The sequence below is a fragment of the Dicentrarchus labrax genome, unplaced genomic scaffold (genome assembly GCF_905237075.1).
Source record: "Dicentrarchus labrax unplaced genomic scaffold, dlabrax2021, whole genome shotgun sequence".
Lineage (NCBI taxonomy): Eukaryota > Metazoa > Chordata > Actinopteri > Moronidae > Dicentrarchus > Dicentrarchus labrax.
This window is the reverse complement of record NW_026136710.1, coordinates 7,780,521-7,896,109: the sequence shown is the minus strand read 5'-3', so window position 1 is coordinate 7,896,109 and position 115,589 is coordinate 7,780,521. Positions and strand designations below refer to the sequence as shown.

General features: G+C 39.1%; 4 protein-coding genes and 2 long non-coding RNA genes across 9 annotated transcripts; 3 read left to right on the top strand and 3 right to left on the bottom strand.

The window, feature by feature from the left end:
• Positions 1-4,099: 4,099 nt before the first annotated feature.
• Positions 4,100-5,038, top strand: LOC127370435 (uncharacterized). Its single transcript, XR_007886235.1, has 2 exons — positions 4,100-4,278; positions 4,406-5,038. It is a non-coding gene; the product is annotated as an uncharacterized LOC127370435 (long non-coding RNA).
• Positions 5,039-5,822: 784 nt separating this feature from the next.
• LOC127370434 (Golgi phosphoprotein 3) lies at positions 5,823-12,375 on the bottom strand. Its single transcript, XM_051412474.1, has 5 exons — positions 11,949-12,375; positions 11,258-11,389; positions 10,694-10,808; positions 10,210-10,370; positions 5,823-8,352 (listed from the first exon to the last, which is right to left on the bottom strand). Exons 1-5 carry the CDS (start codon positions 12,156-12,158, stop codon positions 8,089-8,091), a joined length of 882 nt encoding a protein of 293 aa, XP_051268434.1. The 5' UTR covers positions 12,159-12,375; the 3' UTR covers positions 5,823-8,088.
• An 18,645-nt stretch (positions 12,376-31,020) lies between these two features.
• Positions 31,021-80,086, top strand: itga1 (integrin, alpha 1). The gene is made up of 30 exons (XM_051412514.1): positions 31,021-31,305; positions 49,667-49,787; positions 53,433-53,542; positions 56,128-56,216; positions 57,366-57,480; positions 58,741-58,868; positions 59,576-59,724; positions 61,039-61,189; positions 61,431-61,605; positions 62,401-62,474; positions 63,959-64,106; positions 65,727-65,872; positions 66,527-66,670; positions 66,837-67,088; positions 68,023-68,153; positions 68,740-68,915; positions 69,031-69,182; positions 71,301-71,411; positions 72,844-72,920; positions 73,594-73,720; positions 73,804-73,881; positions 73,990-74,066; positions 74,200-74,289; positions 75,346-75,448; positions 75,586-75,702; positions 75,854-75,952; positions 76,348-76,452; positions 76,608-76,703; positions 76,800-76,913; positions 77,809-80,086. The coding sequence occupies exons 1-30, from the start codon at positions 31,257-31,259 to the stop codon at positions 77,863-77,865; spliced, it is 3,561 nt and encodes a 1,186-aa protein (XP_051268474.1). The 5' UTR covers positions 31,021-31,256; the 3' UTR covers positions 77,866-80,086.
• On the bottom strand, positions 72,723-81,398 carry LOC127370451 (uncharacterized). Of its 2 annotated transcripts, XR_007886237.1 has the most exons (4): positions 81,327-81,398; positions 75,825-75,981; positions 73,477-73,597; positions 72,723-72,907 (listed from the first exon to the last, which is right to left on the bottom strand). It is a non-coding gene; the product is annotated as an uncharacterized LOC127370451 (long non-coding RNA). The 2 variants fall into 2 exon arrangements; XR_007886236.1 differs by lacking the exon at positions 75,825-75,981 and having other exon boundaries at positions 81,327-81,397.
• kcmf1 (potassium channel modulatory factor 1) lies at positions 81,386-90,944 on the top strand. 3 transcript variants are annotated; one of them, XM_051412517.1, is made up of 7 exons: positions 81,386-81,604; positions 83,515-83,682; positions 83,943-84,082; positions 86,461-86,562; positions 86,691-86,874; positions 87,925-88,219; positions 89,227-90,944. In XM_051412517.1, exons 1-7 carry the CDS (start codon positions 81,589-81,591, stop codon positions 89,489-89,491), a joined length of 1,170 nt encoding a protein of 389 aa, XP_051268477.1. In that variant the 5' UTR covers positions 81,386-81,588; the 3' UTR covers positions 89,492-90,944. The 3 variants fall into 3 exon arrangements, with proteins under 3 accessions (XP_051268477.1, XP_051268478.1, XP_051268475.1); XM_051412518.1 differs by lacking the exon at positions 81,386-81,604 and adding an exon at positions 81,784-81,854; XM_051412515.1 differs by lacking the exon at positions 81,386-81,604 and adding an exon at positions 82,810-83,381.
• A 2,487-nt stretch (positions 90,945-93,431) lies between these two features.
• On the bottom strand, positions 93,432-114,471 carry ntrk2b (neurotrophic tyrosine kinase, receptor, type 2b). The gene is made up of 18 exons (XM_051412965.1): positions 113,668-114,471; positions 111,626-111,700; positions 111,463-111,534; positions 111,305-111,373; positions 111,068-111,219; positions 110,762-110,898; positions 108,222-108,354; positions 107,480-107,791; positions 107,366-107,383; positions 106,117-106,125; positions 105,959-105,993; positions 105,188-105,287; positions 104,335-104,523; positions 103,552-103,682; positions 103,247-103,419; positions 101,558-101,798; positions 98,313-98,471; positions 93,432-97,130 (listed from the first exon to the last, which is right to left on the bottom strand). Exons 1-18 carry the CDS (start codon positions 113,862-113,864, stop codon positions 96,945-96,947), a joined length of 2,388 nt encoding a protein of 795 aa, XP_051268925.1. The 5' UTR covers positions 113,865-114,471; the 3' UTR covers positions 93,432-96,944.
• Between the last annotated feature and the right edge of the window lie 1,118 nt (positions 114,472-115,589).

Sequence of the window (115,589 nt, the reverse complement as noted above, 5' to 3'; positions counted from 1 at the left end):
TTATTATCTTATGTACTTAAGATAAGCCTTTATTGATTGTTGCACATGCACAATGACAGACATAAGTAGGCATATGAACAGAGAAAAGTAAAAAGTAACAATTAAAAAAAAAATCACAAGAGGTAGGCTATATAAAATCTAAATGAGAATAGAAGTAAAATGTTTTATACACACTTTACAAGAGCAGTTAAAGACACGGTTACAAGGCAAAAGTTAAAATATCAAAAGTAAAAGTAGTTCTACAGAAAAATGGCCCCTGCAATATTCATGTGTTTTACAATATTAGATTAGTGATGCATATTTGGTTGTTGCATTGTTTTATATTTTATCTAGAAAGACATGGGTGGTCAAGCTGTATGGAAGTGATATTTGAATTTAGTTTGGAAACATTTTAATTGACAAGAATGCATTTTTCATTCAACCATTTATAATTTTCAGCAAAACCCATACACATATATAAAATGCAACACACTAATAGAAAAGTCATCTTTACTCTCAGAATGTGTTTCAGTACGTCCATTTTGTAATTTTCCCCTCCTATGTACTAATTTATTTTTATTGTGTAATGCTTCCTGCATAATACGGAAGCGTGTTGCATTCACTTGAAAATGTATTTTTTGATTTGTTTTTCGAGTAATTTTTTTTTCTGTTTTTCGGAGTAATTTCTTTTCTCAGTTTAAGAGCATTTTAAACAATAGACGCATTAATTCCTTTATTGAGAGCTCGATACAACGGAAGCAAACATGACCGGCTTGTTTAGTTAAATTAAAAAAAAATTACTCCGAAAAACAGAAAAAAATATAAAAAAAAACAAACCAAAAAATAAATTACTCAGAAAACCTCCTTTTTTTTTTTTAAGTGAATGCAATATGCGTCCATAGCATTATCCTTTTTACCAATAGATAGAGAGATGTAGTTCTCACGTTGAGTTTGGATGTGCTGCCATCTAGTGATTGATGGAGGTATATACAGGGTTAACAGGTCGCCCGTCAGAGATAAGTGATAAGTGAAGTTAAATATAAAAATAGAATAAGAATAATAAGATCATTCACTGAACTAAAAATAGCAATATCACACTATGCAAATACTAGTGGATACATGAAGGGGAGGAAGGAAGTCACAGGGCTCATAAAATCCTCTTCAGTACAAAACCAGCCAATATAATATTATCAGACAAGATTAAGCAAACAAAAATGAGGAACAGATAATATAAAAAAGAGAAACGAAAACAAAAGTACTCCTTATGCAGAATTACCCTTCAGTCAGTGTTCTTGGAATATTATTGCTGATGCATTAATGTGTAAGAAGTATTTATATATACTGTCTGGTAGTTTGATCTATAACAATGCCTTATAGTGTAGCTATAATCTGACATATGAAATCTTAATCTAAAAGGTAACGAGCTCCATACAAAAAGTACAGTACTTAAGTTAATACTTACTGTACTGCTGAATATATATATAATATATATGTTTTTTTAATTTGATCCTGAAAGTAGAAACTTGAGTGTGGCTTTATTTATCTTCTCAGCTCAGTATACCAGACCTACATTACAATATTACAATACAAATTAATCACTAAAAACAAACGCAAACATACATTCACAAACTTTATGAATGAACCATACTGTTATTTATGAATGTGTAAATTTAAAAAAAAATACTTTAATGGATGATTTTCATTCCCAATTTAAAATTTTCATGATTATTTTATGACATATATTATATTTATGCTTCTGATCTTTCAGTCAACAGCTTCATTGAAAACTTTAGTTGTACACATCCTTTTCTTCAGAATTGGCCCACAAATACGTCAACAATTACATAGTAAGAATGCCTCTTGGCTGACTATCTGCTCACATCAGGAGTGTGGCAGTGTGAGACAAACAGGTTAACCAAACCTGCCAAACCTGATTTGTTTTTCTATAATTTGTTGGTCTATTCTCCCAAAGTCGCAGACACACACGCACACACACACACACACACACACACACACACACACACACACACACACCTTTCTGTTGCCTGCCCCACTTCCAGACACAAGGTCATTAATTTCCTGAGAAATCTTGTGCAAAATATTGTCACAAAACCAACAGGTTTGTTGACACACATCAGATCACATGAACATTGTATTGTGTAGGTACAGTAACTGATAAGCATGTTCATAGTACATGTACATTACATTGAAAACACCCTCTCGCTCCCTCTCTCTCTCTTTGTACTACTGTTAGGATGTAGCAATAAAAGACAAAGCAGGAGTTTAACAACACTGTTATCAGCAGAGATCATATGACCATTCTGTGCTGATGAACTAGATTCTGTTCTGACATTAGTAGTGCTGGAAAGTGCTGTGTTGAAGTACAAGTCTGTGTGACTTGAGTATTGAGTCCATATAATGCAACTTTATACTTCTACTTCACTTTATTATTGCGTTGGACATATTGCACTTTTTACTCCACTACATTTATCTGACAGCTAATAGTTATTAGATATATTTTACAAAAAAAACCCCATATTATAAGCTTGTTAAACACATGCACTGCTAAATATTAAACCAGTGGTTCCCACATTGTCTTCTTTCAGATGTCTGTGAGTTGTTAACAGTTCCAACAATGAGACATTTCTGTTCTAAACTTCTCAGTAAAATTTGAGAAAAGTCTCAAAAAATGACCACAAATATGTGTAGCAATGCTTTCCTTCCTCATTATTCATAACACAGCTCTTCAGACTTTTATTGTGACCCTCAGGTAGACTCTGGACCCTATAGGTTGCTAAAAGCAGTTCACAGGTAAAATGGTGATTAAGTATATCATATTGTAATACATAGTACAGTAGAAGAGTTCCTGCATGTACTTTAATAAGAACTTTCGATACTCTAAATAGATTTTGCTGATTATATTTCTGTACTTTCATTCATAAATGAGCATTTTTAAATGAATTAATTGCTACCTTTACTTACAGTAAAGAATCTGAATTCTTTTAACTATTGCGTAAGTACTTGTCTGTACATCACAAAGTTCACATCACAACTTTACGTAATCCTCCGGGTCTTTCTGTAGACTATTCCGGCACACAACAAATCATCATACCTTATATAGAATAAACATAAATTATTGTCATAGCGCACTGATCGGCACAGATCGCCTGACTGCGGCTGGCTGTAGTTTCCCAGGTACTTCCCCGTTCCTGCAAGAAGGAAGAAAGCTACAGGCAGGTCTCAACATGTCCATGACAACTATGCTGAGCAGAGCAGTGAGATCTTTGAATAAAATACACAGAATATATATCTTTGAGTTCTGCATTATAAACCTTTCAGGCAGTTGTGGTGTGTATGTGTGTGGTGTACACTGCTGTGTGTAATTTATTTACAGGTTGAACGAAACACTCTGTGAACACTGATGTTGTTCTTTAACTGTCAGTAAACACTTATATTGATCACATGACATTTTGAATATTCAGTGTTTTCTGTTTATATAATGACACATGTGTTATGACTTTGCTCTATATTCTGAAAAACACTTAGTCTATATATCTTATCACTATCAGCCCACCAGGGCACAACATCACCCACCTCCTGTGAACTGTTGTTGTGCATTCAAACCTTGAAAAAAGCAATAAATCTTTATGGTGGGATTATATAAGTGTGAGTTCTTAAAATTCTGCCTCTATCTATTGAACATCGTGGTCCGCCATGGGGAAATCTTGCTTCATGTTTTTACTTCCTATACAAAGCTACTTGTGACGTCTTTCAATACGTCCTTAGTTTTTTAAAATATATTTATTCATTTAATTAATCTTCAAATATTGTCAAATCATGAATTATTATTATAAATATCTTTTTATGTGAATGAAGTTCCTTTATGATCACTCAATTTGACTGCAGCAGCATGTTTATGTTTCTTAAAGCTAAAACTACAAACACAAACAATCTGGCACAAACAATACAGACATGTGTTGTTATGTTCTACAAACTCTAAAGTAGGTACGTTTTATATAATATTACTGATTAAGGAGGCCACAACAATATTGTGAACACTTTGGTCTACGTCACGTGGGAGGGACTTGGCTTCGGCAGAAGGGGATTCCTCTGCCATAAAGTTACGTCAAGCTGCAGTACTTAAACTCATACTGCTATCAATAGGTCAAACCTGTTCCTTCTTGTCAAGCGACAACTACAGAGCTTTATAAGCACCGAGGAAGAAGAAAAACTGAACCTTTAAAACTCTCTTCTCTTTTTACGGAGCATTACCTACCACTATGGAAATGGGTAGCCACGGTGAGTATCTTAAAAGATTTGATTGAACTTGTTTTTTGTTAAGGTTTATCAGTTTAAAGGTGTATTACATGGTGGATACTCCTCTGAACCTAACTAACTCCTCTGAACTGTGTCCTTTTTCCCTCAGATCTTGCTTTCGATCACTGCGCGTATGAGTTGCGTCAACTTGGTGATGGACTCTACTGGAAATACAAACTGCTGGAAATACTGATCAAGAACTACAAGACTGTCACTAAAATCAAGTGAGACATGACGTCAAAGCACAAAAAGAGGAATTGGATTTTTGCTAAACTGGAAGGCAATCAAAGCCAAAGCAGAAGAGTCCTGGACACAGACTCGTCACAGCAAAATGGTGGCTCTCAAGTGAGATTTAAGCTTATGGAAACACCCTGATGGAGATATTCGATGTGAACTGTCAGTGGACTGCTGCCATATTCAAGACTGGAGCTCTGCAGAGAAAGCCAATGAGTGGGATGCTATTGATCCACCGATTCGGACCCATGGATGACTGGAACCAAAGGGGAACATCTGAATGGACGTTATCTGCTGAAAGATGCTGATTGTCACATGTATTATGTACATACTACTGTATATGTGGACATTTATGCATATTATGCTCTATAAACCTGTCTCATTTACATCAATGGAGATTTGTAGACTTGGAAGAATTGTGATTAAGTGTATTAACTTTTCAAAAATGTCTTTCTACGGGGAAGTGTTTCAAGAATTGCTAATTAAAGATATATATATATTCAATAAATCTAGTATCTGGTCATTTGTAATATAGCGGTTGTGAAAGTAAACAGTTGAATGAATGTAAGGCTTCAACTCACAATGAGTTTCATGTCAGTTAAAGGAATAGTTTGACATTTTCAGATATACTTATTAATTTTCTTGCTGAGAGTTCAATGAGAATATTGATACCACTCTTTTGGCGTTACGTTAAATATACCTGGAGTCAGCAGCTGATAAGCTTACCTTAGCTTAGCTTAGCATAAGGAAAGAGTGGGAAACAGCTAGTCGATTTTACACTTAACACGTTATAACATGTCCATTAGTGAGCTGGTAGGCAGATTTTCTTTTCTTTTGGACAGAAACAGGTTAGCTGTCTCTCTATTTCCAGATTTTGTTTTTTGTGTGAAGCTAAGCTAACCAGCTTCTGGATGTAGCTTCATATATAGCATACAGACAAGTGTGGTATCAATCTTCTCCTCTGACTCTCGGTAAGAAAGAAAACAAGGGTATTTCCCAAAATATCAAACTGTTTCTTTAATCTGTTATTTATCCAATCAATTGATATAAAATGACAAACAGCCATCCCAATTTCACAGAGCCCAAAGCAATGTCCAAGAAAAGAAACAGAAAGTTTGGCTTATTTTCTCAAAAAATTACACAAAAATAAAGAAAACATCAGATGAAGCACCTCTTATTTGCATGATAGATTGATGGGACTACTAGTTGAATAGGAGAAAACAAAATCAAACAGATGAAATAAAACCAAAATTGTAAATGGAAAAAAAAAACCGACAACAGCAAAACAGTGCTAAATTCAGGCACTTAAAGGATCCTTACTTTATTTTGTGTGGTAATACAAAAGCATACAGAATTATACAGGATAGCAGAGAAGATCCCTTTCATTGAATTCCATTAGATCGTACACATAAAATGACTAATAATTACATACAAGCCTTTTCTCTGTAGCTACATCAACAAGTACCCCGGCCCTCCACCAATAGCATGCATGGTCTCTTTGCTGTAAACGGATCTCAACTCTTCTTCATACCTATTTGTATTTTGTAGGTAGAAAAAAAAAGAAAAAAAGACAGAACTAAAAGTATGTCATGAAACAATAAGGGATAGTCATACACAGATCATACTCATCAGACCAGACTCATGGTTTTATACTTTCACAGAAGTTTTCTCAGACCTGCAGTAAAGCATGTTTGGAGATGTTTTTGTTCCAATGGACTGCATGTTGTTGAACACTGATTTAACTGGGGCCCAAGTAACTCTCCCATCATCTGTGTGTATGAAACAATACCTGCCCGCACTATCATATAGAAATAACATCTAATTATGACATGACATATAGACTGAAAGATACATCATATTGCAATAGGGAAACTTAAAGGGTCGGTTCACCCAAATGACAAAATACTAACTTACCTCTGTTGGTTTACAGTGAAACTAGTAAATAGTTTTCAAATGCGATCTCTTCTGTGCAAAGTATTTCCAATGGAAAAAGTTTAGTTAGGTTTCTGGGTTTGTCACTGGAAACTCCACAAAGACATTTTTATTTTGGGTTTTGTTTTACCGCTGACAAGCATCTTCTTGGGAAACTCAATTTACCCTCACTGTATGAGGATAGAGGCAGATATCTCAGACATATTTCATAAAGTTAAATAAAACCAAACTACCTGAATGGCTGGATACCACTAGTGTTATGTGAGAAATTTATTTTTTGATTTGGGCAAATCGACCCTCTAATGCTCTCTGAACTAAAACTAGCCCGTTTGGCTAACATTTCCCAGCCTGTTCATATAAGCTCTGATGACCACATTGTAAATCTTGTGTAGGCTGTTCACAGCGATCCAAATCAGAGAGGACTTGTTCGCTTTTCCTGCATCTTTACATCTCAACTCACAATTAAAAATATGAGCAGAAGCTTCTTTTTATATGTCCAGAGGAATGCTTTTAAAGTATTCATAAAGATCAATAACTGTAGACAAAATAAGTGAGATCTTTTTTGTTTTAAACCATTGTTACTAAGGTTCATAATTTTCAGTCTCATCTTCAAGTGTGTTACTCAACTTAAGAAAAATCTCTATAAATACGATCCTACCTACAGGGCTACTGACTGTGCAAAATAGTTGATAAATGGCAGGCTACTTCAAGCATCGATTAGCAACATAAATAGAAATGGAAGACTAGTCTCATTCTATAAAACACAGAATGGACCCATTGCAAAAACAGCAAACTAATAAAATAAAGAGTTTTGCTAGACTCAAGGTTTAATTCTTCATTTATGACAGAGACTATACGGGCCACGTTAACCCTGCTCGCTCTTAATGATGCAGCGACTGAACTCAAGCGATTTTTATTTGTGTTCTCGCTTTCTTCCTCAAAATGCAATGAGGAAGAAAGGAGAAGAGAGAATTTAATGAGAAGACAGAGAGTGAATCGGCAAAACATTCAGGTAGTCTATTCTAACAGTAACCCTAAGCATGGACTCCCAACACAGACCTGTGTGAGTGCAAAGAGCATAGACAGCAGTGTGATTTGCTATCCTTTATCCTTGCATGGGGGAAGAGTATGGAGACGAGACCAGGAAATGATTCTGGTGAGATCTTGTAGTAATGGAGAGATGTTTTTTTTTTCCTTAGTGTAGAAGGGAAACTTGGCCCCAGTCAAAATCTTCATATTCACCACGACTACTGCTGCCACCTGCCTTGTTCTTTGATGTCATCTAACATTAACAGAAGCCCATCTGTTCGTAGTGTCGATGTTTACAAGTATATCCAGCCTAGCAGTTGCAGATAATTTACCTCCCTGTGTGAAAGAAGTCATTTTTCTTTTAGAGACCGTTCCGACAAACCAAATGTTTCTTGGTGAAGCCCACCACCAATCAGATTGCACTGGGTTAATATGGTATACCACCAAAATGTCATCCGGAATAGATGTACAAACAGGCTCCCCAACCAAAATAGATTGTCTCATTAAAGTGAAGTCCGTCTCATTAAGTGAAGTCCTTCAACCAATTAAATAACGCAGACCATAGCCAGATCTTCCAGTCCAACCGATCAGGTGTTTTCATTTAGTAAATGCGGCCACCACAGCCCACATGAGTTCATTGGCGTTGGGCTTTGTGCTCTCTTTCTCCGGCTCCAGCTCTAGCAGAGTGTGGACTCTTTTCATGCCCAGGTCGTACTGGTCGTCTTGGAGTGGGGCGAAGGCATTCTCAAGAACGTCAGATGAGTGGGCCAGAAGGATCAGGGCCAGAACTCGCTTGTCCATGCGGTGGGGATCGTTGACCCACTTCTCCAAAACGGACTCCTGGACCTTCTTGACGAGGCGCTGTAGGCAAAAACATTGACATAATGTGTTTTATAGCTATTACACGCATCAGAACTAGACTAAAAACAACATTTAAAAAAAGTCAATCAATCTGTTAAATTTGATGCTACAGCCAGCAGATGATTAGCTTAGCATAGCATAAAGACAATGTCCGACGGTAAAAATCTGCCAACCAGCAGCTGTGTAGTTCATTTTTATACTTCCGTTTTTGAACAAATGTGAAATAAAACATTGATTAATGGTACCCATCTTTATGCTAACAGTACATAATACAAAAGTTTATTTGCCGCAATGTTGAACTATTTTTGGTAAAACTGGCAAAACAGCAAGATAAAATTACATGATTGTAAATAAATACATGACAAAATGACAACACTATCTTCTAAATGAGACTAAATCTATAAATAATCACGAGTAATTACTAGTTTGCATTATTATTATGCTTGTGATAATTCTACACCAAAAGCAGGAAAGGTTCAATTTGAGCAATGAGCCAAACACAAAGCACATACTTCAATACTGTACTGTCTATGAGAATGCCTTTTTATAACCAGGTTACATTAAAAAATGTAAAATTCAAAGCTATAGTCAAACAAAAACGTCTGTTTTGGGATCCGCTGAGCACAGACAACTGCTCAGTATAGAGTACCACCAACTGAAATCACATTTAGTCCTCCAGTATAGCAGTTAAAAATGTCAGTCATTTCTAATTGGCAATAGTTTATTAATAAAAAAGAATTAAAAAAAAGTATTTTGGTAAATTTCTGAATATTTCCTTTCTGAAGGGACATTTGAGCCTTTGGTTGGTGTCTATGTTTGATTGACAGAAGCTGGCAGAACGAAACACAATGTAAACAAACCTGTGCTGTGGCTTAAAGGCCATGAGCAGACAGTGTAAAGACCACACCGGCCTATAAACAGACCAAAGTGGTATTTGCAGGTACATTTATACACTACTTTAATATGCTGCAGCTAACTAGCTAGCTATCTGGCCTGCAAACTGATGATAGCAGCGCACTTTTCTCCAGTGATTGTCTGGTTGGTGGCTCACTGCAGGACGTGTGTTTGTATCCTAAACCTAAAAGAAAAAAAAACACATGAGCAGAAAAAGCTAATATGGGCTGATGTTTGTGTGGCTCTCGTGTGTCAGGCTGGTGTCTGGCCATAAACTTCTCACTTTTGGGGATCGGATTTTTTCTCAAAAGAGAGCATAGATGGGATTTACAGAGCTGTTATATATGTTGTAAAACCTGCACTATAAATGTATAATATGTACAATTTCTGAATTAAAAACACTGGACTTATGTTATATATTTGTTAGAGTTGTGTACTTAAATTATCCCAAATGTTTCCAACAATATAAAACTAAAGGTTTTATATTGTAAAGGTGTGTTTCTTACTTGCATCTAGTTGCTTTAACTTCAAGGAAACACGAGATACATAAAGATATGTCTGAGAGTGAGGAAGGAAGTTGGTGAACACAACTAAACGAAACTTAACTTTGAATGTCTGCCTGAGTCATGTCAAACAAGACTTCCATCAGCAAGGGAACAATGACGACAACAATTCACATGATCACCAAGCTACCAACGACATCAAACCATGATAAGAGAGACCCCTAGGGGCAGAAATTACACACTGTGCATTTAAATTCAGTAGCTTTTTAACAGGATCCAATGCAGGTGTTATTGTGCAATTACTACTGGAAAACCCCAGTGCCAATGTTTAAAGATTGAGCACAAAAATATGGCTTTTACTTGTATCCAACAACACTAATTTAAGCCATTTTAATACCTGTGAAACTTAAATCAACTTACTTAAACAACAAAGAGTCCCTGAACATCCCCCGAATCTTACCTGTTTGATGGTACTGTTGGTGAGTGGATGTGTGGTCATGTCAAAAAGCAGGAAGTTCTGTTTCTCCGTGGTGAGGACACCTTTCTCGACCAGGTTTTTTGCCAGACGTTCTCTGACATTTCTCAGCTGGTAGTGCAGCTTCAGGGGATTCCAGGTCTCTCCTGTAGGACAACATAAAATCCCTTTTAGGACACTAAATAAATGTTTAAGCACTTTTAACACTGCTGCTTTCACCTTATTATTACATTTGTTCTAAGGTTGCTAAAGACAACACCTTTAAAATATATTATTAATGAATGTTTATTTACCAATTAGTGTCAAATGATGCAACATAAGTTCCTCACAACCTCCCTGACAACCTCAGACATTACAGAGCAGAGAGGCACAAGCTATATAAAATATATCATCAGGATGTCCAACAGGTGGAACAAGGAGTAGATTAGCACAAGGTTTGGTTGGCAAACTCTGACGGGGCTTATCTCACCACTGAGCAGCTCTATCCAGCTCTGGACAGTCTCTGGCGGTTGGGTTTCTTTTATGTGCTTCAGTGCCTCATCCAGTAGCACATCCCCCGTCGGGGCATCTGACTTGCAGATCACCTTGGCAAACAAAAAGGGACACGTATTTGAACTACCTCTTAAACACACACACCCTCGGCGAACCGGAAACAACTCCCGGGGCGTCCTGGTAGCTCACCTGGTGAGTCTTTGCTGCAGCAGCCATGGGTTAGACTCTGACCTGTGGCAGTTTGCTGTGTGTCACCCCCTTCCCGCCCCTTTAGCTGTCACTATCAGCCGCACGAAATATATTTAAAAAAAACTCCCAACACTCCTAATTCCTACATAAGAACAAACAAATATCCTGCACCGCTCTTCATGGATGTATTTTTTTTATTTTGAATGCACCAACACATCAATGCATGTGAAAAACCTACTTGACAATACACCTGATTCTGGAGAAATGCATCCTCCTGGGAGTTTGTTTGTTACATAAAAAAATAAATAAAAAATAGGGCACACCTGACCACATCAGCACACTTTCTCCTCACCTTCCTTGAGAGCAGACTTTTCCTCCTCACGCCGCACACCTCCAGCTGTAGCCTCCCTCTGAGGGCCAGCTCCACCAGCATACATCCGCGGAGACCGGAAGAAATACAGTCGTTCCAGAAGGACGTGTAACCCTGGAGGAGGAGGAGGAGGAGGAGGAGGAAGAGGAGGAGAAAATCAGCCAGGGTGCAGCGCTTGTTAAGTTAGCTGACGTGTTGGTAGGAATAATAAATGTTATGTGAGTTGCGGCACTTCCAGGTTTTTTTAAAAGAAAAAAAAAAAAAAAAAAAAAAAAAGGTGTCACGTCGCTGTTGGCAGGTTGTCAAGAAAACTACCAAGGTAACGCTAAGCTAACGTAGGAAGGGGTTAATTAACTTAACGTCGGATAACTGCGTTCACTCACAACAAGCTGCAGCTATAAAAGGAGAAAATAACCATCAGATAGAAACTGTGAATGGCGTCAACTGCATACATACATCTTCTGACCAAGTTAACAGGTTTGAAATGCTGCAAACATTAATGTCTGCGGGAATACACGACGCTAACCCTGTTGTTGACGTTGCGGTGACGCAATGTAAACATAATGTTGTGTAAAGCAGCGAATTAAAAAAAATAAAAATAATTTTAAAAAAAAAAGCTCCCCCCCACCAACCACCTCGGTTGAGGGATTAAAAAACAAACACAAGCCCACACCTCTCGATCCTTGAGGCCCAAGAGCAACACTTCCTCCATCAGCGTGAGTCTGGTTTCCTTCGAGTCCCCCTTGTCGTCGTCTTCCTCCTCACCGCGGCGCGCCTCGTCCTCCTCCCCGCCGGACTCCCTCTCCTTGTCGGCGGCGGCGCTGCGAATGGCCTCGGTCCTCCGCTGGACGAGGCCCGAGGTTCTCTGCGTGAGGGAGGCCATAGCTGGTGCTGCAAAACGATCAAATCCGAAGAAAAGCGTCTACCTCGACCAGCAAGAAAGCCACGCAGCATGTAACCTGGATGTTAAAAGGATGAGAGCGGTGAAAACGGTTGACCGATCCAATAAAGACGGCCGTTTAGTCGTTAAGCTCGGATCGGGATTCCTGCTTCGACTCTGCCCACTTCCTGATCCAACATGGTGGCAGTGGCAGTGACGTCGAATGTGAACTGAGCCGCGAACGCATCTCGCCTGTTGCCTTCACGTGTCATCGGAAATGTTATAACCGCTGTTTAGCTACATGAATGGACTGAAATAAAATGTCTGGTAGCTGTTGGAATCATTTGCCCTTTTTGAAAGGTTATAAAATGGTATTAATACTTATTTTATTTGCTGTTATGTTGCAAAAAAATGGGAGAAATTGTTGTTTGCAAAGACGTTAAAGATCCCCTGCAGACATGAATTAAGACTTCTATACAAATTTAGAATCAGAAACAGAAATACTTTATTGATCCCTGGGGGGGAATTTGTTCACTACAGTTGCTCCACTCACACTGTTAAAGAATAGTACTTATATACAATCTCTATCTAATACAATATACAGAATAGAAACAAATATATAAGTAGTAAATAAATAGTCGGCAATTAAAATAAAATTTTACGGAAGCCGAGAACGGCCATGGATTTTTCTTTTTTTTATGCACTGTTATCTCGTGATAACAAAGATTGTTTTCTCGTTATAACAAATTCATTTATTTCATTATCTCGATATAACATAGATTGTTTTCTACGGAAGCCCTAAAGGACCATGCATTCATACATTTTATTTCCGTTTTCCCGTGATAACAAGTTAATTTTCTCGAGATCTCGAGATAACGAAACTTTGTCTTCCCGAGATAACGACATAATTAATTCCAGATCTCGAGATAAGTAAGTAGTAGCCGGAGTAACGGCTGGCTTGACCACAGGTATCATAACACAGTCATTATCTCGAGATCTCGAATTAATTATATCGTTATCTCGGGAAAACGGAGGAAATAAAATGTATGAATGCATGGCCCTTTAGGGCTTCCGTAGTTTTCTCGTGATAACCAATTAATTGATAATGTGTTCGTCTTGATTTCAACCAACAAGAGCTGCCACGAACGGCTTCCATAGCCTCTGACTGTAGCTGTAGCCTACCGGTAAGTTACACTTTACGTTAGTTTGTTTACTTGACTGGAAACCGTTCGTGGCAGCTCTTGTAGGTTGCATAAAAGAAAAAAATCCATGGCCGTTCTCCGCTTCCGTACAATTTCCAAATTACAATCCTTAAACAGGAACCTTCTACCTCAAATAAAAATGTATGAATCTATAAATATGCAAATGTTTTTATTTCTAAAGTTTTCCTGCTGGACTCAAGATGTCTCCTGCTTCAATCCAATCTCAGTGTTAATGCACTGGTGGCTTCAAGTTTCTACATCACACTTGTATAAGTTGCATACTGGACCAGGATGGCTTGCAGGCCCCACCTCTAAAAATTAGATTTTCAGTAAGCACAGAGAAACTTTTCACTATCTTAATGCACTCCCGTATTCTGTACAGTTTTCTATCTTTCTTGGCTTATTTATTTATATTTTAAAAGTTTATTTTTAAACTTTATTTTTCTGATTTGTATATTTGTATATTTTAAGCACCAACGCACCAAATCAGATTCCTCGAAGGTGTAAAAACCTACTTGGCAATAAACAATTCTGATTCTGATTCTGATCTGCAGATGAATGTGAAAACATCCTTCTAGTGTCAAACTCTGCTTCATTCTGCACAGTGAAGCTCAAACATCAAACTGTAGGAACAAGAAGAACAAAACAGATTTTTGAGTGAAGGGGTACTTTAAAAAAAATAAATTTTTATATTTTATAGTTAATTATTGAGTTTCAGAATGTAATCTGTGAGCTGAAAACACTGACATAAATATAATAAAGTAGCCTGAAATTTTGGGTGTAGGACTTTTATTCTAATCTACAATGTTACTGAAAGGCTACAGTGAATCTGTGCAACTGTGTGCCCCAATAACCTCTAATTTGTAATTAAGCTGATAAAACAATGCTGATATGGTATTGTAAACAAACCAATGTTTATAATGTATAAAATATATAACATAATATATATTATATTCACAATAATATACAATAAACAGCATGAACAGCCACTAATTACATAATGCAATATAAACTATCAGCACAAGGGGGCAGGCTGCGTGTGGGAATGACTTGTCTGCTGCTCCTCTTCCCCTCCTTTCTTAACTCATCTGTGCCTGAAAATTGGTGCTGCTGAATGCTCTTTTAACAAGGATGTGCAGAAACATCCTCTCCATCTTCATTTTTGTTGTTGTGATGGGATTACTGAGAATGCGTTTGGATCCTCATTATCATTTTCTGAAGACAGACTTTAAATAAACTCAACAGAGGGGAAATACCAGCTCCTTTATGTTCATATATCCCTTTACTTCACATTGGTGTTATTCCCTAACTTGTAATGTTAGTTCATTTTACACTCTCTAGCTGTAAGGCTGCATAGGCTACTGTTGGCTTGAGCTGCTGAATGTCAGTTATTATAGGACCACTTTGTCATTGGCAGAGCTCCATTGATTGATGGTGACATAGAAAATAAACTCCCAGATGTCCTCCGCTTGACCTCACTACCCTTCCATTTCCTCCTCTCCAGTCCTCTTAAGTCCGAGTTACATTGTGGTACTGGCCGGGCAGGACTGGTCATGAAGGAAGGGGAGGAAAGGAGGAGTGGCACGATTGTGGGGAGAAACCTGAACCAGCAAGGCTGGAAAAGCACAGGTGCAACTTAATATTCATAATGAGCCAGCATGCACAACACCTGCATGGGCCCTGGAAATGGAACAACTAAATGGAGAGCCATTAATTATTTTATTAGTCACACCTGTGCCTTTTCTGCTATGACATCAAAATGTCTGGAAGGAAGAAACACATGTTATTAGAAAGCTTTTCTGTATTGCTCCAGAAACCAACAGTTACTGAGTCATTGGTCTTTTTTATTTGGTCATAAGTCTTTTTTTGGGCTTTTATTGCCTTTATGATAGTGACAGCTGAAGACAGTCATTTTCTTAATACAATGCCTAGCACAGTGACCATGCAGAACATATCTGGAAGAACAACAATGACAGATGTGAAAGGAGAGGAAAACTTCCAATAACTTCTAGTGGAAGTGAACGGCCCTGTTAACTGATTGTGTGGATAGTATAATGTAGTTTTCATGCTTGGAGTGCCAGAGTTTAAAACAGTATTGTGTCTTTCCTAGCCTTAAATGTTATATTGCAGGTGTTTCATTCCTGCAGAAGCCTCATAATCCTGAGAAATGTACACAAATTAGCAGCAACACCTTCACCAGGCAGAGGAGTGTGTTCAGTGGTAGACTGCTGTCCCAATCCAGCTCCACCAACAGACTTAAAAACTCTTGTCCCCCTGGCCATCAGACTGTACAACAGCTCTCAGTCAAGGCAGGGAGGACAATAGACAATGGACAGTTTCCTCCTCCATTTGCACTGTTTTAACTTGAATGTTAATTTTAATTTTAATGTATGTTTAATGTATGTCTATTGTATGTTTGTATGCTGCTACTGGATGCTTGAATTTCCCTCGGGACAAATAAAGTATCTATCTATCTATCTATCTATCTATCTATCTATCTATCTATCTATCTATCTATCTATCTATCTATCTATCTATCTATCTATCTATCTATCTAGCAACATATTGTATGTAGCCTACCCCAATAGTCTAAATGGAATATATATTTTATTAACTGAAAATCTAATTAAGTGTTTGATCAATTCATCCTGTGCTTCCATCTTAAGATTGATCTACTTCCTCCCATTGAAGGACACAAATCTAGAGCTGTTTTCCTTTAAATACAGACAAATATGTCCTTTCAATCTGCACAAAATGGCTCTATAATCAAATAGGGCCGACATAACAAAGTGCAGAGATATTTGTGTGTCACAACGTGTCTAAGTACTGCATATGATTCTGCTTTTGAAGAAGTTTTTGAGTGTTGCTGCTGTAAGTGTTAAGCCTGCATTGACCTGTCAGTGAGGAGGAGTCCCACACTTTTCCTGGAAGACGTAGAAGTCCTTGTACGGTCAGTTGTGTCAGGTACCAGGCGCTTGATCCCCACCAGCTGTGAAACATTACAGACAAAGACAAGAAGAGTGTGCACTGGGGAATTGTGACTACGCCATTTATTGGTATGATTTTCCTCTCCCCAAAGGTCAATGCAAAATAAATACATTTCTACTCGTGGAACCGGTTCTGGGTGATTTTTACCTCCACCTGTGAGAATTTAAAGAATTAAACAAAGATGACTGAACTATATTCAAGTTCTCCCAACGCTGCTTTTAGAGGGTCACTGTGTAAAGTTTGTTTTCATTTGTCTGATCATGATCATTGTCAGACTTCCTGAACAGTAATCTGTAAAGCAAACAGTCTGTGACGCAACTCCGCTCTGATGCACTGCATGTCTCATTGAGTTCAGTTAGTCAGGCTGTTTTTGATTAAATTCTGGATTAAAGCTTACTCAGCTAGTCAGCTATGATAAGTCAAGGTGTGACTCAGTTAAAGAAGAAGTGATAGCTGACAGCACAAGCACCAACCAACAACAGATCAAGAACAAGATTAGCTTAAAGAGAAATGTGATGAAACTGGCATAACATTAGCGTTACACACTACATATCAATCATAAAATCTCAGCCTTTGTGTATGGTCCATCTCCTGGTTTAGCAGTAGCGATGATAGCAGAAACGTTTTTATTTTTGTTTTAAACAAATGTAGATTGGAGGGTATGTATACTGAATTTAAAAGAGCTAATGACCCTTAAACATACATACACAAAAATCAATATAGGTAGCAGTTTACTGTTGTTAGTCAAAGCTAATTTAAGTTGATTTATATGCTCTTGGGTTTTAAATGTCAAATCTTTATTTGTAAAGTAACTAATTGCTTTAAAATAAATGTATTGGAGTGAAAACTACAAATATTCCCTTTGAATTGTATTGGGGTAGAAGTATAGCCTATAGAAATAATATAAGTGCCTCAATTTCATTCTTAAGGTCAGGGCTTAAGTAAATTTACTTAGTTATCAGTTCAGTTCAGATCTTTATTGTTCCTTGAGGGGAAATCTGATTTACAGTAGAGGGCAAAAACAGTTACAGCAAACAGCAGCTGCTTATTAAAAGTACTCAAGCCATGTTATGTTAGACCACTGGTGAGTAAAGACATTAACATCTCCCTGAATGTGGTACATTATGAATATGGTTAAATAATCTCTGCTTTGTTCATCCTTAATAAACTCATAACAGTCATAACACATCACAAACAGACTGCAAGGAACAAACACTGTCTTCTCGTCTGGCATTAAAGAGTGTGGCCCTAAAAAAATCCTTGGAGAGATTATTCCCCAGACAGCTGGAAATATGCTGAGTGTAAACAACCATCTCTACTACTATCACAGCCAAGACAATGTCGCCCGACACTCTGACCATCTAGGTAGCATATTTGCACACGGTCCAAGATGACAAGATGCAAAAGCATGAGAGCATAAGGCCTGGAAAAAGTCTAATAAATCAATCAATATACAAAGTGCTAAAGTCTTTGAAGATTGATTTCGATAACCACTGTTCTTTTTATTATATTTTCCCTTCTTTTATATATATAACTCCCCCATTTAAGTCATATTAATGCTTAAAGTTATGCATAATTAAGGGTATGGCTGCTTTGAGGGACAGGTGTGTCACAGAGACCACGTTCACTACGTCTATGCTATGCACTAAACATAAATATACTTATAAATATTATATTCCATTTATACGGAAGCGTATTGCATTCACTTGAAATTTTTTTCTGTTTTTCTGACTATTTTTTCCCCCCTGTTTTTCAGAGTAATTCTTTTCCTGTTTAAACGGAGTCATTTTTTTCTGTTCTTAGGAGTCATTTTTTTTCTGAATTATCGAGATACTTCCAACTCCCGCGAGAAGCATCTAGCAGATCTGAAGGCTCTTTCCTTCTGAACAACCGCAAAGTCCTCAGGTGCCTGCGTAGAGTCGACAAACTAATGATAATACCATCTATATGACTTAAAGACAGGACTATCTCCCAGTGTCTGAAACCCAGATCAAAGTAAAACTTGATTGAACTAAACAAGCCGGTCATGTTTGTTTCCGTTGTATCGAGCTCTCAATAAAGGAATGAATGCGTCTATAGTTCCAAATGCTCTCTAAACTCAGAAAAAAAATACTCAGAAAAACAAACCAAAAAATAAACGTTCAAGTGAATACAATACGCTTCCATACATTTCTTCCAATATATCTTCCTAAATGTTACACACTGGCCCTCTGAATGTTTATAATAAAGTTATCCATCTATCTATAGAAAAACCACCATCTTTTTAAAATGTAAACATTAAACTGGACATTAATCTTTCTTGACATCTCAGCTCATCATCAGCTGCCCCACTGACATTATTAATAAACCTTTGTGTCCCTGTGAAGCCTACCAGAGATCTATGGTTTCGAATGGTCCGCACAAAACATCTGTATTTTTCAGTTAATACATTTTTCTCACTGATCCTGCAGCTCTGGTCCTGACAAGAAGTCGAAATCACTCCCCAGAGCTTTAAAGGGAGGCCACACTCACAGGCCCATATTGGAGCCATTTCCTGTCTCTGGAGTGGGCAAAGGGTTGACCCTTAGTGCCCCCTCTATATAAATGCTGAAGAACACACACACATGCACACACTCTTTTAAGACAACACCCCCGCAGAGAGAACTTGGGGAGTCACTTACCATTGCAGTGCAGTAAGTGAATTACAGAATCTCTCAATTGGCCGCTACACTACATCTCACTGGAGAATAATGACTGAGAAAATATAATTATATTTAATAGCTTGTGATATTCAAAAGCCCCAGTGAACACTAGAAGGCTGAGAAAAAGCAGAATCACAATTTTGTGATCAAATGTTGAGGGCTCGAAAAATAAGATCCTATCAGTTTTCTCGCAGCTTGTTACAATAACATGGAACAAGATAGGAAAATAGGCCGAACTGTATGGGAATAATTGGGGAATAAGAGGTCACATCTGCAAATTTCTCCACGGCTGATACTGTTTCCCTGTTTTGTCCTGGTGTGAAACAGAAGCTTGGTGCGATTATGATAGCGGCACATCCAAGGACATGCAGGCTTAGAGGCCAAGTAGGCCGAACAAGGCTGTATGCCTCACGCACAGCCAGTAGTAAGAATACAAAACAAGACAGGGAGTGAAAGAAGGAGAATAATGAGGTGAAAGAAAGAAAGCAGCAAAATAATGTCTGTTTCAACATCTGCTCCAACTCGGCACAATTATGGGAAGTGCTTCGCCATCGCCCCATTCGCAGTGACATGAATAATAAACATTATGTGGCGATACAGCTACAGTATATAATGCAATTGACCAAAGAGTCATTTTACTAGCAGAGGCTTGAATACATGTATTGAAAGCGTTGTATCTAGAACACAGATCAGTCAATGAACCAAGGAAGTCTTTTATCACGTGAATATGGCTGAATGAAGTCGTTGTCTCACGATCAGCCAGATACAGAAAACATGAAGAACTGTTGGACTAACCTCCTGTGACATTTAGTTTTACAATTAAAGCTAAATCTAAAGATAGTTATCTCGATTAAAATTGCAGTTTAATTAGCTACAGTTAGTTTAAAGCTGCTATGACTGATGTTTTTAAATACCAATGTATGAAATGACAGCGTGAAAACAATGTGAAAGGGCTCACTCGTAATGTTTGATCACCTGAATCTGCAGCTTCCCTTTACTTTGTGGAGTTTTAAAGTGACCTTGAGCTCATTATTTAGCTGCCCGACCCACAACTTTATTGTTTTGGTTCACTTTCACCGCATTGTTTTTGGCTGCATGTTTTTTTTTGTTTTCGGTGAAAAAAACCACATTGTACACTGCCTGTTCGGCAACAAACAACAGACAAACACAGACAAAGAGTCAGATATTTCCCTCTGGAGTTGGTAGAGACCAAAAACAGAGCTAAAGGAGAGAGAATATTGGACTTAATATAAGATCATGTTGCTCCATAACATCTGGATGTGTAAAAAAGACAGTTTTCCATTTCATCTTAAAAGGTGATAATATGTCAATGTTGTGTTTACATAAAAAAATCAGTTATTGCAGGTTTAAGTTTATTTGTCAAAGCCAGAATATGTCAGTTTTGCTTCCAAGTGACATTAATGCTAAATGCTAAATTGCTGTTTAATTTAATCCTAAAATGTTAAAGTAATGTAACAGAAGCACAAGTGGGGAAGAGTCTTAAGGTCAGTCTTTCAGTAAGGTGCGTTACACAGCAATATTTACCTAAATTAGCTTAACATTTGCCGAGTGTTTCATTGCTTATGAATTCAAGAAAGAGTTTCTTGTGTGTGTGTGTGTGTGTGTGTGTGTGTGTGTGTGTGTGTGTGTGTGTGTGTGTGTGTGTGTGTGTGTGTGTATGTTTGTGTGTGTTTGTGTTTGTGGGGTCAGATCAGTGTGCAGGATCTCTTGTTTTGTGTTGCACAAAATAATAGTCATCATTATTTCTACAAACCAAAAATGAAAATGTTCTTTTTTCTATTAAGCTTCCAGATTTGTGTGATCCTCCCTTTCCTCTGTTCTCCCTGGTACATTTCTGCAGGAAGCCTTTAACAATGGGACCTCTCCCGAGGTTCTGAAATCCAGCTGTAAGAAACTCTCTCTACACACACACACACACACACACACGCGTGCGAGTGACCACGTTTACATTTGCACGTACACACACATCTACAGTATGCACAGAGAATGTCATCATGCAGTCATCCATTGACTTGAACATTAAATAGAACCTTCCATTGTTAGTACTATGATAAAATCACTGGCTTGAGAGTAGACCAACACTGTTCAGTCAGGAGACTTGTGATTAGCGTGTAGAGACCGGGAACAGCTGATGAACCAGCAACACAGCTGACCTCATTGTGAAAATCTCGTTTATTTGCTCAGCAGACGTGATGGAGTGTCAAGACACCCCAGCTAAGGACAAAAACAGAGGTGGAAAATTTAAAAAAATCCATTTACTCAACTCAATTCACTTTTGTAGTGATTACATTTTTGCTATTTTCTACTCCACTAGACTTATACCTTACACTCCACTGCACTTATTTGACAGCTATTTTATATTATAAATGATGACACACTTTATTTATTTAGTTATTATAGCTTTGTATTTTAATTCTATTTCGTATTTATTAATTTATTTCAAATACGTTTAGTTTTATTGGGTATTAGTATTGTTTTTTTTTTTCCATTATAATATGGGGGTATTTGCCAAAATACTCACTAACATGTACACATACCAGTCTCAATATGCACCAATGTCTTTGACCAAATTCACTAAAAAGACTAAAACTAAAGACATTTAATGTTCCTGTTTGTATTTCCATTTAATTTTAGTTTGTTTTGTAAGTTGTTTCACTTACTTAAGTCTAACATTTATTTTATTTTGGTTAACTAAAATTATTTTTCAAACCTAGTTTTATCTTAGTTCTAGTTAACTATAATAACCTCGGGACAATTACAACAATACATTCAATACTATTACATATAACAACATAGAAATTAATGGACCTATTAGTGCATAAAATGAAATGTTCTGTTTCCTGATACCTCTGTCCTTCTGTCCTTGAATGCAGAACAGCTGAAAACATTGTAAAAGTGCCTGAAGTGTTGTAAATACCCTGGTTCACTGCAGATTTAGCCAGTGCGAGCTAATAATCCTGACCAGATGACTTCTTGTGCCGTTTGCTAGTTGTGGTCAGAGGCCAACCGATGTTCACCCCAAAACACAGGATTTGTGGTTGAGAAAGTCGAGTCAAAGTGAACATGATGAGGAGGCATGGAGACCTTCTGATCTTAATCATCATCTGGTTACTCAAGGGGAGCTAGAGTACAGAACGGTTAAAACACACATGAGCAGACACAACACACACACACACACACACACACACACACACACGATACTCCCATTGAGTACCACAGTATATACCTGAGGAGAGTCAACCCCCTGAGGGCCTGAACTGGAGCCCTGGTGCCCTTCTCAGACCCTGAATTCATACTCACCACAGGAGACCTGTCAAAGTCACCAAAACTAAATCTGTAAAAACTTAACTTTCTCACAGATATGACACAGGAATTCATAAACAAAACAAAGTGAAAGAACCTTGGCCTCTAGTATGACCACTGTAAACTGTCACTTTTCGTCGATGCTCTGCACGATGTTTTACTCAGACAGTAACAGAATCTCCTGTTCTCTGTACTGTACTGCTGCATATGGTGTAGTGTTCCCAACATGGGTCGCTTACAGAGTTCATTTTTACCACCTGGGGAACGAGTCTCTTCCTTGTTATTGGAGAGTCACTGAATCAGATGGTCAGACCAAGTTGGCAAGCAAAATTGTAATAACAGTCAGAAGTATATCTTATACAATTCGCTATTACACTGAAACCATATGGGGGAGAATACCATAAACATACTGTTTAGTAGCTACAGTGGAAAGTACTGCATGTTAGAATATGATATTGTGAGTAAAAGTGCATTTTTCTTTGTCTTACTGTATAATTCTGCTACTGCTACTACTATTGCTAATTAATTTCACACTTAATTATTAGGAAATGGAATTGGTTCAGCCCAATTCAAAGTAGTAAATTCCCTTATTTTTCAGATGATATTGGAGCCAATGTCCATTTGAGCTAAGTGATCTGGTTAATACTTGTTTGGTCTGAAAGATGCTAAAGTTGATACTAAAATGTTAAAAGATGGATTAACATTTTTCAAGTCTGTTTCAAACAATACCTACATGCCCATATGTACATTTCAAGAATTATTGTTCGTCCGTCCTTCCTCCTGTTCATACTGTCTGTGAAGACATCCCTTGAAATCCACAGTCATCGTTCTGTGTGTTCAGCTAAAGCTAATATAGGTTAGTCAAATGAAGAGGGTCTCTTCCACAGTTATGTTTTTTTAGTGTGAAATTCCCTCTTTGTGTTACTATCCCCCCACCGCAGGTCAGGATTCCCTGTTCCACTATTTCAAAGTAAATATAGGCTTAACTATTGCTTTAAGACAGACTTGAAAAAAGCTTAACCTATCCTTTAAACTCTGGTGAAGGCTTGTAATATCATAGGTTTATATGGTTGGTGTTACACAGATCATTTACACAACTCAACCGATAACGCCATTTGTGCTGCATAAAATTCAACAAACTCTGTCACACTATAAGCTTGTAAGCCGTGCTGCCGATTGCATAAGGTAACAACTGAACTGTTCCTACATTTTGAGTATAATTTAGTAAATGTACATGGTGCTTATGTTCAGTGTTCTATCTAGTTATACTCAGTGCTTGATAATTAAATGCATTCTTGAATTTCAACCAACTCTTGAAGTCGGTAGAAAGTCATTTAATAGGCATGAAGTAGGAAAAGCACAGGTGGTACTAATAACATTAACCATGGCTGTGTTCTACTCAAGTGACAGTGAGCCAGCATGAACAATGCCAGAAACTGAAGCAGCTAAATGGAATTCAGCCATCAAGGTCATCAAGGTCAATAACTGGCGGGTTCAAAGGTTACTTTATTTAAAATTTAAAAAGCTGGACCATGCAGAACCCTTTCTTGTGCTAAACTGTGAACATAACTTCAGGAATTAATCATGGCAGTGCCCAGCGCCACCCCCAACCCCTCCCCATGTCTCCTCCCATTTTCCACCATGCTGTCATGTCAGATGTCACGGCAAGAAATAACTGCACTCTGAGCAGAATATGATATCCTCCAATCACAATGGCTGTGTGACATGCCAAGAATGCGATGTCACATGCTCGAAACAACTGTGCATGTCTTTGCACATGTGTACATGCCTATTGATATATGCGCAAGCATGTCTGTTCGCTGGGACAAAAAGGAAAAATCATTACAGCAGTCCATTCCTCAATAATTGATTCTCAAAGTCTTTTGAGAATTTGTGTGAAACTTCCTGCAGGGAGTGACTTCAGTCCAGTTTTGGCTCTCATCATTCTGTAAACAATTCATTCAGAGCGAAGCCCCACCAAACTTCCTGTATACTGACACCAGGATCTGGGGACAGCCTTTGACAGAAATCACATTCCTGTTATTGTTAGTCAGTCATAGTCATATATGGCAAAACCCAGAAACATAATGGCTTCCAACTTTTGACTCAACTTCCAAAACAATGCTGCTTAGTCTCGCTGCTAGAGTGGCTCTTAAGTCCTCTGCTTGAGTACATTTTTGTGGCTGATTAATTGCATATCAATTATATATGTGTGTAGGATTGAGTGGCATCTAATGGTGAAGTTGCAGATTGCAGCTAACTGAACACCACTCACGTCTGTATTTGACAACCTGGGAATGAAAACGGGCTGTGAAGTCTGTAGGAGAAACTAAGGTAGCTGTTAAACTCACGAAAAACATTAAAGGCCCTATCGACAGCCAATGTTTGGATTGTCTGCTTCAACATGACAGACTCTACTGAACGTACAATCTGTAGATATAAAGGCTCATTCTAAGGTAATGGAAACACAACAATTCCTATATTCAGGTGATTATACACTAATGAAAACATACCCATGAATATTATATTCCATTTCTGCCAATAGATCCTGCATGCAAAAAATAATAAATTTGTTATTGCATTACGTGAGATAAGGGCTCAAATATGCAAACACATGTTAGGGAATTTCAGTGTTATGCATGACTTTACGAAGCACAGAAGAAGGATTCGCCACTGTTGTAATAGAGGGCAGAGGTGCCCAGTGTGTCTGTGGGAGACTGAGCTAGTGGCCCGGCTGTAATCGACACTCTGACTCAGTGTTGACAGAGTCAAAGGGTCGAGACCCTGTTCTAGCCCTCTTTAGGGTGAAATGAAGCTCCAGGTCCTGTCAGCAACACAGAGAGGGGTGATAGGCCCCAGAGAGGAGGAGACGGATGAGCCCTCTAATTGCTGTCCACATGTGTCAGATTGTTGTTTTCGCCTGCCCAGGGGGGACTGGAGGGCGACTTTGAAGATAGTGCGCTAATTTCTACTCACAGGCTCTCATGCAGGCATCAGAGTCTGAATTGGTGATTAAGAAGAAAGCTTTGGCTTGATTTTGGAGCATTTGCTAGACATGCCTCCCTTTAACTTCCTTGACTTTACACTTCATGAAGGATCTAAATGACTTTGCAGTTTTAGATGTGGGTAAATAATGGGTACAAAAAGTCCAAAACATTGTGGCCCTTCAGTGGAAAGTCTGTTTTTCAACTAATGAAGAGTTTAAGGATAGTGTCCCATGCCATAATGGTTAGGGTTAGGGTTAGGGTTAGACAAGGCTACATCTAATACGAAATAAAGCACAGAATATCTTATCACATTGGTTTCCATCTGCTTTTTATTATGAGAAATTTTCTGTTTGTCAATGACCAAACATTTGTTATAGTCACAGCATTAGTATTGAAGAATAAATAAAAGAAAGGATAGTGAACACAGAGTGTGTGGACCAACTAAACTCGAGATATTTCCATTTGCTCTCCTTGCTCTGGTTAATGTTAGAGTCAAAACATAGTCAAAAGCTGTTCTCATCAAAGAGGAATCAGCGAGGATGGATCTGCTTTGTTTCACACTGATCTGGCAGAGGACCTTTCCCCTCCCCGGTGATATTTCTAAGTGACGCTTGCAAGCAACCACCCGTGCTGCTAACACCAGCCGGACTCCGCAGTCATGCAGCATAACCATGATAAACTAGTCTTATCTTACACATTCATTGCCTACACTGTTATTTGGAGATTAAAAAAACAGAAGCAAAGTCAGAATAAGTCATACTCGACAGCAATATACAGCCACTATGTCCTTATATGGCAACAGTTGCTGCCAACTGCAGAGACAAACTTAGAAAGCAGAATTGGCTGCTGTACTGATGAGAAATAAATGACTATTTTATGACTACTGATTATAAACTGTCACCAAACAACACTCTTGAAGGTGTGGGAAGGTTCTTTAATTGGGCACATATTTCACTCACTTAATTTAGTTTACTTGTTACAGGAAAACTTTTAAAACAGTTGGAGCTGTCAAGTCCGAGAAAATAACTCCTGAGCTTGTTATCAATGTTATTTCAGCTCGAAAATTTATAACAGAAAACCTATGTGACAAGCAGGCCTTCTGGAGAGTTAAAGACATGAATGTTTACCAGGCAGGAAGGATCTAACGACTTGATATTGATCAAATTATGTACTGCAAGTCAAGATATCTTACTGTGTGGTGCTTTCACTCGTAGGCAGCAGAACAAGCTGTAAATGCAGCATAAAAATCCCTTTTTGCAGTTGTTTGTACAAACGTTAGTAACAGCTGCCTTTTTACACCTCCAGCAGACATAAAGCATCATTAACATTCATTTCAACTCGTGTTTCTGTCCACCTCACAAATACAAGTCCAGTGTTCACTCTCTTTTTTTTGCAAAAAACAAACACAAAACAATTACCTAAAATAGGCTAAATCCTTTGTAGAGTTGAAGGGAATCTGCAGAGTTGGGGGATAAATCTATGTAGGTTTATCACTACTACTCATTAGATTTATTGTGAATATAATAATTTTGATAAGTGCAGCTTTTATCTGTTTCTCTATGAGTCCAACGACTAAATGGAAGAAAATTGCCAAAGTGACCACTAAAATGTCAGTCCCTCCATGATTTTCTGGGCTTTTTTAGGGATTGTTGGGGCCTAAAATGCCTGATTTCATGGCAGCTTTTCAGAAAAATTGCTATGCATGTTACGATGTTTTTAGGCATTTCGTTGTAATGTAATTGCAGGAGAAAGTGAAGTTTTATGTATAGTTTTTTTTTTGTATAGCCTAATTTGTTAAAAATCAAAGGCAGTGAAAATATAATGGTGATTTTGGTGATGAACGTTTTGCACGAGGGACTGTTATGTTATGTCATATATGTGGAAAAGTTGCTGTGATTGGACAAAATTGCAAGATCGCGCAGAATTCAGAGAGATTGGTTGAATTTGCCGTAATTGTTGCGACTGCAACATCGCAGCTTCGTGGAGGGGCTGATTGGTTAAATATAGTCTCAAATTTCCAGGTATCAATTGAGAATTCGACGCAATAACAGAGAATACCATACATAGCATGTGTTTACTGTGAGCTGTCATCTACCTTTACACACGTACTCTATTGTATACATTACAAATTCCTTAGATGCTCACTGTAAATAGCTTTCACTGGAGGGGGAAGGTTGTTATTGGGCAAAGAGGGTCTACCACTTGGCTTTAACATGACCTAATGATTGACTCGGTCTGCAAATAAATATTGTCTGTCAGACTGTATGAACCAAGATAATTTCCTTCACTTAAAGGGATTCACTGGGCCTGGGATACACAGTTTGTCTTCATTACCTCTGTGCCAATAAAGCAGCTCAGAAAAGCTACAATGATTGGAGAATATAAATGTTTTTAAGTATTGTGTTCAGAGAAAGTATTCGTGAAATTGACTTAAGATGCCTTTTATTCATTAGGGACCCTGAGAGCCTTGTATCTTGTACGCTCCTAATGCTCTCTTCCTGTCTGCTTGTATACAGACATTTAAAGGAGGGGGGACAGAAGAAAAACACATTAGAATAGACTTGCATGGTTAATAGAGGAATATAGTATGTCAGGATGAAAGACAGGGAGGGCGAAGGAAGGGGAGGAAACAGTATAGAGGTCAAAAATGAAAACATGGAGTGCCATTTTTACACTCTCTATGCATTGTTACCATGGGGAAAGATCACATGAGTGGGCTGAGGTGTGTAAGAGGATGAGGAAAGGGGGAGATGGGCGGGGATGGGTATGTTGTATAGTGAGGAAATACATGGAAACTAATCAGAGTCTTCCTGAGTCTCAGTCAGATATCTGCAGGGCTGAAGACAGGAAAGACTCCGGTAAACGGTCTCATTCTGTGGGAGTTCCTGAGATCCTGTCTGATACAGATGTGACTTTTTGTGTACATTCAAAGTGTGCATGTGTTGTTGTTGGCATACGTGTAACCTCACATTTTTCTTAGGCTACATAACGTGTGCCTGTGAGTTCATAATGGGGAAGGCTACAACAGGATATACTGTATGTATAGTAAATAACTCATTCTACATCTTCATGTTTGTAGTTCTTTGTATAAAGACATCCATAATATTTACACACAGATATGGAGAAGGATAACTGTGCTTCTCCTGCTCAGTGATTGAGGAAATGGATACATGCATGCAGGTGTGGATGTGACAAAGACACGTTGTCTTGTGGGTTGGATAGTCTGACTTTGCACAGAACCATAATGACAGAAAATTGCAAAGTAAAGGCCCAAGATACATAAAATCAGGCTGAAAAGTAAATTAAAAGAAAGAAAAAGTGATTGCTATGGTGTTAGAGCAGATGTTTACACCAGTGGGTTTCTAGATGATTAACTGTGGCTGAAAGGGAGTCTCGTGGCAAGAAAAAAAGTCAGCATACTGTTCTTTTTTATTCATGTTTTATGAGACTGTCCTCCCAAGAAGAATGACAGAAAGAGCAGATTCAGCAAGTTCCCCAAAACAACATACGCTTACGTTGGAGTGACAAAGCCCTCTAGTGGATTAAATAAGGTTTCATTGTTATAGAGCAACAATGGGACGATGGGTAAGTCAACAAAACATCAAACTTTAACACAGGAGACTGCTTTCTGTTTATTGTTGGAATTTTTTTAAAGCGTGACCACGATTGTTACATAACCGTAACCACGCGTTTATTAACCGTGAGGCAAAAGTCCCCGAAACAAAATAGTAACTTTATCGCAAAGCACCATCTTTCCCTAAACGTAACCAAGTTGTTTCTGCCTAAACCTAACCAAACCTTCACCATAAAAATGTCACATCATAAATTGATTTTATTTTTTTCAGTATTTTTAAAAGAGTTAAGAGTTAAGTTCTTTTGAAATGGTCAAATATTGATTGGTTGTTAGGTTGTCAGTATGTGCGAGGTAAATACTGGTGGATGCTAGGTGGTTACGATGTGGTTTCTTAGTTTCCTAGCTGTGTTTCCTTCAGGCAGCTTTGATCTGCCATAAACCTTCCATAAGAGGTTTTGCTCTACTTCTTAGACCAAACTAGTGCAAAATTGCTAAACAACAGATAATTTTATAGATCTATTACAGGATGAGGAAAATACTGTCTAGGGAATCATTTTGAGTGAACCTACTTTCTCTGAATAGGTGAGGCACTGTTTCGTGTATTATAGTGTAACGTTGCACTGGTTGGTTGTAATAAAGGAGCTCCCCCACCCTTCCTCTAATAATCCTCTGATAATCTTACTGGGATTTTTGTGAGTCCTCTCCAGCTGTGGGTCCCTGTAATTGGCTCCACTTTTCAGACTATTTGTAACCCTGCACTTTTTTTTATTAGAATATAAGTCACCAGGGGTCTGAATAGTTTGTACATTCCAGTACAGGAACTGAGCTACTGGCCAAAGACTAGCAGCTGAACAAATGCATCACTCGCATTTCTTTAATCCTAAAAATCTGATTTTGATATTTGTTTTGGTGTCAGGTAAAAAAGCCAGTGATTGAATTAACAACAGCATTTTAGAAGTTATGGGTTGGTTGCAACTGTTGTAAACTGTGAGCCAAACACCACTGAAATCTGCTTTTTATTGTTCTGACATCCTACAACAGCTGCAAGATGCTTGAACAATCATGAGAAAAAGCCAGATCAGATAATGCTATTATATGCTGTATTTGGTTAAAACATGAAATAGAAATAGAAATTAAAAATGAAACATTTACTCTTTATTGTAAAAAGTCTTAGTTTGGCTTATTGATGACTTCTTGAATAAGCTCAAAAAACATTATAAGGTGAATATAACACATTGTAATATATATCTTCATGTATATCAACATTATAAAAGAGTTGTGAATGACATACTGTGCAATAAACTATTTTGATTAGGTTATTTAACTGATGTGTTTCAGGTGCTACTAACACAGATGTAAACATTCAAACTTCTTTTTAATACAGTACAGGGGCCCCAACTTTCAACACAAAACCACAGCTGGTAAATGAGTGTGGGGCCCTGGGAAATTACTTACTTACAAGGGGAAAGTTGAGTGCCAAAGAGGCATGACAGCAATTTTACTAAATCTTATCAAAGAGCAAAACCAACAATGCTTAAATTTACCCTGAAAATCTGCTTCGTTTCATCCCCCCCAGTTTGTTCACACCCTCTCGCACTCTCCTCGAGTTTGAATTGTATTCAATTTAAATAGTTAGGATTACAAACGAGTGTTTATTATTGTAGGAAAACTTTTTTTATTCCACATAACAAATGCCAAAATATCAGTTTCACACACTGAATCCCTCATAACTTGGCAGGATGTGATGCACTTTTACCCAATAACATTATCTGACACAGTTATGATGCCATTATAATGCGCCTTTAATGCTATTACAATATAGTTTACACTGGGTTATTAAGAACAATTGAAGCGAGGGATCAGCTTTCACAGACTGAATCCTTTATGTTAAAATTAGACTATTCTGGTCTAATTGTTTAATGTCTGACAGTTGTGTTCCCGTCTCCAGACACCACTGCTGTTATTTGACTGCTAAGATTTTCCCATGGCAGACCAAGCCCCCGCAGACGTAATATGTGTGTCTGCATGACTCCTTACAATGATTACGCCTTCCTCCTCTACATTCTCCTCCTCCTCCTCCTCCTCCTCCTCCTCACTGTTTCTGTATGTCCCAGAGCCGACACGCAATGGAACAGAGCTCATCCCGAGTGGTGGAGTTGGTTTGAAGCTTGACCTTTCAGACAGTTAAACTCTGGATGCTGCAGCACAGGAAATGCCTTGTGGGCTCTTGTTAGACATTTAGCGATTTGACTTCTCTGGGGGGAATCTCTGTTTATCTCAACACCGAGCGCGAAAGGGGGAAAAAGGTCCGTGGAATAAAGCTCAAGCCAAACAACATCTACAGGATGCTCGGGATCACTCAGCATTTAACTTTCACAGCAGTGGCGGTTGCTGGTGAGTAACAACTTGTAAGAAATTATGCATTTTGTGCTGATTATCAGCTGAGATAATGAGCGCCTTTTCTGACGCGTCAAGCTCTCCAGCGCATCTTTTTGCGCACACGCTGACTGGACAGCAGCTTAGATCATCGCAGTCTGCATAATTGACGACTGAGCGACTAAAAGCATCCATTAAGTGTGTCACTCACGTTGCCTGCACACCCATTAAAAGGTGGTGGCACCACAGTGTCCTCGTAAACTGCCCCTAAATACTTTCCGTCCGTATTGCCCAGATGTTATTTATTCTGACTGAGGGAAACCGCCGAGCACTTAATTGTTTCTACGTGCACAGCTTGGTCTTAGAAGCATGGGATTGCCTCTTGTAATAGAAACATTACAGTCAGTCAAATTACTGTATGCTGCTCTAATTGAACGTTGCGCATGACAGTGTTTAAACGCGCCAGCGTCAAAACGCCCTGGAAATGTAGGTTGTGTTGCTTCTGAGCAAACATTTCTGCAGTGTCATGCAATCTATTTATGTTTTTTGCTGAATCTGATGTGTGATATTTTGCAAAGCATGCATCAGTGTGAAATTATGTCATCTTATATGACAAAACAAAACCCCTGAATGAAACTTTGGATGAATAAGGAGTGGGGGATTTTAATTAGATTTTAATTTCTAGAAGGTAAAAAAGTGAAATGAATATTGTATTTACTCCAGCCTTAAGAGCCAGTGAGGGCGATGTATTTGTAATGGATATCAGTGTTGGTATTGTGGAGTCCCATTGGTGAAGCTGTGCTCTCAGGTTCAGCTCCAGAGCACCAGAAGTGAATTAACTTCTAGGTCATGTCCAAGTGGTTCAAACATGATGGAAAGTACCAGCAAAGTTGAGTGAACCGCCCCTCTAAGTTTGGAGGAGAGAAAAAAAGAAGAAGAAGAAGAAGAAGAAGGAGAAGAAATAGAGCAAAGGAAACAGTGAAAGTCTCTCTTTAATTCTTACATGTGATACTGGCTTGTGATGGTCATTAGAGAATTGAGTTAGACATGGAGATAAATGTGTGTGTGTGTGTGTGTGTGTGTGTGTGTGTGTGTGTGTGTGTGTGTGTGTGTGTGTGTGTGTGTGTGTGTGTGTGTGTGTGTGTGGGTGGGTGTGGGAAGGGATCCGCAGAGGCTCACAAAGCAAATCATCAAGAAGTCAGGTTTACTTACTTGATCCACACATCCCCCCCCCACACACACACACTTACCACCTCCAATTGGATTACTGCAGGTCATGCAACAATGACTTTGGCTTTGCCTGTGCAAGCTGTTTGTTTGTGAACCAGCCTGGAATCACAACTAGTTAGTGTTCTGTTGTTGTCTCATGTCCCATCCTGAACACTACTGGTGCTGCTGGAGTATGACCTCAACTGGGTTACACAGGGGGAGTAGCTCTCTGGTTTTAGACCATACTGGGAGATCCCGTGTTGTGCTATGGGAGCTGCCTCTGCCTGCCTCAGAGGCCCACATGTGGTTATTGTAGTGGCAGCATTTAATCTCTGTAAATTCCTAACGGAGATGGGGCTACAGGTGGTTTGAGTTTGGTCCTGCAACGGAGAGGGGCATCTGGCTTCAATCAGTATGTGTCAGACCGGAGTGACCAAGCCTACTAAGGACGTGAACAGCATGAACAACTATACTTTAAACTGGGGCTGCAACTTATGATTGTTATTTTCATTATCAATGAATCTGTTTTTATTATTATGTTTTTAATTAATTGATTAATTAGTCTATAACATTTCAAGAAAAGAATGTAGAAGAATGCCCATCACAGCTCCCAACGGACCAAGGTGCAGCGCTGTAGAACTCGAGTCTGCTATCTTTCTATCGTCTTGGACTTGCTGGTATTTGCACTGTGACTTGTCTTGGACTTGGCCATTGTCCTCGCCAAATATTCTAGTTGGTCCAAACCAGCATGTGTGTTTTGTTTTTTTCTGAAGTAACTGCTTCATCAATGGTTTTAACATTAGTTAGAAACCATTGATGGAATATGTTTGTTTGGAAAATGGGTATTGGTTTAATTCACAATCCATCTGAACAGGCATTGACATCGGTTACTAATCAATGTCATTTGCAATTGTACACCTGGCTGCCAAAACTCATCTAATTGGCAATGGCAAAAGCTTTTCTTTTTTGTCTTAGTCTTGACTCTGTCTCTCTCATTTGGACTCAAACTTTGACTTGGACTCGAACCTCTTTGGTCTCGGTCTTGACTCATCCCGTCTGGTCCTAGACTTGGATTCTCTTGGACTATACGAAAGCAGTCTTGACTACAGCACTGCCAAGATATCTTCAAATTGCTCATTTTATCAGACAAATAGTCCAAAACCCCCCCAAATATTTAACGATATAAAACAGGAAAAAGGCAGCAAATCCTCATATTTGATAAGCAGGAGCCAGCAAATTGTTTTGTTTTGCTCGATAAACGACTTAATTAATGGATTATTGTACATTGATGTGATGTTCTTGGCTGATCCATTGCTAATTTGGTCTATGAAATATAGTAATATATTCAAAATACAGTTCCTATAGCCCACAAAGATGTTATTAAGTTGCTTTTGTATCCAAGTTACAGCACAGAATTCATAGATACTAAGTTTACTGACATAAGACCAAAAAAGGTAACAACTTCTCACAATTTAGAAACTGGAACTCGATCATGTTTGTTATTTCTGCTTGAAAGATGACTTTAACGGGTTTTGCCTTATTAGTCAACTAATCATTTCCACCCTGCTTGAGACTTCTGTGCCTCTCCTCTCCCCTCCTCTTTGTTGTTCTTGTGAGTGATACATGCCAAAGCTGTTTATGTCCTGAATGCAGCACATCACAGAGACCACACACGCATGACGTGTTTGTTTGTCAGATGTGAGAAACCGCTATAGGACGTTTTGGAGTTCATATGGTTCTTTGACATTAGAAGTTGCCTGTTCAGCTGGCTTGTCACACAGCCAGAATATAATCTTAATGTTCCTCTTACTTGGGAATGTATTTAACGTCTGTGCGCTGCAAAGATGGAGAGAAGGGGTGAAAGGTTAATCGAACACAAACTGATTTAGATTCTTCCACATTCCTTCTGTGGCTTTTTCCCCCTGAAGTTTCTCACATCTCAGATTTGGAAATGTGTCTTTTTTCTCTACATTTTAAAAAGCTGCAGTAGACGACCAAAGTGGATGGTTAATTCACTGAAAGCTGTAAGGTCAGGGGATATAAGTCTTCAGACATTACAGCTCCGAATTGAATTTATGAGCCTGAGTAGTGAACCCAGCCATCTCCATCTTCAGCAATATGTCGCCTCCTCCGCCTCCTCCTGCTCCTCCTCCTCCTCCTCTACTATCTCTACTATCTCTCATTTGAATCAGCTCACTCCCTGGGTTGCAGCAATCAGCACTAATTTGACATAAACTGTCTGCTGGCAGAGGCAGACAAATTCCCTGGAATGTTAAATAATTAAGATCTGATTATGTTAGTTTACTCAGCATCTTTGATGGGTTCACTTTTGGTATCCTTTAGTTTAATCAGTTAAGTGTAACTATTGTCTGAAGTTATGCTATTGCCACTAAACACTTTGAAGGTGTCAAGGCGTATGTTGGCTGCATTATGAAACCAGTCCAGAAACCATGTCAGTGAGAAGACTGACAGAGACTGACAGACTGCAATCACATGAATTTGGACTGAAATATCTCAACATCTACTGGGTGAATTGCCATTAAATGTTGTACAGACATTCGTGATCCACAGAGGATACTGACATTGGCGAGCATGTCAGCATGCCGTGCCTCATTACAGCTTTATAGAGCAGCTAGCATGGTTGTAGACTTAGAGTGGGGATTCAGACCGAAATAAGTTCTGTGTTAAAGCAGTGCAGGAAGCTGCGTTGGTCAGGGTGTGTTGTTTAAGGTACTGGTGAGACATGAAATATGATCCAGGAAGTTCAGTTTGAGGAGCATATTAATTTATTGCTTATTTATTTTTGCCGATTATGTCAGAGAAGAAGGATCACCTTGCATGTCTCAGTTCCAAATTATAAGTCTCACTTTATAGATGTCATAATGAACCTGGAGAATTGTTTTTCACCACCTGTGTTCAGCTTTTGGCATTTATGGAGATTTCTCTCTTTTTTTAAAACAGAGAGTGCCTTTACATTAGTGGAAGTTTCTGTTTGAGCATTTGTGCACACGGAGATAGCACAGAAAAAGAAAACACAGCAATTATTTAAAGAGAGCAACATCAGTCACCACAAAATTTGAAATCTTCAGACGCTTGGAGATGAACAAGTCCAGTGCATCTTGTTGTGTGTGGGCTCTGTCACATGCTGACTTTCAGTTAGTCCACAGGAAACTATGGAATATGGCGTTAATGTTACAAAGTAATCCACCAGGAACATTCACTTTCATGTGACGGCCAACGCAGTGCCTTGCTGGATGTGCTGTAGTAAAAATTTAGTCAATGGACAGCTGGACAACCCTGCATTGTTTGCTGGACCACCACCCTGCGTTGGCACTCCCATTGTACTGCCATTTTTGTCTTGTTGATCCCAGTATCGACTTCTCTCCTTATTGTTTTTATGTATGCAGGCTTGTAACAGCATTTGAACTGATAACTGAAGCAAGACATGTGTCATACCCATCCAAGTCGCTTCACATTTGATGTACAGAAAATGAACAAGACTTTGACGCCCAGAATCCATTTATTACATTCAGTAAATAAGGTGGTAGATAGAGTATTTTCAAAAAATAAAGTTGCAAAGTCAAGTCTCACTTGCAGGACAGCAGCACCCTGCCCAGTTAAAGAAATCCTTTTAGAGGTTAACAAATGTGTCTGTCAAGTGGATCATTCACTGATGATGCAGATAGCATGTCATGGACGTTTTTGCCGTTCTGGTTAGTGCTATATCTGATGTGGTAGAGGTGCCATTTTTCACACTTCCTACAAAAAATATCTCTACCAACTAACACTTACGTGATGGTTTACTGTGTGTCAATCCATGACCGTGACCTCTGAGCACTTTGATCTCACCTTGTTTACTTGTGAGATATATCAGATAAAGATAAAAGTATTAATACAGATATTAATACATTGTCCTTCTGAAAAAATTACCTGAAAATGTGTAATTATACTTGAAAAGCCACTTTAGTTAGTTGTGACGGATGCTGTGTACATTTGGTGTTACAAGTTACGAGTAGGTTGAATGACTGAATTTCTCCTTAGAGCTGCAGTGTGTATCATTCTCTGCATTCAACTGAAGTTTTGTGCAGCTCATACTGAAACTACCGTTCTATGAAGATGCAGTTAAACATCCCTGTGGGTTTTTGCAGTATAGGGTGTTATGGCCAACCATGCTCCAGACTATAAATAACTCAGCTTGCCCTTGTTCCAACTTCTCAATTGTGAGGATTTGTAGTTTTTCTTTATGTTATGTAATGTTATGTATGATAGTAAACTGATCTTTGGGTTGACTGCTGTACAAAACAAGTAATCAGAAAGTGTCTCTGTGGGGTTTTAGCAAATTGTAATGGGTCTTTTCCATAATTGATGAATATAGAACAAACAAAAATTAATTATTATTTGCAGCAAGTACCTGGTTGTGTGTCAGTATGTCCAGATATTTCAGCTTCCATTCAAAGTCTCTCTTAGCTAAGCTTATTTATAGTGATTTGTACATGATTGACACAGAATTTGTGTTTTTTGTTTAATGGAAGGTCAACATTTAATTTCCAATACTTAACTTTACCTGGCATTACTTTCCAATAGTACTGTAACTATCAGGGCAGTATCATGTGAAAAGTAATGGACCGATCAGATGGAGACAAGCTCTTGCATCTATACATGTATAGAAGTCACAGTTACAAAATATAATATATACCTCATCAAGCAGGAAGTTGCACTTTAACACACAAAAAAAGAAGAACTTCCTTTAAGAAGACTGTCAAAAGAAGGCTCAAAGATTTAGCCCCAAGCCTATGAAACCACAAAGGCCACCCACATGACTTGGTTTCATACTCTGCCTCAACCCACTACAGATGTGTAACTGGTTCTGCTGTCTCTGCAGCATGTGGCAACCATGAAAACTATCACTTGCAACATGAAAAATGTTCAAGGGCAGGTAAAGTAGTGTATTTTTATCAACATTGGCATTCCAGGCATCAGTCAAAGCTGATCACAACTGTGTCGATTAGCACCATGAGCAACAGTCTGAGAGAAAACACCTAATGAGAAAGAGTTTTACAGATTCCTTTTTGGCATTCTGTGCCTTTAGAATATGGTATAGATATGAACAGGAAATATGGTATGACATAAAACAAAGAGCCCCAGATGGAATCCAACCAGGGGGGCATTGGGGTTATTTGCTATGCATCTTAACCACAAGGCCACCGAATGCCCCCATTTTTAAAGGTCAAGTTCATTTCTATTTGCTGATGTGTGACATTAAACATGAAAAGGAAAAATTAATAAAGGAAAAATAAACCTTTTCTCCACTTTCTGCTTAAAAGCAAACCAGAAGCAAGGCATTATCCAAAGCTGACACTATCTAGCCATCATGCAGTCACTTTCTATCTCACATTAAAAAAGTGCTGACAGACAGCACCTTTTTAATGTTAGCCAGGTCTTACTTGAAGCTTTGCTTTGCTGGTTTACATAATTCTAGCTCACAAAAACAGTTAAAGCTGGGATGACTAAACAAAATAAAGGGTAATATTTCCTCCATTGATACAGTATCAGTCTTGAAACATAAATTTGCATTCAATAAGCTAACTGTTTAATGCAACTACCTTTTTAGCCATGTGGCAAGGCTCTAGGGATAACAAAATGTCTCAACAGCAATTGGATGGATTGGAATTAAATTTGGTACATTCATGTTTATTTTGCCAATACTTTGGTTTATATACCTGCAAAACCATTGATGGCTGCACTTAGCATTCTAATATGCTAAGTTAGCATGCTAATATTCTAAACCAAGATGGGATATCTGGTAAACATTATACCTGCTAAACATCAACATCATTGTGATCATGTTAGCAGGCTGACGTTAGCTCAAAGCTCCACTGTGTCAAAGCATGGGTGTGCTTCAGGGTGGAAATGTTGGTCCATCAGCCGGTTGATCAATTGGTCAGTGCACCACTTTGGAAAAAAAAACAAACAGTTTCGTGCAGACATTTAAGGTCTTTATGAACTTCAGTGATCGCCTGACTTTTTGTCTAATGGTTTCTATCAGCTGGGTTTTCTTTACATTGACGTTACAGCTTCACAGAAAAGATCTGTAGAGTCTCTTTTCCGTATAAATGACGAATAAATAACAGTGATTAATGTCTCTTGCATATACATATGTGGATTATTATTATGACTGTCAGCAACACACACCCGGTCTGGGCTCTGCCACAGCGCTGAATCATCCTTTAATCATTATGTTTCTGTCTCTGACATCGCTGCAGATGGGGAAGTGGAAGAGAACTAAAGAGGAAACGTTGCCATGGCGATGCTTGTGTAAAACTTGTTATGACTGCGAATGTGAAGTCATCTCCAGGAGTCTTATGGTTTTAGCAGCAAGATTCCCCCCTCTCATTCATGTAAACTGGATAAATACAGTAGATGTATTGAACATGTTTCTCTTTTTTGGTTGTGAATGTATATAATTAACATGTTCTGTGAGATGTTAACTCTGCCCCTTGACTTATTATTGCTAATAATTACAATAATAATAGCACAGTATATTTATATAGGACTATATATGAGATAAAACCAGCTTTACTAAGTAACTGTTGACTGAAATACTATCTCCAAGAAGTGTTTGAAAACCTAATCCTCCTATAAGTGGCCTCTAAGCTCTAGAATAAACCCAGACTCACATGATAGTGAGATAAGTGCAGAATAATCTCCAAACTTCTCCCAACAACATACACAGACTTTATAAAGAAACTGACATCTGCCATAAAAGAGCTTCAAATAAACAAGACACCCGTGAAGGTGCGACATCGCATGTCGTGTCAGCTTACGCAGGTCTTAACCTCCAGGGAAGGTCAAGCCACACACAGACACACATTGAACGCATAAAAGCATGTGTTTTCACGCGTGTTACAATTTTAGTATTTTCAGTAGCATCCTCTTAACCCCATTGAGCCCTGGTATAATTGTTTCCATATACTGAAGAAATATTGAAGATTCGTTGGAAATATTTTAAGAAAGATAAGATGGATAAAATGGAATGCATTTATCAGTCAGCATTTGCCATGTCCACAGATAGTTTGAGTGTGTTGAGGTATTTTTCGGTCATGTGACCTCTGGCATTGCACAGTTGTTGTGAGGCATCAGGGGCAAAGAGGAGGAGGAGGAGGAGGAGGAGGAGGCAGCCGCAGAGCAGACAGGGAGGCAAAGGGGAAAGTGTTTAGGAGATTATCAGGCAGTTGGAGGGAGGTCGATTTCAGGGAATTTGTGGTAGGAGGAGATTGCATTATTTCCAGTCGGCAAAAACAAAAGCCAAAAGAGCAGAGGTCAAAGAGAGAACAGACAACTACTGGTTCTGTTTTTCAAACAGAGAAGATGGTTAGTCATCCTCTGCAGCTTCTTTGTTTTTAATAGCGCAATGGTCAATAAGCCTGCATGCCCAAACAGATAGTTTTCATTTCCCCCCCAAAACGTTCCATGACTGCTCTGACTCATATGAGCATTTCCTTTATGGTTAAGTGGTCGTGTGGATGCGGGTAGAGAAATTAGGTTACCTGTTTGGTGAGGTTAAACAAACTCTGACCTGTGTGACTGCTTCATTTGGATTGTTGTAACTTATCCAAATTTATATTACTAATAAAATATATATTACATTGCACAGTTGGGTGAAAAGATGTGTTTTAACTCATTGATAAATCAGATTCCAGACCAACAACACATTTAATTAATAGTCATACTAATAAGTTTGCATCAAGAGCCTATAATAAAGTAAATCTTCTCCTTATATTTGTGCAAGAATCGATAACAGCATGTGTGCAGGGATCTTGATATATCATAAATAACAACTGACAAATGAATTAAATGTATTAAACCACAGATGTGTTGTCTCATGACCTTTGTTTTAGCAGTTCCCCAATAAGACGTGAATGAATCAACTGCTCAGTAACTATCTCTCTGTTGTATTATGAGTTAATGCCTCTTTTTTATTGCAAGTCTAACTCTTCGTCGCCGTGAGGTCCACTTGTATTTTTGACCTCCTCCATAAGCCTTTTTGTGCAACAGTATAAAGCAGGCATACTACTTCCTCATCTGATACTGAGAGAGGAAAGTCATAGTCAAAGTTGATTGCTGGAACTTGTCTGAAGAACTTCTGATGTGGACTGTAGTTGTAGTACAGCCAGAGTTAAATGTTTCTCTTTTCCCAGTGTTGATATTAGCCCTATTGTTTTGGGTATAGTTTGTGATAAGTGAAGTGATTTTTGTGTAAGACAGGATTTAGGCCTGTCTAAAGTCATTTCCTTGTTGTGTGCCATTCAAAACCTCATAATATCTAGCCAGGAAAAACACATAAGTACACGTACTCCTCTGGGTCTCTCACTACCTGCTAAGTGCTGATAGCCTCAGATCCTGGATATATGTGTTTTCTGTGTTTGCAACCAGAGCAATGCTGCATCTGTGCACCAGGCCTGTTCCGCCCTCCTCCCCCCTGCCTCTCTCCCAGGCCAGCGTCGGGCCAGGGCTATCCATCAAACTGGCATCATACAGGGAGCAGTGGAGCTGTGGCGTCTGCCTGGGGCAACATGTTCACATTAACCTCTCCGCCAAGAGGCCAACATGAACGGCCATGCTAGACATGATGCTCGTCTCCCAGACGAGTTTCCTGGGAAAAAAACTGTTACAGTCAGCTGTAGGTCAGAACAAGCCGAAAATGTTTTGTCGTCGATAAACGGCCAATCATTCTTCTACCACTCTGATTCATATAAAGGTATCTGGCAGTAATATTTGGGTTCAGCTTTGGACTTCAGTGTTCTCACAAAGCGAATAAGAAGAAAATAAGCACAACAAAGTATATTTTTACTATAAATATAAGAAAATTATGATATTGATTGGGAGTCTGTGTCATCAGATAATCAATAATAGATGACTCATATCCTACTCAATAACCTCCTCCTTATTGCATTGTCCCCCCCAATGTTATCTAGCACTCAATAAACACAGTAACACAAACAATTATTTCATAGTAATCATTTCATTCAACAGAAAAGCACAATTAATTATTTAAGATACAAGGAGTACAAAACAAATATCTTCTATCTATGGAGATTAATATATAATTTCACCGTGTCTTGCAGAAAAATACTATATCTGTCTTCCTCTTGAGAACTCGACTGGAGCTGTTTGTTGACAGCATCAAAGAGCCAAGTACCATACCTGACATTTACTGTTGATGTTTAAGACTACTGAATTCTTTTTTCCGTTCTGGCCGTTGGCTGAAAGTATTTTGATGTGGCATAATACCATCTATTTTTGGGGAGTTTCTTTTATAAGGAGTACAGTCTCTAGACATATGAAAGTGTCCTGAAATAACGTCTGTTATTTTGAATTGAAATTGAAATTGAAACTTACCTGCAAGAAAAGGAAAAGCACTTTGTACATTTCTCACGCAACAGCAGGAAATGGGACTTTTTCTCTGGATTATTTATATCATGTTTGGTTGCGAATATGTGGGATTATTTTAGATATGTGGTTTTATTGTGTCACAAAGTCATTTATTATTTCCAACCCAAAGAGGATAAAAAGCTGCCTCAATGTTAGAAAATACTGTATCTTCTAGCTCAGTACTGTGCATGTGAATAGATTAAAGTTAGCAGCAGAGGAGAGGAAATGCATTTGGTAGTGAGTGTGAGCTACTTCATGTGACAGATTCCTAATGGCCTCAGGTGATTTATGGATTTTTTGTGAGAAAAATGGTGTAGACCTTAATGGTTGAGGAAGGAACTGAAGGAGTTTACTTCTGTCACCACATCATTAAAGTCTCTTATGTACATTAGTTATTTACTCGTTTAGAGCATTAACAGTGAGTGTGTTTGTCCTGTGTGAAGTTTTTCTTTACTGTTCTAGAGTAGCTTTGAAATAACAGTGATGAAACGAAACATCAAGGGGAGTAGTGAACCTCCTTGAACACATCTGTGTGTTTGACAGAGAGAGAGAGAGGGAGTGTGTTGATGAGGGTGGGATTCACCCCCCGCTGAGGCCATGTCCACACTAATGTGGATACGTTTAAAAAAGTCTCTCCTTTTTCTCTTCTTTGAGCTTCAATCCAAAGTTTTCACATCTAAAAAATTAATTTTCATCAAAAAACAAAGTATTTCAAAAACTATGAAAAAACAAATTCACATGATTTCAATATATAAAAATAAACACACACCTGTTAATTCTTAAATGTTTAAAAATGTCTAAAAAGAGCTGACGCAGCTGGTTAGCTTATGAAGAAGGGATAAGGGGTTTCAAAATAAATATAAATAAAAATACAAGAAATATTCATACTATGTTGCTCACACCTTCTCACTGGAGTAACAGCTCTCTTGTTTGACGTGTATATGGCCTAACATTAAATTGATGACAGTATTACACGAGTGTTAGCATGTTACAGTAGGGTGTAGCACTGTGCTGGCTCTTTAAATAACAGTCTGTGTTCTAAGCATATCATTGTTTCAGTTGTATGATTTTCCTTTTCAATCTTTGTTTAGTGAGTGCTGTATTTACAAAACATCCCACAACCAACAATTAGATTAATCTGATGTTATGATCCACACTAAACAACCATTTCAGCGTCTTTTTAAAAGGGCGTATGAAAGACGGGCCTGTTCACAGTGCTGCTTTAAGAAACAAACAGTGAACTTGAAACTACAATTAAGCTAATTCTCTCTTGTTTTCCCTATAAATTAATTCCATCGATCCACCTACACAAAAGGCAGTGAGCCAGAAGCGCTCTACTACGTATTCTTCTAATCAAAATCTTTGCAATATAAGTGGATAGAGGAGATCGATGTGTGTTGGTCTGTTAAGTGGGAATCTGGCTAAGAGTGTAAGTATCACTTGAATATTAAAAACAGATTACAGTTGCAGCATATGTTGTTTATTATACATAGCATGTTATTTAAAATGAGACGTACAGTTGTTAGAGAGCTTTACAGGAAATTGTTCTCTGCACAGGATAAGTGATCACAATCTACACTCCTTTTTTCCCTGTTCATTGGATGCTCATTTGTTTCTCTGTTTTCTTTCAAGGTTTCTCTTTGCTTTCACTGGCTTTGCAAAATAAACCTGCTGTGATGTTTTAAGACTTGTTGATTAGCAGAAAAATGGAGTTTACCCATAAGCTCATGGTTATATTTTCTCTCGTTTGCCTCATTGCAGGAGGTAAAACATGATTATTTTTGCATGTTGCTTGTTGAATCTGGAGGAAGGTCACTCTTTGACCCCTGGGTGTGTGTATTTTTAGTTCCCCCAGAGGTGTTTGATCTATCCCAGAAGCCCCCTCATCCCAGCTGCTCCCTGTATGTTAAAACTGTTGTGATCAGCAGACGTAGTATGTGTTCGTGTCTGCTAGACGGTTATGGTTAGGAGAGTGTCAACCACCCCTGCAGCATACAGAGAGAATTTGGGGGGATGAAAGCTTTGACAGTCGTCGGGGGGGATGATGTCATTCGTGGGTCTCAGCTTATAGGCCTGCATGTTTTCTGCACCAGTGAAAAAAGCCAAGCTCCTGAGAATACATCTGGAAGTTTCAGAGAGTGGAATATGACACCGTCGAGTCGATGTGTGCAGTCAATGAATGAAAGGATGCATGAGGAGAGGTGCAGAGAGATGCTGGGATGGGGGGTGGGTTGGAGGAAAGAAGACACGAAGATGAATGGAAGGCAGATGATGATGTTCCAGAGGGAAGGAGGGATGGGAGAATGAGTTGATGAATGGGAGGAGGAGAGGAAGCAGATTGAGCAGCGAACAGGGTTGAAGCTGTGCTAACGGTGTGGCTTTAGGGATGGCAATGTGGGTTGGTCCACCACTTTGGTCCAGACTTAAATATCACAGCAAACATACGATTGTAGATTGCCATGCAACTTTTAACACATATGCTTCCCCGGATGAAACCTATTGACTTTGCTGATACCTTCACTTTTTGGTCATTCTCTTAATTTGTGGTTTGTGGAATGAAACAGCTCAACAACTGTTGCCTGGATTGCCAGGAAATTTGGTTAACTTAATAACCCTTACTTTAACTTTTGCAGCAGGTTTTTGTTTTCCAGTAAAATCTCGTTTCCATGGAAGTGCAATGCCCATATCATATCATATCAAAAGGATAAATCCTAGTGACTGGAGATGCTCCAACTTAATTTCTTCTTGCTATAATTCAGACACATTACCTAATCAAAACACACACTATATTTGCCTTTATTGCCTTTAAATTTATCTGCAACAGGATTCTGGCACCATTTGCCATCTGTGTGTTCATTTTGAGCATGTTAGCATACTTAGTTAGCTTTTAGGTCAAAACCCCACTGTATCTACAGTAAGTACAGCCTTACAAAGCCTCTTTGTAGACCCATAGTCTTGCAGCTTGTCTTATTTATCTATAGGCTCCTCTGCCTATAGACATTAACACTACTCAACGGAATTTGAACTCTTGTGTTCCCCTTTCCATATAAAGACACAAATACGCCTACATTCATAACCTCTAGTGACCACCTCACACCCACATACTGCACATTTACAGAGAAAAAAAGCAGTGAGTGAGCAGACAGCCAAATGAGAAAATTAAGTGAAAGTCAGTGGAGCTAAAACCTGTCAGAAGTTCAGCTCGTGATAACCATTCCTAGAGTGATTAGAGAGGGAAGAGGCTGGAAAATAGACAGAGGGGGATTATGGCAAAGTAAGAAGAGAAAGCTGGGAGTAGATGGTGGAGAAGAAAAACTGATAAAGATAAAAGAACAAAGGAGGATATCTGGAAATATTTCAGTTTCATAACTTTTTCATGGCTCTTGGCTGCCTGCGGCTAAGCCAAAATATGAAGCTTCTCTTATTTGCCAGTCGAGTGTCTTGTTAAACACCAGCATATGGTGCATGAAGGTCCAGGTCCCACCCAAATCCCCTTTTAGTTTTATTCCTTCAAAGGGTCAGACACCAGTCCATCATAAAAACATTACTTCTTAGATATTTTCTGGTGTATCTTAACATTATCCAATTCCTGAGCTGCTCCAGATGTTTGCTTACTTTAATTTTAGAGGATTTGTTTTAACTGTCTGTCTTGGATGAGCTTTACAACTGACACGTGTTTCTTACTGCCACTAATTATGGTTAGGTTTCAGGGTTACCTAATGACTTTGTTGCCCACAGGTGTTGATTTGCTTTAAGCTTTAAAGCTGATTATAGTTGGTTGGATATGTTACAGATGAGCAGGTGCCAGTCGGGTGTGTGTTTTTACTGTGGCTGAAGGGGGCTTTGAAGCCTACAGGTGCTGACTTGGGGTCATTTTTATAGCTGGTTTGATGTCTCACAGGCCAACAGGTGCTGAAGTGTGCAGCTTTTTTCCCTGGTTGTATCAGACAGTTCAGGGATTGATGTCTTACAGAATTGTTAAATGCTGAAATTTAGTTGTTTTGGGTTTGATTACTGTATCCATGTAGGGAAGCAGGGAAGGGTTTTATTGTTGGTTAGTGTGGCTGACAAACTGCCAGAATCACTCAGGACCAAATGGAGCTTGACCAAAAACAGACTTGTTGGTTTCTGGTGAGCAAAAAGATTTTTCTTCTGATAAATAATGACCTACATGGACTGTGTCTGCCAGTCCCCCATTTCTGTTTAAACAAAAGTCTGTGAGGCTTTACTAAGGCACAGTGGTGCTATCATCTGCATGTAAATGCGAGTGACAATGTTAAGATGCTGATGGTTATTGTTCAAAGATGATGAAAAATAATAACCTGACTGCGGCAGAGGGTTTGTTACACAGAACCGTATGGAAAGTCTTGTTGGAAACTGTTTGTAAAAGGGCAGGCAAATACTTGGCAGGTGATTGGATAAACCATCTGTCTATCACGGGCGAACTTCAACCAGTCAGATCAACAAACCATATAACGTAGTCAAACTCTTACTGAAGCTAATGGGGATAGCATTGCGAAAAGCTTCAGTGCCGTTCTTTGTTCCTCTTTCAATGGAGGAAGTAGTTCCTCGAAGGATGCTGATTGGTCTAAACCACGCTGGTTAGGATACGCGTATAACTTGAAGATTGGCGAGATGGATTCTCGCGTGATCTCAAGTTTAGAAACGTCTGGCGATCAACATAGTTACACAATTATACCCGAAATGGATGAACATGAATGTACCAAATGTGATGCCAATCCATCCAGTTGTTGTTGAGACACTGTCAACCTGATAGTGGTGTTAGAGAAACAATCAGGGGATCAATAACGTCTTAAAGTTGCTTTCTCTGGGGACCATGAAAAAACACCTCCTCCCTCCTGCTCACCATGTGTAATAGAGCACAATAAGAACCCTGCAGACAGTGATGGACAGATTTATATGCCAATACCTCAGAGGTTCATGAGGCCATTTCCATCCACAAAGGGAGAAGTCCTCTTATTGGTTTTCCAGTGCAGATGTTAGCCAAGCTCACGAAAATAGCCAGTTACATAACTCACTGGTTTTGATTTGAGCAGAGCAGAACCAGGAGACACCAAATACTGCAAAATGAGATTGGTATACACAAAAGACTTGTCTGCCAAAAGACAGAGGACGTTCTCTTGTAATTTACAGCTCAGTCCAGCGTGACTCTGAAGTGTACTTGAGCTTCGTCTGTGATAAATTGAAAAGGCCTGGTTGGCGCGAAGCCATCTTAAATCAGCTAAATTAGCTGTGTGTGTGTGTGTGTGTGTGTGTGTGTGTACCTATGGGTTTGAGGGGATGTCTATAATCAGGTTAATAGGAACAGGAAATGGAGCTTCTCTGAGAGATGGAGAGGGGTAACAGAGGAAGTACAGAAAGGGGCGAGGGAGAAACAGGGGGGGATAATATTTCTTGGCTTGGATTCCAGTATATGACTCCGCAGGTCTGGTTCTCCCACTCCCAATGTCTCTGTCTATCTCTCTTTACCAGAGGGGGATGTGAAAAGTGTAAACTTACATGAAGTCTTTGTGATCATCATCTAAACATGACTGGCAGCAGTATGTTTTTATAAGTCCTCTGTTTATAAGAAAGCAGTGAAAGGGGGCTATTAACATACCTTATTACATGTAATCCATGCATCTAAGCCTCATGAGTTATGGTCTACATACATGCACTGATCCCAGTTTCTATTACTCTCGCTGTCTTCTTCTATGAAGCATATCCTGTCAACATGCACAAGAGACCACATATTCAGCAGTTCGTGATTTTGTCTCTTGTCCGATGGAGTCTGCAAGGTGCCCCCAGAATAATTACAGACTGTATAGTGTTCAATTATCAAACAAGTTGATACATTAGTAGAAAACATTTATATAATGATTAATAAAATAAAAATGTTATTGCAAAATACATTTTTAAGAAGGCTTATACCTTTTTCTTTCCTCAGTATTTTCTTACTTTTTTCTATATAAATGTAATAAATTCAATAGTGTGTCTGCCTATCTCTTACAATTCACTTTCCTGCTTTAACAGTTTGTTGCTTTGTAGCAAAATCTTCATGTTGTGAGCAGCTGAACAAACCGTAAACACAACACTGACATATTATCACCTTATAAAGTTGCTATGACAAACAAAATTGCTCATTTACACATCCAACAGACACACGTTGACATTAGCATTCATTAGGAGTTCTGGCGCAATATTCACTCTCCTTTTAGCTCTGTTTTTGGTCTCCACCATCTCCTGAGGGAAATATCTGGCTGCAAATGACTAACTTTGTCTTTATCTGGTTGACGTTTGGTGCTGGTAGCGTACAGTGAGTTACTCTATTGCAGAAAACTGCTGCTTGTTGCAGCTAAAAACAAGATTCATGAGAACAGTTAGTGAATTAAAATAGTAAAGCTGCGGGCTGCAAAAACCCCAAAAATAAACTGAAGATACTGAATCACTTTGTAAGAACCAAGAGTCATATGATAATTCTCTGTGGGTCCGTCATTACGAGTAGGCCCTTTCATATTACGCATATTCTACCCATTGATAATAAAGTCTACAGCCAAGATTTTCAAACTAGCACTTAACACAAAGTATAGCTGAGGCCGATAGGAATGTCATTAGTTTAGCAGGTATTTGGTCATAGATGAAAAGTCAGTAGATCAGCAAAGTTATTACGGTTCATCCTAAAGGGGAAATATATGTATCCAATTTCATAGCAGTCCAACCAATATTGGTGGTGTTAGAGGATACCGAAGTCATTAGGACTGAGCCTCTGGGGAACACGAATGTCTGCACAAAATTCCATAGCAATACGTCGAATATGTGTTGACACATTTCCAAATGGACCAAAGTGGTGCACCGATTGACTGAACCGCCATCCCATGGGCCCTTCCACTAGCTTGGCTAAAAAGTCTATAGCTACTTTGGGAGCACAGTCCAGACTCCATATGGTAGTTCTCTATTTTGTTTTGGCCAGACACATTTGCTACAAAAGCATCATTATGAAAGAACAAATAGCAGCTTTTTATTTGTGTCTCCATGTATGTGGTCTCTGTCTGCACGTTCTTTTTTAATCCCACTGTTCTTCTCCTCCTCTGTACTCCCTCACAAGTCCGAGAATTGAATAAATTATACTCAAGGAATTCTTTGGCTCAGTAGATATAAAGAGTGTCATTGTAGTGCCGGCACAATGAGACACGGACGGATTTATATGGAGCCTCTGTGATATATACGCAGCTCAGTGACAGACGGATGCAGACTGTGCAGAGTGCAGAGAAGAAGCCATTGTCCTGCAGGTCAAACTGGACTCCGAGCAAAGTGCTTCACATTGATGTTTGAAATTCCTCCAGTGTGCTCCAAAATGACTGTATGTGTGTGTGATACGGTTCTCACAGTTCATCCCACATCTCGGAACACCATCTATATACATATATACAGTATATTACTAAATTATTTTTTTTTTGTTGTAAATATTGAGGTTAAATTACCAGAATTTCTAGTATTTATTAAGTTAATCTATTATTAGATCTGCTTATTTTTCTTTTGTAGGTTGCAGCTAAATGTTTTATAAATATTCATTAAGAATGTTTGTTAGTGCTGAACTTCTCCTTATTGACATGGCGTTCTTATATGAGAAAATGAATACGCACGTCTCTTATTTCAGGATTAGATTATTTATGAATCAGTTAGTAAGCAACAGTCTCTGGCATCCTGTGTAATTGCTTCTTTTGCTTCATCCTTGCAGTGCTGCTGGCGTGTGTGTTGTCCTTCAACGTGGACCAGAAAAATGGTTTGTCGTTCAGCGGGCCACTGGAGGATATGTTCGGCTACACTGTCCAGCAGTTTGAGAACAGCGAGGGGAAATGGTGAGCGTCATCGACTGTACTTTTTAAAGAAGTGCAGTTGTCTTAACATTCATCATCTTTCACCACTACGCAATTTCCTCCTCGTCTCACAGATGCTGATTGAAGCGCAAGCCCATTTCAGAAATGCACCATGTGTTGGCAGTTTAACACGATGTTAGGCTGGAGCTCGTAACATTTCCATAAAACTTCCAACATGGCACAACTCTGAACTGAATGTGGTCGGATTAACGTGAAGGCAGCAGCAGCAGCGCAGAGTGAAATTTTACCTCATTAGGGCCACTGTAATAACTTCAGGTATCATCTCTTCTGCACAAAGAAAAAAAAAAAGAGTTTGATAAACCGCAAACACTGTGACTGAGCCAGTTTCTTGAGCCGATAATTCTCCTGAGAAAATGATTTGACATTAAACAACCAAATTAAATTAATAAGACCAGCATTTCCTCTTTGTATCTTCAGTTCTCATTCATGACAGCTGCATGGATGAAATCATGCACTTCCCATCTTAACTTGCTATCATTCTACGCACTGTCGGACATCAGAACTTAACATCTACTGTAAAAATGTTAAATGATGATATTAATGAGAAGCTGGGGGGTGGGCAAAGATTCATGATGGTCAATCTTTAACGTCAAAATAAAGTTTAGAAGAACCCTGAAGCTGATTTTGTGGATGACATCTGTAGTACCATTAAAACAGTCTGTTATCCTTGTTGTATAGGGTTCAAAATGTAAAAAAAATCCAATCCATTCAGTTTGGATGGAAACCAGTGTGCAGATTAAGTTGTCTTAACAAGTAGTATCTTTTGTGTTTACAAAACTGGTATCTCTTCTCTTGTAGTCCTCATAATTCTTAATTTTCTTTATCAGACAAATGTGTTGTGTAAGAGAGGCCCGGCCAAAAATGTCCCCGCTTAAGAACATTTTATTATACCAAGAGCAGTACTCAGTTCAGTTTAATTCAAATCCACAACATTAACAAAAGCAAAAAACCCAAATTCACCTGTAAAACTAAGTGAAGGTGAACAGACCAGCTGCTGCTGTAACGGGGATCTTTGCCTTTACTACTCTAGCTGTTAACCTTAAACTGCCCACCAGAGTATCCACATACTGAGCGTGTAAATACACTGAAACCAAGCGTCTGTGGCTCCTTGCTAAAACTGTCTGGGAGCACACTTTTTAAAACCTTGTAAAATGCTATTAGAGTGTGGTTAATGGCTCTGTGTCTCTCACTCTTTTCCTGACATCTCCCCTCCAGTTACTCTTTATTTGCCAGTCTCTCCAACGTGTTGCAACCCTACAGCTGATTGTTTCCCACGTATCTGTACCTGCTGCTGCTCTGCACTGCACTGATGATCTTATCAAGTTCATATGAGCTCAGTTACAGTAATTCACTCACCGCTAATCAGTGGAGCCAGCTGTGGCCGGACCTCCACACTGTTCTCTGAAAAACACATCAGCTCTGTTGCGTATCCAGATAGCGCTATTTTGTTCCAGTTCAGAGAAAGGTATTACCCAAACAGGTCTGAGTGATAAAGGCCTGATTGAAGAACTTGAACTTGAGAGGCAGCATAGGACATTAGATATCTGAGGAGTGAACGGGAATGGATGAAAGGAAGGAAATATAGAGCTAAAACAGAATGATGGAGAAGGTTTCAAGGAAATGAGGAGTGAGGGGGCAATAAAATTAGAGATGATATGTAGCCCTCAGTGGGTTCATGTGGGAGAATATTATAGTGGGAAAAGATGGCGATGGTGAGGTGATGTAACACGCAGGTTGCCACAAATGGGAGGTGACTGATTAGACACAGATGTCTCCTCCAGACCTCCACCCTATAGCTCCTCAGTGCATCTCAGCAGTGTTGAAAGGTGGACCAACTGCACAGAGAAAACGTGTTACATGTGACTTTTGTCTCTTCTCACAAGATGCTGACATTAGATATCTGAATAAATTGCCAGGTTGCTGTCCACCAAGAGTCCACCAAGTACACTCTTTCGGCAATCAAACAAATTATGGGTTCTTTATTTACAGAAATTATGAGAAATTTAGAAAAACTTTATGACCGTAAAGAAATCATTAAGGAAATATGCTCATTCACTTTCTTGCAGAGAGTTAGATGAGAAGATCTCCACTTATAATCTGTCCGTTAAGCATGAAGATACAGCAGGTTGACATTGCCTTCTTATTTAACAGACATATATATGAGCATGGTATCGATCTTCTAACTCAGCAAATGCATAAATTATTAGTTATAAACTTTAATAAAAATACAGTCCTTCAAAGTTCAAACATGGGTGTGATTCTTCAAATAAGCAAATCATTTAGTTTTCTTTTTATAGATGTTTGGGACAATGAAGCAATCCACTGTTTAGACTGAAGAATACAATGAGATTTAATATATAATAGACTAAAAGTTTATAAACAGAGGATATGATTAGTTAATGATAAGCTGTGGCTGATAGGAATGTTTTATTATTTTATTATTAGTGTTGGAGCTATTTGATCATAAAACATAAAGTATTGGACAAATTAGATCTTGACCTGATGGTGCCGCTAGATTAAAAAGTCACCATAGGTCATTAGGGGTTAATCACCCGGGAACTGTGAATGTGTGCATCTAATTTCATGGCAATCCATCAAATAGTTGTTGAGATGTGTCATTCTGGACCGAAGTGGTGGACCAACCTGAAATTACCACCTCTAAAGCCATGTTACTAGCATGGCTACAAATCAAGACCATTTACCTTGAAAGAAGTTTAATAATCTGAAGAAAATGGTGCCTGATAAGGTTATTTAGCTTGGATAAGACAAATAGATTTAAATGATATATTTTGACTTTCTTGCAGTGATGTAAGCAGGAAAGTGAAAAGTGAAATATATATCAGTCTTTAACAATCTGTAGTAATTCTTTTAATCATCATTTCCAAATGAATTGAAAGAATAAGCATCTATGTTTGTCATAAATAAATCAGTGATATTGCTGTGTGTTCCTCAGAGGCAGCTGAGAGTGTGTTGTTGTTCCACTCTGTGTCTCTCTTCAGATGACCAGGGCCCATTAGAGTTCAGGAATGTTAATAAGCCCGAGCGTTTGGAGGGAGGCAGATGACCGACTTTTTTTTAGCATCAGTTTACTGACGGAGTTACACGATGTTATGAAACTCAGCCCACACATGGACGTGGATGTGTAACGCAGGCGGGCACGCAGTTGTGCATGCTGAGCATTCTTGTCCAGTACACACCCGATACGCACACACACTGTACAATGTAAAATAATACGACCGATCTGCAAACATCTGCAACATATCATGCATTAGTATGTAATGAGGTGAAAATTAAGTGATAATTAAGTGTTTATATATATATATATATATATATATATATATATATATATAAAATGATATGACAGCCACATATTCATAAGCCAGTCATAATAAACTATTACAGCTCAATAAGCCAATTTAAACCTGCTGTTTATGTTAAATTTAACTATGAAAGTATAATTGAGGCAAATCTAGATTGCTGTGAATTCACCACTTCCAGTCTGCTAGTGTTCAATTTCTGCAATAACATTTTTAAAACTGTTATGCTGCTGTGTGGTTGTTGGCAGGATTTCTAACCAACCAATCACAACTGTATTTATTGATTCAGGGTTCTGATTGGATCGCCGCTGTCGGGCCAGCCAGCTAAACGGACAGGAGACGTCTACAAGTGTCCTGTGGGGAAGGGGGACAACACGTGTGTCAAACTGGAGCTGCCTAGTAAGAATACTTATTACGTACATTTTGTATCTGTTTGAATACTTATTAACTGCTTTTTGTGCATGCATGGTTGATGAAATATATGCATCACTGTCTTCAGCAAATGTGCATTGAAGTCTGTGTATATAGAGAGCTGAAATGATTAGTCAATCAGTTAACTGATGAACAGGAACTGAATCTCTTTCGTCATGTTCTTAAGCCAAAATGTCAAATGTTTTCTGGTTTCAGTGTCTCATATGTGAGGATTTACTTCTTTTCTCAGTTAGATCTAATTGTAAATTGAATATATTTCGGTTTTAGACTTTGGACAGACAAAACAAGACGTATCAGGATGTCACCTTGGGCAATTTTTTGGCATTTTAAAGACAAATCAATCAGTCAGTCCTAATATGAACTGTATTGTGTGTGGAGGTTTTTATGCAATTGTAAATCTACTGTACATCTGACTGGATCCAGTGGGGAGGAAGTGAGGTCCATCAGAACAGGAAGACAGTAAATAAACAAAGTTTAATGTTTCATCTTTCCAATTATATCTTAATTAAACAGATAAACACAACTTTGCTCCCGGTCAGCAGTCTGCAAAGCCTCTATTAGTGTCTGCCTGTGTGTCGACCCAGGAGGACTGAGTGCGTACATTAGATCTGCATACCAACTCTCTGCTCAGGGATTAAGACTTTTCAACACAGCCGTTCGCACCTCAGAATTATCAAGTAACAGGAGTTACAGTTCTCTTGCTGTGGGTAAATTATTGGCTTTAAGTGTTGTTGCAACCAGGGCTGGAAATGATAGTCCATCACTCTCCAGTGGAAAGTGCTTTATTTGTTTTGTCTTGGATGGGATAGACAGAAAATCTCCCAAACTCAAGTTTAGTCTGGAAAACATCCACTGGAAATTGATTGAGCCTGGCAGCCGGAGTCAGACCACTCAGCAAACAACAGGGAGTGGTTTACATGATGACAACAACAACAGTGCTGCAGCAGCAACTGCACAACTTACCAGATTTATTCAAAAAACAATTTTGTCGACATGTTGATGTTTCATTGAGGGAAAGGGCTTGTCAGTCACACATAAGTCTGATCCCTGCAGAGTCATTAAGGTCTTTGCTCACTGACGCCGCCCTAGTCTCACATTGACATACTAGGTATAGACAAGGAGCGAAATATGCCAAACCATAATTTGTGTGGTTATGTTGTAATTTTTAATCACGTTTCCATCCGACCAATAAAATTGAAAGGTGGTTATGCCAGGGCTATTGTGTGTGATGAAATACTGCCAAGAAAGTCCCAATATCCATGGTTTGTTTGCTAAATAGCACTGCAATATAGTTACATTCAGTAAATGACAAACAATGAACAGCACAATTTCAAATTCAGGCTGCAGTCTTAGAAGTAGAATCTAGTTTGCAAATGGTATTCGACCTGTATCTTTCTTTGATTTTCAAGAGGTCATTCCAGACCAAGAGGGACTGTGTGATAAGTCTGATTTGTTCTGATAGTTATCTGGAGTTCACAGTTCACTGAAGACAAAGCGTTTATTCTCCTCTGCAGAGCCACAAACTTGCTTTTGGCCCCACGTGGACGTATCATGAGGTGCAGGAGCTTGGTCCATGTCACTCATTTTATCAGATAGTAAAGAAATAAGGAAAGGTTAATAAAAAGATCTTGTACTTCTGTGTTCTCTTCTTCAGTATTTTCTAGTTATCATGAAGACAGGAAACAACACATAATGAGAAAGCTTGCTAATTAACAAATGTTAACATAATTTGGCTAATTAGCAATAATAAGATGGTGAGGTAAATATTATGCTAAACAGTGTTCAGCAGGTATACTGGTAGATGTTTCAGATACAGGTTCCAGTTTTTGTTGGTCATTTTAAAGCCTGACTTCATTGCAGGCTGAATTTGTCTGTTTCCCTCTTCTGTTTTTTCTCTCTTGGAGAAGTAGGATGTAATACGAAAGCAGCCATCTGTACTCACAGAGATGAAGAATAGGGCTAAACTGAAGTCAGTAAAGGTCATCACGTGACGCCACTAACTACTAACAGTTCTGTCGAGTGGCTCTTTGAGGGAGAACATATGCCAAAGTCATAACTGCTAATGAGAATCAGAAATGGTTAAATATCAAAATCTCCCCATGGGGATCGGAGAAGAGCCGGGTTCAAAATTGAAATGGCATGTGAATTGGGTTTGTGAAAATATGTGGATCCCTCAGAAAGAAAAGTAAGGCAGATCCAAAGCATTCCCAAGTTGGAGCAATAGTTTGTTCTAATTTTAGCCACATGTTGTGATTGCTTAATGATTCAAATCCTCTGTTTCTTCCTCACTGCAACTGGGATGTTCACCAACAAAACATTTTGTTTTGAGCTCAGTATCCTTTATTAATTGCCATAAGCTATACGCGGAGGGACAGTACAGTAAAGTAATGAAACATCCTATATTTAAGCACGTATTACATCCTGGGGTGGATGGGAGTGAGGAGCTCTCTTCCTATGGGAAAATACAGAAGAGGAATTTGTCCAGCTGTTCTTCCTCTCTGTTCTTGCTCTGTGTTTGTCTCACACTGTTTATTCATCCATATTTTTCTTAGAAAACACAACAATCCCCAAACTACATGAAGTCAAGGAGAACATGACCATGGGAAGCACACTGGTGACCAATCCCAACGGAGGGTTTCTGGTAAGGGGGAAGCTGTTCTTTGCAATATATGAAAGCGCTCTATAGTAAATTCTCCGTTCCAAACCCAAAAGGAGGACTGAACTTTGCATATTTCCTGCAAAAAAACTGGGCATCAAGTATATGTTCACTAGACCTTTGCACTCAGTGGAAACAGTGGGCTTGGCCCTCCATGTTTCCCAGTTCGGCTTCATGTCCTGGGAATGTAACAGGATACTGTGAATCAACTAATGCAGAAATGTATGAGTATGTAGGAGGTGGTGACACCCATTCAGTTTTATGATTATGAACTCCAGTCATATTTTTAAAAAATGACAGAAATACTGGACTAGTGGTCATTAAATGTATATTCATGCAACTTCTAAACTGGTCCAAGAACATATAGCATTGGATCTTGAGAGCAAATCTTATACAGCTGCAAGTGTAACTGAAGCTCTACACACTTAATGTGGATAACATGAATGTTAACTTAACCCTTCAACACTATGCCTCTGTTTATACGCTGTAATTCAACACCCATCAGAGTCAATATGAAACATTTGACAAACAGGGAACAGGAAAGGGGCTGGAAGCGTTACATCATCTAATTTCTTTTTAATGACCCAATTCCCATCAGCCTCAGTGGTAATTTGTGTTTAATTACTAATTAGCTTATGGTAGCATGGTTTTGCTAATTAGATGGTTAAAATGGTAAATATACCTGCTAATTATCAGCATGTTAGCATGCAAGCGTTAGCATTTAGGCATGGAGAGAAATTAAGAAGTGCCTAATTTAGGAGGAAAGCACTGAGGTTGTGGAGCATGCTGGGAAAATCTAAGGAAGTGAGGCTGAAAGATTAAAAGATGTTATTCAATTTTCCACTTATTGTTGGTCATTTTAAAGCCGTACTTCTTTGTAGGCTCAATTTCTCCGTTTACCTCTTCTCTCTTTTCTGTCTTGGAGAAGCGTAGTCTGAAGGGATCTATGGTGGTTTTTATTAGTCTCTGTGTAATCCTCAGTTTGAGTAGTTCTTTCCTCTTGGTTTCTGTCTTCAGTAGCCCTGAACCTCCTCTCACCCATGACCTCATGCTGGTGGAAAGCTTACCAGTTTTACTCTCTCAAGCAGCTAGAGTCTGACTTTGTTTGTATGTGTGTGTTTCCTGTCTCCACAGGCCTGTGGTCCTCAGTATGGCTACATGTGCGGGCAGCAGCAGTACATCTCAGGAGTTTGTGCGAATGTCAGCTCTTCCTTCCAGATCCTCAACTCTGTGGCACCGGCCGTGCAAGGTATGCGGCCTGACAAAATAAGACACAGCAGATCCACACAGGAAGTGACGGCATCTGCACAAATTGCCTGTCAGGGATAAGAGATTATAATCTACTCTTCACAGTAGTACCACCCAAGATCCTGAAATCAAACTCCCCCTCCCTGAGTGAAGGAGGGAGATTAGAGCATTCTTCTTAATGTAAACTTGTCTGCGACCCCCATCCCTCTCCGGCCCGGCCCATCCCATCCCAGCCCTTCTGCTGTGTTGTATGCCCAAGTTAGGAGACAGTTTACTGGGCCTGCACTCTGTTTCCCAGGAAGGAAAGGGACTAGAAAGAACTGGAGTAAACAGTCTACAGTTATTTTCTCTTCATCTGGTTCTTTTAGTATCACTTTTGCTGCCATTTCACAAAAACAAATACACAGGCAGAGTTGCTGCAAAAACCCATAAATTGAGTTAGAGTATTAACATGTCCCAGGTTTTAAACTGAAGTAAAAGTAAGAACTGACAGATTATTAAGAGATTGTGCAGCCTTTAGGGACTTTTTTGCTTTCTTGACTCACAAACTAATTTAATTTTTTAGGTCTCTGCCTGGTGTTTGAAAAGCAGGCGGAATGATGAAATTAGCCTATTTTAGGCCGATTACTGTCTATGCGACCAGTAGTAAGGAAATATAATAACTTCTGCAATGTAAAAGATATGACACCTTGTACTTCTTTATTAACCTAATAAAGTTAATTTATTAACCTAATTAACGAGCCTGAGAGGTGCTTTTGGTGCTAAGCTAAGCTCACCGGCAGCTGGCTGTTGTTTCATATTTGTATAATGTTTTCAAGATTTTTTTACATTCTAACTAATTATTGTGTTATTTTATGCAATTTGCTTTTCAGTGTTGAACGTGTGTGTGCACTCTGTTACATATACTAGGGATAAATAAAGTTCTTTCAATTGAATTTTATAATTTTGTGTTACAGAAATATGTCGCTGCTTTCCTTTTCTGTTAATAATCTTTCGACCCTCAGATTTAACTTGCGACCCCTTGTAGGGGTCCCGATCCCTAGGTTGAGAACCCACTGCTCTACATTATTACAGTGTGATTAGGAGCTACTGTAGTGTGTCTGTGGTGGGCACAAAGAGAACTGGATGTGTTACATAATCCAGTTTCTTTTTTTGGAGTGAAATCAACTATTTTAGTGAGACCAGCTGCCCATCTTTTAAAAGTTTAAGGGTGTGTAAAACTAAAACCATACTTATTTACTAATTCCTGGCTTTGTTACAGAGTGTGCAAAGGAGCTGGACATTGTAATAGTTCTGGATGGATCTAACAGTATCTACCCCTGGTCGAGCATCATTGAATTTCTGCAACGTTTCATCACGAACATTGAGATCGGACCTAAACTCTCACAGGTCAGTAACATGAATTAAAAAAAGGATTCTAATGTTAATTTGGGTTGGAAATTACTATTTTTATCTCAAACATATGGGTTAAATGCATGGACAAATGGATGGGTTATATAAGATTAGACTGATGTAGAAAAAGGATGAATGAAGGAATATTTTTGCCTGCCAACTCAATTTTTCGCATTATATTATATTTAATGACTTAACTGCCCTTCATGGAATTGTCTTATGTCTGCCAACACTAAGAATAACTGTAAGATGTCCTTCATAAAGCAGACTTTATGAACTGAAGGCTTTTTAGTCTTTAAAGTAATTTTAGCTTTTGCCTTAGTAAGTTATACCTTGAGTGTATTTCTGTCCTCTTGTCTTGGATCGCTCTTCGAATGGGTGGTTAGTTTTTATTATGGTTACATTGATCTGGCCTGGAGCTTTGTGGAGTTTTCCAGAGGGAAACACTGGAAAGTCTTCTCACTGTGGAGCCTAGTGGTTGTAAGTCACATCTTCCATGGCTGCTGAAGTCCTCTGCCTTCTGTATAAAGAACATTGTGTCATATCAACCCCACCAGACCCAACCACATCCTCAGCAGACTGTCTGCGAGGGGAAGCAGACAAGGGAAGAACATGGAAGGAGAGAAAAGTAAAAAAAACCTTTAATGTTTATAAGAAAAACGTTTGTGTGTGTGTGTGTGTGTGTGTGTGTGTGTGTTTTCCAGGTGGGAATAGTGTCCTATGGTGAGACTGTGACTCACCGTGTAAACCTGAGCCAGTTTGACAACACTCCTGCTCTGCTGAAATTCGTTAATGGCCTTCCTCAGCAGACTGGCTTCAAGACCATGACTTTCCTGGGCATTGATACTGCCAGGTACTCAACATTAATCCTTTACCCTCATTTGGGTGTGCTTTCTTATTTGTCAAACACACCGCTCACAGGGCTGTCATTGGTCAAATTTCTCCTAAACTATCCAGCAGAAACTCCCAGATTGGTCCACCACATATCTGGTCAGACATGGTGGATGTTTTCCAAAAATACATTTTGTTGCCAAAGTTGAGCTTAAAGGGAGCTCCATCAATTTTGCTCATTAAAGTCTGTTTACAGGCGTTGGAGAGTACAAATGCTGGGAAAAATGTTACCCCAACTTATGCTTGAGTCCGCGTCAGTTAGGGCTGAAGACTACGGGTTTGAAAATAAGAATCTGGGGGTGTACAGTCAGAAAGAAGTGAGTTTACCAGACCTGTGTAGACTGCTCCTCATCTCTGCTTGAGGCTGCAATAGCTGCTACTGGCATAACACACCCAAATCTTGATATCTCTGTCTGATAATGTTGTAGAAGTACAATATTAAATCAGTGGAGGAATCTTTTAAAGGTCCAGTGTGTAATATTTAGGAGGACTAATAGGCAGAAATTTAATATTCATAGTTTTGTTTTTATTAGTGTATAATCACCTGAAAATAAAAATCGTTGTGTTTTCATTACCTTAGAATGAGCTGTTTTTATCTAACGATAAGGTTCCCTTCCGTGGTGGCTATGTTTCTACAAAAGCCCAGAACGGAAAAACCAAACACAAAACAAGATTGGGCTGTTCCCGTTTTTCATGGCATAACTACACCGCTAGATTCCACTAAATCTTAACACACTGGACCTTTGAGAGTAGTAGACTGGTATAATTACACAACAGGGTCCGAACACCGTGACACAATTTGGACTTGGCGATCAGGCTCAGACACATTCAGACCTGTTTATCCAGCTTACCTTGTTGTTTATTGGGAATCTACTTATAATCAACATAATGTTACGACTCAGTGGTACATGCTATCACTATGTTATCACTATGTTATTATTGCTTTAGCCTTTGACCTGGAATCATAAAGTAGCTGAGATTGTGATGTTGATGTACTGTAGTAATCGGCCACACAGTTAACCTAAAGCAATTTTAGAATACAGAGAGTCTTAAGAGCCTTTATTTTTATAGTACGGCTTTATTAGAGCAAAGTGGTCAGAAACACAGGGACTTTGGGGGAAAAGCAGCATGACTTTAGATTGATCATAGAAACCAAACTCCTGCCAATCTTATGAGAGTGAAATAACCAACAAAAGCTATAGTTAAGGCCTATTTTCAGCAGGTGCTCCAGAGGTTTTGTTCTTTTAACTGAGTTTGTAAAATTTCTACCAATCAGGAAGGAGGCCTTCATGCCGGAGCGTGGCGCACGACCTGGAGTGAAGAAAGTCATGGTGATTGTGACTGATGGAGAGTCACATGACTTCCATAACCTAGACAAAGTCATGAAAGACTGTGACGATGATGACATCGAGAGGTTTGGCATTGCTGTGGGTACAATCTACCTTTGTGTTGTTTTCATTATGTTAACATGTGTGTACTGTGTTTCATGATCTTAGGAGGAAGTTAAAGTTTGAATTGGATCATTTACTCAAATAGAAATACAATTAAAATGAAATCAAGGGAATGTGTACTGAACTGAATTGTTTAAGCATCATCAGAATTAATCATTTAGTAACTCATATTTTTTTTAGCTCTGATTTTGTTAAGATTATTTATTCTTGTTTCCAGGTTTTGGGAGACTACAATCGTCAGAACAAAACTTCGGAAGAAGTGCAGAAGTTTATCAAGGAGATTGCATCCATCTCCAGTCAACCGTTACAAGACCACTTCTTCAACGTGTCAGATGAGGTTGCGTTGTTGACCATTGTGGACGCTTTGGGAAGCAGGATCTTTGCTTTGGAAGGTATCCGACACACATAAACACATATATGCATGCTCGCAGTATTCTACATGTTGACAAACCTTAGTCCTCATTAACCCAACTACTTTAAAGAAAGAGGTTTGGGAAATACTCTTATTAGCTTTCTTGCAGAAAGTTAGATGAGAAGATTGGTTCAGAAGCTAGTTTAGCACACAGAGTGCTTTGTTCTGTAGTGGATGTATTTAAAAAAACATCCCTTAACTAACAGTGGAATTAATCTGATATTATGAATCACTCTAAAAACATTTCAGCGACCTTTTTCCTGTCAAGGTCCGCCAAATTGGCACACATCAGGGTATTTATTAAGGCATAGTCTCAGGGATCCTCATCTCATCAGATTTAGTTATTCCATAACTGTCTAAAGTGCAGATTGGCAGATTAACATGGACAAAGTGAAACCGATGAACAAAATAGCTGTTATACAGTATGTTCTCTCAATTTAAATTAAAATATTCCTTATTTTTACGGGGACCACCTGGAACCCCCTCAAGGACCCCTGGAGGTCACTGGACTTCTGGTTGAGAACCGCTGTTTTAAAGGGCTTAAGTAACTGGAGTGTTTCTATTCAGAGCGCTTTTAAACAAACCCTCTTCAGATCACACTTAAAATCATTCTTCACTTTTAAAGAAATACAGTTATACTGTCCCACTTTCCTATCTATCTTGGGCTGTCCTGTCAGAAAAAATTGTAAAAAAAAAAGATATTAACAACTTTTCATTGTGTACTTTTTGTTTTATTTATATGAAAAATGGTTAAAATGAACTTTTCCTTCCTCAGCTACAACTGGAAATTTCACCACCTCCTTCGGAATGGAGATGTCCCAGGCTGGATTTAGTGCACATACTTCTAAAGTAAGTCTAAATCAAATTATTTATCTCAGAGGAATACACAAATACCATATTTGTAATGGAAACATCCGTTACTAGATGTAAAATCACTGAACCAGGCCGAATGATGAAATGAGTGTATCATATCTTTAGATCACAGCGTTTACATGTCCGACGGCGTTTATTTTATGTGCTTGCGTGCAAGTATGTGTGGGCATGGTTGTGTTCTCAACTAATGAACACGTCCGGACACAATGCCACAGTGTTATCTCTGGTGCATCTTCAACCCTTTGGTGATTCACCTCGGTCAGTAGAAGTTTCCAGACACAGACGCTCTTTGTCTTCTTTACTCGCACTGCTGCAGACTTCAGACTGACCGTGTTTGGTCTGATTGCACGAGAGTGTGCGAGAGACAGACAGAAAGTAAGAGATGGAAAAAGCAAACACGAGGCTCGTACAGCACGAGAGACAATGAGGGAGGTTGAATCACTACGTTTGCTCACTACGGTAAAAACAACATGCTTATTTTTGCCTCTTCACACGCCTCTTGAATTCATTCATTAGGTATTCCCTATGTCTATTTAAAAACACAACAGGCTCCCCTCTTACGCTCTCTCTTCCTGCCTCACGTTTATCACCTCCTCGATCACCGTGCGCACCGTCTCTGTGGATGTAGTGGCTCATTCAACTTAACAAAACCAGTCACAACCACACTGAGTTGTTCCACTGTGTGCTAAACACGTGAGGCCTCGCTTAATGGTCAGCAGAGGGAAAGAGCCTCTTGACGCAGTTCATTGTGAGTGTGGTAGAATTTCTCCTACATGAGTAATGATACATGTTATGTCCTGTGTGACCCCTCCCCTTCCTATTAGATAACTCTGTTTCCTGCAGACAAATAAAGATTTATTGACCCGTGTCTATATATTTTATGGGTCTACACAGCTGCAGTGAAATATTATGTTACATTTTTAATTAATCTGTTGATTTTTTTTCTTCAATTTTGAAATAATTTGTCATTTTTGCTTATTTTTTTCCAAAACCTAAAGTTATTTAATTTACCAAGATATGAAAACAAAGAAACATACAAAATGTTTGTCATTTTTACGTAAGATTAATTGATTATTAAAATTGCGAAAGTTTCTGTCAAGTGATTCAATTATTCAGCACTATTTACACTATTGGGTTATTTAGATTTAAGATAGGACATTTACTCAAGTACAATTTTCAGAAATTTTCCATTTAATGCAACTTTATACCTCAACTCCACTACATTTATTTGACATAGATTTGACAAACAAATCTTTGTTTAACAAAAAAAATGAATTTTTATAGATCCTATTTTTCTATTTTTTTAGTCTCTTTGCCTCCACATATAGAATCTATAGCTTCACCATTCTCACTCCCAGATATCTGATCTAATCATGTTATTTGAATCTGTATTGGCAGTGTATTAGTGTGAATGTATATTTTATATATGTTCCTGATATGAGCTCTGTTGTCTCCCGTAGGAAGGCGTGTTACTGGGAGCAGTGGGAGCATATGACTGGAACGGGACAGTGGTAATGCATACGGCTGGAGAAACAATCGTTCCAGGGAACACCCAGTTCTTCGACCCAAAGACCGAGGCTGGATATGAAGGACTTGCTGGGTACCTTGGTGAGTTGACTCGTAATGTCTTAAAGGCCCTGAAAATAAATTTTAGGGTATTTTTTTCTAGCTTCCAGCTTCCACATTGTGCGGCTCCCTGCACATGTGCATTAGTGTTTCCTCTGTTTACCCCCGAGCGTGAGTTCCCACTACGCCCATTGACATAAAGGCGTATTCACAAATATTAAACCTTCATGGACTAAATATTCATAATCGAAAGAGTTTAAACTTTAAACAACAGTCAGTATATTTACACTATCCATTGATCCAGGTCCCCTTCTTTAGTGTTACTTGCGACACTGGTTACTTTTCTTTTTCAACAGAAAATCCTTTCGATTTGTATTCACTGCAGTACCGTGAAGGGCCACTGGAACAAACCAGCAGTGAGGCAGAGTGTCTGCGAATGATAATAATTTGTCTGTACTGTTTCCTCTGTCCTGCCTCTGCCAGCTCCTGGCTAATCCAAAAAATGGGCAAAGATGTGCAGCGTGGGTGAGCTGAACAGCTGAATTAAGCCTGATTGCTAAAACCAGCCACTGGCGACGGCACCCACCTGTCACTCAAAGCAGCCACTTCCTGAATTATGCGTAACTTTAAGCCTTGATATAATATAAAAAAAATGAGTTATATAAAAATTCCAGTACAGTCATGAACTGGGACTGGTTTTTCTTAACCAGGCTGTAAACGTATATTTCCGCTGTGAATTTAACATGGAGCCCGAATGGAGACCGACTCACTTTTGGTGCCAGCCTCAAGTGGCCATGAAGCAGATTAGTCAGGCTTTGAGTGTTAATTACCTCTTAATTAACTGATAATGCCTTAAATAAATACCTTAAGATTTTTTTTTTTTTAACTTTGATGGTTGCTTATTTAGTTAATAACAGTTTATGTTGTAGGGAAACACAAACAGGGCCCAGAAACATACACCTGCTAGTAGTAGTGAAGCAGTTTTTACACTTGCATGAACAACTCTGTCTGAGCTAAGTGCTTTTGTGTTAAACACACAGAGAGAGATGAAGTAGATCGTAGATCGAAAGATTAAGTGAAATTTTACAGCTGCAGAATAAATATAGAGTTTCTGTTGGAGAGAGGAGCGAGATATATGATTTGTCTAACTTTGACAGCAGATGCCTCTCTCTCTCTCTCTGTCACATAAATAATACACACAGTCTCTTCTCCCATCCCGCTGCCTTTTATGGCTCGTAGAGCAACCACAGCATCTTCATATCGAGTTATTTAATCAACATGTCATTAGAAGGAGCACTGGTGGGTCCAGGCTTATGAACTGTAAACTCAGCTGTTGGCACATTCTCATACCTAAAGGTCTGACGGCATACCCTTTGTGTGTGTGTGTGTGTGTGAGTGTGTGTGTGTGTGTGTGTGTGTGTGTGTGTGTGTGTGTGTGTGTGTGTGTCCCTGCCAGTTTCCAGCAGTGTTTTATAGTTTCCTCCACACAGTGAGATGTAAACAGCTGTCTGAAGAAGCGTTTAAAAATATCCCACAAAGAAAGCCATAGAGTTTTTGTCATGACGTTGTGAAGTGCTCACATTGCATGACACTCCCCTGATGATGCCTGCTTATGTATGCTTTGGATTTAATACAGTATTGTGTGTGCTGATGTCTCTTCAGGCTATGATGTCCAGTCAGCATCCACCCCAGATGGAGAGCTGTACATCACAGGTGCACCGCGGTACAACCACACAGGCCGGGTTGTTATCTATCGTCTGAATGAAGTGAACAAAATCGTCATCTCACAGATACTGAAAGGAGAACAGGTGAGTTCCTCAGAGTGTTTTCTCAGTGTATTTTTATAGAGAAAGGTGTTAATTGGTCTGAAAAGCTGAAAGAAGATACTTTAGGATTCTGTTCATATTCTAAGATAACTCTGTCTGATATTGCACTTGTTGATAGACTTCAAGCAAAGACTATTGATCCTCACCAGAAAATTCACATTACAGCAGCACAGAGAAGAGAACATTTGCGGCCCTGAGGTGAAAAATGTTCTGTTGTTGTGTTTTCTCATCACCAAAGCATTGATCACAGAGCCCGACAAACTTTCACGCAATTCATTAAACAGCCAGCCAAACACTAACATTTCTTTCTCACCAGGTTCTGTGTAAAACTTCCACTAAATCTACCACTTCCTATTATTTTCTACCATATTAAATCCAGGGCTCTGACCAGATGGCTGGAGCTCATAGCTAATTCTGCTCTCTGAGCCAACAGAGATGTATCCCCCTTGAGATAATTTTCCGCCCATTTACTTTTTTTTGATTTATGCATTTTAAGACACTAAAAGGACTTTTAATGTTGATCTACACATAAGCTCTCAAAAGCTGGTTTGTTTTTTACCCCATCTGCATCTAATGCTTCAGCGAGTTCAGCGATTAAAGAGTCAACACTGACAGATTTCTGACTCCTCTCTGCAGATTGGTTCCTACTTTGGCAGTGTCCTGCAGACTGTTGATGTGGACGGGGATTCCTACACGGATCTCCTCTTGGTCGGAGCTCCGATGTACATGGGGACAGAGAGAGACGAGCAGGGACAAGTCTACGTCTACAAACTCAACCAGGTACAGAGGATTGAAAATTAGCTATTTGGTGTGTTTGTGTGCATCTTTTATTGATAGAGCTTGCGTGAGATTCTGCAGAAATTCACACTGAGAAGATTGTGATGGTGCACCCAGTGATTTTCTTGTCTCCTCGTGTCCTTGTTTTTTCTCTCTGCTCCATGACCAGGATGGCCGGTTTGACCACGAGTTTACTTTAAAGCCTGTCAATCAGTCCTGTTGTACTGCCCACTCAGCCAGCTGCACTAACAAAAATGAACCCTGTGGTGCCCGGTTTGGTACAGCCATTGCAGCTGTATTAGATCTCAACCTTGACGGGTTTAACGATGTGGCGATCGGTGCACCTTTTGAGAACGACCACAGAGGGGCCGTCTACATCTATCATGGAGATAAGACAACACTGAAAGAGAAATACGTACAGGTGAGTTCCAGTGTCACCCACTGAACCGTTAGTAAGAAAACATGTTTGTTTGGATTCAATTTAAAATTCTGGTATAGTTCAACCCAGTGTATTTCCAATAAATGTGGACGTTGTGGCTCTATGGGTTGGGTTAACTTTGCATTCGCCATAAAAAGGACTTTTACATAAATCATGCCAGAGTCTGACCAATAGTAAACACAGAAAATAGCCATCTGGATCTACATCCGGGTAACTTTGCTGCTCTCTCTCTCTCTGCTAACTTAAAGGAAAATGTGTAACCAGTTGCTAACAACTTTTTCTTACGGTATTGAGAGCTGACGGTTTAGTCTAGCTGGCCTTGGTCTTTTCTTGGGGAAGAGGTGTTTGGGGGAGGTGAAACACACGCTCCAGAATTACAATGTTAATTTGTTGTGACAACTAGGAGACTCTCACCCATGGACACATGTAGCTTTTCCAAGTCTGACATCATCAGGTCACACTCTTGGTAGCAAGTTTTCCTCCTGAGTCTACTGTGGAGAGCAGTGAGTGCAGTCTGTGAACTTGGTCAGCCTTCAAAGTGAAATGACTTGTGATCATCTTCTTAATAATAAACGGAATAACTGCAGTGAAAGTCAATAAAGGGTATCCGGGTGATTAGGTCAACTGACAAGTTGGCCCCAGTGTAGATCCCTATGGAGGTAGCCCTAATGGCTATTACAGGTGGCTACTTTCTGTGTCTTGGTCAGATGTCAGTGAGACAAGCATCCATGTAAAGATCATGTTTATTTGGAAAGCTGTATAGGTCCTACAGTAGATTTGACAAGTGCAAAGTTAGCATGACCCAAGGAGCCACAGTAGCCACATTTATGGAAAATATGTCATGTTGAAATAAACTAGAATTTTCCTTTAATGCAGGAAATCCTTTAATAGTCTAATTGGTTCTGTGTCTCTTTAGCGTATCCCTGCAGGTGGGGACGGTGAAAAGGTGAAATTCTTTGGTCAGTCCATACATGGAGTCATGGATCTAAATGGAGATGGAATCACTGATGTTACCATAGGAGGTCTGGGAGGGGCTTCCCTATTCTGGTGAGACATGGCCCATCCTCACATATAAACATTCACTCCTAAAACTACACATTCCACTTGAATTATTACCAGCAGCAGTGCCTGCATCCTGGAGACATATTCCTTCATGTCCGTTTGGCATTGTCTCACTCAAGTTTAGACAGCTGTGCATGTCCCACTGGGCTTGTAGGCTAGAGACCAACAACATCCTAATGATCTCTCTGTTAAAACTGGCAACATAATTCGCTGTTGGACACTAGCCTACAGACTTCAACCCGCAAACATCAGCCCACACCATGATTTAACTTCCCAGGCAGACCTTCTCCCACAGTTTCTGCTGGCAGAGGCTCAGCTAAGCTGTGTGAAAACTCCATCTCCCAAGTGGCTTTGAGTTTAAATAGGATTTGGCAACAGGCGGCTGCTCTTCCTGGACTGTTTGCTGTGTTTTAGAAAGCTCAACTGTTGGATAGTGAGTGTTGAGGCCAAGTTTTAAGCTCAAGATGCATCCGTTTCTTGTTCCTTCCTTTGAGATAATAGATGCATGCGCACAGATCAACACACATAAACAGTTTTTCAAGAAGCTGGAATGTTTGTTCCATTTCACCAGGTCCAGAGACGTTGCAGAGCTCCGTGCCAACATGACTTTTGACCCTGTTAAAATCAACCTGCAGCAGACTCAGTATCAGTGTGAACATGGTGGACCCAAATCTGTGTGCGTGACAACGGAGGTGTGTTTCAGCTACGTTATCAAATCTGACCAGCCGGACTCAAAGTCTGATGCAGGTGAGCCATTCAGTATCCCGTGTTGATTCATTCATTCAATCCTCTGCATCCTCACTGTCAAATTTGTTGTCTTTTATTGCTCCATGTTTTCTTTCTCACATATTGTGCCCCATAGTGATCCGCTATGATCTCACTCTGGATGCTCTGCGTGCAAAAGCCAGGGCTTCATTTATTGACTTGGACGATAAAAGTGATCGTGGGATTACCAGGAACTTGACCATCAAAGACAGAGAGAGAAAATGTGTGCAAGAGAAATTCATGATGTCGGCAAGTACTCTGATCTTTATGATGTACACATGGGGTTATTTATGGTCTCTTACCTGTGAAGAAATCTACCCCAAAACTATATGTTTAGCCTTGTGTCCACATGACATTCAGATAAACTGGATTCCTTCAATTTCTGTGACATTCATTCATGAAAGTTATATTCTAGGCTTGTTGGAACATGTAAATGGTGTTTGGTGCCAGAAAGAAGACAGGACAAAGCTGTGAGAAGTCTTATGCAGAGCAGGAAGACCTTGGTTTTAACATGAAACAGACCCGTCCTGATCAAAGCATGCCGAGTACAGCCCTGTGCTGCTCTGAGTGATAAATTATCTGCAGGCACTCGGAGAGTTGGAGGGAGAGTAAGAGAGAATGAGAGTGAATTAGGTGTTTTGAGAATGTGACAAAGTGACATTCTAGGTCAAGTAAGATTTCAACAAGTGGCCCAACAAGCACACGGCAGACTGTTCATCACTGTTCAGCCTTTGTACGTTACAACTTCCTACTGTAAACCAAAGCGGTCTCCAGCAATGTGACATTTAAAGCCATGTGTATGAAGTTTCTCATTCCAGCCATTCACTGCAGCAATGGATTTTTCTGATTAGCTGCCCCTAGGCGAGAGACAGAGGAACTAATCAGTGAAAACAGCTGTTGTTGCTGTGTGTGCCGAGAATGAATACCTGCTCTGTTCTAGTGTGCCAGTTTAGCAGAAACATCCTACACAGTCCAGGGCAGAGGTCTACAAGGGTCAGAGAGTTTGTACCAGACACACATCAATTTTACCTGGGTTAAAAAATGGACCGGACCTAAATCTGAACAGATCTGAACAACAACTCTACGAACCAAAAGTGTTCAATACTCAGTGTGTGCTGAAGTAATGCCTCCAGTTTGTTTTAAGTCACACAGCATCAGGCTCCAAACCAGCATGGAAAAACCACAGATTAAAAATAAATTAGTTCCTAACTGCTACATTTAAAACTTCCATTGCCTGGTTCACTTCAGATTCTGTCTTGGAACAATAGCATTGGTTTAGTGTATTCACTGCAGAGTACAAACATGTGTAAGGAGAAAAAGTAACCGGGGCTGGCTAAATGGAGGAAAAAGATCAATAGGCAACATAGCTGCCTGCTGACCACAATGCACTTCCCTTTAAGTGGTAGACATTATGTACGGTATGATCATTCTTTAACATGCTTTAAGCAACAGACACAATCTTTACTGACTCCAGTCAGTGATGTGCCCGACTAAAGATGCAGCGATGATGACGTGTTCCTCAAATTACACTCTTTCTCTGTTTTAATCAACATTTGGCACAAGTTCAAGAAATACCTATATTTATGACTTACCATGAATACAATACATGCCATACCACAATGTGAAGCAGCTCTTTCAAATGGTTTCTCCATGTTTCAATAATGTAAAGGCTGTGCACGCCCATGCAGACTCTCCTAGTTAATGTGGTTGATTAAACCTTTGGATGGATGGATTTCAGCCATGCTGTCAAACAACACAGTAATACAAACACTTTTTTATAGTGCTAGAGGCCATGCTCATTTTCAGGTTCATACTCCATACTTATTTGGGGTTCGTTTCTGTGATTAAAGTTCAAAAAACATATCATTTTTGTCAGTGGAGCAGTGTGTTTTCTGTGGGACACAGTAACTCCCTTTGGCATGGACTTTGTTACTTTACAGACCTTTTACATGCATAGAAAATCAATATAACACACTGAAGCACAGAGAAAACCCCAAAAAGCAAACCAATGAGAGATGTCATCACAGCCTGAAATTCCCAATATCTAATTACAGCTGAAAAGGCTGATGTGAACATTTGTTTTTACTTTGTTGCTCTTGCTCGTAATTACAAATCTGAACAATATGACCTGAAAAAAATAAGGCAATCAAGCATGGCCTGTACACACCCACATGGCCTCTAGAAGAGGTCTAATCAACCAAATAAGTGTAACACGTCTGTGTGGGTGGATCATGGGTGTGTAGGATCATTATATCAGTCTTGCATTTTCTCACCCTCTTCAACCTTCTCCAACTTTTATTCCCCTCCCTCCTCCTCCCCCACCTCCTCCTCACCCGCCTCTATCGTGCTCCACTTTTTCCTCAACAGACCCAGTTGGACTTCCGAGACCCTCTCATGGTGTCTTTGGAGTTTCGAAAAGCTGATGAGGACCAAGGCCCCGTCCTGGATGAAAGCCTTCCCAGATCCATCAATAAGACAGTAAGGTTATTTTATATCAATAGTCTTTGTCAGTATTAACTGCCAAATAACAGTGAGCAGGAGTTTCAGCAGACAGGAAGGATTTGAACCTCGTCTTAAACATCCTCCATCTGTCTGTCTTTATAATCCAAGAGTAAGAAGTGGGTTGTTGTTATCTGGCTCCAAACGTGCTGCTGTTACAGTAAATTAGCTTCTGCAACAGCTGACTGCCATCCTTCAGTGTTTCATCATGACTGCATTAGTATTTCAACACCAACAGTCAGGACAGTCTTCCCACACTCCCACATGCATAGTTGTTCTAACAAGAGGGTTCCCAGATTATTGTTGCAATGAGTGATGTGTCCAGATAAAGAGGGGGAATATTACATTCAGCTTCAACATGTGACAAGAATGCAATTAAAGCCTGTGTGAAATACACAGTTGTAATCCTCCCTCATAATGTCATAGCAGCAATGCATGCTTCACTAACACACCGAAGCAAGGAAGGGCTGTTAGGAACTCTCCTGTTATTGTTATTGAAAGGAAGACAAGGGACACACACACAGGGTAAGGAGGAAGTCATCAAACGGAAGCTGCAGTGTTTCTTTTGACATTGTGCTGCATATGATATTCGAGTCTCTTGTCCTTTCTTGGGAGAACAGACAATGTTGATCTTAATAGTCCGGTGGGAGAGCACTGAGAATGGGAACTCGTGACCCAAAAACACTCTGGGGGGAAAGGCAAAAGGAAATTAAGGTCATCCAAATGCACCCTCGTAGTCAGTGGTACAAACAAATGCACACCAACAGTTGAATGTTTTTACTCTCATTTATCTGCTCCTTTCTGTTGAGGGGCTTCTGAAGATCTTATTGTTGCTCAAGGATTTTATCTTCCAGGAAAATATCTTCTTGATGTTTTAATGCATGTGAAGATATTCTGCTTTGAGTAATAATTTGTATCTGATATTGCTTTTACACCCAAAAACGTCAATTAACTGGTTAAAAATTCTTTAAATTACATCTAGGGATTCTTTTAGTAAGCAAATATGCATCACTCATTGATAAATGATAAATGGGGTAGACACAATAATAGAAACATGTGTCAGTACATTGCAATACAGTTCAACAGCACCACAAACTGTAGCCATCAGTATTACAGTGAGACCAAGCAAGTCATCAGTCAGATATATTTTACATTTTAAACACTTAACTGCTGCACACAACGTGTCCCTATGTCACTGTCCTTTGTCACTTTATGTGGAGTAAGTTGCAAGCTGCATATTGGACGATTGGCCTCCAAGCTAGCTGTCACAAATTCATGCTCACACATGTGCATCTTAAACTCTGATTTAATGTTAATGCTCACAGAGAAACAATATGTTTTTGACTGGAGGGGGGCTTTAAGATTTAAGATATGGCTTTACATCTCGAAAATGTGCTTCTCTATCTCGTAGATTCCCTTAGTGGACTGTGGAAGCGATGAGAAGTGCATTGCTGACCTCTCTCTCAAAGCAGAGCCTAGTGTAAAAAGGTAAGTGAAATTAGCATTAAAGCATATTTGTTCTGTCCTTAAACATTATCAGCATGCCCATACTTACATGGAAAGACTTACTGGCTGCTGCAATAGTTCCTCCTGTCAGGCCTCAAAGATCCCTTCATAATGAGATTGTAAGAGATGAGATGAAAATGTAGAGTCCTCTTTCCGTGCAAAAATGGATTTCTAAGTAATATGAGGCTCCAGAAGTCTAAGTTAGCCAAATAAAGCGGGATAATGTTTCTTTGCTACTTTGTAGTGGCTGAACAGTCCACAAAGAGGGATTTTTGTACTAAACGACTGTGACTTTGGAAGATATCTTGTTTTTTAGACTAATACACACTCATCTTAGCCTCATCTGAACTTGCACAGAAAGGGGACTATGGATTTCGTCCCTCATCACTTACATAAGAATTACATTAGGAAGGGATCTCTTCTTGGCCTGTGTGGACAATAGGAACAATTACAGCGACCAATAACTCTTTTTGTGCATATAGAAATGTGAGTATTGTTTTAAGACACTTTGTTATAGTTGTATATTGAAGTCACTCACAGCTCAGTACATCGATCTTGTAAGTAGCAAAACCCTTCCAGTGCATGACTGCACCCTTGTGGGGAGATTTGTGCATCACAACCAAGCATTGATGACAGTCTTCATTTACTTCCCCAGTATGCTGATCAAAGCAAACAAAGAAAAGATTGACGTGAACATCAACATTAGAAACAGCAAAGACAACGCATACAACACTAAAGTCATCGTCAGCTTCACACCGAACATCAACTATGTTAAAGTAGAGGTGAGATTTCTAGAACTTCTCTGTCTGCATCATTTAATGTGTGTGGTTTGAGGTGTGTAATGTGTTTTATTTTGTATTTTCAGCCGGAGAAGGACTGCACTCTGAATCACACAAAAGTGGAGTGTGCTGTTGGATACCCCTTCTTGGGCAGCAATGTAGAGGTACGTTTCCGCATACATGTGGTTCCAGGCTACATGTTACCTGTACAATATTTTAGGTATATTTCATCTTTATTACTGATAATTAAAGGTATGATTTAATATCCACAGGAAATGTTCAAAGTGAAATTTGAGGTCAATCCGAAACATATTCAGGAGGTAATTCAGATCAACGTGACAGCTACAAGGTGAGAAAATCAGCACCAAATTTTATATTTTATTTCCAGTTTGAAGCTGTTTGCCTAAAATGATTGGGGCAAATGTCTAAATGTTTTCATTTGCTTTTGAATTGTACAAATGTGTTTTTCAAATTTCCCACAGTGACAGCGATGAGCTCCCTTCTACCATGCATGACAACAGGGTGTATATCTCCATCCCTGTGAAGTATGAGGCTGGACTCATATTCTCAGTGTGAGTAGCTGGTCTCCGATCATGTACACTGCTCCTCTGCCACATTGATCTTGATAGTGCTTTAATGGTGGATGTTTTGACTTGTCATTGCGGGAAAAGCACAGGTGACATTAATGACAGCCTTGTTCTATTCATGTAAATGAGATGTAGGCATTGTTAGCATATTTCAGCGTATTGTTATTGGTTTTACAGCCTGTGACTCTACTGTTTAAGTACACTCTCAGTGCTCTAATCAGTGTTGTTCTCAGCTTACACTACCTGCTTAGTACTAGGACTGCATGATATGGTAAAACATCACATTGCAATTATTTTGACAGAATTTATGACAGAAAATTGCATTAAACTATTTAAATCATGATGGTTTTGTACCAAACAAATGTTTTTTTAAATCTTAAAAAAAGATTTTTAGGCCAGGGAATCCCACTCTCACTACAGTACTTTGTTGTACCGCTATAAAAAACTGCAGCTTTTGTGATTTGCATATTGCACTTGGCCGTATTGAAATTTCAATAATATTTCAATTAATTGTGCAGCCCTGCTCAGTACCAAACGGCAGTTAGCGACTACCCGGAGAACATCGTGGAGCATTTAGCAGCTAAAGATCCAGATATTTTCTCAGGAGTTGGTAGAAAGCAAATATTATTGAATATTGAACTTACATTCATCAGCTGGACACAGACACGACTCCAAATTAACAGTAATGTTGCTCCGTACATGCTGCAAGTGTAAACAGGTGGCTGTTTGCTACACATGCTTTACATGTCAGTTTTGTGTTTACAACTTCTGTCTCCCCAAGTGGCCAGAAAATGAATCAATGCAGGTTTAATACAGTTATTAGGAATGGATTATATACCCTCAGAAGTGTACTCCACCAATTTAGCATTGCACTTTTGTAACGTTGTTCCGGTATCACAGTGGAGGAAGAAAAAAAGGAAAGGATCAAAATCGAGGCAGCAGAGAGATTATCTTTTGTATTTGACACATTCTTCTTTTTTATATATTTGATATATGAACATCTGTCTCTGACTGAACTTTTTTTTTAAATGCATCTTCTAGGTGGCCCGTGGATCAACACATTGTAGTAAAAGAGGGTGAAGTATTCTCCAGTGTATTCAATGACACCAAGATGATTGGCGAGGAGGTCAACATCAGCTATACGGTAACATCTGCCGACAGAGATCATACCTGGTGATCTGTTAATACAAACAGAGTATACAGCTACATGCAGATGTTTGCTAAATGAAGGCTACACCTTCCTTTTCTCTATTTCACTCTCTCCATCTCACATCTCTTCAGGTGGAGAAGTCAGGTGATATGGTGACTCCACCCCTTGACCTCACAGTGACGTATCCACGTCTGTCTCCTCGGCAGAACAACTTACTGTACCTGACACACGTCACCACCAGCCCACAGGTATGCACACACACACACACACACACACACACACACACACACACACACACACACACACACACACACACACACACACACACACACACACAGTTGTGTAACTGTATCTAAACAGACAGACCCACCTTCATACCTGACTCTTCTTTCTCTCCAGGTGAAATGTGATGCAGCCAGTTGGATCAACCCTCAAAACATTAACCCAGAAGTTATTCATCCAAATCCAAATAAAGAAACACTCAGTATCTTCCTATTGGTGAGTGGTCTGAGGTCTGGGTTCTGGATCTGAGGGAGTTTTAAATATATCTCATCAAAATTACTATAGAAACTGATCTTCGACTAACCAAGTCCTTGCAAGTTAGTTTTCAGGTTTAACCAGTGTTACAATCAATCAGCTAGACTGAAATAACTGTGTGTCTTTGTGAAGGTCCCTCTTAATTGTTGAGCTGTGAACAAGAGTCAGTTTACAGTACACATCAAGATTACATCATTCAAATCTGAGTTCATATCTTTAAGCATCTGCACAGCATCAAGTCAACATATGTACTTTTTAAATGCATTAAATACTTAAATTAAAGCTTATAACTAGCTGTAACCTTACAATAAGCAGTGTGCTTCCATCTTACTGTGTGTGTTTGATTTGCTCTACAGAGTTGTGAAAACCTCGGCTGTGCAAAATTTACCTGCTCCATCCCCGAAGCTAGAATTAGTCAGGTCAACGTCACATTCAGAGTCTGGAAACCTACGTTCATCAAGGTGGGTTTAAGGGGACACGTGGGGGCTTATTTATGGCTTGTCCTGGGAAAAATATTGATTAACAAAGTGAAAATGTTGGAGGCAGAGTGACTAATGGCTCTCTGACTGATCTGACAGACAGGAAAGCAAAAGTTTAAAGGAGATTTATCTTACAGGGCGAGTTTTCCAGTTTGTACATGTCGGTGAATGGCACGCTGGGAACCAAACAAACAGACCTGTTTGAACTGAGCACCAGTGACAGGAACAGAATTGTAAGTCAGAAAGTTTCTGTATTGTCTTGTTATGTCATTAGATGCTTGCATGTATGTGTGCATTTACATTATATACTGTATGTCTGTGCCAATCAGGTGAAGATCCAGGTTTCGAAGGAGACCTTAGGAGGAATCCCTATTTGGATAATCATCATCAGCATCCTGATAGGACTGCTGATCTTAGCACTTGTCATTTTCATTCTCTGGAAGGTAATATTACAGTTCAGTTCATTATTTAAAAGGGCTTTAAAAGAACGGTTCAACATTTTGGGAATTAAGGTCACTTGCTTTCTCGCCGATGGTTGGATGAGAAGATCGATACCACTTTCATATCTTCTGTTAAATATGAAGCTACAACCAGAGACAGTTAGCTAGCCTGACTCCATCAGCACCTGTAATGCTCATTCATTTCTTTATTATATCTTGTTTGCTTAATCCATAAAAAAAAGTGTAAAAATACAATTTGTGGTTTTATGAGGGTTATGTGCTGAATTCATGGTAATGCCAAGACTCCTTCACCCCAGTCACTGCTCCTGGCCAAATAGTCTGGCACATAACACTGATATAATTTTTCTGAATGTGTTTTATAATATGGACAGTTGGACATTTTGGGCTCATCTGCCAATGGAAGGTAAACTGAGAATATGTACCACCCAAAGATATTTAGCCATAAAACTGCATCATGGTTTTGAGCTTCATATATTATCTTAGGGCTTCTGCATGGCATCAGATGCCACCTCTCGCACAAAAAACGCCGACCTCAGTGACTTTTCTTTTTGTCTTCATGGTTTTTTTTGGTGGCTTAACATCCAGGAATCTTTGTTTTTGTAGTTAAACAAATGGTATATAACACAAATGAGTTTTAGTGGACAGAGCCTAGAGGCTAGCAGTGTCCAGTCTTGATGCTAAGCTAACCTAACTAGCTGTAGTTTCATATTTCACAGACAGACATGAAAGTAGTATTGATCTTCTCATCCACAGTAACTCTTAACAAGAATATCTCCTCGAATGTCGAACTAGTCCTTTACTCTAGACGCTGATTCACATCTGTACAGAGTAACTGTTTCACTAGGTAGTTTTATAACTGAGCTTTCTTCTCCTCCAGCTGGGCTTCTTCAAGAGAAAATCCAGGGACTACTCAAAGGAGGACATGATGGACTGAGGGGTCCACATATCCAGCAGCAAGCAGCCCTGTGACCAACTGCTTCCAGAGCCATGAGGTCTCACAAAGAGTTTTAAACAAATAGTCTGAGGAGACGCCATAAGACCCACAGACACCTCAGTGCTACGACATGGCGACGACCTGGAAAACCCCATTACCAATTCACTGTTTCCGGTGCAAGCCTGGCTCAAATAATGTTTGCAAATACTTCTCAACCCTTGTCCTCTGATCATCACTAGGTTGCAACACTGATGGTCTCACACACAGAGAGTGCTTAAACAGACATTTCCTTTTAATTGCATGAAGTTGTTGGCGCTAATTGTAAACCGTAAGTATTTGCAAATACTATTTGTTCTAGATCAGCTTCTTCCTTGCAGATATACAGTATACAGGTCAGTCAAGCATTCAAGAAGAGGAGCCGGGGAGGAGGAAGGACCCATCACTTACCAGGCATCTGTCGGCAAAGTAGCATATATCTGTATTACATACAGCAGTTTTACAAAACCTTCAGAGCTACAACAGCTGCACTCCAGCTTTAGAGGAACAAAGTACTCAGGTTTTTTTCGGTATGAACATCCATCGTCGCCTATGCCACCTCACATTTTTTCTATGTCATTACAGCATCAATGTCCAAAGGTCTATTTGCGTGTGCGGCATACAATATGTGAACTTTACATGTCTGTCTGATAGCTTGGACTCTTGTTTTAAAGCTCATGGGCTTTGATTAGTTTTATGAAACACTGTACCTTTTTCGCATTTTAGCGCATTTAGTTTTTGTTTGGTATTTTTGCTGAATTTTTTTAACAATCTAACATGGCACATCCTTAATTTCAAAATGATGGCTAAAGACACTGACCTGAACACAAGATTTTTTTTTCAGCAAAGGTGCTGTCTGTATGCTTTTATTTTTTTTAAATACTTTTAATCTTAGTTAACCGATTGAAAAACAAAACAGGCTTGTCCCAACTCTGGTGTTAAATGTTTGTCATTAGCGTCACCTTGGTTACAGAGGGATACAGAAAGCTGTGCCTTCAAAATCCAAAACTTTGATTGTACTGTAAATATCAGTAAATGCTCAAAAATGTAAAGCTTATTAATGTACATAATTGTGTTTGCTATAATTCATGTAATTTAAGAGATTTTTTTTTATGATAAGAGAAGAGGATCTTGCTCAGGTGCTACAAGTATCATGAATGATGACATTAACATTTGACATAAGAAAATGATCTGGCCTATCTCTCAATTTCAAAGCTGATGCAAATATGTAAATATTGTTATATTTTGATGAGAAAATGAAAGTATAACTATTCTGTACTGAAAATATACATGAAGATGAGGGTTTGTATCCACTATTTTGGGGTTTATTTGATTGAACGTGATGTTTCAAGCCTGGTGAGCGACTGTGTTTTGAATGCAGAGGCTTTAACATGATTGAGACGAGATATGACCGTAGCATATTTTGATTTGAACCTTTTAATTTGCAAAACTGAAAGTAAAAATTCTTCCAATGTAGAAATACATATGTCACCATTCACCAGCAGTTGCCATATAGTAAATGGGATTCATTGGTCGGTGGTTTGTAGTGTAGAAAAACTACAACATGTACACAAAGCGTTACTGCAGGCTCAGTGTCTCCCCTGATGCGGTACACAGTACCTTACAAAGTTATTCTTTCAGGTTTTCTGTCTTGTTTTTGTTTCCAGAAGTTGCACAGCTACACAACATGTTAAAAGAGATTATATTGTATATTGGGGAGATGAGTTTATGCCTCTTTCTCAACTTTTTCCCTCACTGCCATACAATAAAGCTGAGGGAAGACGGCAAGAAGAAGAAGAAGCAGCTTTTGAATATTTAAATACTGCTCAGCTCTCGCTCTCCACTGTTGACATGAAGCACATGTAATAAATTGTATGTACAGAATGTGTAACTGATAGTCATTTTAAGATTGTATGGCTACGTCAGGCTTATGCACGAGGGAGGAGTCATGAGTCTCTCTTTGTTCGATTGAGGTGGTCTGGGATTAATTTCTCAGACGTCAGCCTCCATCAGCTCCCTCAGAGAGAGAGTAAGGCACAAAGTGAGAGTTATGAGCTCCACCCCAGCCTCTTACACTGCTGTGAAGTCTTCATTGTAATGCACTGGTTTGTCAGACTGTAAACGTCCTCATCAGCACAGAAATTAATTGAATCTTGTGTACAAAAATAAATACTTTTTACGGAAATCGATCATCAATTCTTTTGGATTTGTTTAGACAATATCTAATGTAAAATATACGGAAACGTTTACTGAAGTATTATACTTATGTACACTTTCAAAGATTTTAAATTATGTGTCCATTTTATTCTCCTAGACAATTTCCTCCACTCAGTACTCAGATCGTTTACTGAAGTAGCAATACCACAAGTGAATAGATTCTAAATTTTACTTAAAAGTAAAAGTACAAAATGGTCAGCATTAAAATGTAAAAAGTAAAAGTACTCATTATACAGAAAAGCTCATTTCACAATAACATTTTATGTGTGTTTATCAATTTAATTGAATGGTAAATACACTGCTGGGTGACTTTTAATCAATATGGCTGATATTATTTTAACCTATAATCATTGTTTATATGGTGATTATATTTATATTTTATTTGAATCGTCTAAATAACTCGTCACTAAAGTTATCAAATAATGTATTGGGGTAAAACGTACAATATTTGCCACTGAACTGTAGTGGAAAAGTATAAACTAGCAGAAAATGGAAACAACATCGCTTCTCCCATATAAATATCTTATACCCTACAAAGTGAAAGAAACACATTACAAAATTGTGCAAAATATTTCCCCCACCAACAAATTTGTGTCAAAATTTGTGGATATTGATAATACATTTTTATAAAAATGAAGATGAGATGATGTTACTCAAACCGACTGTTCAACTAAACTAGAAATCTAGGATGTGATACTATACTATAAAAATAAAACCCAGAAAATTCATAGAATTATCAATTGAGTTCTCGAGGTCCCGTCTATCATGTGAACCTTTCAGGGTTGAATTCAGAAACTAAGTGAGTTGATCCAATCTATAAATAATAAGGAAAACGTGTTCATTCAGTTAGTATTCTTTTAATAAAACATCACAGAATGCTAAAAGAATATTTAACAGGAATATAAATGTGATCTTATTGCCTAATTTTCTGTTAAATTACTCATCTTCCTACAGGCCTGTTTATTTATTTTCTATTCCTATTTATTTTATTTTTTTTACTTTACATATAATATACCAGAATCCTGTCCTACTGCTTTTTTTTTTTTTTTTTTTTGTATGTGTAGTCATGCTTTCTCATTATGATGCCTTAATGTTATTTAAAAAAAAAAAAAAAGAAAAAGGAGGAGGAAGGCATCCTGCGAGGCAAAAATAAGGGCAGTCAACCCCCCAGACAGACAGACAGACAGACAGACAGACCACCGACTTACGGCCCGAGTGATTTCACGTCGGAGTGCGCCGCCTAGCGTTCACCCGCAGCAGTCCGCGATCGGTGACACTCTGGGAGGGGAAGCAGAACAAACTGTAAGCTGCTGGCGGATCCATCTTGCTCGAAAAAGAGGCGAGGAGTGAAGGCTTCTCTCCCCCCTTCCCCACCACCCCTCCTCCACAGTTTTAGCATTTGAGAGACTGTATCGTACCCCGTTAACCGCGCTGGGGAGCCCGAAGAGGGGCTGTGTCGCTGTTTGTAGGATGTCCCGACATGAGGGTGAGTTGATAAACAGGTCCACAGCGCCGTGCTTTGGTGGCTACGTTACCTGAGCGGCTAGCTCCTCGGCTAGCTCTTTGCTAACTGCTTTTTCAAGTCAAGAGGAGGAGGGGAGAGAGAGAGAGGGAGAGAGGGAGAAGGGGGGGGGGGGGGGTGCGTTTTTTTTTTTCGCGGCTTGTTCTAACACATATATATATTCACTATCAGCAGCTTTGGTGTATATGTACATCTCCCTGCCTCCTAATTTGAGGTAACTTCTCCTCAAACCTGTTCGCAATGAGACGGCAACATTGCGGAGCTTAGCCGTTAGCCGTTAGCCGTTGCTAGGTACTGCGTTACCTTGCGTTAGCCAGGGCTAGCGAGCAAGCTACTGTATGCTAACATGAAGGAGTCGTTGGTGTAGCTTGCTGCGACTTAATGCTGCCGCTCACATTATCGGTAGCTGCCCACTACGGTGTCTCCCTAATATAGCTGTTATCATCTTTTGCTTACATTTTGGGTGTTAATTTAAGAGCCCGTAGCTCTTAACGCTAGCTGTCCCGTCTGGCCACACAACCCAATGTTGTTAGTGAATGCACTGTCATCAAGAAGAAGACAGAAAGTCTGAGGCCTCTGACCATAAACCAGTCACTAATTTAAGTGGGCTTAGCTGGCTTGCTACTAGCTCCCTAGGGTTAAGTTACGGTATGTTTTTAACTTTGCAAACCGGACGGAGGTGTAAAATTGGCTCACTTCAGTCCCCAGCACATAGCGTTAGTTGTAGCAGGCCACACAGGAGGTTATCCTGTTTAATCACACCAGAAGTTGCTAAGGTGTCACAATACAGTTAGGTAAACCCCAACAGGACCAACGTTGCTTTACCTTGTTTGAAGTAAGACAACAAAAAAAAAGGGTACATCCCAACAACATAACTTGTTAAATTGTCCCTTAGTGGGAAGGCTAGTCTTTACAATTGAAAACACTCAATGATTTTCCATGCACTCAAAATTCCTTGTGTAAGAGGGCTGTATGCTCACATGAGGAAGGCACGCTTTATACTACTCAGTACTAATACCTCTGTTTTTGTCAGCCTCTGTAAAAACCTGATCTGCTGCGACCCACCTTCAATCAACATCTACTGCTGATAACTGCATATTGCCAGTTGATTTGCTTGTTCAGGCCTGGTTTTGGTTAATAAATCTTTTTATATTTCGATGGTTTTCCTTGCATGATGTCAGATCTGTCTCGAAGAAAGGAAATTCCCCTTAATACTTGCTTACCTATTATCCAAGGTTTACCAAATAAGGCAGTTTTCCCTTCAAAGGAAATGTCAGTGAGTCAGGAGTTGGAATATTGTGTGTAATGATAACTATGAAGTCTCACAGAAAATAACTGGTTGTGTCTGTAGAGTAGTAAGCCAGTGCTTGAACAGTTCTTCACTCTAATCATGTAACTGTGGACAAACGGAGAGATGCAATAATATTTGATATGATTATGTGTAATAATATTCATAATCTATTTGAAATGGCTAACATTATGTCTGGTGCTTTTGCTTTTCTCCACTCATCTTTTTCTCTCTTGACCAGTTTGGTTCATGTATATCTAGATCAATACTGAAAGCATCAAGCCACCTGACAATGTGTGTACAGTGCTATTAATTAGCTTTCAGATGCTTCATGTGGTTCTGGCGTTTGTATGTGTTGCGTCTTTGAGGCCTTGCTTGTGAAGTTCACTGGAATGTCAGAGTTCCTCATTGCTGGCACTTGTGGGTTGGTGCCACTCCAAAGCACATGCTCCTGTAAGTGAGACTGGCCGACAGATAGAGATTACTTTCTCACGGCCCTGCAGACGTAGATATAAGGAATTTGTAACATTATTGTCAGGCTCCACTTGTTTGACTTTACATTTTCTCTCTTTTTTTTTTTTCCCAGGTGTGAGCTGTGATGCATGTTTAAAAGGGAACTTTAGAGGAAGACGGTTCAAGTGTTTAATTTGCTACGATTACGACCTGTGTGCATCGTGCTACGAGAGCGGAGCTACAACAACAAGACACACCACAGAGCACCCCATGCAGTGTATATTAACCAGGGTAGACTATGGTAAGGACCTGTCTGAAAGCCCAGACTGAAACTCGTTTGGCTTAGTGATCAGACGGAAAATTTATCACGCCTGTGTCATGTCATGATTGTTAAATTTTATGACTTAACTGTAGCCTACTGAGTGATTACAAATCATTCATCGTGCTTTCATTCACGAATGATGCAATGTATTGAGTGTAATGTTCTACAGAGGTACATATTTGTGTTAATTAAAATATTGATTGACAATAGCAGTCGCTCTGTTTACCGTCTCCTTGCAGATCTGTATTACGGAGGTGACACTTTTTCAGTAGACCAACCCCAGTCATTCACATGTCCTTACTGTGGCAAGATGGGCTACACAGAGACGTCCCTACAGGAGCATGTCACCTCAGAACATGCAGAGACTTCCACAGAGGTGGTGAGTATACTGCACACATGATCACGGCATCAATTTACATATTTTAAACTGTATTTTTATGTATTAGTCATCAATAATGACCACAATAAAAAAAAAAAAAAGTTGTCCATGTTGCTGTAAGCAGCCCCAGCATCATAGCTTGCTTCCACTTACATACAGTATATTGAAATCATTAGATGGATTCATTTTTTTACTCTCCTCTGTCAGCGTCACTAGAGTTCAGTCTGCTATTGCTTTTGAGAGCTGCACTTCAGTCAGCTAAAATTACTTCCCAGAATGTACGTGCAGAAGACATTTATGGATTACTTGTTGTCAGAGCATGATTTTTATGAGTGTTGTCCTCTGCTGAATAAACAGAGCAAAGCAAGGCAGAGGGTCAGGTTTCTTCTGACAGTGCTGACACCTGCATGGCTGGTTAGCAGGTTAACAGACAATGGCAGCTCCACTAGCGGGGGGGGGGGGACGGACCCTTGTAGCCCACAGGTAGAGCCAGCTTAAAGTATTTGTGCTCCAGTTGATCTTCTGTGTGCTGTTTTGTTGGATCTTGTTGCTGATTCCACACCGGAGAGAGTGTTACTGTGTAAAAGTGAGGGGCTTTGATGGATAAGGCTGGCGTTATTCTATACTTTTGTTTTTATCAATGAAATTATTCCATCTCTCAGTACTTTACACCTTCTTAAACATTTTTACTACTAAGGACATATGTCTTTAAAAACTGCTCAAATATATATATTTTTTTAACTTTTTAGACCTGCTAAATGATGTCATGAAACAGCTGGGCACTGTAGTTTTTATCAAATGTTACTCAAACAGGAATGAATGCTGCATTTGTTGAGGACTATCTGAGCACTAATGAGTCTTTACAGCAGGATGGTGTAAGTGGGATTGACTCAAAATAAAGTACAGTGGCAGTCTTTATTGTAATGAAGTAACATGTCACCCAGTGCAACAATGTGTCTCATTTATGTGTTTTTGATGGTTTTTAGACAACACTTGAGCTCTGTGGCACTACGGAATAAGATACGCCAGGGATTGATTATACAGACAATACTCGTTTGTAGGAACAGTTGATCGTTGGTTTTGGTCTCATGCCATACTTCTCTTTTAGATCATTTTTCATTGATGAACCGAAAGAGAAAAAAAAACTGTGCCCACAGAACCATAACAGCAGTTAGAGAGGAAGTGTGTCTATAACCTGTTGCTGCGTTTGTATATAGCCATTAATGTACAGGATGTCATTTACTGGGGTGTGCATTGAGAATTTGATGCGCAGTATACGCTGGTGTGTGTGTGCAGTTATTGCCTTTAATGAAGTAATTTGAGGTGAAATGTTCTGTTGTTTCACTGCACAGTAATGCTGCCTTTTAAACTTTTTTTCCTCAGTGTGTTTAATTTTGTGCTGCAATTAATGATTATTTGTATTATCACCTACTCAGCTGATCATTTGTGATGTATTCAGTGGTTGATTTATTTGACCAACAGTCTAAAAACCCAAAGGTATTCAGTTAACTATCATACAAGACAAAGAAAAGCAGGGGAATGTCTGGGAAATTATCAACAATCATTGAAGCACTGGTTCAGTTTCATTGATTTAAGTTTTGCTGGGTTTATATCTATATGATGTCCATTTCAGAGATTATCATCACTCTTAACCAAAGTTAAACAATACTACTGTAGTACCTACACAATAGAGACATGGGCCTGTACCTCTTTAAGGAATTCTTAACTCCAAATTGTTCAGTCAACTAACATATCCTCATTATCCCATATGCGGTTCTTGTAATAATTAGTAAATCTGCTCATATTGGTACATTAAGCATTTACTCATGACCGCTCATTGACTCTTAAGGGGGAACTCTACCGAGCTTACACAGTCTGTTTATAGGTCTTTGAGAGTACTACTGCAGATGTGAAAGCCTTTTGTGGCTCCAGAGGGAGCTGCGTGAGGTTGATGAATTGTCTCAAGTGATGTCACTCAAGTCGGTGTTGGTTGGGGCTGAAGACTACAAGTCTGAAAATTAAATAAATCTAGGGGTGAACTCTGGGGTAGTTAGGAAGATGTACGTTTACCAGACCGCCCACTCCTCATATCTGCTTGAGGCTGGCAACTCGAGGCTACATTAGCCGCTATTAGCATAACACACCTGAATCTCTAACTGAACTGTTGGTCGAGTTGAATTGTGGGTAATTAGAGCACCAGTTTTTGACAAGGAAGAAGAATTTGTGGAATACAAAAGATGATTTTTGGTTGGAATAAAAAACATGATTGCTGCATTGATTTTGATCTTTTATGTCCATTCTGACATTGATTCTGTTAAAGGACTCTTTGGAGTAGAGAATTCCTCTTTAACCCGAAACCTCTCACTCTCTGATTTCAGATCTGTCCAATATGTGCTGCCTTGCCAGGAGGGGACCCCAACCACGTCACAGATGACTTCACAGCTCACCTCACACTTGAACACAGAGCACCAAGAGATTTAATATCCTTTCTGTGTCCCCACACACTAGTCTCTACATTAAGCTGTGTTTACGTATATGTTTAAATGTCCTGAGCGATACCATACGTTGTGTCACATTGCAGCATTTACCCTTAACAGTCCCTCTTTACGATGAGTCCAGCAGTGTTCGACATGTACGCCGGATGTTCCACCCTGGACGAGGACTGGGCGGTCCCAGAGCACGACGGACAAATATGCACTTTACTAGCGGTTCCACAGGGGGACTATCATCCTCCTCATCACAAAGCTCCACTTACACCCCCAGTAACCGAGAAGCAATGGACCCAATTGCAGGTGAGAATCGGTGGTATACTGGTGTACTCACATCGGTGCTGCCACCAGAACCAGATGGGAAGAGTTGAATCCTTCACAAAACTAATTATATACAATCAAAACTCTGCATTGTAGGACTGATAACCCTCCATTTCCATCTGTCTACAGGTGCACATGAAAGTTTTTTAGCAAATTTGCCTTCAGAATTGCTAATATGTTTTCTTTGCGTAGATGACTACTAACCATAAATCTCAAGGGTAATGATAATTACTGTATAACAGTAACTGTATTTTTCACAGCATTATGTTTTTATGATGTCTGTCAGTTTGAGTAGTTTCATGAATGTAAACAAAATAAGTCAAACAGTACAATACAAAGTGTGTACTGGCATCTGAAGGAAACAATTCATCTTGGGTATATTTTATAGTGGATTATGGAAATGTGCTCCAAATCCAATAATGCTACAAATTGTAAAACATAAGTGAAAACAAAATTATTTCTTAATGTTTCTGCCTTTGCTTTTGTATGTGTTTTGTAATATTTGACCGCTGTTACAGCCCAAGTGTATTGAGCTAAAAAGCAGAGGTCAAACAGCTGATACTAGCTTAAGCTGCCTTTTGTTTAGTTAGTTTAGTTTATCTGTGTATCTTTATAAAACAGTAGTTGTCATGCTTTTCAAATTAACTGTCCATACAAAGCAGACAAATATTTATACCAATTTTTCTTTCTCTAATATTTTTATAGTGTTTAATCGTCAGTTACTATTTAAAGTTATCTACATTTTCTCTAATCTTTTTTCATCTTGTCTTAAGAAAAGCAAAAAAGAGAAACAATAATCTGAAAAGATATAAACCAAACCCCTAATGGCTGATTATAGTCCTAGCTGTTTATTTATTTTTTTAACAATCAAGTTGTTTACTTTTCCAAGTTAAATTAATATACACAATCATGTCTTTTTCTCTGTCCTTCATATCTTCTTCCAGTTATCTACAGTGTTGTCTTTTGAAATCATGATTTATTTAGAAACAGCCAACAGTGAAGTCTGGTCTGTTTTTGTTGTTTCTCCTGCAGAGTTGTTGTCTCAGCTGTCAGGTGTGCGGCGTGCAGCAGGGGGGCAAATAAACTCATCAGGGCCTTCAGCCTCCCAACTCCAGCAGCTCCAGATGCAACTGCAGTTGGAGCGGCAGCAGGCTCAGGCCGCGCGGCAGCAAGTGGAGACGGGTCGCCACGCGACACGACGCAGCAACAACCCAGGCAACACTGGCAACACCATCCCTCCACCCAGCACAGTAACTGCCAACACTGCCACTGTGGGTGATAGCAATCCCTCATCCTCGTCCCACAACTCCCAGTTCCTATTAGCACGGTGAGTGTAGCCCAGTCGGTTGTTGTTGTTTGGAGTATGATAATAATCACTTCTAGTAATGTTATTGGTTATAAATTATTAGCTTATTTATTAAATGTGATCGGCACAGATCGTGTGTCCTAAAATCTTAGAGACAGGAAAATCTTGTTACAGTTCTGTTTGTAAGTTACTCTGTTGATCTTAAAGGATAATGTGGGCGATATTCAATATCTTTATCGTCAATAAAACAACAGTGTGTTAGTTCCGCTCTTAGTACTTTCCAACTTCCTCTCTTATCCCCAAATCCCTCGGTTCCTACTTAAACACAGAATGAATGGATATATACCTAAATGCAGCATTCATTGGGGATTATTTTTAGCTGTGGATTTAGTGCAATAGTGAGTATTTATGACAACAGGATGATGTTTATGGGATTGACTCAAAATAAACTACAGTGTTCATCATAATAAAGCAACATGTCAGCCAGTAAAATAGCGTGGCTCACTAATGTGTTGTAACAACAGAGGAATAGACTATCAAGCTTTGCAAACACAAACAAAAGTTGTCAGTAGGATTAATTTATTATTGGTTTTGGAATCGTTTACAACAAGGAAAATAAAGAAAATCATCAGCCTTATCCTTTTTAAGATGACTTTGTTTTCAGACATTAAAGCTGATCTTAATTTTCAAAATAAAATGTAATTAAGTTTTTTTCTGAGGTATCATAATACCTATTGACATAATTCTTGTTATAATACAGTTAGTTGTTCCTCTGTTCTCTTCATAAGTTTCAGTTTTTTGAGGACTCCTGGTGCCACAATGCTTAAGTTGTCTTTGGTCGTATAATTAATTACCTATGTAAGCAAACGGGTACATCAGGTTAATCAACAGAATAATGAGTAGTTCCTCCTGACTCTATATCGAAACTTAAAGTGAATTGACCTGGTTAAATTTCCCTTTTGTGTTTAGAATAGTAAACAGTGACTCGTTATCTGAATGTATTTAAATGTAATCACTGTTGTCCCCAGGTTGAATGAACCTAAGATGTCTGAAGCAGAGCGTCAGTTTCTAGAAGGAGAGCGCGCAGACCGCAGCCTGTTTGTCCAGGAGCTGCTTCTGTCTACGCTGATGCACGAAGAGAGCTCTTCTTCTGACGAGGAAGAGCGTCGAGACTTCGCCGACTTTGGAGCCATGGGCTGCGTGGATATCATGCCTTTAGATGTGGCGCTGGAGAACCTCCAGCTTAGAGAGAGCAGCTCTACGAGGAAGGAGCCTCCGCCGCCTCCTCTTTGATGTCCGAGCATCAAGCAGACTGTGTCCTCTCTGCTGCAACTGTCAGTGATGGGCAGCAAACCGCAGCAGTCCTCTCTGGCCTCACCCTCCTCTCTCCCTCCTCTATTTTCTGAGTTTGTTTTTTTTTTCCTTTTCTTTTTTTGTTTTTGTTTTGGTGATTGTAATTTCAGGCCTGTCACCATTTTTGTTACATTGTAAACAAAAATAAATGAGAGCAAGTGGGATAAATGTGCGAGTGCGCAATAGCAACTGAGTGAGCGAGCGAAAGAAGAGAAATATATAAATATATATAAGATATATATGAAGTTGATAATCAATCCACATAACTTTTCTTTTCTTTATCAGGTAAATGTTACAGGCAGCTGTGGCAGACCTTTGCTTCCTGTGACATGCAAATGGATCTCCGTATAAATACTCCACATTCAAAAGTCAAGAGGGCATAGGCTCCTCTGATCAAGCTGCTGTGTGTGTTTATGACTATTAATAAATAAAAAAGTGCTTGGATGGGTTACCATAACTACTGCATGCAGTTATTTGCGGCGTGCATGACTTTTAATGACAATGTCATTAAAACCTTTTTTTTCCTTTTGTTTTTTAAATATCCCAAAGCTTTCAACTGTTTTTTAAATTTCAAACACAGTTAACTATTGAAAATTTAGTAGTTTACAAAACTGACATGCAGAAATTCAAATCTAACAATCTAATATTTTGTTAGGTTTTCTTTGAATGAGCATATATGATGAAGAGAAAACGATTGGATTCAGCAGTAGCTTCTGAAGAAATGCTGCACTGTGTGTGTGTGTGTTTGTGTGCGTGTGTCTCTCCAGAGCGCCTTTTCTTTCCGACGACTGTCTGAATACGTCAGTCGCTGTGCTAACGGCAGCGGCGCTGCAACTACAAGCATCCGATGAATACTAGGAACAGAAGAAAAGTTTTTTCCTAGATGTTAATGTTTAGTGATAAGCTGTTTAGGCACAGTATACTTTATAATTTATAGATAAGTACAGATGCCCAACTACAGTATGTCCATTGCTCTTTCACACTAGTTTCTGGCATTCACTCTGCTTGTGTACAGGCCCAGTGTCAGACCACATGCTTTAGATGGCTTGTATGAATTTCTTTGCTAGGTAACCGGAGCTTGAGGCTTTCCACACTGCAGTTTTGTTTTGTTTTTTATTGGTTTTTTTTTTTAGGAGAAGGCATTCTTATTTTTTTCTGCTAAGATTAGCACTTTCTATTTATTCATGTTGTTTTCTGATTCTTTTGAGCCTTGATATGAATCATGCCACCTTCATGCCTATACTTTTACCCTCTATGTAAAATACAATGAGATGTATATTGAATTTGTGCGTTAACTTTCATAATGGTTCTAAGACATGGGCAGACATTTTTTTAAATGTAAATTTAGAATACAATAAATATAAACTGCGCACAGCTTTTGATGAAACCAAGAGACCGTCACACTTTTGCACCGTGTGTTGTTGTGATTCCAGATGTTTGTGGTCAGATGGCACAAGTTCACAAACTTAAAATCTTTGACTGCTTAAAGAGAGAAGCAACGTTAGCAACTATTCAGCTAAAACAGGTTACTTTAACCCCCCCATTTATCATTAATAAGTACATAAACACTGAACAGGTTGTAACACTATAATCAGTGGTGGCTGAAGAGGTGGGTAAACTCTTGTAATGTTATAAACAGTGACATTTAATGCTACTCTTTAGTGTTTGCACATTGTCATATAACTTCTATTGCTTGATTTCAGGGAGAAATTACCTTTATGTAATTAACATTAGCAACGAAAAGGAGCAGATTTTACTGGCTCACAGAGGGGTGAGTCTACGTAATTATGCATTTTGAGTTAAGTCTTATTCTTATTATTCTTATTAACTAGGTAATGCCTTCACCATCATAGAAAAGAAAATCCAGCTTGCAGAACACTGATTGATGCACATCAGAGGGGATTTAGAAGTGGATATACCCTGCACCACACCTCTATAATATTGTTTTAAGCAAATATAAATGTCTATAAATGTGTTTGTCAACTACTATAACTCCTTATGAGGGAACCCAGAAGTGGTGGCAGGTGTATAAATGAATAATGAATGATAATGGCATAAAACACAGGTATAAACATATAAAATAGGCGAAGTTACATCCTTTTATAACTATATTACACTTTGTTATAAACCATTTATGAAGTGTTTATATGCTTATAAATCCTACAAGGGGAGGTTAGAGTAAAATGTTATCTGTAAACTCTGTCTTGAGTATTCTGAAAAATAAGATCAGTGCATGTAATAACATACAACATATAAAAATGTAGTATAAAAGCAGTCACTAGTGCACATCCTGCAGTCTGCGTGATCAAAACAGAAAATCAATAACATGTTTGTACCCAACTGAACAGTATTCCGTCCCCATTGTTTTATTTAGTATAGTGATCTTAATGAAAGGGGAAAGTTCTTGTATTTATTCCTCCTGCAGCAGACACACTGACGCTTCCCTCAGGGCAGTAAGTGACTCCCCCCCCCCCCCAGCATGAAAGACACGAGATAAATTTGTTAAGGAAGATGCCCTTGATGGACTGACGCAGCAACTGTCCAACCAGAGTGTGGAGCTCCTCACCTCTAACTACAATACACCGAGGTAGGTTACACACCACGTAGCTTCACACTTCTACAGTCTATAGTCTTATGTGTTTGTGTGTCAGCTGTAACGGTATAATACAATATACCTTCCTAAGAACAGTTAAATAGCTGTTGCTACTGGTTTGTCTGTGTGTGTGTGTGTGTGTGTGTGTTAGGGCCTTAAGGGCAGCTGTCCTTGTCACTCCTCAGTAGTTATTGTTAGAAACAAATGGTGCCAGTGGGATACCTTTCATGACACATGTTGGGTTCTTTTTAAAGTAGCCCACCACTGAAAGCAATGGTGAGGCACAGATTAAATGTCAATCACACCTTAACACACAAACCTCCCAGATTGTCCACAAGCTACAGAGGACAAGCAATCAGGTCAGTAGCTATGAGAAAGCTGGCTGATTGGGATGGACTTACACAACACGTTTTCAACCTTTTGGATGCTCAGACAAATCCTACAAAATGTAACTGCATAAAAAGCAAAAAAATAACAAAATGTTTCAAAACATTAAAATTTGACAGACTCTGACTCTAATGATGGAAAGTAAGTAAGTACTTACTACTTACTTTACTCAGGTAGTGTTACTTTAGCTGCTTCTACTTGTCTTCTCCACTGCAGTTCAGGGGGAAATATTGTACTTTTTACTTATTACACATTTATCTGACAGCTTTACTTGCCAGTTAATTTACAAATTCAGATTTTTGCACAAGAGCATGTGGAGGGTTTATAAAATATAATGTTTTGTTATAGATCCAATTACCCAACAGCTGATACTTGTTCATTTGAAACTATTACTTGATTAATCAATTAGTTAATTGACTGAAATTTAATTGGCAACTATTTGGATGATTGTTTAAATGAATGCTTGAATACTTTTACTTTTAATAATTTAAGCAAAATCTCCTGATACTATTTACATACTTTAACTCAAGAAACATGTTCAATGCAGGACTTGTAACAGAGTATTTATACGTGTGGTATTAATACTTAAAGGACCAGTGTGAAGGATTTAGTGGCATCTAGCGGTGAGGTTGCAGATTGCAACTAACTGAACACTGCTCGCGTCTGTATTTGACGACCTGGGAATGAGAACGGGGTTGTGAAGTGTTTAGGGAGAAACTACGATGGCTGCAAGTCTCGCGAAAAACAGGCCCTATCTGCAGCCAGTGTTTGGTTTGTCCTTTCTGGGCTACTATAGAAAACATAGTGGATTTTTAAAAGTCCAGTGTGTAACATTTAGGAGGATCTGGACCTTTTAAGTAATGTATATCCAGACATAAAGAATCATGAGGGCACAGAGCATATTGTAAGACATACCACCTTTATTAAATGCACAGTATCACAAGGAACATTTCCATTAATTGTGGATAAGCTACTCACATGATGCACAAAGCATTGAATTGATTGATAGAACTGGCTGATTAAAGAAGGATTAAATCTGCCAGGAGAGCACACACACACACACACATACACACTAACAGGCACACACACTTGCATACTTGTTGTCCACCATCTCGGAGACATTAGTCACACACACGAACACATACGCTCTCTCTTTGTATTCACACAGTAAGTAAAATTTGTTATCTGCACAGGAATGAAAACTGTCATCTTTTTTTCTTTTACCATATATTTACAAAAAAATCCTTAACCCCCCCTCCCCCTCAAGATAGATTACATTCAAAAAAGGTCCCGACCCTTCTAGATTACATTCAAAATAATATACTATTCATGATGCAAAGTCACAGTTATTCATCTGAAAGAGGATCAAAATAGGCTACAGTCAGTCAGAGGTTGAGTGGTGGGGTTTTTGGCCCCTTTTCGCCATCGGCCACACGTCTGCTGGGACCTAGGAGAGATCCTGATGTTTTAATCAGATCCAGAGTCTATGGTCCTCCTGCAGACAGACAGCATCTCAAACAGCCTCTGTGTAAAGCTCCCCATCACAGTGGAGAGGAAAGAGGAGATCATTTCTCTTTTTTTTCTCCTTTTTTTCTTCAGAGAGAGAAAAAAAAAACACATTGTTCAAATAAAGTCCTCTGCAGATCAAAAGTTGCCAAAAAAAGGATTGTATTCTCACTGGTATTATGAACGAGCACAAAGAAATTATACAATGTAGCACAAATAAAATCGTATTTACATATAGTATGTATTGCCAGTGGCCCATAACACATTGTCTTCAATAGATGTCACACAGTTTTGGCATGATACCTGCTTAAAACAGATTATACTATTAAACATAGCCTACTATTGATATAGACAAATATCAGAACTGTACAGAATGGACAGCAAGTTATGTACAGCAGACACTATGACTATTATACAGAACTGACAAACGCTGTAATAAAAACATAGAGGGACACGGCCATCGTCATCAGGGGACGGTGTGTCAGGGTTGGGACTTGCTTCAGTCATGGCCAGCATAAAGCGAGGGTGACATGTTTTTGTTTTGTTATTAAGTGCAGTTGAGGTCGAGGCGGTGAGAGCTGAACACAGCCGCTCAGGTTGTGCATTTGGGGGTTAGGTAACGCTACAAAGTGCACTTAACATAACTTATTGTCTCAGCAAAGAGCCTTCTGCTTTATGCCTCCATATGGAAATACGTGACGTTTATTATGAAGCTGCTGTTTTTGCAAAGATGAATACAGAAGTCTATACCAGACATTCGGACCGCCACGCTTTTACATTTTAGCCTTTTTTTTTTTATCTCTGGAAAACAAAACTATTGAAGATAATTTTGGCAAACGAACAACAGAATTTTGAAGCATTCAGGGTCCTCAGCCCGTACAAATGTGCTTTACCTAAGTCTGAAGTGAGGAGCTGTTTCAGTCGCCACCTGGCTGACTGGGGCCGCTCAGAGAGATGGAAGCACCCCTGGGACACTTTAAGGCCAATCAGACTCTTAATTAACCCTTTTAACTGCGGCCTCTTAGTCTGCTGTGTAGAATTAAAGATCAGATCTTTAAAGTACTCCCTTGTAATGTAAATAAATGACGAATAAACAAGTAGCAACTTTAGTACATACAAAATCAAGGTGCTGAAAACAAAGAAATCCTCAATATATTTAACCCACATCAGTGCACAGTAAACTGCATCAAAATGCCCTGCCAATCCCTCCTAGAAATAATTAGGCAAAATAATGAAGATCCAAAAAGTCATCTTCTTTTGTCAAACCGTTAACACAATCTCATCACAACATTAGAAAACCTGCCTCCGGAGATGCATACAAAACCACATCACTTACAGATATGGGCCACCGAACAACAATGATTTGCTAAATGGCATTGCTGGTGAATGAAAATAAAATAAAATAAAACAAAACAAACTGTGCTCATCTTTTTTTTTTTGGCACAGCTCAACACCACCGAGTCCTCGTTCTCTGTGCTTTAGATACATCAAATGGAAAAGGCTGTGAGATGAGTAGAGCACTCCAACGACGTTTAAAACACCACTTTGTAAATATAGATGAGCTTGTGTAACAGATATTTACATAAAATATGGCGAATGATGATGACATTTTTTCTTAAAAAAAACAGTGTAAAATGTTGTGTGCCCTTGCGTTTTACAACCTCAACACTGATTTTACATTGGGGAGTCCCTCAGTGGACTAGAGTAGGTTATATGTAACAGACACAGGCATCTATAAGAATCCATACGGGTTTCACACTGTTTTTTTTTTTTTCAAAACACACTTGTATAATAATTAGCGTTGAGCGAGTACTCGGCTGAAATCATCATCAGGTACAGATAATGTACTTTTTATCAATGAGAGTTAAGGTTAGGGGCAATATTTGTAATCGTGAATACAGCAACTTTTATCATACTCTTATTATCAAACTCATTGGTCTAATGCTCAATGTTTTTTAATGAATATCAACCCATATCAATTTTAGGCTTCAAATTAACCCCTATGTAAGTGTAAGCCCCACCCACGCTGCGTTAAGCCCCGCCCATTCACAATACAGCTACAAATACAGATCATTTAGTGAGCAGATACAGATAGCAGTGTACTCGCTCATCACCAATAATACCATACACGTACGTTTAAAATTCAAACAAGCAAATGTTTCAGTACACGACTCAAAAACCACAGATTTAAATCAACAGCTCGGTATGAAACAATTGTCGTCAACATTTATAAATTCTACAAATATTAAAATAGTCTGTGATATATAAAAGAAAAAGCTTCAGCTGTAACTTGATGAGTAATTTTATCTTCCTGCAGAATATGTTGCTCTGTGTGACAAAGAAGACAAAGCTCTATCTACAAAGTTGTGTCCATACACTGTCCATTATGGAGACACATTATTTTCCCTTTGTTCATTTCCAGCAAATATGGAATACAGGAGGGTGATTATTAAATGCGATGAAGACAGAATAACCCAGTAATCAATGTTTCTGATTATTGGGTTTCATTTATTTTTATGCCTTTAACATATAGGAGTGTTGATGGTTTGGATAAAGTTACATAATCCTGTATGCATTTTGGTTTCCATTAGTGAAACATGCCTCAGTAACATCTGCAAAATGGATAAGAAAAAGAAAAGCAAAAGAAAATCACTCAAAATTTAAGGCTTTTCTCGATGTAATGAGGACACAGACGATAGCATTTACAGCAACATTTACAGCCGGGTACTGTACACAGACGCAGGCACTCACACAGTCGCACAACCTCCATTTCCTCCCCTCCTCTCTGTCTCATCATGTGCAGACAAACACACACACACACACACACACACACACACACACACACACACACAATCACATGTCCACACACTCACATGCACGCCAAGTACATACAAGAACACCGGCGCATCAGCCCAGTATGTCCAGGTACACGGGCGAGGCCTTGGCGAGGCTCTGCAGCATGCTGTGGATCTCCTTGATGTTCAGCCTCATGTAGGGCTCCCTCTGCCAGCAGCCCAGCATCAGGTCGTACACCTCTTTAGGACAGGTGCGTGGCCGCTGCAGCACGCGGCCTTGGGTGATGCACTCAATGACCTTCAGAATAAAGAGACAATACACAGTCTGAAGTTTGGCTGTGGGGTACAAATGGAAGCAAAGATCGGCTCAAAGATATCAACTGAAAAGTTCAATATGATAATCAGGAAGTTTTTATTCAGAGGCAATTGATCATTGGTTGCTTTTATATAAATTTAGCATGCGTCATTTGGATACATTTTGGACAATTGAGATAAATTTGTTAAGGAAGATGCCCTTGATGGACTGACCCAGCAACTGTCCAACCAGAGTGTGGAGCTCCTCACCTCTAACAGTACAATACACCGAGGTAGGTTACACACCACGTAGCTTCACACTTCTACAGTCTATAGTCTTATGTTTTTGTGTGTCAGCTGTAACGATATACAATTGAATTCATGCTTTAGACTGAATTCATGTTTTAAAAAAGGATAGACAAAATAAGCTTAGGCTTCAGTCTACACCTTTTTTTCGGTCAAAGAAAACAAAAGAGAATAAAAGAGAATAAATAATTTGTAAGAGAAACATATAGGGATGAGGAAAGAATGATGATATATTAATTGTTTTGTTTATATATCTTGTCACTTTTTTCTCTTATCTTTGTTTTGTTTGTCTTGTTTTGTTTGCATGGTCATCTGTTCAAGAAATTATTCATGGAATTATTGTGAATAAAACGGAAAAATAAAACTTACCTAAACCTAAACAACTGACAATTTTGTCAGAATGTGGTCGCGCTATCGCAGCTTTTAGCATCTGTCTAGCACCAAAAACACTGGATACTACATTTCCCACAATGCAACCAATACCTTTTATGCCATTCACGTCAACATTCGAGTCATTTATTTTTATTTTCATTAAAGATAAAACTTAATAATATGGAAATGCCTGAAAACAAAACAAACACTGATGCCTCACATCAATCTAATCAATCTTTAGTTTAATGTTTTCATTGGTGATTTATTGGACTTCATTTCCATCATCAATTGTGTTTTGGTGTTAGTTGTAAAGCTGTGTCACACACCGCTGATTTTTAAAGAATTCCTCAAATTTCAAACTTTAGACCTTTGCTATAGACCGTCAGGAGAAATGTCTCTGTGTTTAAGTGTGGGTTGTGAACCTGAGGAAGAATATGTGTAATTTAAAGTGTCTCTGAGCTCTGTGAGTGCCAGCGTTGACTAACTGCAGACCTCGTGTGACTCTGACCTCATTGTTGGAGAGCTGGTACCAGGGCTGCTTGCCGTAGGTGAAGATCTCCCACAGCACCACGCCGAGGCTCCACACGTCACTCTCTGTGGTGAACCGTCGGTACATGATGCTCTCTGGGGGCATCCAGCGGATTGGCAGCATCGTATGACCGCCCACCTGCAGAGAGAGAGAGAGAGAGAGAGAGAGAGAGAGAGAGAGAGAGAGAGAGAGAGAGAGAGAGAGAGAGAGAGAGAACAGTGTCCATCAGAAAGCAACACCAGAGCACTGCTAAAGAGTTTAGAGCTGCTGGTTAGACTGACTGTACTTTATTTGCCTATTTGTACTCATGGTTCAGACTGAAACATCTCAAACACTTCTGGATGTATTGCCATGAAAGGGTTAAACAGACATTCAGGTGCCCAGAGGATGAAATCTGATGACTTTGGTGATTCCCTGACTTTCCTATTCTGCCACCATGAAATTAGCAGCAAATTCTAATAATTTTGGTGATTTTCTGACTTCTCATTTAGTGCCATCATCAGGGAAAATTTGAATTTGTCCAACACTTTGGTTTATGATCAAATAAATATATATAATAAAATATATTCCCGTCAGCTTAAGCTGTATTTTGTGTTGAGTACTAATTAGCAAATGGTAGCATGCTAATACACTAAACTAAGATGGCGGACTTGATAAACATTATACTTGCTAAAAACCAGCATAACATTGTCCTTGTAAGCAGGTTAGCATGCTGATATTAGCATTTAGCTCAAAGCTATGCTGTTCCAAAGTACAGACTCACAGAACAGCAAGCAGAGCTTCAGACACTTCGTCTAGTTACTGTAAAACATATAACATGTTGTTAATACCTTTGTGAAATCATGTTTAAGCCTAAAACCAAATTATGTCCAGCCAATACACACCACAAGTGAAATGACTAATTATTCATTACTTATTTCTCAGTTGGCAGTTTATCTGGTAAACCCAGCTAAAGCTGATGCTGTCTAGTGTTTCCCAAACTTGTAACACTGCGTACCACCTCAGAAAATATTCCCCACCATAATGACTGACAGTGAACAGTAACGTACGCCAACACTATTCAGCTATGGACTGTTAACGCAGGAGGCAGTTTTATTCCTAATAAGATGATATATTGTTGTTGACTGAATCCTGAACGGAACTGATTTGAGAACCAGAGCTAATCGGGTGGAAAAGAGTTATCCCTGATCCACACTATTCTTCCCATTACTTCTTGTTTGGAGCCACGTTTGCAGTGTTTTTGAACCATTCAATTTACCTCCCGCTTATTATCTTGTAACTTATCATGTATGTATGTGCACGACTACACAGCAGGCTGATATTGAAAAAAATATGACAGGAAATGCAAAACTTATATTAAATTAGGTTTCAGCAATATTTTAATTAAACTAATTTACTTAATTTTTTAAAAACTATTTCAGAGAGCTCTCCTACCATCAGTGGTACACATATCATAGTTTGGTCTAATACAACAGCCCCGCAATAAATCCTGCAGACATGAAAGTTGGGATGTTTTAGAGAGGTGTTGATTAAACTGTAAGGAGGATGGTGTTTGTGGGGCTGGTTGCACAGCAGACATTTTGAATTGTCAAAGCCAGAAAAACACAGGTGGACTAGAATAACAACAGATTAGTTCCATGAAGTGTCCCAGTAACAGTAACAGTTAACCAGCAGCCACAATATCGTAAATAATAAGTGGAATGCAGCTCCTGTTAATACACTGTATATGACTAGTCCATTGTATTATATTATACGGAGAGGTGTTTTTGTTATTCAGCCTACCCTCATTGATTTCAATTGGGTGGATAAAATATTATAAACACATCTCTGAATAATTTAATACAGTTCAACAACGTCACAAAACCGCATCCTCCAGAATGATGGTACAGTTGAATCAACACCTCTCATCAAACTGAACATTATAACCTTCATAAATGGTAGGCTTTATGACAGTGCTGTTTTATTACACTGCATTAGTTAAAGCTAGGTGTACTTAATCAACGAGCAACTGAGTCTATCTTTCATAGTGAGCAATTAAGTTTAGTCACTCTGGCATTCCTGTAACTCTCCAGTTATTCCTTCATAACCTTTTATCCAATCAGAGTCTTCCTGTCTTCCTGTCTTCTTCTATCAGTTATTTCCTGTCTACTAAATGCATTTCCCTCTCTTCCTGTTGGCCCTTTTATCCAATCACCTTTACTGTACTTCTATGCTTTCCCGTTCATTGCCTCACCTACATTAACTCACATCCACCATCATTCAATTATTTAATGTGCGATATTTGAGCCAGTGTCAGGGGTTTACACCAAATACGGTAGCCTAAGAGGCTCCTACAAACGGACTACTTTGTGCCCTAGCAGCTTCATTGTAGACTAATCTGTTTTTTTAAAAAGCACAGTACTTCATGAAGAATATGTTTATGTGAATAAATAATGTTTTATAACAAGTTTTAAGCAACCTGGTTGATCTAATTTATTGTAGCATCATTATATCAGATAGACAGCCTCATATTATTAGATTGTTTTCATGCTTTTGCTTTCTGTTGGATAAAAATGACTGATATCAGTAGTTAGATGACAGGGCCTCTTTAGGATGATCTTATCTCATGCAGGCAAGTGCATCTCAAAGATTATGTTTTTCGTGTGTTTAGATTTGTGACTCCACTTCAGGCAGCAGAGGGCACTGTGGGATTCAAGCTGAGAAATGAGACACAAAGGATGAGGCAATGAAATAATTCCATATGCTCCTCAACATGATATTTCTATTCTGTTGTTTTACTGGCCTGTATTGTAGCACCTAACTGTCAGTGGGTTATATGATGTACTATAACTCCTCTATGGTTCAATGCTGTTCATGCAGAGCGAAGAGAAGTAGTAACTCCTTGCCCAGGGAAAGAGAAAAACTGCCGATGCATTTTTGCACTGTTGGCCCTTATTACCATGGAAACATTAATTTTATGCAGATTATAGAATTTGCATTTAAATGGTATTAAAAATAGATAAAATACCTCTGGTTAAAATTGTCATTTCTGCAGCTACACAGTTATTTCAGGCCAAAACTGGAATCAAATTCTAATTACATATTTGAGACTGTGTGGCTACATTTCCATATTTCTGTGTGTATATCAGAGGGTTGTGAGTGTGAGTGTGTGTGCATCTGTGTGAGTAAGAGACTGGGGGGGTAAGACGAGGTGAGAACGGGGAAAATAATCAAACAATACTTACTCTGTAGTAATCTGTGCTGTAAACGTCTCTGGACATGCCAAAATCTCCGATCTTGACCAGCAGGTTTTCTCCGACCAGGCAGTTCCTGGTTGCCAAGTCTCTGTGGACAAAGTGCTGGGAGGCCAGGTAGACCATGCCAGCAGCAATCTGTTGGGCAATGTGCAGCATCTGGGACTGGGTGAGCTCCACCAGGATGCTGTGTTGACCGTCTGCCATTAGCACTGCATCAGGACCGTGGGACCTGCACCCAGAAACGCTTCAATCACTCGTACCACAGAACAGTTGCAGCTTAATTTACAACAACCAAAATGTACCATTTCACTATGGGCAACTGAACTTTCTATTATTATACTGTGATAAAGTACATCTTATGTAAGAATTTGATGCTTTTCTTCGTCATATGATAGTAAACTGAATAGCTTTGGGTTTTTAGACTAGTCGGTTGACTAAAACAAGACATGCCAGGACGTCGCCCTGGGCCACAGGGATTTTTCACAACTGACATTTAAAATGTTGTATTAAAAATTTAACTATTAATTAATAAATTATTATTTTAATTATTTATTAATCTGCTGATTATTTTGTCATTGAACTGTTTAGTCTATGAAATGTCAGTCACAGTTTCCCAGAGTGGATGGGGAAATGAGATGTTCAGTTTATTATCATATCATATAAGGAAACCACCAAATATTCACATTTGAGAAGCTGGAACCACTGAATATTTGGCTTTTTTTTTTTTTTTTTTTTTTTTTTTTACTTTGCAATAAAACTTTAACAATTATCAAAATCGTTGCAGATTAAATTTCTGTCAGTTGGCTGATTGATTTATCTACTAATCATTTCAGCTGTACATTAGCCTTAAATGATTTATAGATTACATAACAAGATTGGAATGACCAAAGGGAAATCCTTTTCCATTCAGCATTGCCATAAAGCAACACTGCTAAAATGGACTGTGTTAAATGGGTAGTTCCCTCAGTAGAAACAGTATTACATTTTTCTTTAGTGGACACATTTCTATGATCTCACAGAATATATCACACTATCGCTGCCTTCAATGCACAGTGGACACTGTATTTGTACATTTTAGGATATAAACGTATATGCTTTCTTACTGAGAGTTAGATGAGAAGACTGATACCACTCTCTATATTTGTCCACTAAATATAAAGCTGGTGCCAGGATACAGTTAGCTTAGCGTAGCATGAGGAACACTGGCAGCAATGGGGCTAGACTGGCTCTGTCCAATGATAACAAAGTCCACCTACCAACACCTCTGAAGCTAACATGTTAAATCTTGTTTATTTAATCTGCGTGTGTGGTTTCATGGTGGATAATGGGATTATTTCTTGGGCCAAGAGCAGTGACTTCCTGGAGTCTCAACTGGTTGCCTGGCAACTCCATGGTGACAACAGGACTCCAGGAAGTCCCGGCTACCAGCCAAGAAATAGTCTGGCACATAAAGGTTTTTGTTGCACAACTTTAACAAACAGACATAAAGTGTAAAGTTCATAAATTTGTTTTAGGTGCTAGTAGACCTTTTTGTTTTTCTTAATCCACGTTTCCAGTCTTTATGCTAAGCTAAGCTAATTAATTTCTGGCTACAAGAAAGCCAATAAGCATGTATCCCAAAATTTAAAACCATTCCATTGACACGTTATTATTTTCAGAAGCCAGAAATGATCCTACCTGAGGAACTTGTTTAGGTCCCCGTGTTTCATATACTCAAACACCATGATGAGCGGGTCACTCTCCACACACACCCCGTAGAAGGTGACGATGTGTTCGTGTTGCAGGTTGGTGAGAAGCTCGGCCTCTCTGTAGAAGTCCGCTCGACCGCTCTCGTTGGCCTCTTTCAGAGTCTGGCCAAAAAGGCAAAGACACAAAGACCAGAGAACCACGGTAAGGAGCATATCTACAAGAATGTGCATCTAGTCAATAGACTGAATGACAAGTGCATTGATTATCTGAGCGAACTGCTTCCTGATCTGTACCTTGACTGCCACATGGAGCTTCTCCTGGTCTGGTGTCAGGTTGTAGCACTCAGCGAGAAACACCTTCCCAAAGGCTCCCTCTCCCAGCTCCCGCTTCAGAACAATGTTGTGTCTCTTGATGTGCTGGACGACTTTAATGCAGAATAAGACAAATCACTCTCAAGGTCATTTTGATGTTTTGGCGGGAGTTTTGGTGCATGTAGATTGTTAATTGTTTATTTTAGTCTGTTATAGTTATCCAGGTCAAATCAGATTAGGGCTGCAAAATTAGTTTAAAAAAAATCCAGTAACAATCTCCTACAGCCCAAGGTCACATCTTCAGCTTGCAGGATTTGTCTGATGAACAGTCCAAAACTGATAGACATTCGGACAAAAGCAGCAAATCTAGAGGCTAAAATTAACAAATGTTTGACTTTTTTCTCAATAAATTACTTAAACAATTATCAGAATTGTTGATTGTTATTATTCAGCCAACTGACAAAGAGATTCAGCACTTATTAACATTTCTAAAAAGTAAAGTATAGTATAGGAAACCACATGCACTTGTGTCTGAGAAAGAAAAACATTTAACTCATTCTTCTGAGTTAAGCCTCCCTGTAAACAAGGTTGTGTGTCTGAACATCATCTGTAGGCTAACTGTCCAGCTGCCCTGCAGAGCAGGAGCCGCTATCACAATGCGGCAGGATGCTGACAATAAATATGGCGTCGGGCTGTGACCCCTGCATGGATTTATCAGAAAAGGTCCAGGTTACCAGTCGTTTGTCGAGTGAGGCGGTAACTCACACGTGTCAGATTTCAGCATGCTGCCGGAGTTGCGGAAGTACTGTGGGTTCTCAATGACAGGAATCTTTGTCATCCCAATCATCACTGCGTCTGGACCCATCTCCGAGGACGACGGGGTGTTGTTGCCATTGGAGACGTGATGAAGAGGGCTGGCAGAGTCATCGTCATTACTGATGACTGAGGAGGAGCCTAGGGAGCCACAGAAGAGGTGAGAGACGAGTGGAGAGGAAAGGACAAAAGGCCATAGAGGAGGAGAAGGAGGAGGGTTGGAAGGAGAAAAGAGATGGAAGGACTTGTAAATACAAAGGATATCAGTAGATCATAGGCAAGATTTATCCTGAATTGACATGAGGACATGTCTTCAGACCAGAGTAGGACTTTCAAATGCCTACATTCATTTTTATACTCATACAGTGGAAACCGCAATGAGCTTTGAATTTATGCGTGTATGTGTGTTAAGTGTTTATTAATGCTCTTGCCTCCTCTTACTCCTCTTATGCTTATTCACCTTCTTGCCAAGAGTCAGATGAGAAGATCAATGTCACTCTGATGTGTCTACTGCCAGCAACTGGAAAGCTTAACAGGCCAGTTTTGCTAGCTTTTCCCCCTGTTTACAGCCTTTGTGTTACTCAACTTAACTTTATTTATACAGCACTTTACACACAACACAGTTGATCCAAAGTTTAACAGGACACAGAGAGGAAAACAAAGCTCAAGATAAACTAACCAGCTTTGTAGCCTCATTTAACACATTTAACACAGGAGAGTGGTAACAATATTCTCATCTAACTCTTGGTAAAAAAAAAAAAAAAAGTCAAAATGTCTAACTATTACGTTAAGAAGATTAGTTTACCTTTAAGACCAAACTTTGAGTTTCTTCCATATTTCAGAATGATGACCATCAGAACACAGCCGGTCAAGGCGACTCCTGCGATTCCCACAACTACATACACCTGGGAAGACAAAAAAAACAAACAATATTATTTGAAGCATAACTGACAACAAAAACATCCTTTAGGTCAGTGGTTCCCAAACTGGGGTCAGTATCCCTGTTAATTAAATCTGAGGAGTCATGAGAATATTTACATGATGGGGAAAGTGTATATTTCAACATAAAATATGTTTATTTTTGCAGACTTTCCTCCAATCGTTTTTTTTTCTAGATTATTTTTGGTGTTTTGGACCTTTGACCATGTCCTTAGTTAAACTGGTTGACAGCTGTTAGATAGATGCATAGTGCCTGAAGTGGACCAAAAAAAGTGCCAGTACCCCAACTCAGCACAACCACAACCCTTCAGTGTTAAGCTATGTGTTTACACAGCGATATAGTTACACTAGTGTTACTTTTTTACCACCGTATTCTGCCCCTACTTTGCCTCTGATTGGCTCTGACCATGACATTTTTTTCTAACGCTAACCCTCTCACTTCTCAAACTTAATCAAACAAACAATAGCCAATGGTGGCGATAAGCAGTAAATAGTAAGGGTACTCATGTGGACAAAAATCTGAAGTATCAGGACTAGTGAAAGGGTGTTACAGGTGAAAAATAGTTTTAAGGGGGACACAAACCAAAACGTTGGGAACTACTCTTTTAAATGGTCAGGACCAATGAGGATCACTTACTGCAACACTGTCATCCAGAGGAGGGGGTGGCGTGTCTGAAAAAACAAATCAAAATTCTTGTCTGAACATTTGAAAATAATAACAATTGTTAAGTGCAATCAATTGATTTTGTAATGAGTGTCAAGTTAAATATAGTGTGTAAGAGTTCAAACACCTACCGGGAGTGTCTGGGCAGAAGCAAGATGCAGGAACAGGCCAGGAGGAGAAATAGAGTTCATTTTAACTATGTATGCATAGTCATTTTCATCAAGTTAGAAATAATAACCATTGTTGGTTTTATAAAGCTGAATCATTACTTTGTTGGGACAAAGGGGTCCTTTAAAATTGAATTTGTTCATTTTGTGTGATTTAACTGGACTTTTATTGTGACGGGTCACCGATAAGCTCTCGGACCTCAGTGCGGCCAGGCCCCCGACGAACGCACAACAACGGATTAAAGCACGGCAAAAGAGCCCGCCTTTTCGATTCCTGGTTAGCACACTGCTAACGGGAGTGAACAGCTAAAGTTAGCCTGACACCTGGCATCTCTTCTTCCTCCTTCCTTTCATGGACTTGGATTGGTAACGTACTGGGCCTAGACAGACTCACATAACTTAACAGGCTTAACAGTTAAGCAAGAACTGTTTGATTACTGTTAATGTTGTGGTGTGTTTTCCATTCAAGTAATGTTGTTGTGATGATGATCTGATTAATGCAGGTTACTGTAGTAACTGTGGTCTTTGAGACAGTGCTATGGTGATGTTAGTTATGCTTCACACAGACACCGTCTTTGCATGCTACTAACTCCTTTTTAAGGGCACCGTTAATCTAATATCACACACATACACACCTCAATTTCGGCCTAAACCTCATCGCACACGAGGAGAAGGGAAATCACTCTCCTCCATGCTCTTTGTCTCGAACCAACAAGTGTTTCATGTGTAGCTGAAACATGTGGTCCTTTTCCTTAGCTTAGTTTCTTTCTAGTTAGATTGTATACTGCATGTTTTCTCTCTTTTGCTTTTATTATTTCTTTTATAAATGCTTGCGTTTATACATGCTGGTCTATTTAATTTCGCACAAGAGTGGGTGATACCAGCCTCTTCTATGCTCAATTCCAAATACTTCAACTTGCTTGCTATTAATACTGATTTTGGTTATAGTTATTAATCCGATTTCTAAATGAATAATTTAGTGTATTTTATGAGACTGAATCAATCAATTATTGGCTATCGTTTCCCTTCTTTAAGGGTGGTCCCCCGAGGGTCTTTAATGTAAATTAAAGTCATTTTCTATTATCTTTTGATAATTAATCAAATTTTAATAGCCAAAATTAATTGATTGCACCAATACAGTTTGGTGCCTCTTTAAACCACTGTTGTACCAACAAATGGTCCCACTGTGATTTTCAAAGCACCTACAACTTACAGTAGTATCTGGAATCTTCTGTTAAAAACAGAAAGAAATCTATGTTAGCAGTCATGAACACAAACTAGCCTCAGAAATGAGTTGTAACTGAATAAAAAAACAGCGTATTGACACCTGTTCCGTGTTCGATGGGTGGTGGCTCAATGAACTGGGCTGAGACCATCTTCTCGTCCTCGCCGTACTTATTCTTCGCCACCAGCCTGTACACGCCGTTGTGGATGTGCGTTGGGTTGACCAGCTGCAGGCAGCCGTGGTACTCGCTCTCTGTGAACACGTGGATCATGGTGCGGATGTAGTCATGCTCGCGGAGAGGCTCGTTCTCATGGTACCACTGCAGCTCAGGCTTGGGGTTCCCCGTCACGCTGAAGGGGATGCACCAGTGGTGGTCCTGCTCTGGCTCCAGCAGCTGCTGGATGGTGGGGGCAACTGACACGGAGGCAACAGTAGAGGAAGAGTAATAACGGGATGATAGGAAAATCAACACCAGGAGTAAAAGCCAGTAGGAAAAGCAACAATTATGGGCTTAGAAAGGAGATGCAGTTGGGGGTGGAGAAGAGAGACTGATCACACAACATTTGAACACTGACATCAGGAAAACATGGAAAAGGAGAATGAGAAACAATGTGGCATTAAACAAGCAGAGGAGAGGAGTATGGTAAGGAGTTATGGAAAGGAAACATGGAGAGTCAATAAGATTTGCCAAGAGACAGTAATGATAACAAACTGAGGAGCCATGTGCTTCTACTGGAATAATGTCTAGAAGAAAGCACTTAAGAGATCATGAGAGGAAATAAGGTGTGTGCTATAGTTGGTTAACATTTATAGTCAATGGTAACAGAAAAGTAAGAGTCCTTACAGAGAATATTAAGCTGAAGTGTGGCCTCAGTCTGACCGACTATGTTCTCCGCGCTGCATATGATCAACCTGCCATTATCATCAGGAGACAGGTCTGACAAGGTGAGGCTGCTCTCCGTATCAGAAGTTTCAACCTGTAAACACAGCAATATCAACCCAATAAACAACAAACAGTGATGCACTGTGTGTTCTGACACCTTTCTATCAGAACCAGCATTAACTGTTTCAGCAGTTTGAGTTACAGTAGCTCGTCTGTTGGATCGGACCACACGGGCCAGCCTTCGCTCCCCACGTGCACCAATGAGCCCATGGCCCTGTCTCTGGTTCACTACTTTTCCTTCCTTGGATACTTTTTGATAAGTACTGACCACTGCAGACCAGGAACACCCCACAAGAACTGCAGTTTTGGAGATGCTCTGACCCAGTCGTCTAGCCATCACAATGTGGCCCTTGTCAAAGTCGCTCAAATCCTCACGCTGCCCATTTTTCCTGCTTCTAACACATCAACTTTAAGGACAAAATGTTCACTTGACTAATATATCCCACCCACTGAAAGGAGCCATGATAATCAAATAATCAGTGTTATTCATTTCCCCTGTCAGTGGTCATAACGTTATGGCTAATCAGTGTATGTCCTATGTATGTAAAATTGGTATGATGGTGATCTTGATTCAGTGGATTACAAATTAGAGGCACTTGCACTCTTGAGTATTTCCATATTTATGCTACTTTATACTTCTACTCCTCAGAGGCAAACAGTGCACTTTTTACTCCATTACATTTGTCTGAGAGCTTTAGTTACTACTGTTTACTTTCCAGGTTACAATTTTTCATACTGTTCCTGTCCAGAGAAAACCATTTATGCAGTATGTGGTGATTTTGAATTTGCAAGTGTTTCATTACGGGTTGAGAAAATTCTCCTACTTCTTAATATAAATTAAATATTTAAAAACCCTGGGAAAGCTTGAAAATGCGTTGTCACAAATGTCAGGACAGTGTTCATACAAACGATATGATGATCTTATAGAATATGATGCACTGCTGTAGATTAAACTGTATACTGTATATAAAGTGGTTAAGATTAGCTCAACCTTAAACATCTACAGCAGTAAAATGCAACATACACATTAATGCAGCAGTAATATTAATCCATAAACATCATGTATAGTGAAACACTGAGAGGGATCATTTTATTGCACAATGATTATTTTAAGTACATTTTGCCGGTAATAATTTTAACTTAAGTAAGGTTTTGAATGCAGGACTTTTACTTGTAGTTGAATATTATTGTGTGGTATTGCTACTTTTACTTGAGTAAAATATCTGAATACTTCTTCCATAAGTGCCTTTAGTGCATGTACAATAAGGTAGCTATTGGTTACAACATATTGCACACCTGCCACCAACCGGAGTCAGCTTTAAAACGTTTATAACACAGATTGAGATTAAGGGATAAGTCATATTCTCTATTTTTCTTATTATCAAAAGATCAACAGTGTGTTTGTTTGTTTGTCTGTCCCCTGCACTGGCCCCTAGTCCATAGTTCAAGCTAAGTGCAAACATACAGTTTCATTAAAAAAAATAAAAACGGATGAATGTAATGAAGGAATACAGTGATGGAAAGTCCATTTGCTCTAGAACTGTAATTTTGAGTTACTTGTTCTTTACTTTAGTATTTCCATTGTCTTGATACTTCTTCTCCACCACAATTCAGAGGGAAATATTGCACATTTTACTCCACGACATTTATTTAATACATTTCACTAGCTACTTTGCAGATTCAGATGAATAATATAAAATAAAGTCGACAAATAAATTATGATGTATTATATAAAGGTTAAGATGAAACTTCATTGACCCCCAGGGGGGGAAATTCACAAGCTGCCTAAGAGTATATAAAGTTAATTTAATTAGCTCCACTTTACCCGCTGCATCAATAAAGTTATGGACACATTAATGCATCAATAATTATTATCCAGTAATATAATACTATTCTGAAATGGGCCTTTTAACATAATGGAGTAAGTATATTTTGAGGCTTTAGTACTTTTACTTACTGTAATTGTACATGCATGCCTTTTACTTGTGTGTGAGTATTTCTAAATCTCAGTCCTTACCTCACCACAGAGGCAACCCAGTGAAACCGGGCTCACACAGTGTCAACAATCGGGCTCTATGAGAAGAGGAATAACTAAGCACAGACTTCTTAGTAGGATCAATTCAGTATTAAGTTATGGTCTTTTCATAGGATTTATTAGTTAGTATACAATATAGAATATCATCAAACGTATACTTTACTCGAGTCCAAGTCTGAAGTCCGATTCTCTATCTCTGACCTTCATCCCATTTTAGTTCACGGAAGGAAGCTTTGAAACTTGAGCTCATCTCATAAGTAGTATTTTCTACCATAGGCAACCCTTTTTCTAGGGTGTCTCATGTTTCCCACTCCACTCAAAGTGTAAAATAATAAACCAGGCGCCTGGTACCTGTGGACCTGGACCTAAAGGTTTAAGCAGGAAGCTGTGTGGTAGACCGGCTCACCTCGGTGTGGGTAGAGAGTAAATCAAGGTTCCACAGGATCTCAGGAGAAGGGGAGCCTGAGGCGGTGCACACAGCTTTCACATCACTCCCCTGCATCTTAGTCACGTTTTTTGGGTTGACCTCTACTTTGGGAACCACTGCGAGAAATGAACAAACAGTAAACATAGGACCAGAACTTGACATAGATTGTTTTTAACAGATTTCTTTCTGTCTTTGTTTCGACCTCTCTTTTCTGTCTCCAGGAAGCAACCGTCTCTCTAAACGTCCAATATCAGCGTTGCTTATTATATCATGGTTTCACATTACCACAGTCTGGTGGAGTGAGTGAGATGAAAGCCTGTGACACTCCTCTCTCGTCTGTGCATTTCAGGTCTTGACTGTCGGGTTCTTCTAGGAGCCTCTGTTTAATCCATAAGTTTTCACAAACACAGTCCAGGGGGTTACCGGACAGTATTAGCCTGGAAAATGAAAACACAGCAACATTAGAAACTCATCATCTCTGGTTGCACAACACTGACAGTTTTATGTACATGAGACACTTACGGGAATGATGTGTTAAAGTTCTGAAATGTTCTCCATGACAGCGTCGATAGGTTATTGTCTCTGAGATTTCTAAAGGGGAGGAAAAATAATAACAATCAAAAACCAAAGAAGGCTACTCACATTTATATCAATGAAGTAACTTTTAAAATGTTTCTTACACATATTGAAGTCTTGTATTGTTGTAAAATGCATCTGGTGATATAGACGTCAACCTTGTCTTTATCACTGTTCTGTTGGAAGTCACAATGCAGAGTTATCAGTTAGCAAAAAACATATTGTGCTTCCATGTGAAACACTGAAGACATACTGCACGATACTTACAGGTTTCTGAGGTTTATGTAGTGTCTCAGACTGTTTTCACTGATGTCAAACAGTCTGTTTTGATTAGCAATGTATCTGTGAAAGAAAATATAAAGGAAAAACCTGTTATCTCCTGTTTAACATAAAGTTTGAAGCCAAAGTAGTCAGCTAAATAACTTTATATGAAGCTAGTTTATTAGTGTGCGGTTTATTCTACAATGTCACAGAATCTGTTGTGTTTGTGTATTTTTATAAAACTATGACAGTGTTGTTGTTTTTTTCATTTTGTAGACACAGTCAGCTAAATTTTATATGCCCACGCAGCTGTCATATTCCTTTCGTGAGGGAATTTGATCTGCAGCACATTTGATTGTCAATATAGTGTGAAGCAGAACAACAGCATGTATTCACACACTGGAGTGACAGACATATTATGTTTTGTATTGTTGCCGGTGTTGTAAATATTAGTTGGATTTATTACTGGACATACAAAATAATGTAGTTTTTTTATAAATATGAAAATATTGTCACTTTTCATGGTCTAATGATGCCACAGCTGCCACTAAAGGTGTATTATAAAACATCTAATATCTGCCATCTTGGCAAGAGAATAATCAGTACTCCTTGATTCATTAAAAATCAAATCAAATCAAAACTTGAAATAGTTTTTAATTATTTTTATGGGCACCAGCTAAACTTTACAATAGGGCATGATAGCGCAAAGCAGAAATGTGATGAAATATTTTAAGGTGAAATACAATATTAATAAGAGGTATATCATGGAAGAGTTTTACTTATAAATGAAAAAAAGAATATTTCAAAAGATCATTACAATGCATTGCTGAAGTAAACAAACATTTCACAGCATCAGCAAACATGAACAAATTAGATTTAGTAGTTGTTACCCTCACTGTGGGCAGATTAGTTTAAATGTTGGTGGTTTACATGTGGATTGTTCCTTTATACTGCAATATATTACAAGTTAAAGCATCTTCAACAATCTAAAGGGTCAGTGCTGCTTCAGGAGGTTTGTCTTTATTACCAAGTATTACAGATGACTGGATTTTTAGAAGGTGAAGCTGGGAAACCCACCAGTCTCCACTGAAGTTGTATTTTATTTTATATTCTTCAAAGGTGATGGAAAAAAAACTGCACATATTATCCACTTAAAAAAAAGTCCCTTTCAGACAAACTGAGGGACTTTTACAAGCTGTAGATTTCTTTGCAAGAACGAAGAAAGGAATAATCCTATTTTGTAGACGCCTGGTAAACTACACCCATGATGTTGATGTGACACCTAGTTCCAGTCTGTCTGCCTCAGAAAACTCACCCAGTCTCCCCTCCATTCTCCAGTGGGTGCCATGCAGTTGTATACTTGTGCAAGGTTGTAGCTGATACACTCCGACACAAGCCTACACGCTGACGCAGATAAGGGTACATAACTATCTGCTGATGTGATCTCATGTGTAATTTGGCATGACTGTGGTCAATTCGAAATATTAAGGGATATTTCACAACGCCGCCCAAAAAAGCCGAATAAACACCATCGAGGCTGCGTTGGGCCTAAACATCATGATTTACTCCATCACTACCTCTGGAGCTGTTTTGTAAAGGAAACACTGACTAATCCAAATAAGCTTGACGCGCACTCTCACCACCGTTACGCACACACACGCACAAATCACACACACACACACACACACACACACACCACCTTCGTTAGTGGCACGCGCAACCGCCATCTCCGCCACACACACGCGCGAGCACACACACATATACTAGGCTACATGATCTGACAAACCCATATGAGAATAAAATCACACATTTTATTGTTTGACATTAGGCGCATAAGACAGATCTCTGTAGATCTTTAATCCACGAGAGGAAATAATACCAGGCCTGATGTTATTAATATTCCTGTTGATGTTATTATTACCTTCATTATTATTTTTATAATCCTAGCCCTTGGGTATTATTGCGACCTACGATCGAAGGTAGTTCTTTACGCATTGCATCCTAATAAGTTCATACGCTTGTCTGCACGATCATTTTCATACACTTACATCTCGGTGATGTTTTCCATGTCATCTAACGTGAGGACAGGGAAATCCTCGATCCCTGCTACAGAATCAATACAATTAATCCTTGAGATGCTGCAAGTGCAGGATGCGGGGCAAGCATCGCTAAATCTCCACAGCCCCATCAAAACCAAAAACAATCCAAGACGAGCCATGCCATATTCCCCCGCGCTGGAGTCCATCGCAGGTCCACTGATATCCCACGAATCCCCCAAAACAGAATCTGGTCAAATTGAATTATTGTTAAGATTTCCTCCCTCGCCGCCTTTATCTGGCCAAGTTAATCTTTTCGACTCCGCAGAAAAAAAAAAAAGAAAAAAAAGAGAGACTACGCCGTCGGTGAGGAATGCGCAGAGCCCACGGTTTTAATATCAAGATGCCATGGACTGGCCTTCCCGTCTCCGCAGAGCTGGTATCACACTACTGCATATCGATGTCGTGAAGCAAGGTGTCAAGTGGTCCGTCCTGGTGCTGCTGCTGCTGCTGCTGCTGTCTCACTCCTCTATCTCGGGCACAGACTGTTCGCCTCTGCCTTGTAAAACAAATATGAGGTGTTCCAGATGTTTAGAGATCAATAGGCAAGGGGCCCCCACGAGCAATTTCTCATATGTGTGGTGATGGGGAGGAAAATAAGAGAGACTGCACAGTGGAGTAAGGATGCGTGGTGATGCTGCGCGTGTAGGGAGGAAGGCTACCTGCATGCGTCTATCGATTATCGCCGAGGACGAGCGCATCTCCCCCCTCCAGCCATCACCGGGATTGGGTTTACAGGGGAGATGGTTGCGATGATATACCCCGGATATGTATTTTTTTGAGAAGTTGTATTCATAGGAATTTTTGATTTGTTTTATTTTGACCATGCAACAACAACAACAAAACCTAAAAACCCCCATCATGTTGCAGTCTCATTAGGCCAGCTGTGGGTCAAATGCCAGATGTTTGGGGTGGACACAACAACAATATGGATGTAAACTCTTGTGTTTGTAGTTACTCTGAAGCCATGCATTGGATGAAAGCAGCGCTCCCCCCCCAAACCCTCTCCACACACACACACGCACACACACACACCAACACTTGTACGGTTGGCCATTAGGCCTATAGTGTGACGTACGGTTGACGCACAAGACGGGGTACATCCATGAAAAATAATTACCTATACTATGTCTGCAAGCTTCAAATGGGTCTCACTCTAATCACTGATCAGTGCACGATACAGGAGCAAAAACTGGGGGAAATGTGCGATTTTTATTTTTTTTATTTGTCAGAAATTATTTTATTTTTTGTTAAGGTTTTAATTGTAGCACCTTTTGGATTTTAGGTTTAAGAAACCCTGACTTATTAAATAATTAAAAAAAATATGTAGGAGCTGACCTTCAAGTGCTGCCCTGATGTTAGTGTCCACTCACCAATATACATATATATAATAATAGCACAGTCATAATTTAGACTTAATTGCAACAGATGCCCCCAAACTGAACAAACTGAATGTCAAATAAATCCTTTACTTTTTCATTCCTTTTCAGAGTTACTGTGTGGTGCTAAACATCAAGGTGATAATATGCTTCAAAATGATCAAATAAATCTTGTTTACCAGCAGATTCCTAAATTTCACTTCATAATGAGGAGGCATACTCAGCTAGGACACATGATCTATGACACAGCCTGGATGGTTAGTGTCGCTATGGTGACTTGCTTTTTACAAATAGCGCTGACAATGTCAAGTGTCGCTATGGTTGCAGATGAAAATATGTACGCAGGCTTTTTTTTTTTTATGAGAAACATCAAGAACTGAATTATATCTGTCTCCATGGTAACCTCAGAGTATAGGAGAGGGAAGAGAGCTCTTTATTTTGCAATAGATCCTTGCCTATATCTGAAGGAGCATGACAACACTACGAGAAAAGGGG

Bases quoted from the DNA above. Each gene is read 5' to 3' on its own strand.
- itga1 (XM_051412514.1), top strand. From the start codon at position 31,257: ATGCTCGGGATCACTCAGCATTTAACTTTCACAGCAGTGGCGGTTGCT. The intron at 56,217-57,365 runs GTAAGGGGGAAG...CTGTCTCCACAG, and splicing joins ATCCCAACGGAGGGTTTCTG to GCCTGTGGTCCTCAGTATGG. The intron at 61,190-61,430 runs GTGGGTACAATC...TCTTGTTTCCAG, and splicing joins TCGAGAGGTTTGGCATTGCT to GTTTTGGGAGACTACAATCG.
- LOC127370434 (XM_051412474.1), bottom strand. From the start codon at position 12,158: ATGGCCTCCCTCACGCAGAGAACCTCGGGCCTCGTCCAGCGGAGGACC. The intron at 11,390-11,948 runs GTGTGGGCTTGT...CTCCTCCTCCAG, and splicing joins TGGGCCTCAAGGATCGAGAG to GGTTACACGTCCTTCTGGAA. The intron at 10,809-11,257 runs GTGAGGAGAAAG...TTGTTTGCCAAG, and splicing joins AAAGTCTGCTCTCAAGGAAG to GTGATCTGCAAGTCAGATGC.
- ntrk2b (XM_051412965.1), bottom strand. From the start codon at position 113,864: ATGGACTCCAGCGCGGGGGAATATGGCATGGCTCGTCTTGGATTGTTT. The intron at 108,355-110,761 runs GTGAGCCGGTCT...CTGTGTTTACAG, and splicing joins TACTCTCTACCCACACCGAG to GTTGAAACTTCTGATACGGA. The intron at 103,420-103,551 runs GTACAGATCAGG...CTTTTTGGCCAG, and splicing joins AGCTCCATGTGGCAGTCAAG to ACTCTGAAAGAGGCCAACGA.
- kcmf1 (XM_051412515.1), top strand. From the start codon at position 83,279: ATGTGTTGCGTCTTTGAGGCCTTGCTTGTGAAGTTCACTGGAATGTCA. The intron at 83,683-83,942 runs GTAAGGACCTGT...GTCTCCTTGCAG, and splicing joins ATTAACCAGGGTAGACTATG to ATCTGTATTACGGAGGTGAC. The intron at 88,220-89,226 runs GTGAGTGTAGCC...TGTTGTCCCCAG, and splicing joins TCCCAGTTCCTATTAGCACG to GTTGAATGAACCTAAGATGT.